The sequence below is a fragment of the Culex pipiens genome, chromosome 2, assembly GCF_016801865.2.
Source record: "Culex pipiens pallens isolate TS chromosome 2, TS_CPP_V2, whole genome shotgun sequence".
Classification (NCBI taxonomy): domain Eukaryota; kingdom Metazoa; phylum Arthropoda; class Insecta; order Diptera; family Culicidae; genus Culex; species Culex pipiens.
In genome coordinates, this window is record NC_068938.1 from 215,227,168 (window position 1) to 215,349,063 (window position 121,896).

The 121,896-nt window shown below is 33.6% G+C and overlaps 5 protein-coding genes across 6 annotated transcripts; 2 read left to right on the forward strand and 3 right to left on the reverse strand.

The window, feature by feature from the left end:
* Positions 1–2,533: 2,533 nt before the first annotated feature.
* LOC120418574 (uncharacterized) lies at positions 2,534–6,040 on the forward strand. Its single transcript, XM_039581019.2, has one exon. It carries the CDS (start codon positions 2,587–2,589, stop codon positions 5,920–5,922), a length of 3,336 nt encoding a protein of 1,111 aa, XP_039436953.1. The 5' UTR covers positions 2,534–2,586; the 3' UTR covers positions 5,923–6,040.
* A 52,322-nt stretch (positions 6,041–58,362) lies between these two features.
* On the reverse strand, positions 58,363–92,012 carry LOC120418586 (uncharacterized). The gene is made up of 6 exons (XM_039581033.1): positions 91,850–92,012; positions 74,622–74,836; positions 73,246–73,839; positions 63,524–63,799; positions 58,914–59,078; positions 58,363–58,742 (listed from the first exon to the last, which is right to left on the reverse strand). Exons 1-6 carry the CDS (start codon positions 91,902–91,904, stop codon positions 58,461–58,463), a joined length of 1,587 nt encoding a protein of 528 aa, XP_039436967.1. The 5' UTR covers positions 91,905–92,012; the 3' UTR covers positions 58,363–58,460.
* Positions 92,013–95,659: 3,647 nt separating this feature from the next.
* On the reverse strand, positions 95,660–97,029 carry LOC120418573 (venom serine protease-like). The gene is made up of 4 exons (XM_039581018.2): positions 97,011–97,029; positions 96,740–96,954; positions 96,363–96,684; positions 95,660–96,302 (listed from the first exon to the last, which is right to left on the reverse strand). The coding sequence occupies exons 1-4, from the start codon at positions 97,027–97,029 to the stop codon at positions 95,674–95,676; spliced, it is 1,185 nt and encodes a 394-aa protein (XP_039436952.1). The 3' UTR covers positions 95,660–95,673.
* Positions 97,030–97,702: 673 nt separating this feature from the next.
* Positions 97,703–99,141, forward strand: LOC120418588 (venom serine protease-like). Its single transcript, XM_039581034.2, has 3 exons — positions 97,703–98,221; positions 98,307–98,409; positions 98,462–99,141. The coding sequence occupies exons 1-3, from the start codon at positions 97,769–97,771 to the stop codon at positions 99,097–99,099; spliced, it is 1,194 nt and encodes a 397-aa protein (XP_039436968.1). The 5' UTR covers positions 97,703–97,768; the 3' UTR covers positions 99,100–99,141.
* A 4,187-nt stretch (positions 99,142–103,328) lies between these two features.
* Positions 103,329–108,597, reverse strand: LOC120418572 (venom serine protease-like). Of its 2 annotated transcripts, XM_052708199.1 has the most exons (5): positions 108,358–108,597; positions 108,099–108,152; positions 104,241–104,459; positions 104,079–104,181; positions 103,329–104,025 (listed from the first exon to the last, which is right to left on the reverse strand). In XM_052708199.1, exons 1-5 carry the CDS (start codon positions 108,589–108,591, stop codon positions 103,394–103,396), a joined length of 1,242 nt encoding a protein of 413 aa, XP_052564159.1. In that variant the 5' UTR covers positions 108,592–108,597; the 3' UTR covers positions 103,329–103,393. The 2 variants fall into 2 exon arrangements, with proteins under 2 accessions (XP_052564159.1, XP_052564160.1); XM_052708200.1 differs by lacking the exon at positions 108,099–108,152.
* Positions 108,598–121,896: the final 13,299 nt, after the last annotated feature.

Sequence of the window (121,896 nt, forward strand, 5' to 3'; positions counted from 1 at the left end):
TCGGCAAAGTTGTAGGTATGGATACGGACTACACTGGAAAAAAATGATACACGGTAAAAAAAATTCAGTGATTTTTTATATAACTTTTTATCACTAAAACTTGATTTGCAAAAAAATACTATTTTTATTTTTTTTTATTTTTTGATATGTTTTAGAGGACATAAAATGCCAACTTTTCAGAAATTTCCAGGTTGTGCAAAAAATCATTGACCGAGATACGAATTTTTTAATCAATACTGTTTTTTTCAAAAAATCGAAATATTGGTCAAAAAATTTTTCAACTTCATTTTTCGATGTAAAATCAAATTTGCAATCAAAAAGTACTTTAGTGAAATTTTGATAAAGTTCACCGTTTTCAAGTTAAATCCATATTTAGGTGACTTTTTTGAAAATAGTCGCAGTTTTTTATTTTTTTCAATTAGTGCACATGTTTGCACACCTTTGGAAAAAATATTTTTTAAAAGCTGAGAAAATTCTCAATTTTTTGCTTCTTCGGACTTTGTTGATACGACCTTTAGTTGCTGAGATATTGCAATGTAAAGGTTTAAAAACAGGAAAATTGATGTTTTCTAAGTCTCACCCAAAAAGTCGGAAAATTTCACAAATGTTTAATATTTTAACATTGAAAATCGGACCATTAGTTGCTGAGATATCGACATTACAAAATGATGGACTTTTTGGGTGAGACTTAGAAAACATCAATTTTCCTGTTTTTAAACCTTTACATTGCAATATCTCAGCAACTAAAGGTCGTATCAACAAAGTCCGAAGAAGCAAAATATAGAGAATTTTCTCAGCTTTTCAAAAATATTTTTTCCAAAAGTGTGCAAACATGTGCACTAATTTAAAAAAATGAAAAACTGCGACTATTTTCAAAAAAGTCACCTAAAAATGGTTATAACTTGAAAACGGTGCACTTTATCAAAAATTCACTAAAGTACTTTTTGATTGCAAATTCGATTTTACATCTAAAAATTAGGTTGAAAAATTTTTGCGACCAATATTTCGATTTTTTGAAAAAAATCAGTTGTGATTCAAAAAATCATAACTCGGTCAAAGATTTTTTGCCCATTCTGGAAATTTCTGAAAAGTTGGCATTTTATGTCCTCTAAAACATATCAAAAAATAAAAAAAATTAAAAATAGTGTTTTTTTGCAAATCAAGTTTTAGTGATAAAAAGTTAAATAAAAAAATCACTAAATTTTTTTTACCGTGTATCATTTTTTTCCAGTGTAGTCCATATCCATACCTACAACTTTGCCGAAGACACCAAATCGATCAAAAAATTCCTTCAAAAGATACAGATTTTTGAATTTTCATACATCATTTTTGTATGGACAGCTGTCAAGTTTGTATGGAAAATTATATGGACAAACTAATGATGCAAAATGGCTTCTTTGGTCATACCGAAGGCACCAAAAAAGTTTCAGTCGGATTAAAAAATACAAAAAAAAAATCGAATGACCGAAATCCTAGAGAACTGCTCACCTACCTCAAGGTATTGAGGTTAGGCTCGATAGTTCTTTTCTTTTTTGCAGTTATATTTTTTTCTGCAGTACATTTTTTTTTGGTAGGACAAAAGCACTAGGGCATAAAACCTACTATCTTTTCAAAAAACATTTAACATTTACATTATTTGCACATCTCAGTGAGCAAAGTTTGCTCTTTTAAGAGAGTGCTAATCTTGGCGTTCGTTAATTAATAGTGTGTGGAATTTCTCTTCTTCGGCAAAGTTGTAGGTATTGTTGAGGACTATTGAAAAAAAAAGGTACACGGAAAAAATGCCGATTTTTTAATTAACTTTTTTCACAAAAACTCAGTTTCCCAAAATACGTATTTTTTTATTTTCGAGATTTTTTTATATGTGTTTGGGGACATAACCCCCCTTTTAGAAAACAATATTTTGATTTTTTTTTAATCAAGTCTAACATTTCAAAAGGGCGTAATACTGAATGTTTACTATTTACTACTACAGTATTTATTCAAATTTATTTTTTTAATTAGCAACTTCCAGGGTTGCAAGTTCAAAATTGAAGAAATTTGCCCAAGTTTCGTTAACAAAAATCAAGCAGACTAAAATCTAGCAATTATAAATGGGGAAGGAATGGAAGTAAGGACATTAATTTAAAAGGTTGATGAATTCAGATGTTTTAATTTATTTCTAAAATTTATTCTGACTAGGTTTGCAAAATAACAGATAACCTACTCGGCATCTTGAACCATATAACATAAAGAAAGTTCCAGAGTATTTTAATTTCTATCACAGATCTTAAGTCCCACCACGAATTATGACTCTGTTTTGCAAATTTGCAATCTTATCATTCAACTTCCGCAACTTTTCCGTGCGCCATCCGGAACACAAACGATTCAAATTGCTTGCAAATGATCACCGTTATCAAAAATGCAATTGGCTAAATACGATTTCACAACCCACCGATAGCCCGCTCTAATCTAATCCCAAAAAAAATACGATTGATATGATGACCACCAACGCATAAGTACCCCCGAATCACCACTCAATCCAGTCAGTGCTCGCTCGCGCATGTTCCAGATTAGCCAAATCAGCCAACAAGTCCCCGACGAAAAATGTCCAACCCGGCCCTGCTCGCAGCAGCAGCAGTCGCGGTCACCTTGGCGCTGATAAGCCCTTCGGTGGCGACGCGTGCAAACTTCGACCCGAACGAGTTCTGCCGGGGCATCAACGCCGGCATCTTCCCCCACCCGGACGGGAGTCTGTGCTTCCAGTACGTGTCCTGCCTGTTTGGCGAGGGCTTCGTGTACGAGTGCAACGAGGGATTCGTGTTTGACGCGGACAAGTTTGTGTGCGTCCCCGGGGATTGGGCGGAGTGTGAGGAAGGGGGGACGGTGGATCCGGACCTGGAGCGGATCTGCGCGGATGTTTCGCTGGGGGTGTTTGAGTACGAGCGCGATTGTGGGAAGTTTTTGTTCTGCAATCGGGGGGAGGCGCAGGTGATGGAGTGTGACGCGAACGAGATTTGGGTGCAGGAGCGGGGAGTTTGTGCGGTGGGGAGCAGGGATACCTGCGAGGAGGGAGATTTGTTCTGTATGGGACGACCGGATGGGGCGATTGAACATCCGGACGGTTGCCATCTGTTCATCGAGTGCAGGAATCAGATTCATACGGTGGTGACTTGCAGTCGTGGTTACGTGTTTGATGGACAAGGAGGCTGCGTTGTTGGACATAGTGAAACGTGCGAGACTTCGCAGGATCTGTGTGATGGGGATCAGGGAGTGATGCACCCGCATCCGGAGTTTTGCGATCTGTTCGTGGAGTGTGACGGGAGCTATATGAGGGCGGTAAGCTGTGGAATCAATGAAATCTTCCGATATGATATTCAGTTCTGCGTTCCTGGAAATCCGGACACTTGCATCCCAAGTAGACCAGAGGTCGCATGTGAAGGTAGACCCGATGGTATCATCCCACATCCGGACGAGTGTAACATGTTCATCGTTTGCACGAATGGAGTGTCGAGTTCGCATAATTGTCCCCACGGAGAGATTCTACGACCTGAGCTTCCGTTCTGCGTAGCTGGAGACTCGGAAACCTGTGAGTTCCTGGATGGCGTGTGCGTTGGTCGACCGGATGGATTCGTGATCGAACATCCCAACTACTGTGGAAGCTTCATCTGGTGTCAGGGTGGACAGGTGCAGATTCATCCGTGTCCTGCTGGAGAGATTCTCCGGGAAGATATGCAGTTCTGCGTTCCTGGAGATTTAAATACCTGCGAGTTTAGTCCGGTTGAGAACATGTGCGATGGAAGGATGGAGGACCTTCGATTCCCTCATCCGGATCGTTGTGATCAGGTTGTGATTTGCTCCGGCGGTAGTCATTCTGTTCAGAGCTGTCCGCCGTATACGATCGTTCAGCCGGGAAGCATTCAGTGTGTTCCAGGTAATCCGGAAAGCTGCGATCTCTACACGGATATGTGCATTGGTCGACCCGACGGAGTCATTCCGCATCCATCGCGTTGTCACCTGTTCATCAACTGTCAATCCGGACAGGTGCAGCTGCAATCATGCCCTGATGGTCATATCTTCGATTCGTCCGATTCACAATGTGTACCCGGAAACGTCGAAACCTGTGACCACCTGGATGAGTACTGCGTCGGCAAGGAGGATGGAGTGATTTCGCATCCCAACCGATGCGATCTGTTCATGATTTGTGCGGGAGGTGTCACGACGGTGCATCCTTGCCCGACGGGAGAGATCCTTCGTCCGGATATGCAGTTTTGCGTCCCTGGAAACAGCGCCACCTGCCAGTTTGATCCCGTAGAGCAGATGTGCAATGGTCGTGAAGGCCCGTTGGTGTTCCCTCATCCGTATGACTGCTCACTGCTGGTGAGATGTCAGGGCGGTCAGTACACGATCGAGTCCTGCCAGGATGGTGCAGTTGTTCAACCTGGTCAGATCACCTGCGTTGCAGGCAACAGAGACACCTGTGAGCTGTACAATGATCGTTGCGTTGGAATCCCTGATGATCGTATCCCACATCCGTCGGAATGTCACGTATTTCTGCAGTGCAACGGTGGCGCAACCAACGTACAATCTTGTCCGCGTGGAACAATCTTCCAAGGTCCTTCATGCGTAGTCGGCGATCGCGAATCATGTGAACTTCTCGATCAAACCTGTGAACCAATCCGAGATCCAACCATCCTCGAACATCCCAACTTCTGCGATCTTTACATCGAATGCCGCGACGGAACGACGACGCTGCGAACCTGCTCTCCAGGGTTGATCCTGCATCCCAACATGCAAGTATGCTCGCCGGGAGATTCCCACAGCTGCAACTTCCGAGAGATTGAAGATATGTGCGTGGGTCAACCGCTGATCCGATTCCCACCGCCAAGTCAAACGCAGTGCGCTGAATACGTTACCTGCTCCGGTGGAACTCCCACGGTCAACAGCTGCCGCGATGGAACCGTGCTGCGACCTCGATTCCTGGACTGCGTCGCCGGAAACGAGCAGACCTGTGCCAACTTTGCCCACATCTGTCTGTTCCGGCCGAACGAGTACATCGCTCATCCGGCCCGGTGTGATATGTTCATATCGTGCGTTTCGGAGATTCCGAACGTGGTGGACTGCCCAGCAGGGCACATTTTCAACTCCTTCACGAGAACGTGCGTGCCCGGTGATGCGCAAACCTGTGAAACGTTTGACAACTTGTGCCGAGGATCACCGAATGGAGTGCTGCCTCATCCTGGGAGTTGCAACATGTTTATTCGATGCATCGAAAGTAACGCAATGGTAGATTCTTGCCCGGTTGGGAACATCTTCCATCAAGCATCCGGAGATTGTGTACCGGGTAACGCCCAGACCTGCAATCTGTACAACGACCGTTGCTCCAACCAGCCGAACGGGGTCATCGAGTTCCCCGGAAGGTGCGATCTGTTTATCGCGTGTCACGAAGGCACCTCAACGGCTCACCAGTGTCCCTCAGGGGAGATTCTCAACGTGGACATTCAGTTCTGCATGCCAGGTAATCCACAGACGTGTGAATTTGATCAAGATCCGGAAGATCCCGTGCTTAGCATCTGTCAAGGGCGTGAAGACGGACAATTCGTGCATCCCTTCTTCTGCTACCAGTTCATCCAGTGTTTGGGAGGTCAGACCATAATTGGGACCTGTCCTGCAGGGCAGATCTTCGTACCATCGTTGGGACGGTGTGCCGCTGGGGATGCGTCGACTTGTGAAGCGGAAGACAGTGGACCTCCTGGCGGTGAGGTGACGGACGACCTGTGCACCCGGACTGGAATCTACAACGTTGCACATCCCAATCTGGATCTTTGCTGGATGTACGTCCGGTGTGTATTCCGGGTGGCGTTCGAGATGGAGTGTCCGATATTCCATGTGTTTAGTCCGGTGTTTGCGATTTGCGTTCCAGGGGACCGGAATAACTGCTAGTCATCGTTTAGATAAGTGTGATAATTTCATTCCTTGATAAGGTATTATTGATTGAGTCCATCGAGCGCGGTGGTCAAGTTGTTATCTGTTGAATAAATGATAAACCAATGAAATAGTAGACACTAGTAATTGTTTTCATCCGAAAATAGACCTCAAATGCGATCACACTTCGAAACACTTTAATGAAAAGAGTCACCTCAGTAGGGATGAAGCAGTTTACCTTCTCCATTTTCACTCTTTTAACGGCAAGCTTCAAAAGACTTTCGCCGAGCATTTCTCCGCCTCTTCGCCACAGGAAAGTTTATTTTTACTACACAACCCTGGTGGTACTTTGAGGTGAGTGGGTGTGTGTGTTCGCACAGTTTGATTTTATTTTCCGTAAAAGTGCACACGCATACGAGCAGAGTTACTTGAAAGCGGGAAGTTGTTTCCAAAGGCTGCCAGCCGCCATCGGTTGTGCCACTTTGGGATGATTTTCCGGTGCCTGGCCGGGGTAAAAGTTTTTTTTTCTCCATCGCCCACAATTTGCCGGGTACACTTCCGTCGCACATGCACATGGTGGAAACAATAAGGTTAGGGCGGATTACTTTCTTCGAGATTTTTTTTAAGAATTTAAAATTCAGTAAAATTGATCAAAAGTTAGAAAGGATTTTGGTTTCAATACTTCAACAGGACCCGAAGCCTAATTTTTTTCTGTTACCGGGTCCAGACAGTTAAGAAACATTTCTCCTGGATAACATAAAATAATTATATTTGGAGAGAGTTTATTAGAGAATTGTTTTTGTTTCGTAAACGAGATGTAAAATGTGCTTGAATGATTCAACCAATTCTGTAAGTTGTAAAAATATTAAAATAAGATCAAACGATAAATTTGCCATTACAACAACAACAACAACAACCCTTTCGCAACAAAACAACTCCAACCGGTAAAGCCCCCTCAGGTTGTGTGTGTTGATGTTGCTGGTTGAAAGTTTGTTTGGGTCCTCGAAAAAGACTTCCTTTGAGACCTCGCTGCCGTCGTAGCTACAGCATAGATTCTGTCCTCCTGGTACACAAAGTCAATAAACTTCTTTTTCTTCCTGCTCTAAACTCTTGCAATCTAGGTACATCGCAACTTCAACCCCGAAAGAAAGTGTACATAACAATAAAGAAACTTTTAAGCGAATTGAACGACGAGCTCCTACAGCTAGGGTGGGAAATTTGTGGCGAAATTTGTAACAGTCTTGCCAAGTTTACCCCCACTTTCAGCTCGTGTAGTTTGCGCTGCCCTCTGGAAATCATGTCGTTCCATCGGTCGGAACTGCGATACAAAATCGAAGCTTCGATGCTTTACAATTTCGAAGGGAAACTATTCGAATAAAATTTTAATGCCAAACAACACAGCTTGCAGGGTTCTCCGGAACGCGGAATAATTACAATTTTAAATTTGACCCTTACAAACTAAAAAAATCGTAAAACTTTATCGACCCAGGGATGACCCTTTGTGCGGGAAGGAGCGTAAAAAAAGTGTCCCATTGGGAGAAAATTCCTGGTTTGCTTTCTGAAAAACCTCAATTCACTTTCCCGAAAAGCAGCGCAAAAAAAACGAAAAGGAAAATAACTACCAACAACATAATAAATATTTATGACGAAGGAAAACCATTTCCGTGTGGCTTCTTTTTTTTCAGCTTGTCGTGGCAGATTTTGGGTTTGTTCGAATCGACCTCTCAATAAATCTTGGGCTTCTTCCCGTCTTACAGCAGAGTAAAACCAGCAAACCAACTAGTCAGTGGGTCAAGATGACAAGAGTTCTGCCCCCCCTCGGATGGCCAGATGGCCCGGTCCGGATTTGAGTACGGTACTCGGGGTTCAGTTTTTTATTTATTTCGATTTTTTTCGGGGGATGTTTGAATTTGATAAGCCGGGTGTCTCGGGTCGAACGATATTGTTATTCTTTGTGTGGTTTTAAATCAGTGTGGAATCGATCTGAGTAGTGGTTCTTCGATTTTGTCAGTTTTAAGTGAGTTTGGCATCTTTTGCTCAGCACTTTTTGAAACATTACCTACAAAAAATTTCGATAACGATTTGAATGATTTATCTTTCCATAACTTAACACAGCCTCTAGCATAACTTCTCTCTAAAACTGCGTGAAAAAAACATTTTTCAATAAATTTTGATCTTCAAAAATCCTTGAAAATATCAGAATTCTTTTGGTTTTGCTAGTTTTTTGTGTCTTTGTCATTATTTGTTGAAAATGTATTTTTTTTTCTGGATTCATATTTGAGTTTTTGTTAAAATTGGTATGCAGCATTTTTTATGATTCTTAACTTAAAAACTTTCAATAGAATGTTTAAGCATAAAACACGAAAAACAATATATATAAAACATAATGGTCAAAAAAATATTTTTGGAAAATCTGCAAGATTGGCAATTGTATTTATAGACCCAATACTATCAAAATAACTCAAAAACAAGGCGAAATCAATGTAACAAATATTTACAAAAAGAAACTAAAAATAAGTGAAATTATTTCATTCACATTTCAAAGTAACATTTACAAATAATGCACAAATAATAATGCACTTGACTTCAATTTATGGTGTCAACAAATGCAACGCACTAACTCTCGGACCCGTCTCGGGCAACAAAACTTTTTATCACACGTAAAGCTCCGAAAAGCTCTTTCTTTACTACTCCACCGGAAGCAGAACATTTTCCGCTGCTCACGCTGGAAAAAAAACTGGCGTTGGAAATCGAAAGAATGGCACGGTTGGGAAATTCCCACACTTTGACTAAGGAAAAGGCACCGATCACGGTGAATTTGGTGAATGCGCAAGTTTTGCTCACATTTTAAAATGCCACACTCATCGCGATGTGCAGCTTTTGTTTAAATGTCTTCTTTTAACCACAAAATACCTTTAGAAGGTAAAGAAGAAAAAGAAGGTCCTTCAAGCACACACACACAGTCAGTGTATTGTGTGGTTTTATAAACTTGAGAAATTCTCGCACCTTTTTTTCGCAACCACTTGGAACAAAGAAGTCGCGCGCGCGGTGTGAGGAGTTCACAAAAGCACAACCACCACACCGCGAGGATGAGTAGGAGCGGGAGAGGGTGTGAAAATGAAGTTGGCACCTCAACAGGGAGAAGTGCCAGCGCAGCCAAGAACAAAGGAAATGCGTTCGCGCTGGCTGGTTTTTCTTCGCAGTGGAAAATGCGAAGGAAATTTATTGGCTTTCTTCTTGTTCTTCTGCTCAACACTTGAGGTAAGACCACTTTACACATATGCTCTTTCGGCGGTTATGATAATACCCAAGGAGAGTCGTTCTTCTTTTGTTCTTTGGTGGATTTTTTTTTTGGAGGGCGAAATTGCGAAACAATGACGTCTGCTAACCATGTCGAGATACTTTATGGGTAGGAATAGAGCTATAAAGAAGGAAATTTCTGCTGATTACAGATTTATGGTGGTGCTATGCAAACTGCGATGATGAATACAAATGCTAGATTTTGCTGAGCATGTGAGGATTTCCATTGTTGAGTGGAATTTCATTGGATGAGGAGATGCTATCTCTTTGAAACGAAAAATCTTGAAATACTGATCTCTTAATATGCTTTCAATTGGTTACAAAAATTATCTTAAGTAATAAAAACTTAACGTTACATTTTAATCTCATCTCAGAAGAAACCAAACAATTGGTAACCAACAATTCGAATTCTATAACATCAACTGTTAACACCAACAATCATAGCAAAGGCTGAAATTTCATAGTTTTAATCGAAATTCACGATGAGGGTGTTGTTTTAGATCATGTAATTATCCAGCAATAATTTTGGATTTCTTGTTTTTTTTTTTTCTAGAAACTTGTTAGGCATCTAATCCAAGCAATTTTGTTGAAGACACCAACTTTTTATCTCGGAAACTACGCCTTCTAATTTATCAATAGCATCAGAACAAACCCTCAAAAATAAAATTATGAACGAAGCAATTCAGAACACTTTAAGAACTTTAAAAACAAACATTTTTGTTTTTGAAAAAAATATTTTGGACGTAAGGGCAGACAAATTATGAATCTCAAGAAAAATGCGCTGGTCAAATTGAATGCTACCAGATTGCATTCAAATGGGATATCTAGCACAACAAACGCTGAAAAAATCTCAGAGGTAATTTTCTTGAGATAACTTCATTTGAAAACGTCTTATTTTTAAGGGAAAAGTGTATGGGACCACCCTTAAGAAATTTGAAAATTGACCAACATAAGAATCTGTTGAGCCAAAGTATATATTCGATTTAAATTCATATATTGGGGCTGGTATAAACGGAAATTCTGTTATGGGAAATGCTTCATGAAAATCGTAAATGGATATATTTTTTTTATTTGGGTGATTCCTTATGATAACTGTGGTCCAATTTTGACAGCTGTACATAAAAATGTATGTTGATTTGGTGGCTTCTACAAAGTTGTCGGTTATGATGAGACTATTCAAAAATAAATAGTTGGAATCTAAAAAAATAAATAATATTTTCAATTGAGTTTTACACAAAAATTATTATCCTCAAAAACCTCAATGATTTCATACGCTTAAAATTCTCAAAAAAAAATTCTGCGTTTGTAATCAATTTTTGCAAATTCAAAAAAGTTTTTTTCCGCAAAAAAACCGGCTGGAACATAGAATTTTTAATTTAATTTTTTATTTTTGTCCTGAGATATGCACTACATTTTAACAGCTGATTTGTTCGAGGGGAGAACGAATTGAACAGAGAAAGAAAAATATTTTTCAAAAAAAAAAATAAAAACTTTTTTTTAATGATCGTCAAAAAGCTTTATAATTTTTTCGATAAAATATACCGTTTTGAAGTTATAGCCATTTGAAGGTTTGTTAGAGGAAAAAATACATAAATATACATTTTTTGGAAACATTACCCATGTATATCCATTTCAGCAATTTTATGTTTTGGACTTAAAAAAGCAGACAAAAATAACTTGCAATTCAATTTAAAAAAATATAGATGTATTACAATCTGCCTTCGTTTTTAACTGTAGAGAGCGTGGCAACTATCGGTCTGACTTTCAAAGTAAAATAATAAAATCTTTGTAAAATTTTGCAATGATTCGGATATAAATGTTTAATGTGCTTGAAATCAAGCTTGAAACAAAAAATGTTAAAAAATCTTATACTAACTTTAAACCCATAATAATGTTTTACCAGATTAGCAAGAAAAATAATATTGCACATTTCTAGTAACAAAAATGCCGTCTGCCGTTAAACCTGATCATGAATGATTTTAAAATTACGATCATGAATGATTTCCAAACTTTAAAAATAAAGTTTAAAATTTAAAAAATTAAGAAAAAAAAACCTTTCTTAAATCACCTCAGTGATTGATGCCTTCCTCTTTTGAAAAAGCTTTAAAAATATAATGCTTTGAAAGCGTTATGTACTTACGTTGCTGCCATAAAAGTTCAGGCTAACAAGCGTAAAGCCACAAAGCTTTGTGCTGACACATTTGTGATTTATTTTGGCTTTCAAAACTTTTCGTAAAATCGCGATAACTCGTAATGATTACAAGCAAACACCTTATGGTTCTATATCATTTTTGTAAATGTCTGATCTACAACTTTGTAGAACATTGTTACACTCTAAAAAATAACCCTGCAAAGTTAGAAAAAACACGAAATGTTCAAATGATAAAAAATGTTCTAAATGAAAAAAATAACCTTATGCAGATTCGAAAAGTACATTTAATTTCCCTTAAAATGACATGTTTCAAAAATGTTTACAGTTAAGCAATGGAAAATGGCAAGGTTTTTAAAACTTTTTTTTTGTTTTTTTTTCGATGAAAAATACGATTTATCGGAATTCTGAGTACGCAATCAAATCGGGCGTCCAATTATACATAAAAGTCCCTTTGACACCAAATTTCGTTCTCATCACCATTTCAGGCTGCATATTATTGAAAAACACCTCTTTATTGCATGTTCAAAAATGGAAGGGGTCGTATCGCATTAGCTCAGTATGAATTTGCTTGGTTCTAAGAAAAGTTTTCTAAAAAAGGCAATTTAAATAGTGAAAATCGATTAATTGGATATAATAAGGACCGGATCCTCAACCCGCAAAACATATGGGAATTTCCCCAAGTGTACCTTTTTCAATAGTTATTGTGCATATTTACTACTTTAATTTGCTTCTACATGAGATTATTCTCGTTCAACATACATGTGCTATTTCAATTTCATTTTTGAAATTCCTAATTTTCTGAAAACTATGCCACGGGCGGTATCTCCCAAATTCCGTCTAAACAATGCACTTTCACCACCTCATTGTAGCACCCAACACTGTAACATTCCCTTCAACCCGGTCAGAAAACGGGTGTGAGAAGCAAACCCGCTACCCGTTGAGGAAGAAAAAAAAAACACCGGACGGTGAAACTTTATCATTTCCGGTTCCGAGCGTGCGGTGTCCGTGTGATGAGGTTTTCCCTTCCCCACACCACGCGAGCACGGGGAAAAAAACTCGCTCGAAACTGCAATGGAATAACAATGAGTGCACACGACACAAGTTGCCTTCACGGCCGTGAAAGGCCAATGGTTTTTCCTCGAGGGGTTCGCGGAAAAAACTAAGGAATTGGTGGAAAATCGAGGTGGGGAAAACAACTTTTATTTCGCACTCGCTTTGTTTGTGTATGTGGGTCTTTTTTGAGCTTAGAGGTGGTCACAGTGAAAAAATTTAGTCATTTTTAGTTTGATTTAGTTTTTGATAATTTTACCAGAAAACAATTATTTTTACTGTGTTCGGGAAATGTTTCGCAACTTTCCTCTTCCTATACCGGAGAAAGCACTGCCATGTGGGAGTTTGTGTCCGCCACCAAGCTGGAACTAGATGAGGACCGTACACAGAAAAAAAAATGATGGTAATATTCATCAGGAAATGGTGACAGATTTTGTGCCTAAAAAAATGATGAATTTTACCCCAGAAAATGGTGAATTTTCATCAGTTTTTGATGAATATTCATCAGGTTCACATTTTTACACATTTTTTATGTAATATTACTCAAAAAAAGAGGTAATATTCAACCTACCAGATTTTCAACATTCCTAAATTCAACTTTTTTTTTCTGTGTATCTACAGCACACTGGCCATCTTCCACGAAGGCTCGGCCGGCCAGGGGTGGCAGCCATCACTTTGCGGTTGTTTGATGGACGCTAAACTAGCAGCTTAATTGAAGCCATCAAGTGCAAATGTGACACTAGTACCTACTACTACAGCCAGGCTGCAGCAGTATGGTTGTTGGATATTGTTGATGCCGGGGAAAATGGAATAGGCTAAACTTTGAGTTTGCATCCAATTTGCGGAACGATGATGGTAATTTTCTCTCGTAAGTGCCTTCGTGGTGGACGGAATTAATTTTATTTCGAAATTAAAACTGTCTAGCAGTGGGAGCTGTTTTGCGTAGATGAAAGCTTGTCATCTGAGAATAAATTTGATTATTTTATCTTAGATGACTTATCGACTTTAACAAATTTATTTAAAAAAAATATCCCCTTCACATTTACAAGCACTCATTTTAGATACCATCCAATGTATATTATTTTCAATGATTAAGATTGCCAATAAGAATCTCTACAAAACAAATAAAATCCATCACCATCAACTAACCTAAAAAGAGTGGATGAAACAGTCCCCGTCCAACGGCGAAATCTGCACACCCAAAACTGGCAGCGCTAGTCCGAGAGAATGATGGTCTCGAGTCGAGAGAATAGTGGTACCATTCACGGACGCAGAGAACACAGCTCAAGATGGGCGATAGAACTATTCTCTCGAGGTTCATTTGCAAAAAAAGTTCATCCGTCAAACAAAAAACCAAAAGTGTCGACAACGGGAATCGAACCAGAGACCTTTGACAAACCAATCCAATGACTTAGCTGCCTCGGCCACCACAGCTTGGTGACTAAGGAGAAGTCAGAAGTCGATGTATGACACTTGTTGGAGATTTATTGATTCAACTAACGAATGAACTCATTTGTTATGATGGTGTGAGTTGGTACCATTATTCTATCGATTTTGGCACTGAGCCCTCAATAAATTTTGAGAGAACGATTATCTCGACTCTGAATTTTGGGTGCACGACTGACTGACTGACCTGGTGGCGTGATTTGCGGTGTCGTCACACGAGTTGAACACTCCTGATGGCTGCTGCCAGTGCCAAATTCCAGCTTGTGGTAAAAAGGATCGAGGGGACAACCCCCTCAAATGTCAGTGGATGGATCAGCGTGAGAGTTGAAAAGTGGTTGAGGGTTTGCTGCGGGTTTTGAAAGTGTTGCCAGTTTGTTCAGCCTTTTGAAAAAAAATATGATTACACAAAATGAAAAAAAAATCAGAACTGTTTAATTGGTTTCAAAATGGCAACGCAGCAAAATTTCAAATAGAAGCACTAAAAAAACTCAAAACTAATGAAATATTCAAAACTTTTTTTGCACCAACGATGTATCTCGTGGGACCCATCCAGACACAGGGAGATTAATTTGTCATAATACGATATGAATACTAATTCCACGATGGTGGTTGGAGCTGTGGTTCAGCCACTGCCCAAGGGAATGATAAAAACAGCGCACCAGATTGGAACCATTGCCATCCATATGTGGTGTTGCTGGGCTGTGCTGACGACCGTTCAATCCATCCGTCAGACGGATTAAAGTTCCAACTTTTCCCTTCTCCCTGCACCCGATTCATGTCCGAGTTTCGACCAAATGCATTTCAATGTTGCCAAATGAGCTATTCTAGTCAGATGTGCATTATATTTTTTAGTCAGCTTGCGGTGGAAATACAGCATTTACAGAGATATTTTTTTTTTTTTCAACATCGCAATAAAATTGAAAAAGGTTTATGAAGAGAGGAAAAATGTGTTTTAGCTAGAATGAGAAAAACAAAAATAATTATAAAAAATACTTCAAATTGTTAAAATGTTATTTGTCAAAACAAATTCAGGAAATAGTAAAAAAAATAAAAATTTCCCAAAATAATACCCAAATTTATGACATTTTCATTAACATTTTAGTTAATTTTTAAATTTCAGTAAATTTAGAGCAGATAAGGTTTTTTTCATACTTAGGTCGAAACATTTGATTACTGTAAAAGTTTCAACATGAATTTATATGTAAAACATAGCTTAAAGGATTATCAAAACTCTATCAGAAACGTAAAATCAACAAATTGTTAATTGAATTTTCAGTCATAGCACAAGATTTAATTGAAAATTCCTTTTATCAAATATATTTTCAACATGTTTTTTCTTATTTGGAGCTAAAGTTTGCTTTCTATAAAAATTTGCTTTTGCATTATTTGCCAATTTTGTATTTCGTCAGTTGTGTGCTATCTTGTGACAACGACCATTTAGTACATTTCGAGAAAATCGATTTTTAAAGTTTGTTGGTAAATAATTTCGAAATTATGAATGATAGAGCCAAACTTTTTGAAGCAATCGGTTCGTACACTATCGCTTAACAAACGCTCCAAGTTTCAACTAATTTGGTTACACCAGTTAAAAGATACAGTAAATAATGTAAACAAAAATCTGAAAAGCACGTGTCACAAACGTGTTTCGAAAGTAAAATTGTACTACGTGTCACAAGTGTGCACAGACTTCCCATACAAACTAAAATAGACTTAAATCAATAGTTTAACTGACTTAATCTGTATATTTTCAAAAACAAAAGATTGCATTGTTGTTAGAAAATGTGTATCAACATAAATTTGTGAAAAACAAGAAAAAAATTCCACATTTTCCAACAACATGTATGACGTGTTACAAGTGTGCACGATCATTTTGATCGTGCACAAAATGATCGTGCACACTTGTGACACGTCATACATGTTGTTGGAAAATGTGGAATTTTTTTCTTGTTTTTCACAAATTTATGTTGATACACATTTTCTAACAACAAGTGTGCACGATCATTTTGATGCCAACCTCCTGTGGCCGAATGGTTACGGGTTTCGCCTCATAAGCGGAAAGTCATGGGTCCTTCTCAGGGTGGCAGCCTTAGGTTTAAGTTCAGAGGTAGCAGCAACCGTATGAGTATAAAACGGTTGCTTCACGTGCTCTTCAAGCATGTGATCGATCTTGGGATATTCCTTTGCGCCTCATTCCCAAAATACTTTCCTCGTGTCTTCGCATGTAAATAATGCCCAGCCGATCGGTATTGCACTGCAGTCCAGTCGCATTGTCCAGATCAGAGCAAAGGGAACACCGCAAAAGTAGCACCGCAAAAAGACAATTGTCTTTACAAGACCCCGCGCGGCAAATAATAGCTGCTGGGAAGAGCTTGAAAAATGACGATAAAAAATTGTCACCGCGGTTCTAGCGATACATAGCGCACAAGGCACAAGGAAAGGAGTTTACAGCATCTGGATGGAACAGCACTTTCCCTCTCAATAGGGACTGTGTTATAGATCTGGAAATGCTTAATAACAGTAAAAATGGGTAACACGATACAATAGTCCTTGTAATCAGGATTCCGTGTCTTAATACTCAAACAGAAAAAAAAAAAAGAAATCATTTTGATGATAAATTGGTCTATGTCACAAGTGTGTATTGCGATATCCGGGAAACGGAAGCGAGTTTCCAAAATCGGGTTAAAGCATCTTGTAGTGTTTGTTAAGTATAGCAAAACGTCATCATTAACTCATTTTCGACCAAAATGGTCTATGTCACAAGATAGCACACAGCTGACGATTTATGTATTTTGGAAATGCATCGAAAAAGCCGCATTTTCAAATAAATCTTTTTCAAATAAAAAAAAGATAAGCTGTTACCAGGGCTGTGGAGTCGGAGTCGGAGTCGGATACGGAGTCGATGGAGTCGGGTCTTTTTGGGGACCTGGAGTCAGAGTCGGAGTCGGAGTCGTCAAAACTCGAACATCTGGAGTCGGAGTCAGAGCCGGAGTCGGCTAAATTTTATGAGCTGGAGTCGCAGTCGGAGTCGGAGTCGGAGTTATCTTAAATTCGACAAACAAAAAAATATCGTTCAATGTTTGATATAATGCAAGTTAATTTACAAAAAATCTTATATTTTTAATTGTTAAGTCGCATGCACTGCGTTGCTATTTTTTCTTTTTTAATGAGATTTATCAGATGCCATTATGTTTTGAAGCATTTTTATTGTGATTGGAAAGCTCTAATTGTGATATTGATAACCTGGGTTTGTAGCCAGAAATATTCAATTGACTCTTGACTGCTTCCTTTTGCCTATATTTATGTACCCTTTCAATTCAAATTTGACCAAATTCAATCCAATTCATTCCGAAAAAAGTATACAATCATCATTTACCCTTAAAGATAATGTCTTGTTAGTTTTAAGTAAATCATTTTTCAGGAAAAAAGTTAGGAGGTACATAAAAAGATGAAAAATAATAATCACTGTTTTCGGAAATCCAAAAAAAGCACTGACAGTATAACTCTTCCATCAAATAATCAACGATTATAGCAATGTATTTCTTGGAATTCAACAGGCGTATTTTTTTATGACTAATTAAAAAAATCAAAGTGTCACGTTTAAAATATTTGAAACTGACTAAAAATATAAAAAAAATTGTGATTTATTTTGAAATAATCATTGAATATTTTTAATACATCGATTATACTAATGTTTACTATTTCTCTACTAAAATCTAAAAGTGTTGATCCTTAAGAAAACTAAATTGGTATTGTTGTAAATTATCGTTAAACAAATCTAACTTAAGGTTTCGGTACCAAAAAGGGCCTAATTAAATGTTTAAAAAAATTATAGGATTTTAATTTATTTTTGATATATTATTCAACCAGTAATTTTTTTTCATAATGTTCATGTCTACGCCAATTAGACGGAAAGTGTTTATCATAAAGAAAAAAATAAAATTAAATTTATCAAACATTTCTAGGTAAAATAGTTTTTTGGTCACAGATATTTGAAAAAGACCCATTAAGCGTCCTTTCCAAGAAGAAATATGTGAGGTTCATTGATTTGCAATAATAATTACCTTCAGCCATGGCATGATCCATGTAAATTTAAAAAAATAATCAATGAAGTTTTAAAAAATAGTTTCGCTTAAAATTATTATTTAAAAAATCAAGGTGACTTTGATAGTCCCTATGTCAACCTAGAAGTGAGCATGTTAAGGCTAGGTTTCTTTTAATAATTCATAAAAAAATTGAGGTTAAGTAAATAAATCCAAACTTACTTACAAAATTGTTCTCCCTAAAATGCCATCAAAACTGGATATATGTTCTAATTTCTGTTTCAATAACGTATAAAACTTGTAACCTAGAAACTTTTTTTTCGTTTTGTGAATCGAACTTATTTTCCTTCAGAAAAACATGACACATAGAGAGTATTTAAATAATAAATGATAAATGGCTATCAATATTTTCAAAATCATAGTTAACTCACTTTTGAAACACTATAGAATATGTGGAGTCGAGTCGGAGTCGGAGTCAGCTAGAGTTGGTAGGCCGGAGTTGAAGTCGGAGTCGGAGTCGGTTGGAATTGAAAGCCGGAGTCGGAGTTGGAGTCAGAGTCGGAGTCGGTTAATCTCAGATAGCCGGAGTCGGAGTCTGAGTTGGAGTCGGAGTCGTTTGAAATATGACCCGACTCCGCAGCTCTGGCTGTTACACTCTTTGCTAGAGTTCAATATGTTTGATAAAAAATTAAAATTACCTAACATTTTTAAAAACCGGGAATTGAAGCAATTTTAAGGGAGGCTTTTAAAAACAGTTATTTTCATAAAGCAGTGATTCTCAATCCTTTTTTGCTACTATTATAGATTTGGACAATTTTTTATCAAATTATATGAGACCCGGTTTCAAAATAGTGTGTGAATAACAATTAAGTGCTTAAAATTTTAATAGAGTCATCAGATCTTCAATCTTTTTAACGATATCATGACAGATTTTCGTACAAAAACCAACCTTTTTACAATCTTCCGAACTTAAGTCTACACTGAAATTAGTAATCGGGTTTTTTGGATTACTTAATAAGGAAAGGACGCAAAATTCCTAGAATTTAGGAATTTGGTACTTTTTTTATTTCAGTGTAAATCTTTTGAAGTACTTAGCTAAATATCATGATTCAAACATCATGATTTATAGATTATGGGACCCCAAGATGGACCGAATGAGACCAAAACGGTAAAAATCGATTCAGAAAACTAACGAACTTGTCATGATCGAACAAAATTTAAAAAATGACATTATTATTTAACAAAGCTGCTAAATATTTCCAAAAAAACGTTATGAAAACAGCAATGTTCAAACTTACAGAAATGAAACTGTGCCCTCTTAAAATAATAGAAAATATTAATTTTTGAAAAATGCCGTAAATTTATAATAGGAACATGACAAAATAATTATAATGATTAAAAAATATCATGTTTTCACTTTGAAATCTCACAGCATTTTTTTTTTCGAAAACTCAACTTAAAAAAACGTATTCTAAAATATAAAAAATAAAACTCAACTTAAGATATTAAAGACCAACAATGTTTTTAAAAAAATGCCTCACAACACAATAAAAATAATAAAAATTGATAAATTAAACAATCTGCTTGAAATTTGGCAAATTTTATTGTTAGAAAAATTAATAAATGTTTTTTATATTATTATAAATTATTTAAATAATCAAATTTATTGCAGTTATTAAAGTTATTAAATAAAATTGTGCACGAAATTTTCAGAAAAGCAAATAAAAACAGTTGTTTAAGCAATGTGCTACAAAATGAAGATTTTTGCAAAGAGTTGCATACAGAATTGTTTGCAGTTCTCGAAACCGCCTTTTTATATGATTTTTCGATTGTACGATCGTTTTTCCATGACGTACAGAGTAACTTGACCCAATTGAGTTTTAAGAAGATGAACTTTTCAGAACTCAAATAAATATTGTAATGAAGTTTTCAAATGATTATTTCAGGTGATAAAAAGTAGGCCAGTTCGTCCCTTCAGAAGTTAACAAAAAGTAAGTAAGAGTTTATGATGCAATTGAAACAAAAATGATTTTTAATCATTTTATGTTTTCAGAGTTTTCAGAAATGTTTAAGAATAAATAATGATTCACTGCTACAGAATCTGCATTTTGTCAAGGAAAATCTGTTAAATTGCCAAAAAATATCAGTTTTAGTTGTTAAATGCAAATTCAATCGGATATGATTCATTTAAGTCAACTTTAAATACATTTTTCATCAATATTTACTCTGTTTCCATTAAAGCTGATAGTAACTTTTGTGAAAATCTAGTTTGAAAATTACGCAGTGAATTTTATTTCCTCAGATATCAACCGAAGACAGAGCAAATGAAAAAATATAAAAGCGTTTTAAAAATAAATAAAAATAAAGGTTAAAAGTGAAAAAAACAGATATAGAATTTCGTTTGTAAAAAGTTGGAAAACAAAAATTACAGCAGAACGATTCCCTAAAGAATTCCCCAAAATGCTTCAAGCGATCCAGCAATTCCCCACAACATTGTGTCGAAAAGTTTCAATTTCGTACATCCAGATTCATTGCCATTTCGGGAACGACGCGATTGACGGACCGTGACTGTGACGACACGTGGCGGGTTAACTGGTCCCGCTCATTTCGGCCGGATTTAAGCTTCCAGCAAATCCCCAGCACATCACCATCAAGTTCAGCGAGCATGAAATCGTACCGAGAATTCCAATTCCGAACGGTTCACTTGTTGTTTGTAACATCGCCGCGCAAACGTAATTTGAAACAAAATGTAGTTTTTAGTACAATTTAATCCAACGTTCATCACGTGGTTCTCATATCAATGGGAGAGCGCGAAGCTTTCGCCCTTCGGCATGGCCACGTTCCGTCCAAATTCCCCGGGGGGGAAATGTTTCCCCTTCTCCCAACCCTCGTTCTCATTTGCTACATGGTGTCCATATGATCTACGGTAATTACTTTTCCCATTTTCCAACACCAGCAAAAAAAACAACAACCAACCAGCACACACAAAGTGTCGAAAACAACTCTCCCGAGCGTCAAGTTTTTCCCACGCGTCTCGTTTGGCCGCTGGCCGTGTGGCCTTGGGGGATGAATGGATGCGTTCCGTTTTCCGCTGGACGACGATGATGATGATGATGGTCCGGGGCCAGGGCTTTTGCTACTATTTCACAGTCTTTAGCCGTTTCCTTGAAGAACACGATGCTGCCTGTACAGACGTGGGTGTTGTTCATTGTAATTATCGTCCGAGGTGCTTCTCAAAGGTTGGAGTTTCATTTTTTAAAGATTTTTTTCAGTTGAAATGTATTTTTGTATTAAGTTGTTTTTAAATTTGGACAGATTTTTGATATTTTTCTTATTTATCAATGTACACAATATTTTGCAGATAACTAAAAATTAAGTATCTTTAAAAAAACAAAACGTTTTATTTTGCGGCCAAAATTGTAGAGCATTGAATTTTATAATAGAAGCTCACTTTTGACTGTTGAAAAAATTCAAAAAAAAAAATCTTTTTACGCAACCTTTCGGAAAAATATCAAAAAATTTGCCATTTTCCATCCATTTAAAAAAAAATTCCTTCTCTTTTTTAAATTTCCCAAATTGAAATGGTGATGAGATGAAAATGTGGTGTCAAAGGCAATTCTATGTGAAATTGGACGCCCGATTTGGACTCAAAATTTCGAAAAAACGTATTTTTCATCAAAAAAAAGTTTTAAAAATTCTGTCATTTTTGGTTACTAAACTGTAAAATGTTTTTGAACATGTAATTTCAAGGAAAATTTAATGTACTTTATGAATCTTCGTTAACCCAGAAGGGAATTTTTTGCATTTAGAACAAAACATATCATTTTAAAATTTCGTTTTTTTTTTTGTAAATTTGCAGGACAAAGAGTTAAACAATATTCTACAAAGTTGTAGAGCAGATAATTACAAAAAATATACACACGGTAATGCTTCGGTTTAGCATCGGGATTTTTTTATACATTTCGACAGTAACAATATTTTTTGTGAAGTACTCATAATTTTTTTAAAACAAAGGCTTTTTGAAAAGGCTAAAATTTAGCTTTTTCAAATGGATATAAAAGACTGGAATTTTTTCATACATTCAGATAGATTTTTTTTGAAAATATTGAAAATTTTCAAGAACTACGTACATTTGAAAAAATACTTCAAATTTCAGTTTTTATTATATGGGTATCATAAAATCAGATTTTTTTTGTAAAGAACTCAATTTTGTTGATACTTTTTTGAAGATGAGTAATTTCGTAAAAATTTCATGTGCTTTCAAAAATTTGTGTTATTACTTTTGAAATTACTTAAATATCCCGATACCCATTGTAATAACAATTTGGAATTTTAGAATTTTATTTTAAATGTGATTTTTTTTTACTATTTTCAAAAATTGGTGTGATAACTTTCGAAATCGACGAAAAAATCCCGATCATTTGATAACCATATTAAAAAATACTTAATTTTTTGTATTTTTTTTTCGAAAGTACGTAGTGATCCTATTTTCAATGTCAAACTATGGAACATTCGTTTAAATTTTCTGATATTTTCGATAAAAATATAATCAGAATTTAAAATTACAAGCTTTTCAGTATTACGACACGCTTTTCTACTCTACTCGCCATTCTAAAAAAAAAATGCATAATAAAAATGAATTCTTGAAAATATTTTTTGCAATTGAAAAAGTTCCGATCATTTGATACGCATATTGTAAAAACTTGAATTTTGAGTATTTTTCCGAAAATAAGTAGCTCTGTAAAAAATTTAAGTGCTTTCAAAAATTTGTATTATTACTTATGAAATTTCTGAAAAATCCAGATCATTTGATACCCATTGAATAAAACACTTAAATTTTTAGCATTTTGTTCAAAAATACGATATTTCTTTATTTTTTTACTATTTTTAAAATATTTTTTCGAAAGTACGTAGTTTTGTAGAAATTTTGAGTATTGCACAAAAAATATTATTACTTTCGAAATGTATGAAAAAAATTCCGATCATTTGATAACCATATTATAAAATCTTAAATTTTGAGTATTTTTCCAAAAATACGTAGTATTGTGAAAATTTTAAGGATTTAAAAAAAATGTGTGTTATAACATTCAAAATGTATGAACAATACCCGTATAGTCAAAACAATTAATTTAGTATTTGTTCTAGAAACATTGCATTTTCAAAATATAGGACTAATACGTATTTTTGTGAAAATGTTCATGTAATTATAATTGCAATGGACAGTTGACGTCATCCCGATTCCAAAACACTATATTTTTTAAGTTTGGATGAATTGTAATAGGATTATAGCCAAAAACCGGGGCATGACTGTACAATAGGGTGCCCAGAATATGGGACTTTTCTTAAAAACCACGCTCCACAAGCTGAATATTGTTCCTTGGGCTATTTTAGGACTCTGGGCCAAATATGAGCAAAATCGGTCAACATTTACCCATTGATACTTGAAGGTGAAGTTTGTATGAGAAAAATCGAAAAAATGTATGGAAAACCCAATTTTCTTACAGTTTGGTCTGCACGGTGCGCTACTTCCATCCAAATATTCCCAAACGTGAGATTCTTATTGAAAATTTAATGCTTTACAACTTTGTAGAACACACCAAAGCTGTAAAACTCGATCCTGAAAAGTTATTAGTGATTTAAAAAAGTCATTTTTGCATGAAAAACATTTTTTTCACCAACTTTAGGCTCGGGTATCAATGGGTTAATCTCAACCAATTTCGCTCAAAATTTGCACAGATGCTTAAAATAACCCAAAAAACCAATTTTTGCTTGTGGAGCAGGGGGTCATTTTTTCTGGGCACCCTACTGTACAAGCATGACTTAGCAAGGGCAAAACAATTTGGCAGTGTTGCCAAATTTTTCAAATAACACATTTTTTAGAAAACTATGACTTTTAACTAATGTCTATTAACTATTGATCCGATTGTCAATGTCAAACAATGAAACATTCCTTTAAATTTTCTGATGTTTTCAATTAAAATATAATTTTAAATTTTAAGTCTAACTTTTTAAAATTGTGCAAAAGTTTTACAACACGCTTTTTACATGATTACAGCTATGCTACTCTTAAAAAATTGCATAATATAAGTCTAGAGTTTTTGATTTTGAAAATGAGCTATTGTAAAGCTATTGTGTTTCATATGTTTATAGGACCTATTCAAAAAATACTCTTGAAATGAGTTTATGAAAATATTTTTTTACTTTTATGTCTTAAGTTTTTTTTATTATCTTTGGTTCAAAACTTTACCTTTTAGTTTTACAATCAATTGTAAAAGATTATGTTGCCCCCTGATTTTTTGAGGACAGTTTGAATGGGGTATAAAATTTGGCCTAATAACACTAAAATTTAATTCACTTACCTTAAAAAATGAGTCCAAAAGTTTGCTCAAGTAAATATTGCTCTGCTTATCAAATTAAGCCGCTGAACCGTCGCCGTGCCTTCCGAGCAGTAGTGCTAAGGTAACTTTTTTTCGATCGTGTTTCTCTTATCTATAACAGACATACATGCTACCACAACAAAACGGGATATCTCACCAGATTGCTCCAAGCAGCCAAGCAGCCAAAAATACTTAAATACTTTAGTAATATCAACAAACTTGATAAATTCGTCGGCGTGCCTTCAGGTTAGTGATGTTTTAAAAAGAGCTTGACTGAATTTTGTGTTTTTTTGGTTCACTCTGGAACATGTTCATCAGGCATAACGCAAAAGAAACTCTTCGACCACTATATTACCAAGCAAAAAAAATCATCAGCCCCACTCAAACTAAAACACCACACATTGTTTTCCCCCAGCAAACACCTCCCAACCGGGAAAACCGTTAGAAAACGGGGTGAAATCCTGACCTGGCGCTAGCGGCGAGAACAAGAGCATCATTTCGCTTCAATCCCGGTAATCAGCTGTGATAACAAAGTTTCCAAAGTTCATTAAAACTAGTGCCTCGCTGCGAGGATGGTGCTGATGATGATGATGATGATGATGCCGGTGATGACGATGGTTATGGCATTTGGATCAGACATTAGCCCTGATGTTTGTTAACTTGTGCTGGGGCTGTTACTGACGCAAGAGATATGGGTTTGAAAAGTTTGTTCAGTAAGTTTTGCGGTTTTGACATTTTGATAAGAATGTTTTGAAGGTCAACTCAATATGATGGTTTGATCTTTAAAAAAATATTATAATTTTGTTTCCATCGAATTAAAATTCAAAAAATTGTTTTAAAGTAAACTTGAATGCTTATTTAAAAAAAATCCTTTTCAAAAACTAACAAATAGCACTAAAAGCAAAAACAAACATTCGTTGATGTGTCAAACAAGCAAACTACTGTGGCATTGTTTATTTTGTTCCGGTGTTCGACAAAAGCTCCAGTGTGGCCAACCAGGCTGGTGCCACTTTACTGCGGTTTCGGCCGTGGGCTTTTGGCGATGATGTTTGAAATATTAATTAGGCTCCGATGTTTGATGTGGCATTGCAAAACATGTTTGTCCCTCTCACGCTAATTGTCAGCTGAAGCTGGTGACCACGAAAGTTTATTCAACTGTCAGGTTTGTTGCCACGGTACACTTTGCTGTTATTGAAATTACAGAACATTATTTAGTTTTGTGTTTGAACAGAGCAATGAAATTAGTTCTGAACCAATTTGAGTGTTTGTTCGGACAATTAATAATTCAATCAAACCATGTATTTACTGCATTTTTTCAATCTGTTTTTCGTAGAACTTTAACACCATGCACTAAAAACACAATTTCCACCCGCAGGTGTAACGCTACCTGGAACAGCAGTGATTTTAATTGCATTTATTGTGTCCAACGGCCGGACAAATAAAAACAAATGTATCAATCGATGGCACCCCAGCACCCAGTGACGAAAATTTATTGCAATTGTGTGGTAATAATTGAAATTTCTACCTCACCGAGCGTGCGTGAAAAAACACGTGATTGTTTTTGTTTTAAAAACTTACTTATCCCGAAACATTGGCATAAATTAAAGACAATCGGTGGCATTTCGTATGCAACAAAAATAATCGACTCGGTAAAGCCATTTTTATTCAATTAATCGAAATATTTAAATTGAGCGAAAAAAAAAGTCGGCTTCAGCCACCCCCAAACAGCCACGCTTGGTGGCGGTTTGCCGATAATAATAATAATCAATTAATTGTGAAAATCAATTTGTGCAGCGCAATTGTACACGTGTGTGGGTGCGTTTTTCTTCCGCTAATTGGGTGCGAGCGTGGGTGAATGCACTTAAGTCACTGTTACCAAAATTGGGCTGGTTTTTGGACTGATTGCTCATTCATCAACTGTCAGCATTTATATGAGTGGAGTTACAAACACAGTTTGTGGAATTGTTTTTCAATTAAAGTCATAACTCAAGCAATCGAATGAATTTTCATGCCATGGTCTAAATAGTTATCGAAATTAGTCTAATTAACTTCAAAAATCACGAATAGAATTTTAAGAGAAATAATCTGTCAGTCCTCAAAGCATACTAAACTTTTTTTAGTTTAAACAAATACACGCAAAGCAAGGGAGATTAGGAATTTCCAAGAGGCGTCCACGTTATTTGAACAATTTAAAAAAAATATAAATTGACAAAAGCTAAAACGTCCGTCATACCCTATAGCTTAAAAATTGCTACTATTTATCTACTAAAACAAGAAAAAAAATCGGAGTGGGATAAGTTTGTGAAAATCGAGTTTTTATGGTTTTTCATAGGTAAATTATTTTTAAAAACTTTTTTCTAACCTAACCTAACCTAACCTAACCTAACCTAACCTAACCTAACCTAACCTAACCTAACCTAACCTAACCTAACCTAACCTAACCTAACCTAACCTAACCTAACCTAACCTAACGTCATTTCGTCATTTTCGTCATTTTCGTCGTTTTTGTCGTTTTTGTCATTTTCGTCATTTTCATCATTTTCGTCATTTTCGTCATTTTCGTCATTTTCGTCATTTTCGTAATTTTCGTAATTTTCGTAATTTTCGTAATTTTCGTAATTTTCGTAATTTTCGTAATTTTCGTAATTTTCGTAATTTTCGTAATTTTCGTAATTTTCGTAATTTTCGTCATTTTTGTCATTTTCGTCATTTTCGTCATTTTCGTCATTTTCGTCATTTTCGTCATTTTCGTCATTTTCGTCATTTTCGTCATTTTCGTCATTTTCGTCATTTTCGTCATTTTCGTCATTTTCGTCATTTTCGTCATTTTCGTAATTTTCGTAATTTTCGTAATTTTCGTAATTTTCGTAATTTTCGTAATTTTCGTAATTTTCGTAATTTTCGTAATTTTCGTAATTTTCGTAATTTTCGTAATTTTCGTAATTTTCGTAATTTTCGTAATTTTCGTAATTTTCGTCATTTTCGTCATTTTCGTCATTTTCGTCATTTTTGTCATTTTCGTCATTTTTGTCATTTTCGTCATTTTCGTCATTTTCGTCATTTTCGTCATTTTCGTCATTTTCGTCATTTTCGTCATTTTCGTCATTTTCGTCATTTTCGTCATTTTGGTCATTTTGGTCATTTTGGTCATTTTGGTCATTTTGGTCATTTTGGTCATTTTGGTCATTTTGGTCATTTTGGTCATTTTGATCATTTTGGTCATTTTGGTCATTTTGGTCATTTTGGTCATTTTGGTCATTTTGGTCATTTTGGTCATTTTGGTCATTTTGGTCATTTTGGTCATTTTGGTCATTTTGGTCATTTTGGTCATTTTGGTCATTTTGGTCATTTTGGTCATTTTGGTCATTTTGGTCATTTTCGTAATTTTCGTAATTTTGGTCATTTTGGTCATTTTGGTCATTTTGGTCATTTTGGTCATTTTGGTCATTTTGATCATTTTGGTCATTTTGGTCATTTTGGTCATTTTGGTCATTTTGGTCATTTTGGTCATTTTGGTCATTTTGGTCATTTTGGTCATTTTGGTCATTTTGGTCATTTTGGTCATTTTGGTCATTTTGGCCATTTTGGTCATTTTGGTCATTTTGGTCATTTTGGTCATTTTGGTCATTTTGGTCATTTTGGTCATTTTGGTCATTTTGGTCATTTTGGTCATTTTGGTCATTTTGGTCATTTTGGTCATTTTGGTCATTTTGGTCATTTTGGTCATTTTGGTCATTTTGGTCATTTTGGACAATTCGAAAAGTAATACTTTTTATACAGTTTTGGCTGTTCAAAAACTGACCAAAAAACGGATGTCAAACAAACTTTTCACTAAAACATATTTTTCAAATGTTTTTTTTTAAATTATAAGAGCTGTTTCGGCTCTTGTTTTTCAAATGAGTTTTCGGAATTGCAAAAAAATACAACGAGTTAAGACTCCGGTTACTCATTAATTCTGGAACACTCACAAATTCAACAAATTTAGGCCTTAAATTGCCAATTCATTACCATAGATCCCAATTCCAACTGTGCCATAAATTAGCAACTAATTTAAAACGAACGCCATCGCCACCGTTTGTATTTCCGAAGAAGAGGATCCTCCTTATTGCCTTAAATTACTTTCCAAAGTAGTCGCCGCTCTGTTCTAATCTAGCGCTGGTTCAGCCCATTGAACCTTACTTTTTCCCCAACTCCCCTCAGCAGCTTGGAGGGATGATCAACATTAGCACCACTTTGGCGGTGATTGGTCGTCGCCCAGTTCAGGCCAAATAAATCGTTGTAAAATTGATTTCATTTCCCCCCTCCCCCCTCTCCATCACACTGTTAACGGAAATGTCCGTAGTTTTGGTGCAGAGAGTTTTTTTTGTGCCGTTGTTGGATCAAGAGGGTTGGAGGATTTCATTAAGCCGGTGTAAATTGGATTAAATTTTAACCTTGTTATTAGTGACAAAGGGGGTGGAGGACGAGGGGTGGTTAAGGGGAAAGCCTTTCGGAAATTGCCCTCTCTGGAAGCAGGTGGCGATGGGCTGGTCCCGGTTTTGGTTTGTTCGTTTCATAGTCCACTTGATTTAGTGGCTGCCGGAAATCCGCGGAGTTGCTCTTTCCGCAGGAAGTGCCAGATATTGGACGCATCGGTTGGTTTATGGCGGTGGAAATTGGGTGGGGAAAGCTTGTGAGAGGGAGGGGAACAGGTGAGGTTGGGCCAGATTTTGTGCCTCGGAAATGGATTAAATTAAAATAAATAAAAAAGCTCTGGTGAATAATCGCGGATGAGGCAGAAATTAAATTGGTGCCCCACCTCCTGGGATTGGGAGCCAGGCCTCACCTGGAGGCACTACAGAAAAAATATTTTCATGAAACTGGAAAAAGTTACAAAAAAACATAAGACTTATCATTCAAAATCATTGTATTTTGTAAAAAAAATCATTTCATCCTAAATTTACTTTCAAAATCTTTCAGTTTTTGCTCAATCAGAACAAAAATCGTTGAACAATTTCAGGTAAAAACTGAAACCAAACTCAACGACACGACTCCGCCCGAGCTCAGCCGGTTTGATTTATGGGTAATAATTAAATTTGAATTTAACAGAAATTTAATTGTACACATCCCTTCGCTCGGCAACGGGATTGGTGAATTTATGTGGTACCGCACTATGAACAATTGTGTCCACCACAACCCAAAGCCGGTCGGTGGAAACTCACCTGAGTTGGTTGATTTTTTGCCTACCCTTAATTTGGGTGCGTTGAGGAAAAAAAATAAAAGCTCGCATGATGCTGATTGATTGCACAAAGCTTTTGGGAGAATGTTTGCGTAACGATCGCTTTGGGGAGCAAAATTTAAACGAAAAAACTAACTTAATCCACCTATGTGGTTGGTGCCTTCCTCACTCTTTTCCAACAATGGGTGATATGTGATATGATGGGTTTGGACACAAATTTCGTCTGATTTCGTTAAGTTCCGGAATACAAAAAACACACATATCACTCAAGGGCTCATAAGTGGCATCATAAGTGGTCATAGCTTGAGACAGGGTTGCCAGATCTTCAATGTTTTAGACTCGTTGGAAAGGTCTTTCGATTACCTTACCAACGATGGGTCGGATGATGGATCCGGACATTGTTTACATACATTTAAGTGAGATCCGGCTACAAAAAAGTACATAAATATCACTTAAGTGGTTATAACTCGAGACAGGGTTGCCAGATTATCAATGTTTTGGACTCGTTGGAAAGGTCTTTCAATTACCTAACTAACGATGTATAACATGATGATGTTTGGTTCAGTTTACTGCCATTTATTCAACTTCCGAAAATATGCGAAAACACATTTTTATACATAACTTTTGAACTACTTATCGAAACTTCAAACAATTCAATAGCACCGTATGGGACCCTAAACCAAGTCGAATGCGACTGGTTTGGTCAAAATCGGTTCAGCCAGTGCTGAGAAAACTGAGTGACATTATTGGTCACATACACACACACATACACACACACATACACACACACATACACACAGACATTTGTTCAGTTTTCGATTCTGAGTCGATATGTATACATCAAGGTGGGTTTTCGAGCTTCAAATAAAAAGTTCAATTTTAGAGCAGAATTATAGCCTTACCTCAGTGAGGAAGGCAAAAAAAGAAAATATCATCGGCTTAATCAGCATTCAATGGGTGATGTATGTTCGAATGCGTGCATAAGTGGTAGGTACTCGTGCTTAATTAATGCATCGTTTCCGTAATGAGGAACGGGAGTGCTTTTTGTTTGTATCAGTATCACTATCGCCAAAAACATCATTCAAGCCCACCCTGCCCGGGCAAGTACCATCAATCGACATTGTGAAAGTTGAGCCGACAGGGGTGCGTAAAATTGACCTAGCTTTTAATGTGAGACATAAAGAGCAATATATTAAATTGAAAACAATTCCAGGAAACCTTGTCGACGGCACTTGACCTTTCACTTGTGGCCATCATCGGAATACAGTAATTAAGTCAAATTTAGCTCACTTGAGCTTTGCAGTAGGTCAAACAAATGATTTTCAAGGTTGAATATTTATGAATCCAAAAATACTTGAAATAATATAAATTAAAAAAAATCTGTAAAATATTATTGTTCTACGCCCACAGGAAAAAAAAACAGGAAAATGTTAGAGATTTCATAGCAAGCTCGTTAAGCAATTTGGCCCGTGTCTGCAGTCCTCACCGATGCCGATACACCGATAGATTGTATTAAAAAGGATTTAAAAAATCGCAGGCATAGTTTTCCAACAGTGAATATTTTTAAGTTGTAATGAAATGAAATTTTTCTTTTAAAAATTACTGTCAACTGGGGCGAATCGGGACTACAGTCTAAATAGGGACACGACGTTTCAGAGCACTTAAAAGGTTTAAATTTGGGAATTAATGAACACATGTTGTTGCTCTGAATCTGCTCTAACCGAAACCACTCAAAAAACGTTACTTAATCCACCTTTAGGTGGTTGGTGCCTTCCTCTCATTTATAGTGATTCCAACCCCCCTAAAGTGTCCACATGTTTATGGATCTCCCCTAATAAAAATAAGTGATGAGTAAAAAAAACAGACTACCTACAGACTTTTTGTAAAGATTATACAGACACGGCCTTTGAAGAAAATGGCATCCCTCTAAACGGCTTTTTCGTGGCGTTCAGACGGGACCATTTGAGGTTATGTAAATCCAGACCATTTTTTAAACTGTTCGTAATTTTAGATAGGTAAGTCAGATCTTGAAAATTCTTAATTCACTAGAAAGGTCTTCTCATATGCTTTCTAAAAATATATAACATGTGAGGGTTTCATGAAAAAAACCACCCTTTTAACCATAATTTTAATTTAATATGAAACCGTTTTTTTTTTACATAACTTTTTAAATACATGATAAAACTACATGAATTTAAATAGCAACTTAGGGGACGTTAAGACGGATCGATTAAAACCATTTCGGTTGAGCCTATGACGAGATATTTTAGTGACATTGATTTGGTACACATGTCTACATACAGCCAAACACACAGACATTTGCTCAGCTGGTGATTCTGAGTCGATATGTACAAATGAAGGTAGGTCTAGGAGATCTAATTAAAAATTTCATTTTCCGAGTGATTTTATAGCCTTTCCTCAGTAAGGTGATAGGAAGGCAAAAAGCAGAATATTAGGCTGAAACATTGCTAAAACTGCTGTCCCAATTCAACCCATGTGTCCCGATTCGCCCAAGATGGAAGTACCAAAAACTGCCTATAACTTTAAAACGGCACATCTACAAAAAAAAGTTTTTCATTTTAAATTGCATTTTTGATGTTGACATTTAATTTTGTAAGTGAATATTTTCGATTGTTTTTTTTTTTTTCAAATATGTTTTCAAACAAAAAATCCATATCTTTGTACCATATCCATCCCAAACTCAACTGCAAAAAAAAACTCATTTAAGTCCCCTAAAACATATCAAACATTTTAAAACTTGAAAACCAGTACTTCAAGAAATCATTGAATAATAAAAAATCAGGTTTTTCCGCGAGATAGGTCATTTTTGCTGAATAGTCCTAATCATAACCCACAACTTTGCCAGGACGCCAAACCGATCAGAAAATCTCTTCTAAAAAAACAGACTTTCGAACAGTCCCATGAGCAATTCATCACCAAAACCGGAAAAAGATTTTAATGTATTTTTTATTTGGCTCCAAAGAAAAAAATTAAGTCATTTGTTCACAGAATAAGGCACCAAACAGTTTTGGCAGCTGTCAATACATAAATGATACGAAAATTTCCGTTAATCTGAATCTTTTGGAGGAATTTTTCGATTTATTTCATGTCTTCGAAAAAGTTGTTGGTATTGCAGAATACTTCTCAAAAAAATTAAACGTGGAAATCCGGATTTTTGAATATAGTTTTTTAGTGGAAAATCAATTTCTAAAAATGGTTTATTTTTTTTATTTTTTGACAATGATTTAAAAAAAAGGCCACTTTAAATTAATTGAAAAATACAGACAATTTATCTCGAAATCCGTTTTTTTTCTAATTATGTCTTAGTGTCCAATTATGAAAAATATGTTTCTCAAAGAAAAATAGAAAATTTCTTTTAAAATTGTCTAAGTAATATTGAAGATTATAGTATTTGCTGAGGTATAGCAGATAAAAGAAACAGCAACAGGAAAATTGCTGGAAAATTTAAGTTTTCTAAGTCTTACTTAAACAGTCCATCGTTTTAAAGTGATAATATCTCAGCAAATAATGGTCTAATTTCGATGTTAAAAATTGAACATTTCTATTTTTTTCGATTTTCTTGAAAAAAAATCATTTAAAATATCTAATTTAAGACAAAAGTTTCATAAAAATTCAAAAATACAGAACATACATTTCAAGGGTCTAGCTCATTTCCCCGAATGACATTTCCCCGAATGCCATTTCCCCGAAAATCATTTCGCCTAATTGGCCACATCCCCGAATACCATTTCCCCTAATCAGCCACATCCCCGAATGCCATATCCCCGAATATCATTTCCCTAATCGGCCATTTCCCCTAATCGGCCATTTCCCCGAATGCCATTTCCCCGAAGTGACACTTACGCCAATTGCCGTTTATTTAAATTTAAATTTTCCCGAATTTTCATATCCCCTAATCATCATTTTCGCTAAAGCCTTTTTCCATGAATAACAGTTATTTTCTTTCTCAATTTTACCGAACAAACAGCTTTTTCGCGTATGCTGTTGATTAAATGTTATAAATTGGGTAGTAAACCCCTTTGTCAATTTTTATGAACAACGGTAAGAAACCATTTCTGATAACGTATTTTTTTTTTCATTTTTATGCAAAAAAAAGTTATTGACAAGACAACATTTTTTCGATGGATCAACTATGGTCCCCTTGGAACGAGCTGTCAAGTAGGAGCTTTTCTGCCAAGAAGGGCCGTGAAGTGAATTTTTAAAAATTGAATTATAAATCCATTTTAAATCCTTTGCGGTCGTTCAAAGGGTCATTGTACTTAGAAAAATAAGCTTTATCGTTGTGAACAATAATATCACAAATTGAGGCTTAATTTTAGGACCCAATTACAGTCCAGACTCGATTATTCGAAGCCTCGATTATCCGAAGGTTTGTATGGGACTTCGGATAATCGAATCACGAACAATTTTTTTTTCTTTTTTTTCTTTTCCTTCTTTTAAACATCAATTTTGAGTTCTGCAACCCCATTTTAGTCAAATTTGAATAGTCGATTGCCTATTAAATAATAAAATATATTTTTTCAACATCTCAACACCGCCATATTGGCCGCCATCTTGGATTTAAAAGTTTTAAATCACTATAACGTAGTTTAGGGGTCAAGCTCGACAATAAAAAAATAGGCATCGAAATTTTTTTTTTTTCGTGATTCGATTATCCGAAGTTTCAATTATCCGAAGTGAAATTTTTCCGAGGCCTTCGGATAATCGAGTCTGGACTGTACTAGATTTTTTTTAGTTCAATTAACATTTGTATTCAACCGCATAATTAGATGCTGTTTTTGAGAAATTTGCAAAGAAATTTGTCTTTTTTCGAATTTTGTTCAAAAACCCAAAAATCGAACATATAGGTAAGGCTGGTACAAATTTTATTCAAAGTTTTTTTTTATTATACTTTTCGCCAAATCCCAAACCAGCAATGTGAATAAAATGATCAGTGTGAACGGGGTTCTGTACTACGAAAATCGCACGGTATATTTTTTAAATCATAAAAAATAACAAAACTTCTATTGCATTATTATTATCATGTCTATAAGAAAAAAGTATTTGTGTTGAGAATATATAAAAAAAAGTCTGTGACAATATTCATTGTATTCGAATGAATAGTACCAAACCTTTCAACACCCCTTCCCCCCAAAAATGCTACGTCTGTTCTGAATGAAGCCAAAAAGAAAGTTGATCATTCAGAGCCAATACGAACCTTTCAAGAAATATTATATGTAATTTGATGTGATAAAAATTGCCATCAAATTTTTTCTTATAAAATGCTATTTCCGCTTGACCACGTTCGGGAAAATGGCATTCAGGGAAATGACTATTCAGGGATATGACTAATCGGGTAAGTGGCATTCGGGATTGTGGCCCATTCGGGAAAGTGGCATTCGGGGATGTGGACGATTAGGGGAAATGGGAAATTCGGGTAAATGGAATTCGGGGAAATGACTATTAGGGGAAGTGTATTTTCGGGGAAGTGGCATTCGGGGAAATGTCCCTTCGGTAATATGGGTTTCGGGGAAATGTCATAGATTCAAACTTTTGTTATTTGAACTCATTGAGGCCAAGCTCAAACGAGCAAGCAAACGTTTCAATTAAAATTCTTTTTCAAATGAGTTTTCCACAATTGCTAAGAAAAATAAGTGCTACTCGTTTCAAAACTCAACTTTTTCAGTACTCGTGGAATTAATTCAACCCTCTAAAACCTCTTCTAATAAATGTATGTCTCAGACTTAAAAATTCATCATTTGGCAACTTGTTGCATAAACTACATACTATTGTTTGCTGATATGTTGAAGGCAAATGCATGCTTCGATAAGCTTACGTAGTTTATGCAGCGGGTAGAAAATTAAAGTCGAAGATTGCAAAGATTGCAAAAATATTACGCCGTGCCAAACTGCTTTTTTGCTATTTAAAAATAATCAATTTATTACAGTTCAGTGATGTTTCTTTTAATCAATGTTTTTATAAGTTTATCTTGTCACTATCCGCTATTTTTGATAAGTTCCAAAGCAAATATAATACAAATTCTACGGAAATCCCAAAAAACAAAACAATTGACTCCCCCGCCTCGTTTACCTTAACACCCATTGTGTTACAGCACCTCGCTCTACAATTCCCATAAATCCGCTCACAATGACACCGCCTAACGTAAATATTTCCGTTTCGCGGGCTTCGCACAAATCGCTTCATCACTTCCTGGTCCTTGTCGTGTTCGTCGCCATTCAGAGCTGGGGATCATTCATCGGCTTAACGATAATAAACGATTATTAACGCCCGGACAAAGTGCTGTCGCAAGTATGTATGTATCTTGATGAGAGGAGAAATAAGCACGGAAGGAAATCAAACTATTGATTTGTTAGGTGCAGTTATTGAATGTGACGGGTGGATTTCCCTCCGTGTAACGCTGTCACGCGTGTGAACGATAATTCCCATACAAAGTTCGCATTTTCCATAGCGTTGAGCCGTCCAATCAATCCGTCCTTCAACGGGAAAATCCGTCACTAGTCTATCAGACGAGCCAGAGATCCTGTGTGTGGAATCATAAATTCTAAGTTAATTTGCGCTCCGATTTAATCTCATCGTTGGCTGAAGCCTTTTCCGGACAGGTCCAGCTGATGTCCGATGGCCGTCCGTCAATGGCTGCTCCTCCCCCCACCCACAACAACGGTTCACCGGAAATGACGTTCCGCTGGTCGCGCCGAGCTGCATCACTGTGAGGGGGCCTTCGGAAAATGGTCACGCCATTTTCCGAACGAGTTGACGTTAATTTTCTGCGTTTGATATAATTTTCAGCCCTCCCTCCTCCCTCCCCACAGTGACCTTCTTCCTGTCAAAAGGGAGGTGGTAAGGGGACAAAGCCCAACTGATGGCACAATTTATCAGCAGTTGTTGTCGGTGGCCAGGAATTCATCCATTTTACGCGCGCACACACAAACTGAGTCACACAGAGGGATACACGCGACAACAATGTAGTCTTTTATCCCCTGCAAGTTTATTGAATGACACGGAATATGCGCGCACTGAACTGAACAAATGATCACACAGGAGGCATCCCTGGTGGTCCCTCCTTTCTCTCTCCCGGAGGTCTGGATTCTGGGAGGTCAGGATCGAGTAAGGGTGACTTATATGGGATATAACGTGCCGAGCTTGAGCGTTGGGGTTCGTCAGAATGAATAAACTTCACATGGACGCGTTTTACAACCATGAATATGAACTTTGAACACTTATGAAAATAAACTTTTTTTGTTCAGTGTCTAAAAATTTTCAAGCTGTTTACAAAAGCATTTTTGAGAATGACCTAAATTCAGTGTAATTGCCACAACCCAAAATGACTTAACTAATCTACAGTGTTTTGATACAATCCATAGTTTCATGGTCGAGTAAAAGCATGATTTATAGGACAAGGCAGCGAGCAGCAACGACAATGGGATAGATCGTCCGAAGGCTCGTTACTATAAATAAATAGCAATTTATGGAGTTTGATTGTTGGTTGAACCGTCCCGTTGCTCAAGCTTCAGCTAGAACAGTAGAGGGTTGCTCTCATCATCTGGGAGCGTTTCATGGGATCCAAATTGCAGGTTAACTGATTAGATGAAATTGTTAGTTATTGTGGATCTAATTGTTGAGCTCACATTACAAATTCAACAAATTTAGTTTAAAGTGCTAAAATAGATGTATAGTTTTCATCAAAATTTAATACAATTTTTTAGGCTAAAATTTTAGATTTTATGTTTTTTGAACCTTTGGAAAAATTTAAATTTGCTTCGAGATGTTTGATTTTTAAGCGACTTGGCCCCTAAATAACTCTCCAAAAATTAAGGAGCGGACAAAAAAAAATAAAAATTATTTTTTAAAGGAATTTGATTTTCAACCAAAAAAAAGGACTTTTTTTTAATAAAATGTCCGTTTTAAAGTTAGGCCGTTGCAAATATTTTTTGAAGTTTATGTCCCTCGACTCTGACCAAAGTCGAGGGGTGGGGGGCAAAAAAATTAAAAAATTAAAAAAAAAATAACGAGCCATAGTTTTGACATTTTAATGAAAAAAGTGTTTTAAAATGCATTATACATGTGTCCAGTTGTTTTGTCATCATTGGTTTCCAAAATATCTAAGTACTTGTACTTTGGGTGTTGTACTTTGGAATTTCATAAAAATTCAAAACATTTTTAAACAAGCCCAAATATGCTGAATATGATTATTAATGCAGAAAAATGCATTTTAGATTGTTTTCAGTTGATAAGACTTCTATTCTCATGAAAAATTTTAAGTTTTTTGGAAAAATATTTTTTTTGCCCCCTGATTTTTCAGACCAATTTTGAAGGGGGGGGGGGGGCGACATTAACTTTGAAAAGTATTTGCAACGGCCTTATAGCTAATTTTTACAATTTTTTGATTTTTTTTTCTTTTTTTTGCCTTTTGAAAATATTTCTTGGAAGAAAAGCTCCCCTGAACTTTAAAAATTGGGCAGTAAGTTTCTGAGATAAAGCCTCCACGGCGTCTTTTTCGGGGGGGTAGTATTTTTTGAGAAATAGCAAGAAAACTGTCATATACATATGAAAGTATGGAACATGGCGAACGAAAATCTTTGGTCGGGAAAAATTAAAGTTATCCTCATTTGAAGTTTTTGAACTTTTTTCCTATGGGGCGAAATTTCGTCTATTTCAATTTAGTATTGTTATAAGTCTACATGGACATGATTTATGATTCAGATCATATCATTTCTTATGGGAAATGATGCAAGGAACATTTTTCCTGAAGCACGCAAAGTGATTGAAAATAAGGGAAAAAAGTTATAAAGGTTTTATTGGAAATTTGGGAGATTTTCTGATAAAATTGCATACCCCTTTCCCAAAAACCGCAATGTGTTTGATATTCAGATCATTATTTTGATGAATTTTTCTGGGCCCATTGAGTATATAAATCACTACAGAAAAGTGTAATTGGTTGGGTTTATGCTTAACTGTAAGTCACGCTTATGAATTTTGGATTTCTACCGAATCAACATATTTTTGTGTGTTTTGGTTATGAAATGTACCGTTTACATTAAACTATCACTTTTTTTTGTGAGTACATTGTCCACATGATATTTAATTTATCTTGTTGAGATCTGCAGTGTAAATACAATCACAGGGTTTCTATGCCTTTTGTTAATTTGTATATTCATTTGGGCTATATTATTTGTATTGAAACTACAGAGTTGAACTTGCAATTATTAGTAATAACATAAATATTGCGTAAAAATCAGTAAAAAGTTTAAATATATGTAAAACTATTAATTTAATCTCAAATAATTGAGCTTAACATACTGAACAAGTCTGGTATCCAAATTTGAAACAATAAAAAATACAACAAATATATTGTTTTGCTAAAAAAACACAAATAATTGATCTTTTTTATTACAATATTTTCACCTGACCTCAAAATAAGTACGAGATCTCCTGTGAGTACATTTTATAACCAAAACACACAAAAATATGTTGATTCGGTTGAAATCCAAAATTCATAAAAGTGACTTACAGTTGAGCATAAACCCAACCAATTACACTTTTCTGTAGTGATTTATATACTCAATGGGCCCAGAAACATTTCTCAAAAAAGAATTCATCAAAATAATGATGCATGTATGTATGTATGTATGATCCCCATACCCGCAGGCAACTTGGTCTCAAAACACATGTGAGCGCTAGGTGAACAATTCGATCATCTTTTACTCCGTAATCTGTACACCCACGTGCATAAGGGTATGGAGCGACGCGAAATTAATAAGCATGCCCCCCCCCCCCCCCCGTCGAACCTTCAATAGAGAAGCAGGCAATCCACAACTCACAGCGAACGACCAGGGGAACACCCTACCACGTATATAATAAGGTTGGCGTAGGTTGACTTAAGTGAAATGTCAGAATGTTAGAGTAGATGAAAGAATATGTTGTTATTCAAATAGGAAAGGTCTCACCAAATAAGTAATCCATGGTTTAGGACATTTTGCGTTCGTCTCAAACTTGATGGAACTTGCGATCAGATAGCTGAATTCTTGCACTACACGAACGACAGCAACCAGCTTGACCTTGGAAGTTTCCGGAAGATGGCCATCACTCAGCATACTCAATCAGGAAGACATCCAGCAGTACTTGAATAACGTTGGTTCAGAAACAACAGGAACGTTTCCTCGATGGCCACTTCGTAATTGCCACTGTTCCCACAGTTAACACTTCGCCGAAAAGGACAGCAAAGTCTCCAAATGATACAAATTCTACTCTTTTTAAACGAAAACTATGGCCCAAAAAATGACAGAGGAAAAAAACGCGCCTGGTCGCGCGCACAGTTAACTTCGATCCCCTTCAATGGAAATTTTCAAGAATTCATCAAAATAATGATCTGAATATCAAACACATTGCGGTTTTTGGGAAAGGGGTATGCAATTTTATCAGAAAATCTCCCAAATTTCCAATAAAACCTTTATAACTTTTTTCCCTTATTTTCAATCACTTTGCGTGCTTCAGGAAAAATGTTCCTTGCATCATTTCCCATAAGAAATGATATGATCTGAACTATAAATCATGTCCATGTAGACTTATAACAATACTAAATTGAAATAGACGAAATTTCGCCCCATAGGAAAAAAGTTCAAAAACTTCAAATGAGGATAACTTTGATTTTTCCCGACCAAAGATTTTCGATCGCCCCGCAAATGAACGGGGATGTTTCACACTTTCATATGTATATGACAGTTTTCTTGCTATTTCTCAAAAAATACTACCTCCCTGAAAAAGACGCCGTGCCTCACAATAAATTCAAATGAAAATGAATATTTCTTAGTGTCACAAGCAAAAAATAGATAACACAACACACAACATAAGTCCACAAATACACAATTTTCTTGATTTCATAGTTTAGACCAAATAAAAAAAGGTTAGTTTTCAGCTTTGAAAATCGGACCAATATTTTCTGAGATATCTTCAGTGGAAAGTTACAGGCAAATTAGGTGACACTAAGAAAAAATCATTTTCATCGATTCGAATTGTCTGTGAGGCTCTATCACAGGTAGTAATTTCCCAATTTTAAAAGTTCCAGGGCGAAATTTTACGGAAATTTTCTAATCAATCCAAAAATATTTTTTCAAGGGTGCTCTTCATTCAAAAAGTTTTTTTTAAATGCAGATAAAAAAAATCAAAAGAAATCGAAAATATATACCTAAAAAGAGCTATTTCTTGAAAACGATTCATTTTATCAATAAAATTGATACTTTTCGATTGCAAATTCAATTTTGCTTAACACTGCACATCAACCAGGGCTTTTGCACCAAGATTTTTGTTACAGACATTTTAGTATCTTCAAAACTACGGGAACTTACGATATGTTTGTTTATTCATTCCTTAAAGTAGGAGAACAGCATCTAATTCCAGCGTGCCTCTAATGTTGCCATATCAGCACTTTGAAATTCAATTACAGCTCATTAAAAGCGTTTTCGACTGAAATCGAGTTAAGAAGAAGTGAGCAAGCAAGTTTCTATCAAATTTTTTGCAAAATTAGATATTTAAATAGTGAAAATCTGCAAATTGGATGGAGTTAGGACCGAGTGATTACCTGTTAAACAAACGAGAATTTCACCTACTGTTTACTAAATAATTTACAACAAAATTTGATTGCTGCAGGATTGGGTCCGTAAGTTTGTCCATTTTGGAATAAGAAGACAACAACTTCCTTGGTTGCTGTGCACCATTAGATTTTTTATCTTAGTTTTATTTCCAGATTTTCGATATTAAAAAAAAAATTCAGTCCTCTAATATATATAAAAAAAAATCGAAATAAATTAAAACGATTTTGGGAATTTAAGTTTTAGTGATAAAAAAAAATTATGACAAAATCTGAATATTTTTTTCCGTGTACCGAAATTAAGAATAAGTTTTATTGATAAAAAGTTTAATATCGAAAACCGGGGTGACTTTGATAGGATTTCAATTTGTCTTTGGAATATTTTCCAACAGGTAAGGTTTTTCTCAAGATTATTATTTTTAAAACATGTACTGGGGTAGGCCACACAAAGTCCATGCACTATTTTGGAAAAAAGATTTTTCAATAGTGTTTAGAAAAAAAAGTTACGTTAAAAATTCTTAGTTTAAATTCCGGGGTGACTTTGATAGTCATAGTTTTTCTTGTTAAAATCAGATTTAAGGTGTTCACATTTTATTTTTACGTCAAATGTACCATCGCTAAGGTTGCTGATATAGTTTTTAAGAAAAAAATCAATAATTGTATTTAGTTGACATAGTTTATAAGCTTTCTAACAAAATACATATAAATTTTAGGTAAAATTGTTAAAAAGTAGGAATTTTGCCTGAAATTTGTTAAAACTAGTTTTGTTTATAAAATTATCGATTTATATTGCATTTTATACTGAATTCGAAGCACGAGTCACAATTTTTCACACTTTACATGAAATTTGTTCAACTGAAATTGCCTATAAATTTGGAAATTTTCCTTAATTGTGTTTCAAAAACACATATTATTAATTATTGTCAAACTTATTTAACCTTATCCTAGTGGAAAATTGTCAAAAGAATCCGAAAATGAATTCCCTTTTCCGATTTAAAACCATGTTCATTGAGAAAATCATGACACTTTGAGAAGTTTAAAATAATGACTTTCATCAACATTTTCTTAACTATAGTTAACTAACTTTTTAAACTTTTCAAAATTTTATGAAAAGTTCTTTTTGATGTACTTTGAACACTTCTCTACCACGGTCAGTATGATTCTAAACCATTCCGTACGTATTTTAATTGTACTTTTCATTTTGCGGAAAAATCGAAAACCTATCAAAGTCACCCCGGCTATCAAAGTCACCCCGTTTTACGGTACAAAAATCTAATTGATTTTTTTTTCAGTGTGCCTTTTTCCAAAAAGTCCTAACCATAAACGAAAAATTTGCCGAAGACACCAAATCGATAAAAAAAACCCCTTCTCAAGTTTCCTTTTGCCAATGCCCATCGAAGTATGCGGGAAACACTCTATGTTAACATTTGTTTATGGAACCCAAAAAAAAGCTATATTTGATCATTTTAAATTTCCGATAAAATGACAAGCCAATTTGATAAAACTTTCTTTGGGAAACTATAAGCAAATTTTCTCAATTTGCCACGCCACTGCATAAGTTGTTTGATTCGCAGAAAAATCAAAATTACAAAAATCAAGTAGCAAAAAGTTGATTTTTCATACAAATATTCACACAAAATTGAAATGCTTTGAGGGAAGCCGGGTCAGTTCAGATCATTCCCAATTTTTTGGAGTTCTGGATATCGAGCCACTCTAATACTTATAAAGCAAAAACTGATTTTTGTTCGAATTTTGAACCTCAAAATGAACTTAAAAAATTAAATGGAAATAAATGTTTGATTGCAAACTTGTTAGAAATTTTCTATCATCATATGTTCGATATTATAAAAAAAAAATACATAAAACCATAATGTCAAGATTTTGCACCACCTCAATACAAGCACTCTGGAGCTCACTATCCAGGTTTTTAAGCGAATATGGCGTTCGAATGTTGAACGTCCGAAATGTCAAAATCGCGCAAGAGCACCAACATTAGAAAAAAAATGCGGCTGTCATGCCATGGCACACTTTTTTCGTAATGTTGGTACCACTGCGTGATTTTGACATTTCGGGCGTTCACCATTCGAACGCCATTTTCGCTTAAAAAGCTGGATAGGGCTTTAAAGTCAGGTTTTTTTTTTCGAAAAATGAGCCAAAGCTAAAAAAAAAGCGACGTCAATACCGAAAAAGCAATACATGGTCAAATCTAATTCGGTTAGAGTAATACACCACCTGTCAGTAGGTGGACAAATAATTATTCATGCAAATTATTCGAAAACAGTTTGAAATGTGGTTACTTCTCCATCAAACTCGATCCGTTTGAGGTTTGTATCAAATTGTTTCGTATGCCAGCAAGTTTGGGTTTTGTGGTGTTTATATGAAAATTTAATTTATTGGACTGGTTTGCTAACTTCATAACATTACACTTTTTCCATCACTGAAGCAATTATATTCTTTGGGTATTGTTGAAAGTATTACTTTTGCAAAAAGAGCAAATCGATTTATTTGTGTAATACTTTGATTTTTACCTTTTACCAACAAATTCGTGTTACACTTTTTGAGAACTTCTTCAGCTTTATAAGCCTACTAAAAACCAAATTAGTGCCGACATGATTGCTCCTGCTGATTTCGAGCTGCGGTTGCAATCAAGCCCCCAAACACCTTCCCATAAAGGGCGTGGCACTTTCATCCCAAGCAAACCCGAGAAAACTCAACTCGGTGCGAACAAACGGCAGGGCCATTTCCATAAAATCTAACTATCCGACATTTTCCCTGAGCGGTCATTTCCCTCTTGGCAAAGTTTTGGGACGTCACTGAAGCTGACGAGAATTGATTCTCGTTTTCATTTCGGTTGATCTCGGCTCGTCTCCGTCCTTGTTCTTGGCAGAAAATGTTGATAACTACGGTGTGATTGCTATTGGCTAGAAATTTGATCGGAGATCGAAGAGGTCCTCGTTTGCCGAACTAATATCAATTAATGTTCAATTTCCTAAATGGAAAAGGCTGCATTTTGGGAGGTAAATTGGTGCTCTCGACAAATGATTTTTTGAGTAAAATTCTTTATTTCGCCTTTGATCTGACAATTCACACTGAAATTACTCTCGTTACTGACAAATTGCCTAATTGCTAAGCTTGGAAGCAAGTTCAAACATCAAACAAAGGCTCAAATTTATCACAAAGCAGCTCTTCCAAACCCCGTTATCAGCTCGAACTGGGCTCGTACATCATTTTCCATTGTTGCCAACGGAATTTCCATTTTCCGAATCGCTGACCGGTGGCCAAATATGATTGTTCGTCATGTCGGAAATAGAACCGATTTGTTAAGTGGATGATAAAGCGATATCTTGGTGTCATCTCTCCTGCGCATATCCGTCCTCCTGGGTGCTTCGCGGGGCTTAGGATGAGTCAAGAGTGGGGTTAGACGGGACCAGTGGGAATTTTAAGTGGAAATCCTATTTTGGATCGAGTGATGGCCCTTGAAACAGCCTATCACTGGAGAGAGCGAGAGTAACGGCAAGCATACCAAATGATGACTAAATGATTGCATTATGGCTTTATTGTGTTGTGTATTGCCTTGATTGACTGCCATTGTTGCGGGCTGTTGAATGATGGGATTGGTTGTAATTCATGCGTTCTTTGTTTGTGGTTTGTCACAATTATGCTGTAAATAAAGCCAAGTCGCTTTTGTAGAGCTTGTTGAATTCCTGTTTAAATTGATCGTGATTGAGGTCATTATTTATAGACTTAAAATAATTAATTTAATTTGAACTAATTGGATGAATAATAAAGTTAAATGCGTAATTTGAGTAAACTCATATTTAAATAAACAAAAAAAAAAGAAATACTCCGTCAAAATTATAACGATCAAGGTTGTTAATTAATATAAATATCGTCGATAATATTATCGTAAAACGATAACGATAATGGTAATTGTTATCGTCGGGACGATAACGATAATCTATCGAGCAAAACAATATTTTTTCAAAAAACTTAAAATTTTTAAAAGGAACAGATTTCAAATCGACTAAAAACAATTTTAAATGCATTTTCCCGCGTTTTAAATCATATTTAGCATGTCTGAGATCTATCAAAAATATTTTCAATTTTTGTGGAATTCTCTTCAATACTTGGATATTTTTTAAATTCATTGCAAAACACTTTTTTTCATTCAAGTGTTAATACCATGGCTTGTAATTATTTTTTTTATATTTCTCTATTTTTATTTTTATTTTGCACGGCTTTGACGAGAGTCGATGAACATACACTACAAAAAATATTTGCCACGGCCTATGTTTCAAAGTATAAATACTAAAAAAAATCAGAAAATACCGATTTTTTAACACTCAAATTTACATATTATTCAATATGAGTATCAAACGAAGCGAAATTTTGTATGCTTTTTCACTATTTTGGTATTTTTGGAATTTTTCACAAAATACTGTATTTTTCGAAAATACTAAAATTTTCACAAATTACCTTTATTTTTGACGAAAACACTCAAATTTTCATGATTTGCAACATGGAAATCAAACATAGCGAAATATTGTATGCAGTTTTAGATTTTTATGAAATACAAAAATTATTACAAAATATCGTATTTTTAAGGAAATACTAAAATTTTCACAAAATACCGTATTTTTTGAAAGTAATAATATTTCAAACAATTTAAAAAAATTCATGCATTTTTTGGAATTTTTAGCTCCAGTTTTCACAAAATACCGTATTTTTCGAAAATACTAAAATTTTCACAAAATACCGTATTTTTCGATAAAAGTCAAATTTTCATAATTTCCCAAGTAACATTTTTTTTCCAGGAGTTCTACAAGAGCTCTTCAAGATAGCTACAGCATAGCAGTTTGGACCGCGGTAGGATAAAACTCTCTTCAAGTACTCTTCCAAACTCCTGAAGAAGTTTTGAAGAGAATTTTATCCTACTGCGGTCCAAACTGCTATGCTGTAGCTATCTTGAAGAGCTCTTGTAGAAATCCTGGACAAAATGTTACTTGGGTTGCCACATGGGTATCAAATAAAGCGAAAATTTGTATGCAGTTTTGGAGTTTTTTAGCAAAATACTAAAATTTTCCCAAAAAACCATTTTTTTTTTAAGTATTTGAATTTTCATATCTTGCAACAAGGGTACCGAACGATGCTAAATTTGGGTCCTTTTTCACTTTTATTAGAGATTTTTTTGTTAAGTACTCAAATTTTTACAAAATACCGTATTTTTTCGAAAATACTCAAATTTTCATAATTTGCATCATGGGTATCAAATAAAGCGAAGTTTGGCATGCATTTTCACTGTTTTAGAGTTAAAAAAAAAGTATTTAATTCAAAATACTCCCAAACAGTGCAAAATTTCAAATCGTTTGATACCCATAATACAAATTATAAAAAAGTTTAGAACTTAAAAAAAACTACGGTATTTTCTGAAAAATTGATAATTTCATTTAAAAACTCTAAAACAGTGAAAATGCATATCAAGTTTTGGAATTTTTAGCAATGCAAATTATGAAAATTTGAGTATTTTCGAAAAAAGGTGCAGGTGGTTATGTTCTACATGACTAATATGACAAAGAACTTTGTACTAAACTCCTAAAAAATATTCTATTTTATTTTATATTTTTAAAACATTGCCTATGTATTCAATCCTAAATAATTTATTCCTATAAAATGTTTTCAATCTTTGGCACCTCTGTGGAAATAAATTGCCAAAACAAGTATGGTTCGGAAAATGTCCAATCAAAATGGTAATTTTCATGTCCAGTATCAAAAACCATGAATTTTGATACCCATATTGCCCCAAGTCGAATAGTTCGATTAATGTCCCCCGGGAAGACCTTCCTCCAAGGGAATGGCCACTCCGGGTGTGGCCAATCCGGTCAAAATGGCCATTTTCATTACCAGTTTCAAAAACCATGAATTTTGATACCCATATTGCCCCAAGTCGTATGGTTCGATTAATGTCCCCCCGGTAGAACCTTCCCTAGGGCACTGGCCACTCCGGGTGTGGCCAATCCAGTCAAAATGGCCATTTTCATTACCAGTTTAAAAAACCATGAATTTTGATACCCATATTGCCCCAAGTCGTATGGTTCGATTAATGTCCCCCCGGTAGAACCTTCCCCAGGGCACTGGCCACTCCGGGTGTGGCCAATACCGTATAATGGTGGTCCCAAGCCCATTGCCCCAAATCATTCTGGTCTGGTGACCGTCCTTACAATCTTCATAAGAACAGAATACCTCCCAAATTAGTGCACAAACTGTGTCTTTCAATGTGTGCGTGTGTGTGTGTGAGCAATAAAATTACCACCGTGGATCCGCCTTTGTCGAAACCTCGTCAGGCACTGAATTTTTCTGAGGCTATCTGTTAGCTTAAATAGTTCGCATGAAATGTGGCAACAGCGGTGCCACATTCTCGCGAGAGAGTTTCGCGAAAGCAGGAGAGGAGGCAAAATTTGCACCATGTTGCCACATTTCATGCGAACTATTTAAGCTAACAGATAGCCTCAGAAAAATTCAGTGCCTGACGAGGTTTCGACAAAGGCGGATGCACGGTGGTAATTTTATTGCCCACACACACACACACACACACGCAAACATTGAAAGACACAGTTTGTACACCAAATTGGGAGGAATTCTGTTCTTATGAAGATTGTAAGGATTGCGATTGGGACCACATTGGTAAGAAATTGGCCACACCCGGAGTGGCCATTGCCTTGGAGGAAGGTCTTCCCGGAGGGACATTAATCGAACTATTCGACTTGAGGCAATATGGGTATTAAAATTCATGGTTTTGGAAACTGGTAATGAAAATGGCCATTTTGACCGGATTGGCCACACCCGGAGTGGTCAGTGCCCTGGGAAAGGCTCTACCGGGGAGACATTAATCGAACCATACGACTTGGGGCAATATGGGAATCAAAATTCATGGTTTTTGAAACTGGTAATGAAAATGACCATTTTGACCGGATTGACCACACCCGGATTGGATTGGCAACACCTGTAGTGGCCAGTGCCCTCGGGAAGGTTCTACCGGGGGGACATTAATCGAACCATACGACTTGGGGCAATATGGGTATCAAAATTCATGGTTTTTGAAACTTGTAATGAAAATGGCAATTTTGACCGGATTGGCCACACCCGGAGTGGTCAGGGCCCTGGGAAAGGTTCTACCAGGGGGACATTAATCGAACCATACGACTTGGGGCAATATGGGTATCAAAATTCATGGTTTTTGAAACTTGTAATGAAAATGGCCATTTTGACCGGATTGGCCACACCCGGAGTGGTCAGGGCCCTGGGAAAGGTTCTACCAGGGGGACATTAATCGAACCATACGACTTGGGGCAATATGGGTATCAAAATTCATGGTAGAACCTTCCCGAGGGCACTGGCCACTCCGGGTGTGGCCAATCCGGTCAAAATGGCCATTTTCATTACCAGTTTCAAAAACCATGCATTTTGATACCCATATTGCCCCAAGTCGTATGGTTCGATTAATGTCCCCCCGGTAGAACCTTCCCGAGGGCACTGGCCACTCCGGGTGTGGCCAATCCGGTCAAAATGGCCATTTTCATTACCAGTTTAAAAAACCATGCATTTTGATACCCATATTGCCCTAAGTCGTATGGTTCGATTAATGTCCCCCCGGTAGAACCTTCCCGAGGGCACTGGCCACTCCGGGTGTGGCCAATCCAGTCAAAATGGCCATTTTCATTACCAGTTTCAAATACCATGAATTTTGATACCCATATTGCCCCAAGTCGTATGGTTCGATTAATGTCCCCCCGGTAGAACCTTCCCGAGGGCACTGGCCACTCCGGGTGTGGCCAATCCAGTCAAAATGGCCATTTTCATTACCAGTTTCAAAAACCATGAATTTTGATACCTATATTGCCCCAAGTCGTATGGTTCGATTAATGTCCCCCCGGTAGAACCTTCCCCAGGGCACTGGCCACTCCGGGTGTGGCCAATATCCTATAAATGTGGTCCCAAGCCCATTGCCCCAAATCATTCTGGTCTGGTGACCGTCCTTACAATCTTCATAAGAACAGAATTCCTCCCAATTTAGTGCACAAACTGTGTCTTTCAATGTGTGCGTGTGTGTGTGTGAGCAATAAAATTACCACCGTGGATCCGCCTTTGTCGAAACCTCGTCAGGCACTGAATTTTTCTGAGGCTATCTGTTAGCTTAAATAGTTCGCATGAAATGTGGCAACAGCGGTGCCACATTCTCGCGAGAGAGTTTCGCGAAAGCAGGAGAGGAGGCAACATTTGCTACGTGCTTTCAGCCAATCAGCAGCCGGGATTTTTCCTGCATTCATTTTTTATTTTCATCTTAACTTTTAAGTACTTTAACAAAGTTTTATCAACTTTGTGAGGTAGTCAACTTGTACTTTAAGTCTTCCCCTTTCGTTTGATGGGTAAAACATAAAGATTGTTTGAATAGGGGGGAAGATATAAGCATTTGAAAAACGACACAAATCGTTACACTTTCGCTTCGCGAAATTTTGGATTGACACCCGTAGACAGTGCCCTTAGGACAAAGTTCTTTGTCAAAATACGGTGATAAATTGAGAATTTAACAAAAACAACTCAAATAAAAAAGAAAAAGCATACCAAATTTTTCTCCGTTTGATACCCATGTTGCATGTTTAAAAAAATCATTTTCAAAAACTCAGTATATTGTAAAAAATTTAGTATTTTTGAAACAATACGGGTTTTTTTTGTTGAAACAAGGGCATTTAATTCAATAAACACTAAAACAGTGAAATTTTTTTTTCGTTTGAACCCATATTGCAAATTGTAAAAATTAGAGTAATTTCTTAAAAATACGGTATTTTTTGATATTTTTTTGGAATTTATACTTTGAAACATACCATATTATCAAAAAAAAATTACTCTAAAAAAGCGAAAATGCATGCAAAATTTTGAATTGCTTGATAACCTTCTACCCATTATGCATTTCTTCAAACTTCAGTAAGATTTATAGTGGGTTTACCTCGTTTGGCATTATTGGCATTTGGCATAACGGGTGTTCCATTACAAGTAATTTAGAAGTGTATTTCATTCTTTCATTCAAATTCATAATTTGATTGACATCTTTCTTGATTTTCAATATAATCCAGGTGAATGGTAAAATTGTTCAACGGAAATATTGAAGATATGTAGTAAAAACACAAAAGCTCACAGTAAAACACTCTGAATGCCCTGAAAACGATAAATCATTTCGTCGTGCCGACATTCTACGAACCAAATGGTCTATTCTCGTCCGTTTAACTGTCATCTCTCAGAACTTTCGTTGCGTTATCAATAGAGGGGAAACTTTGCTTGTGTGCTTGTTACTGAGACCAGAAAGGCAGTTAGAATAATCTAGAGCATGGTTCCACTGCGGCTATTGTCTCTTTCATTTTATTTGTGGAAATTGGTCTTCGATACTGTCATAGAATGTATGACATCGTCACTGTTGTGCCATCTTGACACTCGTTCTTGAAGCTTAAAAATTCTGCAAGGCAAACACCTCTCTCAACCGGAGAAGGTCAATCCATTCAAGGGCAACTCGATTTACGAGCATTCCAAGCTAAACTTCCAGCTCAAGTAGAGGATCCCCTTTCTCTTGTTCACAGACGATTCCGAGCGCACCAGCCGGTGATGTGAATTTATGATGATAGGCCGGCTAGGCCTCTCCCAAGTTGCACCGAAGCGAAGCAATGCACATCTCCAGGACCTTTTTGTGTGTACACCGAACACTTCCGTTGAAGCCTTTTACACTTACTGGGCCCAGCGCAGGAAACTGCTGACGTTCGCAGGCCCAGATGCAGAACGAAGATGGGGCTTCGTAGATAAATTTGTTAAAGGAATTACACTTTAATTATTTGAAATGCCTGAGTAAATATGGTACACTTTGGAGCAAGAGTTGAGCAAGACTGTTGAGGAATTTCGTACGAACTAAATTGATTGAGAGTGGGTGCTGGCAATGAGCTGCTGGAGAAGCTGATTCTAAGAAGTTTCAGAATAATTGATGAAATTTTAAAGTTGAAATTTAAATCAATACTTAAGAGGCAGTTTTTGTAGAATTTTCTCGGTTAGTTCTAGAGGTTTTGCTCCGATTTGGATGAAACTTTCAGCGTTTATTTGTCTATACATGAGATGAACTCATGCCAAATATGAGCACTGTACGAAAAAGAGAACGAGCAAAACGAAAAAATCTTAAAATTGCTCGCATCCATGTATAACTTGATGAATTCCAATTCTATAAGTAGCATTCAAAAGGTATTTTGATGCACTTCAAAACGTGCCATAAACATCCGAAATTGATTTGACTTTTTTCTCATAGCTTTTGCAAATTATTTCAATTTTTTTTCAAGACTCCAATATCTTTTTGCAACAACATTCAACACTCCTACTCCCTTAGGTCAAAAGATAGGGAATTTCATGGAATATTGAGCAATTCTTTATGAAACCTGGATATGGATTTTATTTGTATTTGGTTATTTGGCAGAAATTAAAAAAAACCTGGGTAAATTATTTTAAATAAAACGCACCATTTTCTAGTTATAGCCTATTGAAGTTATCCTATGAGTAATTTCCCGACAAAACCGGTATTGCGTTTTATTTATATTTTTGAATTGGTATTGATGAAGAATTTTCAGACAAAAATGATACACGGAAAAAACTTTTTTTTTTTAATTAAGCTTTTTTAAACAAAAAATCGATTTATCACAATCCAATTCTTTTTTATTTTTAAAATTTTCAGATTGGTTTAAAGATACAAAAAACCACAATTTTTGAGTCATAGGCAAACATAAATGTGTTAGGAAAATAGAAGTTTTAACCGAAACAAATTTTTGACTTCAGTATTTAATGTCTAACATTTTAAAGAGATCAACTATTTATTATAACGCCGTGTTGAAAAAATAAAGTTGATTCCAAAATTAAAAATTAATTCGAAGGTATCAGAAAATTTCACGAATGTTTCATATTTTAAAATTGAATATAAGACCATTATTTTCTGAGATATTGGTACAAGGTAATAAATTACTATCTGGATGCTACTTAAAATACTTCAAATTTCTTGTTTTTTTTATTCGCTGTATTTCAGCAACCAGAGTTCTAATCTTTGATGTCTCTTAGGCAATTTTATTGGAATTTTCTTTAACTTTTCTAAAAAAAATATTTTAAGAAATGGACAATTACTCGGCGGCAAGATTAATAATTAATAATTTTCTATGGCTCAACTGTTGCAGTTTTTGTCCCTTAAAATATTTCAAAAAAGTTATAAATTTATGAAATATGGATTTTGGAAAATTATTTTTTGTGAAAAAAAATACATTGCCGAAAACACTAAATTTATCAGAAAATTCTTTCATAAGTTACAGATTTTCGTACCATTTTTGTATCGTCTTTTTCCAAAATGGTATGGAAGCTTGAATATGTGAACCAATGTCAATCAAAACAATAGTTACGGAGATTTCGACAATTTACAAATAACGTTGATTTGCAAACAATAACGAAATTTCAATTTATCATTATGAATTCTTTGCAGTGCTCTGTTTGGTACTCAATCGTTTAATTTTCAAAGTCTTTTTCAGAAAATATTTTGATATTTTTTTCCAAGTTCGTATTTTTTAATAAAAACTATATTTTAATATATTAAATTTGTGTCTCTAGAACTTTATTTGCATTTTTTTCTGTGACTTTTAGTGGCCTTTACCTGTTTGATATGTTTTTTTTAGAGTGTAACTTTTTTTTCTAAATGTTATTCATCATAACCTTGAACTTTGCTGAAGACACCAAATGCCCTGTTTTTTCTTGTTGACAGTTATTTTTTTAGTCTGTTGTTTAATTTTTTGTTCAACCTTTAACTCTTGTTATAAAACAAATATTTTTTTTGAGGTTCATCATAAGAAAAAAATCAAATTGATGAGGTGTTCTTTGGCCATGCAAAACAATTTTGATGGGTCAATGCCGAAGTGTATACAAATATTCTCTCCTACTCGTTCCTAATGTAAACATCAACTGACATGAGGGAGTTGGACTGATAGTTTCGGAATTTGTTAATTAACATTGTTTTACTTTAATGAGAGAATTATTAGAATTTAAATTTGACAGTAAAAATATGCTTTTATCAATATCACGAGAATAAAATTAAATGTTTCAAGAAAAAGACAGTAATTCTGTTACTATCAACTGATACACGACTCCTTTTCGTTGTTGTTGTGAATTTCTCATGATATCAAAAACTATATTCATCTTTTATATGAAAATCAAAATAGTACATTTTTTATGATTTCGTTTGAGAAGGAAAAATATTACAGAAATCTGCATGTATTAAATTTTCATTTTCTCAACTTTAAACAACATTGCCCTCTAAAACCACACAAATCTTAATCACACCTTCGGTGCCCATTTTATTAAATTATCTAATTTCTTCTGTTCTGCTCTCTTCCCTTCTTATCAGCACCAAACCAATTTCCCTCTGTCATCCCTTATCGCCCCATTACCATCTCGGTTCCCCCATTCCCCCCAACTTAAGGGCCCACTTCCTGCCCGGGGAAAAACATTCAAAGTTGTTAAATAGCTTGATGATTTGATTACCATTTTGTTCCACCTCCAACCAGGCAGAAGGCAGCGAGCACATTATCGGAAAATGTTTTTATTACCAGCCCCATTTCTCCCACCGGGAAAAGTCTAAAGTGCTGTTGCTACCTGTGCCAAGGGTTCCGAGGGTTGAGTTAAGGGTGTACACACGAACCCAAAAGTGATAATAATAATGGGCGTGCAACCGACAACACAACACCCCAAGCAAAAATGGTGGCAGCTCGTTGGTTAGCACCACAATGATGATGACGGTGTGAGTCTAAAATGAGCATAAACACAGTTTGTAAACTGTGTTACAGTTGCTCTGCGACTAGGCTTCGACTAACTGTGCTACTAATAGTACCCTTGTACACCTAGCGCGGTGGCACTAGTTGCGGTTTTTCCGTTGTTCAGCCCACTTTTGGAAGTTGCTTGTTAGAAGTGGGAGCAGTAAATGGGAAAACATAAATTCGGTCCAAGCTAATTGGCCTTGTTCGGAGTACACCTGCCCGGAATCAATATTGAGCCGGAAGTGTTGGTGAGAGGAGCAAGTGGTTGGAATTTATTGTTTCAGGAATCGGAAATTGCTGTTAGCTGGGAGGATATCGCAATGTTGTAATCTTGTTAGAATTTTGTTCAAAAGAACCATAATAAGTGGTTGAACAAATTAGCACAAGATGTTTTTTAAAGGATATTTTTGGAAAACATCCAAAAGCATTTTACAAAAAATATACCCTCTTATTTGCTTTGTAATCACAAAAGCATCAGTCTAACACTGTAGTAATAAGATTTTCAATTGCATCATCTTCCCGGCATTTCAAACAAAAACACCAAAAATATGAAATTGTCTGAGCAAGGCAAGATAATTTTTCAATTATCACTTTCTTGCAATCGACCACACTTTATTAAAAACCTCACCCAGTCAACCCAACGGTATAAGCCCAAAAGAGCAGAGAATCCTCCCTAAACATCAAACCTAATGAGGCAAGTAACGTCGAATCGAGCCCACGCCGCACCGAAGCCCTCGATACAAAAAGAAAAAACCGCAAGAAAAGCGGCCTCCTCCCTTCTCCAGTGCTGGTGGTACCATTATGGTTGCTCTCTGATACGAACGATTTTTGAGCTTTTTACTTGCTTGAGACTGAATTGTGTCTCAACTTTGGCTAATGGAAGTACCACTTTTTGAGGGAAAACCGACTGGAAAAGCGGACCCTCCCAAGGAGTGCCTCGAAAACGTAGAATAATTACTCGATTATCTTGCCTTAATTAAGAGGAGCTACTTTCTTTCTTTGCTTAGTATCGTTGGAGACGGCTGTTAAGGGGGGAGTTACAAGTACCAACATAGTGGTTCACTAGAAATTTGCAATTTTGTTTGAGGTTTTTAACTTTGCCTTTATTTTTATCATTACTTTTTTAATTGCAAGTCTCCATACAGTTTTAGTGATTGGTCGTATAAAATAGTCCTGTAAATACTGGAAAATTCGTGTCATGTTAAGACATTTTCTGATCGACTTGATGTCTTCAGCAATGTTGTAGTTAAACGTTGTTTTTTTAACTAGACCTGAAGTGAAACTCCTAAATTCCCATAATATAAAATTCCACCGACTATTACTTTAAGTGTAATTTATGCTCCCCTAAGATCCAATTCTCTGTAGATAATTTTATCAAATTCGTGTTCTTATGCAAATTTCACAATAGAAACAAACATAAAAACGTATATTTTCATTAAATTAAAAATTTAAAAATGAAAGAAGCAGTTTTTGCTCGGGTAATATTTAGTGTCTTTGGAAACCTGATTTTCTTGAATGAATGAACCAGAGACCACAGAAACTTTTGTCCCTGATCAGGTTTTTTCAGTTATTTGTAGCCTGAAAAGGTGATGAGATGGAAATTTGGTGTCAAAGGATTTTTTTGTAAAATTGGACGCCTGATTTTATGGCGTACTCAAATTTCCGAAAAAAAAACGTTTTTTTTCATCGAAAAAAAAACAAAATAAGTATAAAAAAAAAAACAATTTACATGTCATTTTATGGGATATTTAATGTACTTTTCAAATCTACATTAACGCAAAAGGTCATTTTTTTATTAAGAACAAATTTTTTCATTTTAAAATTTCATGTTTTTTCTATCTTTGCAGGGTTATTTTTTAGAGTGTAACAATGTTCTACAAAGTTGTAGAGCAGACAATTACGAAAATTTTAGTATGTGAACATAAAGGGTTTGCTTGTAATCATCACTAGTTATCGTGATTTTACCAAAAAAAAAAAACGTTTTGAAAAAGTTACTTTTTGCGTTTCTCTTTGTTCGGTCGTTCGTGTCTGTCGTGGGTGACGATAGACGGCCATGAATGACATATTTTTTAAAGTTATCATATAAACCCAAAATATAACCAAAAATCGATATTTCGACAATTTTCGAGCAAAATTTACATGGAAAAATATATAACTGAACAATTTTCGAATTTTGTTAGGGCTGTCCCATACACTTTTCCCTTGAAAATTAGACATTTTCAAATTAAGATATTTCGAGAATAAAAATTAATACCCCTGAGATTTTTCCAGCGTTTGTGGTGCCAGATCTCCCCTTTCGAATGCTATGTAACTTTTGATCCAAATTGACATGTCATAAAATAAAAATTTTTGTTCTTTAGTGCTCTGAAAGTGCCCCGAACACCACTTTTCTCTAAAACTTGACCCTGAATTGCTACGTAAAAAAACGGGTTTTTGATGGTTCCTTCAGATGCATTCTCTAAATTTGGTCGTAGAAAGCGTAGATTGCGAGATAAAATTTTGGTGTTTTTGACAAAGTTGCTTGGATTGCCATAATCTCAACAACTTTCTAGAAGACAAAAAATCCCAAAAATATTCCTTAAAATTTAGATTCCGAAAATCCCCCTAATCGTGAACCACTCTAATTTTCAACCACACCAAAAGTTGCTCCTTTCCATTTACCACAGCTCTTCTGAAACTTCTCCATTTTTCGGAAATTCCATTTTCCACTTAATTTTGCGATCTGGACCAAAAATCCGGGATTTACTTTGGCCGTGTTTTTAATCCCATATATTTATATATAAAAATACGATTTAGTTTTGTTACGTCGAACAATTTCATTACATGCTTTTTTTAACTTAAAACGTAGATGGTTCATTCACTCTTAGAGCAATGACTGTCAATGATTGTTGTAAATTCTGAGTCCAGAAAGAGTAAATTGAAGTGAAAAATTAATAATGTGAGTTTATTTAAAAACAAGTAAACACATTTAAAAAGTTGCTGATTTTTTATTAAATGACAAAATAAGCAAAAGATTGGCTCAACACTACACAAAAAAAAACTAAACACAAACGAGACAATTTAAGTTTTTGGTTGAACAAAAGCTGTTGAGGAAAATTAAAAATATTTTTGGCTGTAGAGGGTTGAGTGAGCACAAGTTGTCATTACATTAAATAAAAATCATAGTAAAGCTGTTGGGTCAGACAAACTAGACATTATCATTGTTCGTAATTAAATCAGAAAATCTGAACTTAACGGTGCACATCAACCAGAGCTTTTGCACCCAGATTTTTGTTACAGACATTTTAGTATCTTCAAAACTACGGGAACTATCGATATATTTTTTTATTCATCCCCTAAGCTACTATTTCCATAAAGATTTACAACAAAATTTGTCAATTTTTATAATCAAATTATTTCAGGATTGGGTCCGTAAGTTCAACAATTTTGGAATAAGAAGACAACAACTTCCTTGGTTGCTGTGTACCCTTAAAATGAGACAAATATTAGAAAAGACATCAAAAATAAAAACAGTATTTAGTCAAGGAAAAGCCATGCCAATTTGTGGTCTTGGCAAATAAAAGTGTAGGCAAATTGACATTAAGGCATCGTTAGGTATTTATAAGTCTTAGTCAAACCAAATTTCAGTCTAGATCAGTCTTGAAAAAGTAAGTTTTAATTTTCAAAAAATCATGTCTCGGAATCGTTCGGTTCAACATCGCCAATTTTTTGTCAGGTTATGTGAAATTTTCCGAGGAATCCGATAAAAATATTTTCAGGCATAGGCTCTTTGGTCCAGACACGGTCAAAACGCCATTTTAAGTTTTCATACGATTTTTTCAAATGTTAAGGTAGATATTTGAAACTTCTTACTATTTTTCCCAAATAGCCAAATTTAATCACCTTTCTTTTGCGTCTAAAACAGCTAAAATCGGATGAAATGACGCGTAGATATGATTTTTTGAAAAAAGTGGTTTTTGTGAAAAATGACGAAAATTACCTTTTTTCGAACCACCCTAGCACGATGTAGGTCAACCTAATCCAGACAAAAAAATACGTGTCTAATTATTTTGGCCAAGGAACCCCCGAAAAATTTTAGCCCGATCGGAGAACTTTTTTTTCGGTTTAGGCTCTTTTCAAATGGAATTGCTGTATATTGTAATTTTGACAAGTTGTCGTATTATAGACAAGGTAAAAAAATTAAAAGCTAAATTGTAGAAAAAAATAATTTTAGAAGCGATAGTCAAGACGGTCTGTAAAAGTGACAAAAGTCTAGAAGTTGAAGTCAAGTCATGGAAAGTTTAAGTCTTGAAATTTTGGATGTACTTTAAACAATTTATTGTTGAGACATTATCAGTCAATCCAGTTGAGGCATAGTTTTGTCAGGAATTTTGGAGGTCAAAAAATTAAAAAGCGACTTCCCCCTTAAACAGCATTTCATTGTCACCGTCCTCGTTTATTACTCTCGTCCACCATCAACAAAAGGCATTCATTAACATAACAAAAGAAAAATAGCTTAATCAATGATCCACATGTTTCGTTAGCGACGTCATCTTGTAGTGCTCATCACTTAGGGCCCGCCAGTTCTCCACCTCCAAGATTTGCGAAATTTCCTGTTCGGTGGCCTCGACGGACGCCGACGACACCCGCAGCCACTGGTAATACTCGTCCGTCCAGTCCGGATTCTTGGGCCAGTCGCACTCCTCCACCAGCTGACTCCGTCGCACGTACAGATGGTGCAGATTTTGGGCGGTCCTGGCGATGATCAACAGGGTGGCGGTCGAGATGCGTTCGCGGATCATCTGTTGGGAACAGTCGAGATTAAATTACTTTAACATAATGTTGACCTTAGTATCAACACAAAATAACCAAAACGTGTATATTTTGCATTTCCCGGAAATGGCAATATTAATTATCCCGCGCAAAGTACACAAAAATAACACTCTCGCACACACCAAATTTACACAACTCACCAGGACGGCCAGCTCCGGACAGGACCGCGCCATCAGCACCAGCAAACTGTCCACCCGGTCCTGGAACTCGACCGGGCTGGTGAAATCCGGCAGCATCTCGTGCCCGTACACGGCCAGGGTGTATTTGTAAACATCGACGGCCGCCAGCAGCTTATCCGAGGTAATCTGCGAAAATTAAAACAGGGCCGAGAGTTTGGTATTCCGAATGGATGTGTGTATGTGTATGTGCGGAGTAAATATGCAAATGTATAGAAACAGGTTTGATGATGATCAGTTTTCACAGTAAGTAGGAGAAACAAACCTTAAAAATATTATCAAATTAAATTCCATTTTGGAAAAAAATATTTAAAGCACTACCAAAGTGTCAAGAAATTTTAAGTTTATTTGTCAAATAAAAGATATTCAACTTTAGCACAGAGTCCTGTTTCAGCTTAATAACTTTTTAGATCTACATTTTGACATGGCGGGCGCCGTTGGTGGTCAGAATTGCGGTATTGCCAGCAACGGAGAATAGAAATAGGGATAAGTCAAATAATAAAATTGAATTGTGAATTATTCTATACAATCATCTCTTAAAATTATGACAATAAATTAAGTATGACTTTCTTCCCCTACAAACTTAAAAAAAACTGTCCAACTCTTCCAAAGCCATTTCAAATTGCCACACAAATCCCCTCTATCTCTCTCTCTCTTTCGACTCTTCTCATTTTAGTGCAAAGTCCCTCTCATAGTCAATTCATTTGCAGAGCCAACTCCCGACGAAAGCCCGGTTCCATTATGCATATGAATAAGAATAATAAACAAACAATCTCCAAACTTAATTAACACCCACCCTCGTACACGACGGTCCCCGGTCGTCTCTGGTCCAAGTCAATGTAGCTGTCCCCAAGTTGGTGGTGGTGGTGGTGGCAGCGTTTCAGCAACAGTATAAACCGGGTTGTCGGAAATCCGAACGACGGGTGACACTGCTGGCGACGCACGACGCCATCGCCAGGCTGACCAAAATGGGGGACACAACCCCTGTGGGAAACATGGGACGAAGTGGGTCTGCGGTGGGACAGTCTTTTCAAAGTGACCCGAGAGGTGTGCGTTTCGAACGATCTCCAATGCTACGAAAACGGACCTTTGAATGGAAAGTTTACTGCTTTGATTACTGATAATGGTAGATTATGACTCAATTAACTAAGGTAAATTGAGTGAACCGGAGTTGATAGAAAATGGGAAATTCAATGTGGCTCTAAGGACATGCAGAAAAAGAGAATACTTGTATGAAAAAAAAAATCGAAATAATATTTTCTTGACAAGAGCAAAATAACAACATGGTTGATTTGAGCTACAAAAAAAAACACTGTTAGAACAAGTTTGATTTGATCATTTAAAAAAATAACGATCCAGTCTGATAGTTAGTGCCACTAAATAAATTAGTTGATTTTTAATTAATAGTTAAAAATTTAGTAGATTTCAATTCATAAATATATTTTTGTTCCGAAGTTTGAAGTCTTTTTCCAAACCGGAATTATGAAATTCAATTGTGATCAAAGGTTAAATGTTGTCTATTTGATGAAAAGTAATGTAATACCAATGTATTTTAAATGGTGTAACACTCGACTACCCGTTCAGTCATTTTGTCTCAAGAATATTCTAATTTTTGTGAGAATTTACCAAATTGGACGGTTCCGATTGCAAAAGAAATAGATTTGTCTATATTTTAAACTGTCTCAAATTAATCCATTAACAATAGGAAATAGTTTGCATTTTAAATCAAAAATATAATCTATACAAATCAAATTTAAAAAAAACATTAAAGGAAAACTGAAAAAGGCAAAGTAACAAAAGTCATAAAACTTTATTAAAACACTCTTATAAAAATAGGAAATGCGTAATAATATTTTTTTTCCAATGCTTAAAATATTTCATTTCGAAAAGTTGTAAACAATTCTAAAAAAAAACACAGTTTTTGGACAATGGAATTGAGTAAAAATGTGAGTCTATTTTTTTAAACATTTGAAATTTAAAAACCGTGTCCAATTTTGTTCGTTTAATTTTTTTTTAAATCACTTGCTCTTGGCTTTAAAATTTCAAAAAAAATACTTGATTTTACATTGAAAATAATACGTTTGAGATTCAAGCAAAAAAAAAAAAAACAAATGAAATGAGAATTTAAAAAATGTCTTCTAACACTTTTAAAAATTTATAGCCCTGTCAAATTTCGTTCGATGTTTTTGCTTTAAGTATTTTTTTTCAGTCTATTACTTTTCTGTTTCTTTTTTTTTACTTTTCATTCTCATATGCAATAAAGCCGTTTCAAATATTTTCAAATGTATTGTTTTGTTAAAATCAGCCCGAAAAATCGAGGAAAAAATGTTTTTCAAAGAGCTTCAACATTTTAAATGAAAATAGAAGTTGGAAAAAATTCTTAAGAAACACTTTTTGGACTATGGAAATGAGAAACTATGTGAGTCTAGCAAAAGAAAAAACGAAAGAATATTAGTAATTTTCATTTTTAATTTTTTACCACTTGAAATTTTATAACCGTGACAAATTTTGTTTCTTTATTAATTTTTTTAAATCACTTTTTAATAAAAAAATATTTTTCTGTGTTTTTTTATAATTATTTAATTTTAAATAAGTATGAAAAAAACAAAACCAGCAAAAAAGTAGTATTTTTTCTTTTAAAATTTCAAAGTATTATTTGTTTTGACTTCGGAAATAAGGCAGTTTGAGATTCTAGCTAAAAGGACAAAAAACCAAAAAAAAATGAGAATTTCAAATATGTCTTCTAAAATTTTTAAAATTGTATAACCCAGTCAAATTTCGTTCGATGTTTAAGCTTTATGTATATTTTTTCAAACTATTAATTTTCCTTTTTTTATTTTATTTTGATTCTCATATGGAATAAGGCTGTCAATTATTTTGAAAAGTATATTTTGTTTAAAACCACCCCGAAAAATCAGGGAAAAAAAAGTTTTTGAAAGAGCTTCAAAATTTTAATGAAAATGAAAGTCTTATCAACAAACTCGTTTAATAATATTTTTGATTTTTGTGGAAATCTGATGCATTAAGAACCGCAAAAAGTATTTAGTTTTGAGATAATTTTTATTCAATGTTTGGATGATTTTGAAACTAATGTTTGCTATACATTTGCACTGGTGAATTTTTAAACATTTTATTCATGTTTTATTATTAAATTATTAAAATTAAAAATATCTCGGAATAATTTTCAAAAAGCCGTAAGAGCCAATGGTAAATAAAGCCTTTTTTGCCTCGGTATTCCAGCTACTTACGAAAAACACATTTTAAAAATGCTCTAATGATTGTTCATCTACACGTCTTTTAAATGCCCCAAACAAAAAAATAGATGAAAATTTGTTATAATTCGGAGAAATACGAATATGAGTGTCCTAGGTCACGGTGGCTCTTACGGCTTTTTGAAAACTCACCAGAGATATAAATATTGAAATAACAAGCCATAGTTTCAACAATTCCGTGGAAAAAGAGTTTTAAAATGCATTTTAAAATAGTTCAACTGTAAAGAGTTGAACCAGCCTCCGGCTGATAAAATTTTATAATAAAGAATAAAAAAAAGAAAGTTCAATTGTTTTGCAAACATTAGTTTTTAAAAAAATGAAAAAAAAAATTAAAGATTTGACGATAACGAAAATCTTAGCGAAAAAAAAGTTTTTGCGATAATGCATCGAAAATTTTCAAAAATTCCAAAGATTTTTAAAACAAACGCAAACATGCTAAAGATAATTCTAAACGCAGAAGAAAGTATTTTAAATTGATTTCAGCTGATTGCACTTAAATTTACATTGAAATTTTGATGTTTTTTGAAAAAAATATTTTTGCCCCCTGATTTTTGGGGCCAACTTTGAAGGCGGAGGAGACAAAAACTTTAAATAAACTTTGTACCAGCCTATGCATTGAAAAAAAAAAATTATGCGACAAAAAATATTTTCAAATTTTCTAAAAATTCAAAATATTTTTAAACGAGCCCAAACATGCAAAATATTATCAATATTATCAATGCAAATAATGCATTTATGTTCGCTTTCAGCTGATTAGATTTCTTTTTTCATTGAAATTTTAATCTTTTTGACCATTTTTTGGCAAGAGGAGAAGCAACATAAATTTTGAAAAAAAAACGCTGCGGATTTCAGAATTTTAAAATGTTCATAAAAATAATGTTAATAAAAAATTGGAAACGCGTTTGAGTTTGAATTTTGCCAATACCTACAACTTTGTGGAAGTCACCATTAGAAAATTCCACCCCAAGATATAGATTTTTGAAAAAGTACAGTACAGGCAAAACTGTATGGAAACTTGTTGGAAGAATAAATAATGTAATGTTAACGTGAATAAAATAAATACTTAAATTCAAATCTCAGCAAATCGGCAAATTTTGTGAAAAAAAAACAATAATAAATGACAACGATAAATTATCAAAGCATATTAACTATTCAATATACAACCTTGACTATTCAACCACTCCACCTTACTTCCGCCGACTCGGGACCTCCCGAGCAGACGCACAGTTCCCACCCCCCACACGCGCAATTCTGGTGTGGAAATCATCCCGCCCACACCCCAAACCACCCTCGATGACTCACCATGGTCCGGGGCGACTGATAAATCATGCTGTGCACGGGGGCCGGTTCCGGCTGGAGCAGAATCTCGGCCGCGCCACTTGTTGACTCGGCCCGCAGGTGGACCCGTAAATTCGGATTATCACGGCGCAGCAGCCGCCACCCCCGCACCGAGCAGGGGCTGATCGCGATGGCCGCCGGCGTGTAACGGTTCTGGAACAGGTACAGGTGCCGCACCCGGGAGTCGGCCAGCAGCGTCAAGACGTCGTCGTCGATGTTTTGCGGCGACACGACCAGGACCTGGTGATGGGGAGGAGGTAGAAAGAGAGAGAGAGGTGGAATCTGTAATGCAATTTGACTCCCGGGGATACACGCTTGTATAAATGGATTGGGTGTGTACACCCAACTGGCAGTCGCATGATTGTGATGCATGGCGGCATGAAAGTATATCAGAATCTGCATGAAATCTATCCTCATGCATTTTTTGCGATATAGGAGTATGACATTTTTGCCCGTTACCGACAATTATCGACATTACCGACGGCTTTTTGGTTGTATTTAACAAAAAAACACTTAGCAGAACGAGGATTGAACCACCAACTTCTTGGTTATTGATCCGACACGCTACCACCGCGCCATGGACGCTTGATGAAAAGTGAGTGAAAGAGCACCAACATATGCTTCTCTTTGGAGTGTTGCTCGGGGACGGGCCAGCATTATATGTGTTGGTGAGAACTGCAGATCGCTGAAATTTTTACACGCGGGCAAAAATGATCTACGGGCTTGCTGCAAAAAATGTTATAAAATATGACATTTTCTGCAGCAAATCCAATGTTGCAGATTTTGAGATATATTTTTCCTTTGGGTGTACGGTGATAAATTATATTTAATGCAATGTCTGCTGGGCACGGGGAATTGTGTTCGACATCGAAAAAGGGGACGCATTAAATCTGAGCTTTGCCTCGATGCAAGAATTAATGTCTGTATCATTCAGATTTTGAATGCTAAAACAAACTTAATTAGGGAAATCAGAACAGTGGCACAGTAGCTGTTTGTCCAAATCCAGAAAAGTAGAATTATTCAAATTGTTTTTTAAAAATTGGCTGAAACTATTTTATTTCGAAAATTATATGATACCTTGAAACGGTGCATATTATCAAAGTTCATATTTGTTAGGAGCGGTCGTGGCTGACTGGTTACGGTGTTCGCTTTGTAAGCGAATGGTCCTGGGTTCGATTCCCATCTGCTCCCAACGAGAAAGTATTGGAATTATAAATCTTGAAACTCTGAACATGAACGAAAAATCAAACTCGCTCGAGTCGGGGTTCGATCCCCCGTCCTTTGGATTGGTAAGCAAAAATGCTAACCACTAGGCCATCACGGCTTGGTGAGCTATGACTGGAATTAGGAATACTGTTACTATCAACTATATACGCGCTGGGTCCTTGTCCATTTGACAAGGGTTCGGAAGTTCTAAATAACGTTTGAATCCGATTGGTGCAAACGTTCTTCAGGGCGGGGCTTGTCGATAAAGCTGAAGTACCTCGCGCTCGGCTAGCCAGCGTAGAAATAGGGACGTGGCGTTACATCGTGCTGCCACCTGGTTTTTTTAAGCGCAAGAGTGTAAAAGTGCTGAGTCATCGTCTAAAAATAGACGGCGTCCTATCTCGCCCAGCAAAATGAAGTCGATAAAGTAGTCGGTTTCGATGAGAAAAAGTGGAAAATGTGGTCTAAAAATAGCGACGCCATCCCCCTATGGGTCACCGAAGCTCGGCAGAGCTAACACCTTCCAAATGCCTATGCGAGTTATTTGCATGTATAGAATGTAGATCTAAAAATACATGGAAACAACTCAATTTGTAAGAAGCGACCGCGTGGTCCCGTTTGGTTGGTTGCACACACACACACATATTATCAAAGTTCATATTTGTTCATTACAGTTGTCCTTTTGACGTAAAAACAAACAAAAGAGCAAAAAGCTGATTTTTTAATCAAAACTTGGAATCAATGCATCATTTTCTGAATACTTTCAAATTATTTTAGCCGAGGTTCCGTGGCCGTGAGGTTACGGGTTTCACCTAGTAAGCGAAAGGTGATGGGTTCGATTCCTGTCTGGCTCGGCAAAGTCAGATCCCTTAAAAGAGTAAATATGCTCACTGGGAATACTGACCGGTAGGGGATGGGTTTCGACTAGCGGCGTGCTGGGTTATCCAGAGGTCGTGAGTTCGATTCTCGTACCGGGATGATGAAGTTTTTTTAAAAAAAAATAAAAAAACTGTAAGTGTGTGAACTAAACAATCTACCAGTGGTTTCAGAAAAATATGGTTCTTATTATTTTGATGATGGAATTCCCATGCCAAATTTGAGCCATATCAGAGCACTTTTGATCTGGATCTTGCTGATTTTACATAGAATCGCTTGCTACCAAGAGGAAATAACACACATTTTCTTATCAGAAAATGTATTTGTCATGATGAGCATTTTTTCCGAAATCGGTCAATTTCATTACATTTTTATACTTTTGGTTTAGTCTGCAATCATTAATTAAACATATTCAAAATGTACCGTAAACCGGGGTGACTTTGATAGGTTTGAGATTCTTCCGCAGAATGAAGAGTACAAATAGAATACGCACAAAACTGTATGGAATCGTACTGGAAAGTACTTTAATAAGAAATGTTCATAAAATTTTGAAAAGAACAAAGAGTCAGTTAACTTTTTTTTCTATATCTAGAAAATGTTGATGAATTTGAGAATTATGAGAATATTATAATAATGTATCATGATTTTTTTTAAAGAAATTGATTTTGAATCGGAAGACAAAATGCATTTTTCTATTATTTTTACAAATTTTACGAGGAGAATAAACATTTCCAAGTATTAAATTTTATGTGTTTATGAAACACAATCCAAAAAAAGAACTCGGCATTTATAGGCATTTTTAGTACACCCAGAACTGGGCATCGGCAAACGAGAGGATAAAGAGCACGATTCGGTAGTAAAATGGTAATGTGTGCGGACGGAGAGGATAAATCCCGAAATTACCGAGAGTACTTTACTCATGGGTTCATCTTTCAAAAAAGTTCATCTATCAAAAAAAAAAGTACCGGTACCGAGACTCGAACGCAAGACTTTCGGCATATTGAACCGTGGCTTTGCCGTATGGGCCAACATGGTTCGGTGACTAAGTGGCGGTCATTTGTCCATATAAGCCACTCAATAGGATGAACTGTTCCAATGAACGAATGAACACGCGAGAGGACTATACTCTCGCAAAATAGCACTTTCCTCACGTTTCTTTTCGTGAGGACTATCCCCTCGTTCTTTAACTTTGGGTGTAGAACAAATTTCATATAAAATGGAAAACTTTTGATTCTTGCTTCGAATTCAGTTTAAAATGCAATATACATCGATAATTTTATATACAAAACAAGTTATTAAAAATTTTAGGCCAAATTCTGACTTTTTCACAATTTTACCTAAAATTTATAAAAATAAAACACATACACTTTTTTTTGCTATTGAAAATATTTTACATTTTTATCAATAAAATGTTTCGGCTCCAAGTTAAAGCCGTTCAATGGTTAAAACAAGTAGGAGAAAATGGGGAAAGTGGAAAAAAATTCTCGATAAAACACGTCAAAAATCAGTCATATAATTTTTTTCAGGTTTGACTATGACTTTGTTAAAACGAGTTTTAAAAAAATCTGGTTTTGTCATACAAAATGGTAACGTAAATATACGGAAATCTGTATCTTGAGATTAATCTTCTCTTTGATTTGGTTGTTGTTGTTGTTAATTCATTTACTTTTGGTAAAGCTAATCTTTTTGGTCATTCGCTGCGCTCTTTGATTTGGTGTCTTCGACAAAGTTGTAGGTTGTTATTCAGACTACTGAAAAAAAATGTTACACTCTAAAAAAAACTATTTCTTTATTTCACTTTCTTTCACTATAAGTTGGATTCCCTAAATATTGAGAATTCCTTAGATCTGTTTTATGGGACTCAAAATTTGGTTGCAGAGATATACGTTTTAAATAAATAGATTTTTAGAAATATCCAAAAAGGCGCGCAAAAAAATTATATTATTTTTTTTCTAAAGCAAAATCAAATTTGCAATCGTAAGTACTTACCAAATTTTAGATTAAGTGCACCGATTTAGAGTTAGAGTCACTTTTAGGTTTTAACAAGGGTTTTAATCATTGTTAATTTTGACATTTTTTTTAATACTTTATGAAGGAAAATCCACTCTGAAAAAATATGTTTGAAAGGCTGAGAAAATTTCCAACATTTTTAACTGACGGAAATTATTGCTTGGATTTCCAATGTTAAAATTGAAACTTTTGTAAAATTTGCTGATCTTTTCAATATGTTTTTTTTTATGAGCTTTCCTGTATGAAGTGTTAAAAAAAATGTTGAAATTACTACCTAGAATTGAATATAATTCCAACACGGCAAAATTTATCAAAATATCGGTAAATTACTTTTAGATTGCAAATTTGGTTTAGCTTCTTATTTTTTTATTTTTTTACCCTGGTTTTCTTTTTTTTAAAAAATCCTACCTCTGGAGCCTGATTTTGCAACCTCATAACCATGTCCTTATTTCATATACAATAATCGAAAATTAAAAAAACTACGTAATTTGGGAATGAAACTGGGAATATAAACGTTGTCGCAGACACCAAATTGTACACAAATCTCAAGAAACATATTTTTATATATTTACAAAACCATTTTGAATAATTAGCCCTCAAAATTGCATGGAGATTTGTATGGAAAAACTATTGATGCAAAATTGCTTCTTCTGACATTAGGAATGTATGGCCAATGTTTCATCCAAATAAAAATATCAAATTTTAAAATCGCGCAAAAATTTGCTAAAATCTAGAAAACTATTTTGATGCAATATGGGTTTTTTGACATAGGACCAAATTTAATCCAAGCGAAAATAAAATCGAATTCTAGAGAATAAATGTAAAACATAAATTTCAAGTATAAATGCCATGGATTTTTTTTTTTTTTTTCAAGAAACCAAGCGCCTGCATGGATTCAGTCTAAGAATGGTAGATTCAATGGCAGCGAATGGTTTTTTTAAAATGCTTCCATAGCATTTGAACCCAAAATTTAATCGATCAGCTTTTGGACTCCTATTTTTTAAAGCTCATGATAAAAAATCAGCAGTTATTATCAAGAATATACAAAATGTTGAAATGTGAAGCAAACACTCATTCGTGCTGGTTTCAAGTTCCCCAAACCATTACATATTTCATATGCTCTCCATGCCTCATAACCACAAGTCCTTGAACTTCCTTGAGCAGGTAACCAAAGCACCTGTTGTGGCGGCGGCAAGAGGGAGCTCTAATTGTGCACCACTTCATTACTATTCGCTTCCATATTTGATCACGCAACTGAACAGCCGTTTCGAGTAAATTAATTTCCTTCGATCTCAACAGCAGCTCGAACCAACGAGCCATAGTTGCACTTATCAGGGTGGAACCACAGACAAGCAGGTATAAGCTAATCTAAATTTTATTTGTTTGTCAATAGAATGCAACGAGAGTCTGTTTGTCTGTGGTATAACCCTGCCGGGAAGAGGAAATTATGAAGCATGTTGTCGTGGTTCGTGGAATCTTCGCACACATGGGATAAATATTAATTCCTCGGGACGAACGCATCTCGAGCTGGGTTAGTACACTTGGAATAGTTGTAGAACAGCACTATTATACAGTCGGGAAATATGTGTACATTGATAAGAGGTCTAACGTATGGAAAATCAATAGTCAGGTAAAGACCTCGATGGATGGGATGCGTTTGACTTAAGCAGATTCTGAACGGAAGCTGATCTTGAATGTGGTACACGGAAAAAAACATTGATTTTTTTTTCAAACCTTGATGTTGTTGTTACAATTTTTCTGTTCTAACTAATTTGGGCAATCAAACAATTTTCGAAAGTTTTTCAGTTCACCATCAATTAGAACATATAGAATTTCTGCACGTAATCATCGTCCGAACTATCCGACGAAGACAACACTTCGACGTCTTACGGCTCAGATGATCCTTCATAATTGCGCCTCCTAACATCTTACATAAGCTGTCCAAGTCGGGGCAAAATGGGCTCTTCGGAATCGCAAATCCCATTAACATATAGTATCACGCCATTCCGTGCCAATATCAATCGAGTGAGTTTCCCAATTCAAGGCTCCAACAGAGGGAAATGTTTGTGATATTTCTCTCCTCCCAAGTCCTCGCGCCAGTCATAACCCCTGCCAAAGTGTTGACATTGAATAACATTAGCATTCATAAGTGGGTTCAGAGCCTTTCTGCGGGCTCTCAGTTTGGCGGCGGCGGATCGAAAGCCATGGAAATCGACAAATCGGATAATGTTCGAAAAGGCGAACTAAAAGGCTGAGTAGGGGACGTTGCTGACGAGAGGAGGTGTCGTTGATGTCACCCGTAATGAGTGTGTAACGTATTCGTATGGTTGACGGCTGGAATTTCAATCAGCTTTACAATGAATACCGTAATCAGTGGCAGTGAAATTGTTGCTGAGCCCGTTGGAAAGCGGTGTCGTAATTATATACTTGGAAATTATTATAATTTTATTAACGGACTGATTATCATTTGGCAATTCTAATCACTGCTTTTTTCTGTAGGTTTAATGATAGTGATCGAAATAGGCATTTGAAATTTAAAAAAAGGATGATAAAGTTGAAAATCTGATTGGTGCCATAAAATGGGAGCTCACGAATGCAGGCATTAAATTTGAACTTCAGCAATTAAATTTGAACTCAACTTTTTGCATAACTCACTGTCTTGTATAATTTATTTTTTTTCACAAATATTAAGCCTGAATTCGAACTTTAAACTCAATGATAAAACTTAACAAAAATATGAAGAGATTTAAACATAATTTCAATCTTACCAGCGATATGATTTAAGTAACAATTTAAAAAACCAACAAAAATTACAAAAGGTTAATGAACCTTTTATAATTTATAGGTTGAACTGCCCGACATATCAAAATGATCAACATAAGTGTTTAGTGCTATAAAAATGGTAAAGATTGATTTTGAAGAAATGAAGTCAAAAAAATATTTGAGGGATTGAAAATTATTAATTCAACTTTTTTACATTGAAAAACGTACCAAAAGCTGCCGAAAAATCGTCAGCCTAAAAATTGAGGCTAATTGAACAACACTTTAAAAAAACATTTTCCATAACTTCGTTTAAACAATATTGTCCAAACAAGAATGGTGATAAATTTTCAAATATCAATTCGAAAATATAACTTTTGAAGGAAAATTCTGATCAATTTGGTGTCTTCGGTAAAGTTTTAGATATTGATTAGGATCTTCCCGATCTTCCAGTAAAAACGATTCATTTTTTTTTTTTGCAAATTCCAAATAGATAAAAACTTAACAGATTTTTTTATAAATTGTTTCATTTTCGAGATATCGTCGCTTGTGTGCGACGCTATAGCCACTTTAAGTTTGATTTTCACATTTTTTTGATTTAAAAAAATAGGGTCAATGAGTGTCCAATCCAATGTTTTATAAATTTACCAAAAAAAAGAGATACGGATGGAAGATTTAAAAAAAACTGTAAAATTGTTGGAAAATTGTAGTTTTTTTGCACATACTGTCCCCTAATGCTAATATCCGAATGGTCAAATTTTCAATGTAAAAAGTTAAATTATTCATGAAGTTTTCTGATTTGTTCGAAAAACATATTGAGATTATTTTAAAATAAATACCTACTTAGGGGAACGTGGGGCAAGACGACCATATGGGGCAAGAGGAACAATCGCTCGTAAGGCCGTAATTTTTACAATTTTGATTATTTCCAGTATGAGGAATTGTTGCTAGCAATGCAATTAGCTGATTCTATTACCACATAACCGCCAAAACGACGTAAACGCCACGGGGCCTAAGATTGAATGAAGTTTTTTTTTCAAAATCTTTGTTCCCTTATAATATTTGGAAAGTACAAAATAAGGCTTAGGGTTCGTTTTAAGTCACATTTTATCGAAATGCTATTTTTCCTAGATCAGTAGTGTCCCTACCAATGACTTGCACGTATTATAAAGTATGATATATGTTTTGGTTATTTTTGTAGAGAGCTTTTTAAAAATCTTGTTAAGGTGGGGCAAGTGTATGGATTTTTAGTATGGAAAAAATGCGAATTGCTGCAGCAACATATTTTATTGTGAAAAAAATACATAAACGTTCTTAAAAACTGATAAACAATTGTTTAAAAAATTGTCCATACACGATATAATAATATCATGAAAATTTACCATTTATCATCTCAGTAATATTTTTTTCGTAAAAATGGTCAAATATTTAGTAAAATATTACTTTTTAATCTAAAAATGAAAGAAACGTTTCAAATACATCCTAATCAGACGTATCCAAGTGATAATAGTTCAATTGTTAGTAAATTAGCATGTTTTTTCATGCATTGTTCCTCTTGCCCCAACGGGTTGTTCGTCTTGCCCCACTAGTTGAGTAGAACGTACGAAAAATCAAAAAAATTAAAATCATTTTTTTACATTAAAAAACAGAATTTTTTAAAAACTTGTTCTATCAAAGTCTCAGTCAAGACCTGGAATAAGATGATTATAAAAAAATCCGACAGATTTTTTAACGTTTTTAATGGGTTATAACGAGCATTTCCTTAGCTTGTTACACTTGCCCCACTTTCCCCTATTTTCCAAACTTCGGAATATGGATTTTTGACAAATTTAAAATGTTAGTCTGCATTTAGAAATATTCAAAATACTTTTTTCACGGTGATCTCTAAACGATGGATTCATTTTCCAACATTGACAATTGGACTATGCTGATGACATCAAATTCTGATTTCTTTGAAAACCATATTTTAATCATTTCAGAATCAACACTAACTCCCCAAAAGGTTGCTATATAGTTCTTTAGCCAATTTAAAATTTTAGTCTTGATTTTAAAATATTCAGAATCTTTTTTCCAAATTTCACGAATGATCATCTTTTTTAACATTGACCATTAACAACATTGCCGAAGACACTCAAACAATTAGAAAATTCCTTAAAAAGATACTTTTTTTGGTAATAGGGAAATCAAAGTTTGAACCAAATTTAAACATACAAAAAAACCGTTTTCGTAATTTGGGTAAAATAGCTCATATTTCGATTGTGAACTAGAATTTATTTTGATAAATGATTTGATCATTTTTTTTTAATTAAAAAAAATCAAAAATTATGTCTCCGAAAAAATTGTTTATACTTCGTTGTTTCTATTCCTTAAAAAGGGGGGGGTTACAAAAACTTTCATGAAATTTGTACCAGCCTTAAAAACGCATAAATAGCAAGTTTTTTTTCCAATGAAAATTATTATAAAAGCTAAAAATATTTTTTTTGTCCCCTAAAATTTTGGGGAAATGTTGATTGGAGGAGCAGGGGGCAAAAACCTGAAATAAAATTTGTAATGTCTTATATATCAATATATTTGACAATAATATTCCAAACGAAGAATTAAATAGAATTTTCAGTAGCAATTTTATGAGGTGTCAAGTATTTTAAAAAGGCATAAATTATTCAAGAGTGTGTTAGCAGTCTTGGATTTTTAAATGACATTCAAATATTTATTTTTTCTTTAATTGTCTTTGCCTTATTTCAACAACTTCAATATAACCAATAGTAGTTTTGTTTGCTAAATTTAACATTAAATTAGTTAAATTAGAAAAAAAACATAATTTATTTTACACCAACCTGCAGGTTCAAAAACAGTCCAATGTGCATAATCGGACAGTGCACCATCGTCACGTTGATCAGGTACAGCCTCTTCAGCACCAAACAGCCCGACTCCAGCACCTCGTCCAGCAGGTGGTTCGCCTCGTACCGTTCCAGCATCAGATCCACCAATTTGAGTGTCTGCAAATTCGTCAGGTTCGTCATCAACCTCTTGAGGGACGCCAACAGTTGACCGCCGGTCCCGAACAGCTTGATCGATTCCGGATCCTCGCTCGAAGCCATATTGCACGGGAAGATGTAGTTGAGCGATTTGATCCGTAACCCACAACCGGCCCACTCGCGCGGGACTTTTTGCTTGTGGTTCTGCTCGATGGCCCACGACATCAACGTCATAAATTGGTACATGTTGTTGAACGAAACCAGCGGACGAAAGTCCAACCCCCGGAAGAGTTTCCCCACCGAGAGGAGGCAGTTTTGGGTTCGGGAGTGGTCCAACACCGGTTGCCAGCCGGAATAGTAGTTGAACTTGAGCCGCGCCAACGTTTCGTCCTCCACGAGAAAGTTGGACCACACGTTTGGCAGTGCAAACGACTGATACCAGCTGAAGCAGGTCTGCACTTTGGAGAAGAAACGGGGAAAGAGTAACGTCATGATTCGAAATCCGGACACTTAGTAGCATATTATTTTTGTTATAGCTGGCAAAAAATCATGTAATAAGTTGGAAACGTAGAAATATCATCAGGATGTAGTATAAACAGTCAATTTCAAGAAAATGCATGCAAAATATGCCTTTTCTAGCAATTTTTCATCAGAATTTTAAATTTAAAATGACTTGTTGTGCTTCGAATCCCGGACACTGATAAAAGCTGATTCGAAATCCGGACACTTTTGCTTCGAATTCCGGACACTCGATTTTACTTATGAATCGCACAAATTTGGACTAAAATGTTAGTGAATGGCAATCTTTATGTCTCAAATAAGCTGTTAACATCAAAACAATCGATAGTTTATATAAAAATTTGCCAGAATTTAAAGCAATCAAAACCATAAATTTCTGCTTTGCCTTCCCGGTGCTTCGAACGCCTATGAAATATTTCAAGTGAAATGTTTCGCATTTTTGGTAAACTTATAATTTCATTGTATTTAATTGTTTTGGCATTAACTACAGCGTTCAAATAAACTTTAAATAAAAGTTGATGTTGGAATTCATCAAATAACACAGATTTGACATTCATAATGCGAACTTATATCCAAATTATTGATAAAACAAAATGAAGTGTCCGGGTTTCGAAGCGTCCGGGAATTCGAATCATGACGTTACAAAAATTGAATTTCATCAACGAAATAAATTGCACTGAGAGCAGTGGGGGCACACCCAGCGGACACTTTCTTACCAAACTCGCATAGTACCGCTCCCGGATGCTCAGGTGTGCAAAGATTCGCTCCATGATGTGATCCGGCAAATCACACCACGGTGACTGGCCGCTGCCGTTAGCAAGCTCATCATCGGTGGAGGTGGTGCGCCGGAAACGGTTCTCCGGGTTAAGATCATCTGTTTCAGCTTCTTCTGCGTCGTTCTGCTCCTCGGCTTCCACGTCGATGTAGCAAGCTGGTGAGGGAGAAGGAAAAGGAAATTCAGTGGCGTTACAAGAATGTTTCTCTTCATGATACAGAGTTTTGTTTCTTGTTTCTTGTTTCTTGTTTCTTGTTTCTTGTTTCTTGTTTCTTGTTTCTTGTTTCTTGTTTCTTGTTTCTTGTTTCTTGTTTCTTGTTTCTTGTTTCTTGTTTCTTGTTTCTTGTTTCTTGTTTCTTGTTTCTTGTTTCTTGTTTCTTGTTTCTTGTTTCTTGTTTCTTGTTTCTTGTTTCTTGTTTCTTGTTTCTTGTTTCTTGTTTCTTGTTTCTTGTTTCTTGTTTCTTGTTTCTTGTTTCTTGTTTCTTGTTTCTTGTTTCTTGTTTCTTGTTTCTTGTTTCTTGTTTCTTGTTTCTTGTTTCTTGTTTCTTGTTTCTTGTTTCTTGTTTCTTGTTTCTTGTTTCTTGTTTCTTGTTTCTTGTTTCTTGTTTCTTGTTTCTTGTTTCTTGTTTCTTGTTTCTTGTTTCTTGTTTCTTGTTTCTTGTTTCTTGTTTCTTGTTTCTTGTTTCTTGTTTCTTGTTTCTTGTTTCTTGTTTCTTGTTTCTTGTTTCTTGTTTCTTGTTTCTTGTTTCTTGTTTCTTGTTTCTTGTTTCTTGTTTCTTGTTTCTTGTTTCTTGTTTCTTGTTTCTTGTTTCTTGTTTCTTGTTTCTTGTTTCTTGTTTCTTGTTTCTTGTTTCTTGTTTCTTGTTTCTTGTTTCTTGTTTCTTGTTTCTTGTTTCTTGTTTCTTGTTTCTTGTTTCTTGTTTCTTGTTTCTTGTTTCTTGTTTCTTGTTTCTTGTTTCTTGTTTCTTGTTTCTTGTTTCTTGTTTCTTGTTTCTTGTTTCTTGTTTCTTGTTTCTTGTTTCTTGTTTCTTGTTTCTTGTTTCTTGTTTCTTGTTTCTTGTTTCTTGTTTCTTGTTTCTTGTTTCTTGTTTCTTGTTTCTTGTTTCTTGTTTCTTGTTTCTTGTTTCTTGTTTCTTGTTTCATGTTTCTTGTTTCTTGTTTCTTGTTTCTTGTTTCTTGTTTCTTGTTTCTTGTTTCTTGTTTCTTGTTTCTTGTTTCTTGTTTCTTGTTTCTTGTTTCTTGTTTCTTGTTTCTTGTTTCCTGTTTCTTGTTTCTTGTTTCTTGTTTCTTGTTTCTTGTTTCTTGTTTCTTGTTTCTTGTTTCTTGTTTCTTGTTTCTTGTTTCTTGTTTCTTGTTTCTTGTTTCTTGTTTCTTGTTTCTTGTTTCTTGTTTATTTCCGTACAAATTTGTTCCGCCACTGCCCCCTTTTAACCGTGAGAACCACTCTGGCCAACAAGACAACTATATGTGCCATGTAAATTATAGATGAACGAAACGGATGCCTTTTTTTTTTGAGCTCTTTTTCTCCGACCAGGTTTGCTTGATTACCGCCGGTGGACTTCCGTGAAGCGACCCTTCTCCGCTTCGGTTGGTCAATTTTCCTGCATATCTTAACAGACCTGGGCCTCATACGTGGCCCCAAACTGATTGCTGCTGCTGCTCGGAGGGCTCAAAGGTGGTGCACACGTGTTTCAGAAGTGGTCTTTGAGAGCAGAGAAGCAAAAGAACGGTAAGATATGGGACCCAACAGTAGGGCAATTTATCTTCAAGATTCTTCTCGAGATCTCGAGACGCTGTGGCAGTTTGTCGAGAGCCCACAGCCATGATGGACTGGTGCCCACCCAATTATCATTTCATCAAGCGGAGAATTGAGAGAGAGAGACACGTTGCAGCTTCTTTCGAGATGTGCCTAGGAATGGTAGTCAATCAAGTTGTCAATTACTCACATTAGAACGTCCAATGAAAAGGGCATGTCGATGATGATCAAGTTGCAGTTGCAGAGAGAAGCAGAAAGCTTCTGTCTGGGGAAGGAGATTTTTGTTCTAATTGAAATGGATTTTCTTGCAAATTAAAAGGCTCTTGAAGTTATTATGAAATTTGTCATAATTAAATCTAGAGAACTGACAAGCTTTAATTTAGAACCACATCCAGAACTGCTTTTACTGACCGCTTCTTCCGATGCCGATTTGTATATATTTTTTTATTTTCAATTTGACTTGACTAAAAATAAGGGTGCTTCACGATTTAGGGTAATTCAGCAAATCTAGCTTTCCAGGAATATTTTTTGGAGTTTGATCTCGTAACCTACACCTTTACCGACTAATTATATCAAAATCATTAGAACAAACCCTCAAAAATTTGTTTAAAGAAATTATTTTGGACTGGACAATGAATCTGAAATTTCAAAAAAATAAAATAGATAAACACACCACAAAAACTGTATAGATAATTTTAATAACCGAAATTTAGGCATTTTTTGGTAATAGTTAAGTAAAATTGACCAATTTCAAAATTAAATTTGAAATTTGCCTTTTAATTTAATTTAATTTTTTGTCCCTCCACCCCTCCTCAAAATTTCCAACCTTATCAGAGGGCATAAAAAATTCACTGAAATTCAAATTTGCATTGAAAAAACTTTTTTTATAAACTATTCCGAATACATTTTATGACTATTATTTAAAAACAATTAAGCAAATAAACGTAAAACACAAGTAAAAGTTCAGGAATGTTTTTTATAGCTTCATTGATATTCTGCAAATTTTTGAGAGAAGCATAACAGTTATGATGTGAATAGCAATTTTTGATACTTTTTGTTTCGAAATATCTCAAAACATGTTTAACATTTTTAAATTTGTTTTGATTTTAGTTTTCGACACTACTTCGTCCTCGATTAGACTGTAAATAAAACATGAACTAGCTTAAATTCTCCATTAGAATTGTTTTTAATCCAGAGTTTCACTTAACCAAAATTCGTAATATTCAAATTCGTAATATTCAATTGGCCCTGGTGTAATGTGAGTCTTGATTCCAAAATGTTTAAAAATTTAATAAGGTTTTCAAAGAGATCATAAAATTTTACAAATGTTTCATTTTGCAACATTGAAAATTAGACCAATAGTTGCCGAAATATTGGCATTGTAGGAAGAGACTTAAAAATCCTCAATTTTCTTGTTTCTTTTTCTTTTATTCGCTGTATTTCAACAACCAGAGGTCCCATCTTCAATGTCTCTTAAGCAGAGCCGTACCTTAGGTCCACGGCGCCCTTGGCGAAGCATCAATTTGGCGCCCCTCCCAAATTTACAAGCATTTTGATAAATTGATACACTCAACCCCCAGTGGTTGGTCACTTTTTCGTTTGACACTTTTTTAGTTTGTACCCCGTTGGTTGGTCAAAGTCAAACTAAAAAGTGACGAACTGTCACTTTTTACACGGCGCTCACGTACACTATCAAAACAAACGTTCGGTAGTGTGTGTGAACTCCGTGTAAAAGGGGTGTCAAACTAAAAAGTGACCCCGTTCGTTTGACAACAGTTGGTGTCAAACCATCGGGGTTTGAGTGTATCAATTTTCAGAGATTGCTTTAAAATGAGTTTTGATTTTATAATTGCAATTGGAGACCTTAATATGCCCTTCCCTACTAACCCCGAGTAGGCCGCGGGTAATCGGCTCCCCTCCCACTAACATTTACACACAAGATCCTCTGTAATTATTAAGTCAAATGTAATTACAAAAGCCGACTCGGTCCTAACCAGGTCCCAGCACCGAAAAAGACCTAATAAAAATAATTTTATGAAAAAAAAGACCTTTATATGGTTAAATTCAGAAACACAGTTATTTTATGTTTTATTTTTCAAATAAAATGAGATAGGAGAATTTCACCCATTTGAATCACTCTAAGCCGTTTGACCAATTCTCATCACTTATGCCGTTTTCCGCTATTAAATCAACATTTTCAGATGTATCAACAATGGAAAATTGCTTGCTCACTTTTATTTGAGCTATTTATTACTTTGGAACAGTCAAAAACACTTTATGAAAGCTGTAATTCATGATCAAAGTGCTGATAGGCCGATAATATAAATCGGCTGAAGGGTATAGTTTCCCTAGGTTGAATTGAAAATTTATAATAGGAGTTAAGTTTGCTGAATCTCAGATTTCATGAAATCGATAATGATAGCAGGTTTTTGTTTTTTTTTTATTTATTTTTCAGATAAATGCACAGAATTAAATGCTCAAATTGTTATTTCAACAATTTTTTTTTGTTATTTTAACATTTTTTTTCAAACTATTTATTTTAATTCGAAAAATTAAATTTTATATTCTAGAAATATATTTTTTGTGCAAAACTATAAAAATGTTTTCGAACCTTAATAGATTTTTTTTGTTTTTATCTGAAAAATAAATAAATTGTTTTTCATCACCAAAGCTTTTAAGCCGATTTAAAAAGTAAACAACACCGGTTAAGCTAAAAATGAAAAAGTGATGATGCTCTGAAAAACATGTTGGTCTTATTGGTGAACATTTACAGCAGTTTTCCAATATCAAAACTCTATTATTTTGAAATAGAATATGCAAATTTCAATGCACGAAGTTGATTATAAAAGGGGAAATCGAGCTGAAAATATTTTAAAGGCATTTTTTTTACTCGAAAATGTAAAAATATCAAAAGAAAGGTATGTGTTTTAATGTAAAAATAATTCCTATTTCAAAGAAACTCAAAATATTACCATAATTGTTACACAATTTGGCTGATTGTGATTCACAGCCAAATTAACGTACAAAATAAAATATAGTTGGACATTTTTTTAGTCTGGAAAGAATGATTTAAACTCCAAACTTTAACGTGTATTTATTTTGAGAAGCTCTTCTAGTTCTCGTTTAACTTCTGTAACTTGAGCGCCCCTTCTGTGATGAAAAAATAAATTTAGCATTAAGTATGAATTTTCAAAAAAATTGCTGTAGAAATATTCATACAATTGACTTTGGCGCCCCTAAATACTTTTTTTATGTTTTAAATCAAATTATCTAGTTATTTGTAATTTTAATTTTATAATTCGGCGCCCTTTCTATTTCAAATATCTAATGAGGATGTTATAGCTGTCATGAAAATTTTGTACATTCATCGATTTTGGCGCCCCCCTAGGTACGGCGCTGCTCTTAAGCATTTTTATTGTAAACAAGCCTTACCCGACAAACTTCGTTCTGCCTTTTTTTCGTTTGTTGATTTTTTGCTTTTTCAGCCTCCTGTGATCAAAATATGATTTTACGTATTTTTCTCCATACAATTTAACGATGCTCCGGAATCGGTTCCAGAGTGGCCACAGTGTCAATTAGTTAGCGTAAGAACCTTCCTTGGGCTAATACGAACCCAATGCAGAAAAGAGCGCTCCGATCCGACCTCCCGTGTTCAACTGATTCGCGTTCGAACAAAACCGTCGAAATTTTTCATATATATAGATAGATAGATATTATCAGGCATGGATAATCATGGACACAATTTAAAAAAAACGAAAAATGAGTTTTTTCAGTTAAGATTAAACTTTAAGTTTCTATATCATGAAAATATCTTGGAAGAGTCTATATTTTTGATTATTGAATTATTGATTGCAAATTCAATTTAATATTAAAAACAGAAATCTTAGCATTAAGTATGAATTTTCAAAAAAATTGCTGTAGAAATATTCATACAATTGACTTTGGCGCCCCTAAATACTTTTTTTATGTTTTAAATCAAATTATCTAGTTATTTGTAATTTTAATTTTATAATTCGGCGCCCTTTCTATTTCAAATATCTAATGAGGATGTTATAGCTGTCATGAAAATTTTGTACATTCATCGATTTTGGCGCCCCCCTAGGTACGGCGCTGCTCTTAAGCATTTTTATTGTAAACAAGCCTTACCCGACAAACTTCGTTCTGCCTTTTTTTCGTTTGTTGATTTTTTTTTTTTTTTTCAGCCTCCTGTGATCAAAATATGATTTTACGTAACTTTCTCCATGCAATTTGCCGATGCTCCGGAATCGGTTCCAGAGTGGCCACAGTGTCAATTAGTTAGCGTAAGAACCTTCCTTGGGCTAATACGAACCCAATGCAGAAAAGAGCGCTCCGATCCGACCTCCCGTGTTCAACTGATTCGCGTTCGAACAAAACCGTCGAAATTTTTCATATATATAGATAGATAGATATTATCAGGCATGGATAATCATGGACACTATTTAAAAAAACGAAAAATGAGTTTTTTCAGTTAAGATTAAACTTTAAGTTTCTATATCATGAAAATATCTTGGAAGAGTCTATATTTTTGATTATTGAATTATTGATTGCAAATTCAATTTAATATTAAAAACAGAAATAGAATAAAAATTGAATAAATTTTTTTTCCATAAAACATCATCTAAAAAAAATAAATAAATATTATTTTTTGGAAAATGTATGTAAAAAAAATAATTAAAAATTGGCAAAACAAATCCGTTTCTTTTTTTTAATAGTCCTCATCAAAACCTACTACATTGCCGAAGACACCAAATCGATTAGAAATTCCTTCAAATGTTACAGATTTTCGCTGTCAAAAAAAGCTGTCAAAATTATATAGAGCCTTGTGTTCAACAATGGCAAAAAAATTGCTTCTTTGATTATTAAACTATGAACAAAATTAAAAAATATAAATAAAATCCATTTCAATTTGTTTACATAAATTGTCTTTTAAATCTGCTAATGTTTTCAAGACAAAAAATCATCAAACTTGTTTTAAAGTTTCAAATGAAACATTTGTGAACAAACTACTTTAATAATTTGCATTTATGTATTAGTTATAAAAACAGATTTTCTTTTTTCATTTTGTAAGTTATAAATTGAAGAATTCTTAAAACTTTCAAAAAAAGACCAGGTATTTTGACCAGCTTGATGTAACTTTTCCAAAATAGGCCCTTTTTCCAACTTCCTAAAATTTATATTTTTGAGTAAAAAAATCGCAAATATTTTGTTATCTACAGCCAGAGACAGGACGCAAAAAAACAAGAAAAGCAATGTTATTTATAGAACAAAAGTTGTAATCTACTTCCATTTATTTTCCAAAAAAAAATTTGAGCAAAGAGAGTGAAAAACAACAAAAAATATTAAATTTCAACAGGTAGCTCAAAAAGGCCAACATGAAATCAATTTTAACATATCCCTCCACGGTAATTGAAATTGACAGCTTCTCTTTCAACACTAGCCATGGTCTTTTCCCATTACAACGAACGGAATTTCCTGCCGACGGGGACGAAGGCATGTTACCTTTACATAAATTTATGATGTGCGGTAACTCGAGCTGACACCTCTTTTCCCACGCTCACATTCCGTCAAACTAATTGTACCCTTTTGTAAGGGTTTTTCCAGTTAGGGCAAAAGTATCCATTATTGACATGATTTTGCAAATTTAGATTTTTTTTTTTAAATTTTCAAATAAATCCTTTGAATTCAATTTTTGTATTGTTGAGTTTTCTCCAAAATTCGCAAAAATCGCTTCCCAATACACCCTTCTTTCCCGGAAAATTTTCCCGCAAACGTCCAAGTGCCCGGAACGTCAACGGTGCGTCGGAATTCATTTCCTCCTCCGTGGCATTTTGTTTTCCCCTTAACCACAGCTTTCACTTCACACGTGCGCCGCGGTGGTTGCCGTTCCTTGCATTATTGCCCCGCCTGGCTGAATATAGCCGGAAATTGTGCCGGAAGTGGCCTTTTCTTTTCTTCCGGGGTGGATTTTCCACGCTTTCCACCCGATTGAGAGGGGGGAAAGAGAGAAAAAGAGCAGACTGAAACGAATGATGGCTCTATTGGAAATGCGGTGGAATGAAAACATAAATTACAGTGAAACTGAAACTATTAGCTACTTTGGAATAATGTTAATATGATAAAAAAAGAAGAACAACAAAAAACAAATTGAAAAATATAACAAAATAAAAAAGGCACAGCTAAAAAATAAATAAAGTAGCAAAATTTATTAGGATTACTGTAGATGTGCTGATTCCATGAATTCGATCCTTAATGAAGTGAAAAGATTCTCTCATGATTTTTATTTTTTTCAGGTCATCTGCACTTGTTGGCAGCTTGCATTAAAAAAAAGTGATCAAATTATTTTTCATTCAGACATTTATATCACCCTGAGCACATAAAATTATTAAAAACTTCAACCAAAGCAACAAACCGGCCCCAACACCGGCAGCACTAACTTAACGCTAATCCCCACGTAATCCGGAAATTTAAGCTACACAAAATTGCCCTAACCTGCCGGACCCCAACAAGCCAACAAGTCGTCCAACGGTGGTTCTCGACGAGCTCTGATCCGATTTTACGACGGGCCATCCATCGTCCCAGCAGCGGAGCCAGCTACCAACCAGTCCCAGCCTGTAAGGATCGCGGGAAAACTCCCGGCGAAACTTACATAATTCTGTCTGCATAATTTATACTTTTTCTTGCCTCGGAAAAGTCTCGCCAAGGTCGGTCGCGGATGGCCATTAAGGTTTCGCGCGGAAACTCCGCCTTTCGAGGCACCTGAGGGAGGGGATGAGTTGGTCGAATCGCTGTAAGATTTTTAAAAGTAATTTTCGTTCATTGTAAAGATTTTATTACTAACCCGATTAACTTAAATTAAGTTAAAAAATGGAATTTAAAATTTTTGAGCTGTCAAAAATGTATCGGTTGAACTAGATAATCTTTTAAAAATAATCTTATTAAAATAGGTTTATTTTCTAACTACAAACTCAATAACATAAAAATATTATAAACATGTTTTTGCTCAATACTCGGAATCTTTAGATGGTTTATGTATGAATTGAAAATGCGTTGACTAAAAATTATAAATACAGCGATTCCACGTCAAACAGGAAGTATCTACAGTATGTAAAAAAAGTATTTACAGTCCTTGGGCACTATGCACATTTTGTGATGAAACATGTAAAAAATTTAAAGTTTGACAGGAACCTAGTACTACGTTTTGTTCAGAAACTCATGCCAAACATTTTGCTACAAAAAGCTCATGAAAAGATGATTTCTATAAAAAGTTATATAACAAATACTATTACGAAAATAAAAAAGGTGCAAAAAAAGTTTGTACACCTTTCGAAAAATTCACATAATTAAAGTTATTTGTTGACAAATCACCATAAATCCAGTCTCCCAACTCCAAATAGGCATCCTTGACTGATTAAAAAAACAATTTGGATTGAATATAAAGTTTACTAACTACTTAGTATAAAAGTTTATATAACTATGGAAATTCTATATAAAACTTATCTAAACTTAATTTTGCAAACTTTTAATTCAACTAAATGTCAATATATTACCATAGAATTGCTAAATAAACATTTTGGAGTGGGTATAACACCGTTTTGGGGGTATTAGTATCGATAGAATAGATTTTTCGTTGGAATTTCGTACCAACCCGGAATTACGTCGTCGGAAAATCACCCGGCATCTGAACCGGTCTACAATTCACAAGTCAACCTATGTGGCATCAGAAAGGGCGTAAAATTTCCGATCTTTTGATACCCAGACATCCAGGTTTTCTATAAAACCCACGTTTTTAAATACCTAGGTAAAAACGTTGTTATGGTTTCATTTGAGCAACCTGCCAAAAATGTATGGACTTTCGTAATTTTTGTTCTCGTGGATCAAACTTACTTTTTGCCCAGGTATTTGAAAACGTAGGTTTTAAAGAAAATCTAGATGTTTGGGTATCAAAAGATCGGAAATTTTATGCCCTTTCCGATTCCACATAGGTTGACTTGTGAATCGTGGACCGGTTTGGATGCCGGCGGATTTTCCTACGACGTAATTCCGGGTTGGTACGAAATTCCAACGTAAAATCTATTCTATCGATACTAATACCCCCAAAACGGTGTTATACCCACTCCAAAATGTTTATATAGCAATTCTATGTTAATATATTGACATTTAGTTGAATTAAAAGTTTGCAAAATTAAGTTTAGATAAGTTTTATATAGAATTTCCAGAGTTATATAAACTTTTATACTAAGTAGTTAGTAAACTTTATATTCAATCCAAATTATTTTTTTAATCAGTCAAGGATGCCTATTTAGAGTTGGAAGACTGGATTTATGGTGATTTGTCAACAAATAACATTATTTAAGTTAATTTTTCGAAAGGTGTACAAACTTTTTTTGCACCTTTTTTATTTTCGTAATAGTATTTGTTATATAACTTTTTATAGAAATCATCTTTTCATAAGCTTTTTGTAGCAAAATGTTTGGCATGAGTTTCTGAACAAAACGTAGTACTAGGTTCCTGTCAAACATTAAATTATTTACATATTTCATCACAAAATGTGCATAGTGCCCAAGGGGTGTAAATACTTTTTTTACACACTGTAAATCAAAAGTGCTCTGATTTGGCTAAAATATGGCATGTGAGTTCCTTCATCAACAAAATAAGAACCGTATTTTTTTCGGTGATTAGGGTGTTCCTATCCGAAATAGGGTGGTCCAACAAATGACGTTTTTCGTCGATTTTCGCAAAAACCACATTTTTCAAAAAAAAATCATATCTCCTGAATGCCTGAACAAATTTAAAAAACACCACGTTTCAAAAAAAAGGTTATTAGCGATGAGCGAAATTGCGAATATCCATTAAGAGGATTCGTAGATATATTTTTTGAACATAAAAACTTGGTTTTTCGACGCGCAAAAACGGAAAAATGACGAAAACGAGAAAACATCTACTTTTTTCACTAAAACTGAGATAACTTGATAATTTCAGTGATTAGTTATTTATTTTAGTAGCAAAAGTTGCGTATTTCAATTACGAAAATGAAAACAAGTTTTGCAACTAATTGCATTGTTTTTTTTTTTGCAATTCCTAAAAACACCATTTGAATGGAATTTTATGTCAATCATTCGTGTGTTTTAAAAATCACCGTTCAAATCAAAATTATATAGAAAAGTATTACTTTTTAATACAAGTGCTAAAGAGTTTGAGTTCTGAATAATACATCTTTTCAGCCCTTGTATCGAAAAGTATAACTTTTTTTTATTTTGAATGCTGAAATAGTAGTTTATGCAACAAGTTGCAAAAAGAGGATTTTTTCAGCACGAGTCGTACATTTATCCAACGAGGTTCACCGAGTTGGATAAATACGACGAGTGCTGAAAAAATCAAGTTTTGCAACGAGTTCCATACAACATTTTTTGCAATTTCGAAAAACACCCATTGAGTGAAATTTTAAGTCGAATTTTCATGTATTTTGTCAATAAATCGTTTAAATCAAAAAAATGTTGAAAAGTGTTACTTTTCGAAACAAGTGCTGAAAAGTTCAACTTTTCAGCACCCATTTCAGTGCTGAAAAGTAGAACTTTTCAGCATTTATTTTGAAAAGTGTTGCTATTCGATTCTGTTATTTTTGGTACAGAAAAGAAGGCTATTTCGTCGTTCAAGAATGACAGGAAAAGTAAGTAGTTTCACGACGGAATTGCAAAAAGTAACTTTTTCCAATTCCACTGTGAAACTGTCAACTTTTCCTGTCCGTATGGAGAAACGAAACGGCCTACTTTTCTCTACCAAAAATAACAGAATGGAAAATTAATACCTTTCAATACCAGTGCTGAAAAGTTGAACTTTTCAACACTAGTATCGAAAAGTAATATTTTTCAATATTTTTTTGTTTTGAACGGTGAATTTACTAAATACATGAATGTTTGACATAAAATTCCATTCTAGAAGCGTTTTTCGAAATGGCAAAAAATGTTGTAAGGAACTCGTTGCAAAAAGAAGATTTTTTCAGCACTCATCGTATTTATCCAACTCGGTAAACCTCGTTGTATAAATGTACGGCTTTAAGTGAAAAAATCTTCAATTTGCAACTTGTTGCATAAACTTCTATTTTTTAATTCCGTCATGATACTACTTTCTTTTCCTGTCATTTCCGAACGACGAAACGGCCTACTTTTCTCTAACAAAAATAGTCGAAATGTATTACTTTTTAATAAGGACTGAAAAATTATAATCTTCAGCACTGACATGAGTGCTGAAAACTTGTACTTTTCAACACTTTTGTCGAAAAGTTTTATTTTTCAATATAGTCTGATTTAAAAGATAAATTGACAAAACAAATAGACATTTGATTTAAAATAACATTCAAAATTGTAATCAAAACTTGATTTTTCCAGCACTTTTCGTATTTATCTAACTCGGTAAACCTCGTTGGATGAATGTACGACTCGTGCAGAAAAAATCTTCTTCTTATAACTTGTTTCTTTAACTACTTCTTTGAAAACACCAACTTTTCCGTGTCTATTTTAAGATAAAAAATGGTCTATTTTTCGTCACCAAAAATAAGAGTGCTTAAAAGTTTATCAAGGCTATTTGAGAGCTGTACACTTCAACTTTTCAGCGCTTGTGTCGAAAAGTAATACTTTTAGGATTTTTGACGCCAAACTAAATTGGGAAAACTAATGCTTTACTGAGATTCATATTCAAAGATGATGTATGGAATGTCCAAAAAAAAATTGACAGAAAAATCGTCTTATTATGAGGGAAAAAAATCCGTTGGCTAAAGAATTAATACTACAGACATGCAGTGCAAACAATTTTTTGACTTCTGATCGAAGAAAGTATGCAAAAAGATGCTCAGATTTCAAAAATATCATTTTTTACAGTAATTTGCAGAAGCTATGGGATATTAGGGTGTAATATCACAATCGATTTTCAAGCATTGTGCGCAAAGCGTTTTACATTTCTATGAGAATTTGTATGGGAAAACACTTTTTTTTTGGATTTTGATATTTATAAAATTCACGCTTCACGCTATATAAAACCGGACTCGTATTCGGTCGCTGTAGAAGGTGCTAAAAGTTGGATTTAATTTCCTTAAAGTTTTACAAAAATGGAAGCAATTGTACGATTTTTTATGTTTTCGGATCATAAATTTCAATGTCACATTGAACCTTTCTCCAAATTGAAGAAAATTATGTTATATTTTTACAGTAAAGCAAAGATGCTTGTCAAGATTTGTTTGAAAAATCATCTTCAGTCCATGTTTAAAAACTTCACAAACGTAAAACCTTCAAAAACCTTTTCGAACACCAATTCAACTCCTCTCCAACAGCTTTCTTCAAGTCCCACAAACTTCCAAGAAGACCACACTCCTGAGACACTCACACACACACACACTCTTTCCCACGCGTTCGCGGACAAGATATTACAAGCCGGGGGAATCCCCCTCTATCTTGTGTCTTGGGCACCAAACCCACCCACACGGACCTTCACCGTCGTCGTCGGTCGTCACAAGACAATGAAGATATCCACGTGCGCAGACGACGACGACGACGACGACCACGTGGAATCCCCGCCGTGTTCGCGGTGAAATTTAATGGCGGGGAAGAAATTTACAACCCATTCAACGCGAGACCGAGCGGAGGCCAGTGCACACGTGCAAAGTCCTTCGCCGAGGTGGTCGTACATCAAGTGCTCGGGAGTGAGCCACAGTCAAAACCGGGCCCGGATTAAATCAAATTATGCATGTGCGCGCCGGGCCAGCCAGCGATGGGGATCGAGTGGAATAATGGCGGCCGACCGAACGTCCGGGAGTCCTGGGTGGCTTGGTGGCTTGGTTACCCGGGGAAGATATTTTTCCTTTTCCAGACTTTTCCGACCGTGCGTAGTCGTTCTGGTTCTGGAGAGGTTAAGGGAAAATCACTGAACTTTAAACGAGGGTTGATTTGGTTAGGGTGCATTAAAAATTAAGTGGAGTCTAGTGAAATGGATTTTTATAATGTAAAGACTTTGAGTATGACCATGGCTATCTTGCCACTTGGCAATAGTGAGTCTATCCCGGAAATTCCCGGGATATTTCCAAAACCGGGAATTTCCGAATCCCGGAAATTGTTATATGGGTAATTCTCTACCAACTCACACGAAATCGGGAAAAGTTGCCCCGACCCCTCTTCGATTTGCGTGAAACTTTGTCCTAAGGGGTAACTTTTGTCCTTGATCACGAATCCGAGGTCCGTTTTTTGATATCTCGTGACGGAGGGGCGGTACGACCCCTTCCATTTTTAAACATGCGAAAAATGAGGTGTTTTTCAATAATTTGCAGCCTGAAATGGTGATGAGATAGAAATTTGGTGACAAAGGGACTTTGATGTAAAATTAGACGCCCGATTTCATGACGTACTCACAATTACGAAAAAACGTATTTTTCATCGAAAAAAACACTAATTTTTTTTTTTAATTCTCCCATTTTCCGTTACTCGACTGAAAAAATTTTTGGAACATGTCATTTTATGGGAAATTTAATGTACTTTTCGAATCTACATTGACCCAGAAGGGTCATTCTTTCAGTTAGAACAAAATTTTTCATTTTAAAATTCCGTGTTTTTTCTAACTTTGCAGGGTTATTTTTTAGAGTGTAACAATGTTTTACAAAGTTGTAGAGCAGACAATTACAAAAAATTTGATATATAGACATAAGGGGTTTGCTTATAAACATCACGAGTTATCGCGATTTTACGAAAAAAAGTTTTGATAAAGTTGGTCGTCATCGATCATGGCCGTTCATGGTCACCCGCGACAGACACGGACGACGAAACAAAGAGAAACGCTAAAAGTAACTTTTTCATATATAGGTATTCGGTGCCCTCTCCCCGTGCCATACCTTCACACTTAGGAGACCCGTTAGGCGGAGTCTTGTCGCAAAAAGAACGATACACGCCTTTGGATCCGTTGACGAAACCGCAAGGTTTAAGAGGGCCACATTATAAGGTGTTACGTCGATTCCGTTTTTTTGGTAGAGAATTACCCGTAGATATATCAGTATTTTAAAAGCGTTTTTGTATGGACAGTAGTGTGCCCAGAATATGGGACTTTTTTTCAAAACCTCGCTCCACAATATGAATATTGTTCCTTGACCTATTTTAGGACTCTGGGCCAAATATGAGCAAAATCGGTCATCATTTACCCATTGATACTCGGAGGTGAAGTTTGTATGGGAAAAATCGAAAAAATGTATGGAAAACCCAAGTTTCTTACGGTTTGGTCTGCAAGGTGCGTTACTTCCATCCAAATATTCCCAAAAGTGAGATTCTCATTGGAAATTTAATGCTCTACAACTTTGTAGAACATACCAAAACTGTTAAACTCGACCCTGAAAAGTTATTAGCGATTTAAGAAAGTCATTTTTGTATGAAAAACATTTTTTTCACCAACTTTAGGCTCGGGTAGCAATGGGTTAATCTTATCCAATTTCGTTCAAAATGCACAGATGCTTAAAATAACCCAAAAAACCGTTTTCCGCTTGTGGAGCAGGGGGTCATTTTTTCTGGGCACCCTAATGGACAGCTACCAAAATTGTATGAAAAATTGTATGGACGAAGCACTGATGAAAAATTACGTCTTTTGTCATAGGAAGAGTACAAATTCGAAAAAATACGGTAATTTGTAAAAAATTTAGTGTTTTCAAAAAAACTCTGATAAATTGTAAATTTTAATTTGTTGATACTTATATTGCAAATTTTGAAAATTTGTGTATTTTCAAAAATATACGGTATTTTGTGAAACTTTTAGTATTTTCAAAAAAAAATCTATTAAAGTGAAAAAAGCATAAAAAAATTCACTTCGCTTGATACCCATATTTCATATTTTGAAAGTTTGAGTATTTTCGAAAAAATATGGTAATATGTGAAAATTTCAGTATTATAAAAAAGCTATAATAAATGGAAAAAACATACAAATTTTCAAATCGTTTGAAAACCGTATTGCAAATTATAAAAATCTGAATATATTCGAAAAAAATACGTGTTTTTGTGAAAATTATAGTATTTCACAAACATACTTTAATAAAGTGAAAAAAAAAACATACATAATTTCGCTTCGTTTGATACCAATATTGCAAATTATGAAAATTGAGTGTTTTCGATAGAATGCGGTATTTTGTGAACAATTTTGAGTACATATTTATTCTTTATTTAACTATCTACATTTTCAAAAAATATATTCTTGGTGAAAGCATTGAAAATTTAACATGATATGGTTGAATTAATCGATTTTAGAAAGATTTTAAAACTGGGTTTTCGTCCACTATAGGCGATAAGATTATCCCCGATAGAATTATCAAAAAAACTATAACGATAAAGATATATTATCGTCCCGACGATAATTTTATCGATTAACAACCTTGAACTTGACCAATAATTAATTTATAACCTATTAAATTAATTAAACAAAAATCGGTATAAGTTATATTATGAATCTTTAAATTTTATCTGCTTGCGAAAAAACGAAGTTGACTTTATAGCTGTCGGCCACCATTGCTAGTACCAACCACTAGTGTCTTCCTTTTTATCTACAAGGACTTCGCCGCCCTGGGCTCCTAAGTGTATGAAAGTATGGCACGGAGCGACGGCGCCGAATACCCATATTTACACAAAGAATTTTAGAGCGCCCGCCGCGGGATTCAAACCGGCGACCTCTGGATTGTGAGTCCAGTGCGCGATCCAATTGATCCACATGGGCGGGACAATAGTATCAGCTTGCTCTACATTATATTTTCGTTTCTTTTTCAAAACAGTAGGAGATTCCAATATGCTAAAGGACATCAACTCCACCAATTGAACTTATTGTTGGTAAACAAACGCCTACACTAATGATCCAAAACACAAAATACTGACCATCTGGTAGCAGGTTTGCTATTCCTCACCCAAAACTGTTACAAACACTTTGAAATGGAAAACTTGCTTCGGAAGCAACATCGTCATTTTTTCGTCACAAACCAAAACCACCACCACTACCAGTAGCGTCATCAGCTGTTCTTTCTTTTTGCGGTTAAGTGACGTATGCGCCATTTATTTGGTTTTGATTTGATTTTTAACATCAAACGTATATTAATTTTTTTTAAAAACCTGCATGGCGTATACGTCACATCACCATGAAAAACGAACGCCACTGCTGGTGTGATGTAAACCTCGTGAACTCTCGATCACGACCACGCCGCCAAAACGGATAGGAATCGTCGCAGATTTTATAAAAATAGCACCACGCAAAACAGAGGAAAAGCCGATTACATCCGAAAATGCGTTTCCAAAATTGGACTTTTTTCCTACGATCGCTTCGAGTATGTACCGGCACCGTATTGATGTTATGTGATTTTTTAAAAGGTGGAAATGGTTGCAGATTGTCACCTTTATCATCCACGTTCATTTTCCAACCAGCGGAACTTTTTCTTCGCTCTGTCATCTTGATTGAATTTACTGTAAAATTATCACTATTTTGAGCAAAACAAACTCTGAAAAAATATTCAAAAAAACACACACAAAACCCTCCCTCGATCCACGATCGACAAATCTTTTCCTCAAACTGATCGCATTTCACGAGGAGGGGAAATTTCCACCGTGAAAAATCGGAAAAAGGCGAATTCATTTTCTCTTGGCAGTGGTCAGTGTGAGTGATAAAAAGAGAGAGAATAAGTGTGTATTGACGGCTTATTTTCACTTTCAAGCCGGCATCGGAAAATCGTTTTCGTGATCGTGATCTTCACAAGCGACTTGTTGAGTTTGCGCGCACAAATTTTCTCGTGAGAGAGGATTGTTTGGAGAGCGAGTCGGCGTTGCCCCATCGAATTTTCCTTGGTTTTCCTTCGCGCTCATACGGCGTCAGCTGTTGCACAGAGGGAAATCTGAGGAAAAATGATGAAAAACCCAAATAAACAAAAGAGGTTTGGAGAAAAAACGGATGATGCAAAGTCGTTTGGGCGCGTCACGACCTGGTTATCGTTTTAAACAGAGTCGACTCGTGAGCAGAGGAGAATGTTTGTGTTTTGACGAAAACACGTGTTAGCTTCAAGGTCGAATGGCATGTGTTTTCCTCAAGTGAAAATTCGTTCATGTAGCATAGTGGTTGCGATACGTTCGATCTGAAATAAGGTATTTGAGCAATTCTCTGAAACATTCAATATTACGCCCTATTGAATTTAAAAAATATATAAAATTTTTTTCGAAAAGATCGGAAAATTTCACGAATGTTTCTTATTTTAACATTGAAATTCGGACCATTAGTTGCTGAGATATCGACATTAGAAAATGGTGGGTTATTTGGGTGAGACTTAGAAAAAATCAATTTTCCTGTTTTTAAATCTTTGCATGGCAATATCTAAGCAACTAAGAGTCGTATCAACAAAGTTCAAAAAAGCAAAATATAGAATATTTTCTCAGCTTTTCAAAAATATTGTTTTCAAAAGTGAGCAAAGATTATCACTATTTTTTTTAATGAATCACTGCTACAATTTTGAAAAAAGTTACCTGAAAATGGCTATAACTTGAAAACGGTAAAGTTGAAAAATTTTCGCGACCGACATTTCGATTTTTTTTTTCAAAAATCGGTATTCTTTCAAAAATTTATAACTCGGTCAAAGATTTTTTGCCCATTCTTGAAGTTTCTGAAAAGTTGGCATTTGATGTCCACTAAAACATATCAGAAAAAAAAAAATAAAAATGGTTTTTTTTTTGTAAATCAAGTTTCAGTGACAAAATCTGAAATTAAAAATCTCCAAATTTTTTTACCGTGTATCATAATTTTTCAGTTTAGTCCTAATCATATCTACAACTTTGCCGAAGACACCAAATCGATCAAAAAATTCCATCATACATCATTTTTGTATGGACAGCTGCCAAATTTGTATGGAAAATTATATGGACAAACTAATGATGCAAAATTGCATCTTTGGGCTTACCGAAGGAACCAAAAAAGTTACAGCCGGATTAAAAAATACAAAAAATTAAATTAAAGAAAAAAGAACGATTTCGTAGAGAATTGCTCATTTAACAAAAATAGAAAAATACAAAAATACAAAAATACAAAAATACAAAAATACAAAAATACAAAAATACAAAAATACAAAAATACAAAAATACAAAAATACAAAAATACAAAAATACAAAAATACAAAAATACAAAAATACAAAAATACAAAAATACAAAAATACAAAAATACAAAAATACAAAAACACAAAAATACAAAAATACAAAAATACAAAAATACAAAAATACAAAAATACAAAAATACAAAAATACAAAAATACAAAAATACAAAAATACAAAAATACAAAAATACAAAAATACAAAAATACAAAAATACAAAAATACAAAAATACAAAAATACAAAAATACAAAAATACAAAAATACAAAAATACAAAAATACAAAAATACAAAAATACAAAAATACAAAAATACAAAAATACAAAAATACAAAAATACAAAAATACAAAAATACAAAAATACAAAAATACAAAAATACAAAAATACAAAAATACAAAAATACAAAAATACAAAAATACAAAAATACAAAAATACAAAAATACAAAAAAAACAAAAATACAAAAATACAAAAATTCAAAAATACAAAAATACAAAAATACAAAAATACAAAAATACAAAAATACAAAAATACAAAAATACAAAAATACAAAAATACAAAAATACAAAAATACAAAAATACAAAAATACAAAAATACAAAAATACAAAAATACAAAAATACAAAAATACAAAAATACAAAAATACAAAAATACAAAAATACAAAAATACAAAAATACAAAAATACAAAAATACAAAAATACAAAAATACAAAAATACAAAAATACAAAAATACAAAAATACAAAAATACAAAAATACAAAAATACAAAAATACAAAAATACAAAAATACAAAAATACAAAAATACAAAAATACAAAAATACAAAAATACAAAAATACAAAAATACAAAAATACAAAAATACAAAAATACAAAAATACAAAAATACAAAAATACAAAAATACAAAAATACAAAAATACAAAAATACAAAAATACAAAAATACAAAAATACAAAAATACAAAAATACAAAAATACAAAAATACAAAAATACAAAAATACAAAAATACAAAAATACAAAAATACAAAAATACAAAAATACAAAAATACAAAAATACAAAAATACAAAAATACAAAAATACAAAAATACAAAAATACAAAAATACAAAAATACAAAAATACAAAAATACAAAAATACAAAAATACAAAAATACAAAAAAAACAAAAATACAAAAATACAAAAATACAAAAATACAAAAATACAAAAATACAAAAATACAAAAATACAAAAATACAAAAATACAAAAATACAAAAATTCAAAAATACAAAAATACAAAAATACAAAAATACAAAAATACAAAAATACAAAAATACAAAAATACAAAAATACAAAAATACAAAAATACAAAAATACAAAAATACAAAAATACAAAAATACAAAAATACAAAAATACAAAAATACAAAAATACAAAAATACAAAAATCCAAAAATACAAAAATACAAAAATACAAAAATACAAAAATACAAAAATACAAAAATACAAAAATACAAAAATACAAAAATACAAAAATACAAAAATACAAAAATACAAAAATACAAAAATACAAAAATACAAAAATACAAAAATACAAAAATACAAAAATACAAAAATACAAAAATACAAAAATACAAAAATACAAAAATACAAAAATACAAAAATACAAAAATACAAAAATACAAAAATACAAAAATACAAAAAAATACAAAAATACAAAAATACAAAAATACAAAAATACAAAAATACAAAAATACAAAAATACAAAAATACAAAAATACAAAAATACAAAAATACAAAAATACAAAAATACAAAAATTCTAAAATACAAAAATACAAAAATACAAAAATACAAAAATACAAAAATACAAAAATACAAAAATACAAAAATACAAAAATACAAAAATACAAAAATACAAAAATACAAAAATACAAAAATACAAAAATACAAAAATACAAAAATACAAAAATACAAAAATACAAAAATACAAAAATACAAAAATACAAAAATACAAAAATACAAAAATACAAAAATACAAAAATACAAAAAAACCAAAAAAAACAAAAAAACAAAAATAAAGAAATTAATATTATGGTTTCAAAATTAATTTGTTTATTTATTTACTTCTCACAGTATTGAATTCCAGGCGTATTCGCCTTAATCCACGTCAAATACGACGTTATTCTAGTATTAACACTCGGACTACTGCTGGCACAGGCAACACCATAGCTGATCACACCAACATGAAACACAACTCCATTGTTGGGATTCGTGTACAAAATCGGCCCTCCCGAGTCGTACTGACAAGTGTCCTTCCCGGCCGTAAACGTACAAAGCTGACTCGCCGTCACCCCGGCCATTTTCGTCCGACACGACTCATTGCTAATCACGTTCAGGCTGACCTTCTGCAAAACCGACGACGTCGGCGCGCCAAAGTCAACCGTTCCCCAGCCGGTCGCCTCCACAATCTGCCCGTTGAACGTGGCCGTTGGCCACTGCCAGGGAAGGCAAGCCGGTCCAACTCCTCGGGTGAAGACGATTTCGTCCCGAGTCCTCACCAGAGCGATGTCGTTGACGGAGGTCTGCGCTCGATAGCCGGTGTGGCTGGTGAAGGTCGTCAGTGGCATCAGGACGGCGTACGGGGAGTCCGTCCCGGTGGACAGGTCGTGGTCTCCGACGAGGAGGACCGTGTCGGCGATCTTCCGGGATAGTAGACAATGGGCGGCGGTGATTGCGTGGCGGTTTGAGACTAGGTAAAATGAAGAAATGAATATGATCTTTCAGGTTAACCACCACCAATCTACGTTACTTATGGTCGCCCCACAGAATGGCTTCCTCGAGGCGATGCTGACCAGAGCGGCCATCATGGGGAACTCGTTGGCCACGGTGGGAGCCCCGTTGACGATCTTCACGACACGGCGTCGACCACAATCGCACGGAGGACGCCGAGCTGCGATCTGACACCTGAATCGACCTCCGGTTGAGGAGGTAAGTGTCCTCAGTGCAACGGTCAGCTTGTTTGCCGTGGATTGAAGCACGAACGTGGCCTGGCCACAATATCTGGACGCATCGGCCAGCAGGGCGTTTCCGGTGAGGGACACTTCCAAGCGATCTGCAGCGCAGTTGGTGCTCTTGAAAATTTTGAAATGTAATTTAGAACCTCGAAATCTAATCAATTACTCCTACCTTAGCAAGGATCACATCGTAACAGTTCAAATAGAGAAGGTAGTTCGTTGGTGCCGTCAATCGCCATCGGCAGTTGGTATTGGCCCTGAAGTAGCCACTGTAGTTTGGAGATTCAATGTAAAGAGTCTCGTCAGCTTGTACGTTACGAATGGTGTCACATCCTGCAAATTGTCCAGAACACCTAACGACTAATTCCAGCAGCAGAAGCCCTAAAACTACACAAAATATTGTTGAAAAATTAGACACGAAACTTCTTTCATGAATAACCAACCGTAGCAATAATAGCCCATTGCACAACCTCTGTAACTCTTGGTCGTGAAATTTCGGTGGCACTGAGGCCGACCACTTCAGAGAAGGTTAATTTTTATCTTGCCCAAAATTTACGACAACGCATCGCAGATAATATCCTCCGTTGATATAATGGACGCATCTTGGATGGTAGGGTAGAGGCACCAATCTTTGATTATCTCTCAATTTCAAACGGTTCTCCAAATTCGAAATTTTTGCGATGAGTATAAAGAAAATGCTTAAACCCAATTTTTGGTATAATATAATAACAGGTTATTTACCAATTAAAACCAACCAAAACAATTTTCCAGCAAACAACTCTTTTGGTGTCCACCCAAAACAAAGCGTTCTCCAGATAACGCACCAAGCCAAGACTGATAACGTAGATATCGCATCAACACCCCAAAACAACAATAAACAACCCCATTTGCACCTGTTTAGAGCACCAATTGTGAGCACACAGAGGAAGTAATTCATCGTGTGCAAGTCCTCGTGTAGGCTACAGCAGACGTCGAGCTTATCAGATGTCCAGAGTTCCGAGTACAGTTTATCAACACAGTCGTTTTATCAGATCAAAGGCGAGCTTTGTAGTTTTGCAGCATCCAGCGTGACGAACGAGTTGTTTGAACAGTTGTTCAGCTTAGACTTCACGAAAGGACTATTCGTTGAATTAACGTCTCAAAAATATGACAATTCAAATTCGACTATCGTGTGCGCCGGACGCTGATCCAGGACTTCAAGATGAAGTCGTTAGCGTTAGCTTTGTTGGTTATTACTTCACTGTTAAAATTAAGTTCCGGCCAAATATCGTACGCCGGATGTGACTACGTGTACAACTTTGAATCTCGGGCGACCGGTAACATCCAATCGCCCAACTACCCCAATTACTACGCTCCTCGGACCAACTGCCGCTTCACGATCCAAGCTCCGGCCAACAACTATCTGTACGCGCAGTGCTACGACATGTACCTACCGTCCAGCTATGGCTGCTACTACGACAAGCTGGTGGTCTCCCCGACGGGAGATTCGACGCTCCGCAATGGGCAGGCGCGTTGTGGTTCGACAACGTTCGACGTGGCCTCGTCCGGGAACAAGATGGTTATCGCGCTGCAAACCTCTAGCATCTACGGTGGACGGTTCCGGTGTCAGATCACGGCGATGCCGCCCAAGTGTAACTGTGGAACGAGGAAGACGGTTGGTTTTCGCTAGTGGCCACTAGATGGCGGGATCTAGTTGAACGCTTATTGAATGCAAGTTAACTTGTCTTTGTTTGTTTTAGCCTTTAATCTTTGGTGGCGTATCAACCCAAGCGAATGAATTTCCAATGGCTGCTGCCCTCATCGATGTCACGTCCAAGGGTCTGGTTTGCGGTGCCACTATAAGTAAAGGATAAAAAAATAGTCCCATAACGATACTAACGCCATCTCCCCGCAGTTACCGACCGTCACGCCCTCACAGCCTCCCACTGTCTAAAAGGCCGTCAAATCTCCAAAACCGCGTTGCTTGTCGGAGACCACAACATGACCTCCGGCACGGACACCACCTACGCCAAGGCGATGCTGATCTCCACCTTCACCATGCACCCAAGTTACAACGAGGCCGCCAAGACCGATGACATCGCACTCGTCCGAACCGTGGACCAGATCGTGTTCAACGCCGGAGTGAACCGGGCCTGTCTTCCCTTCCTGTACTCCAGCGCGAGCTTCGACAACGTCAACCTGGAAGCCCTCGGCTGGGGAACGCTCGACTTTGGAGGCCCCATGGCGCAAGATCTGCAGAAGGTCACCCTGCAGGTGATGCCCCTCGGGACCTGCCGTGCCAAACTCGCCAGCTACGGAGCCGTTCAGGACAACCAACTGTGTACGTTCACCGCCGGCAAGGACAGCTGCCAGTACGACTCCGGAGGTCCCCTGCTCTACACCAACCCCACCGGCAACACGGTCTACGCCGTCGGAGTCATCGACTACGGAATCGCGTGTGGCCTCAACTACCCCAGCGTGAGTGCCCGCGTGACGTCCTACTTGGGCTGGATCGAGGCCAACACGGTCGGGTTCACTTACTGCGAGAAATAAAACGCAGTTGGTGTGGTGCAAAATGTTTGAGAAAATAATTAATTGTGGCCTTTCATTTGGGATTCCGGGCGCACACTTTGAACTAGCAACTGGGAACAACAGTACAATTGTGGTGCGATAAGGAATGGTGGAACATGACCCGTGGTAAGAATGGTTTGTTGCCTGGTTCAGTTTTGTTGGGCTGTTCCCCGAAGCAAGAGCTAGTAACGAAAGGGTTTTGGTTTTATTGCATGCCTTTTTATTGCCTTATCAATCTGTTACATGAAATAGCGTTTCTGTTTTCATGAGTTGAATTTACAATATGAAATTTTATTTTTATAAATCAGAGAGCATTCTGATTACAAGTTTTGTTCTTAATATTGTAAAAGTTTTTGTATTAAAAAGATTAGATAAAAATTTAATTATTTTTCTCACAAATTTCCTTTTGATTGCACTTTTGTTCCATGCAATAATTTAAAGTAATGGATGTAAAGTAATTTTATTCATTTAAAAAAATATTAATGGTATGAGCAAATCTCTACGAAAACGACCAATTTTATTTTTTGTATTTTTTTATAAGGATCAAATTTTGTGGGGCCATTTTTGAATAAGTGCATCTTTTTCAAGATATAGCCAACGTCATCAGGGGTGACATTGGGTCTAGGGCAGGCCTGCCCAACCTTTTTGGCTTAATTTTCTTATTTTTGATCGTCAAAATTACAATTGTTCATTTTTTCATGGTTTATTTGATGAAATCGGTTCTCAGATGACCAGTGAACATAACTTTGACAAAAGCCCGCGGGCCGGACCAATTTTTCACTTAAAACTTACATAAAAACGACTTGCAAAAATATTTTTTCAAACTTTTGTCAAAGTTATGTTCACTGGTCATCTGAGAACCGATTCCATCAAATAAACCATGAAAAAATGAACAATTGTAATTTTGACGATCAAAAATGTGAAAATTGAGCCAAAAAGGTTGGGCAGGCCTGGTCTAGGGGGTGAGATTGAGTCATACAAATTTCAGCATTTTTGTATGACCCAATCTCACCCAAATTCAAACTCAAATCGGTTTTATTGGTGCATAGTTCTTTTTAAGATCATAACAGAGTTTTGGAGTTCCTTTCAGCTGTGTGTTGCATCTTAGTCCATTTTGGAACTTTTTTTTAACTAGGGCACTAACAAGAGTAAGAAAAAATTAAAAAAAACTTATAAAAAACCCAATCTCACCCCTGATGACGGTACTTCAAATTTAATTTTAACTGAAAAATTTCCATTTTTCGATTTTTGAAAACAATGTTCAAGATTGTCTATTCCTGTAATATGGTTTTCGAAAAGTTCGGAAAATTTCCAATAAAATTTCCTAAGAGGCATTGAAGATTGAACCTCAGCTTGCTGAAATACAGCGAATAAAAGAAAAAGAACAAAGAAAATTGAACTTTTTTTAAGTCTCATGCAAACATTCACACATTTTCTAATGCCAGCATCTCAACTACTACACTCAACCCCCGGTGGTTGGTCACTTGTTCGTTTGACACTTTTTTAGTTTGTACCCCGTTGGTTGGTCAAAGTCAAACTAAAAAGTGACGAACTGTCACTTTTTACACGGCGCTCACGCACACTATCAAAACAAACGTTTGGAAGTATATGTGAACTCCGTGTAAAAGGGGTGTCAAACTAAAAAGTGACCCCGTTCGTTTGACAACAGTTGGTGTCAAACCATCGGGGTTTGAGTGTAATGGTCCAATATTCAATGATGAAAAATGAAACATTTGTGAAATTTTATGATCTTTTCGATAAAAATATTTTGAAATTTTTGGGATCAAGACTAACATTTCAATAGGGCCAAACATTAAATATTAGGGTCACTTGAAATGTTAGTCTTGATTTCAAAATTTTCAAAATATTTTTTTCGAAAAGATTATACAATATTATGCTTGGTACTGTAATAAGTACAATTTTTTTTGTAAGCTTCATGACAGTTTGTTAAATGTTCACTTTTTTTTAATTCGTCGTGTTTTTAAAGGAATAATTTTGACCAAATTTTCCAAGGTCATTATTTTGGCTTTAAAATGTTTTTTTTTGTAATTTTTTTTAGTAAAATGAACAACCATGATCGACGACGATCAACTTTTTCAAAACTTTTTTACGTAAAATCTCGACAACTCGTGATGTTTATAAGCAAACTCCTTATGTTTATATATCACAATTTTTGGAATTGTCTGCTCTACAAATTTGTAGAACATTGTTATACTCTAAAAAATAACCCTGCAAATGACATGTTCCAAAAAATTTTACAGTCGAGTAACGGAAAATGGAAGAGTTTTTAAAACTTTTTTAGTGTTTTTTTTAATGAAAAATACGTTTTTTCGGGATTCTGAGTACGCCATCGAATCGGGCGCCTAATTTTATATAAAAGTACACCAAATCTCTATTTCAACACCGTTTCAGGCTGCAAATTATTGAAAAACACCTCTTTTTTCGCATGTTCAAAAATTGAAGGGGTCGTACCGCCCCTCCGTCACGAGATATCAAAAAATGGACCTCGGATTCGTGATCAAGGACAAAAGTTTCACGCAAATCGAAAAGGGGTCGGGGCAACTTTTCCTGATTTCGTGTGAGTTGGTAGAAAATTACCCTTTAATGACAACCAAAATTTATATTTTCACGAAAAAATCAATTTGTATTCAATTTAGAGCAAACTATGATCTTTTAATTTGCTCTACCCCAAATTCATAAACTTTTTATTATAAATTGTTATTATAATTTATCGAAAGAAACATTGATGGTAACTTTACTAATGGTCAATTTGATGTAACCAATTCAATTGGCACATTTTTAGGCAGAAATTTGTAAGCAAAGTTTTCAATGAAACTCCTTTTTACCCCAGTTCATGTTTTAAAAATATAAATTATTATTCAAAACAAGTCTTGCTGGTTAAATTATATTTGAAAAATAAATTGAAATCCTATCAATATCACACCCGTTTACGGTTATTCAATGAACGAATATTGAAATAACTCGAATTCATTTGTTTAAACATCTTGTATGTATTTGTGGAATGTTGGGTTGAATCCAATATCTTTAAATAAATAACAGCAGTACTACTAAGATTTTCTCCCATTCAATTTTCCCACTGTCTCGCGCCAGCAAATTCCAAATAGCAGATTATGACAGCTCATTAAACGGTTAAACACCTTCTAATTCAAATGCTTCGCGCACCAATTAAGCCGCACATTTGAAATGCCAATTTAACTTTCGAACTTTCATCGCTGAAATTGTCACAATAATGCTTTTATCATTTTATTGCGAGGGGGGAGGGGTTCCCCCACCCTTGAATTTCCACCCACCACAAACAAGCCTGTTCTGTAGAACATTGTGCTGCAGCACGAGGCATCATAAATTGTCTTGTTTTCCCACGACCAAAGGGAAAATTTCCAAGCGCGCTGCTTCTTCAGCCAAGCTTTCCCTGTCAGTGGCAGCTGAGCTTAATATTTATTCGCGACCACCACCACCAGCGCCACCACCCGAATGGTTGACGACGTCGACAACAATTCTGTACGTGAAGCGCATAGAAAGCTGAAGATTCTATTGTGAATTTATTTTACATACTATTAAAAAGAAAGAGGCCTCTTTTTTGGGAGCAATAACGCCTAACCGGGGGTTTCTTAAAGCTCCGCGATGGGAAAAGCTCAGCGTGAAAGGCTAAGTCTGGTCGAGTCAATGGGGAGATTCATTGCCTTTGGTTAGGTAGGGGTGTCAAAGTTTGGAAAAGCTTTTTGAAAATTAATACTGCAGAGTTCGAAAAAAAAAAGTTGAAGCAATTTTCGAAAACAAGAAATTATTTTCGATCACCCCTACCCCGAATCCAATAAAGAACGCATCCCCAGCCGAACGCGGTGGGTGCAAAATGGGAGATAACCTTTCCAGTGCCATTGCCGCACAGTTTATGAAAGTGGGCGTTAGGAGGCCATAAATTTTCCACATACACAAATTTTACGCCCCCAGTCGTACCCACCGAATCAGCAGCGAGGAGGTTTCTAGGTTGTTGGAGCAACGAGGGACCCTTTTCAACTAAACCAAAACTCATCATAACAGTGGCACACACACGTTGCTCAATGAAAAGTAGTAACGAATGCCAAGGATATTCATAACTCATTTTGGAAAGAGTTGAAATTTAATTTTAAGTTAAAGTTAAGTTCTCAAGAACAAGTTTTCTTGAGACTATCCCATAAATTAAAACACTTCAATCATGGTGAAAACCTCAATAAAACCCTCTTTTATTACTTCAAAATAATCAAACCAATTAGTAGCTTTACATAAAACAGTAAAACGAGTCGGGACTGCTGGCCATAATCCAGTCCAAATACTCTGTGACCCTCGTATTAACGCTCGGCTTCGTCGTGGCACACGCGTACCCATAACTCACAATCCCAACCTCGTACAACCGACCACTTCCCGCCTCCGTAAAATACAGCGGCCCTCCGGAATCCGCCTGACACGTGTCCTTCGTCGGCGTGTAAGTGCACATCTTCTGCGGACTCATCACGGAGTTCAACCTGCTCGAACAGTCCTGGTTATCGATAACGTTCAGATCGACCTTCATGAGCACGTTCGAGGAGGGTCCTCCAAAGTCCAGATTGCCCCAGCCGCAAGCCTCGACGGAATCGCCACTGAACGAAGCTCCCCGGAACTTCCACGGAAGGCAAACCGGACCGACTCCGGCGTTGAACTGGATTGGTTGGAGGGTTCGCAGCAGCGCAATGTCGTTCGCTACTGGGTTCATCGTGAAGCCGGGATGACCTATGAACTGCGCTAGGACGTAGGCTTGGGCGTACGAGGTATCCGCTCCGGTTGTCAGGTTGTGGTCGCCGACAAGCAATACGGTGTCGTCAACGTTACGATTGAGCAAGCAGTGAGCTGCCGTCAGTGCGAATCTCTCTGAAACTGAACAGCAAATTTAATTGAAGTTTTTGTACGTACATTTGACCAAACAATACTTATCGTAGCACCACATACAACACTCTTGGTCTTCACATCGATCATAGCTGCCATCATAGGGAATTCATTTACAGCGGTTTGAACTCCGTTGACAATCCTCGTCTAAAAATCAAATTTTACTAACATGTCCTCGAAATAAACAAAAAAAAACCCAAAATCACCTGCTTCTTCCGTCCGCAGCTGCAACTCGGTTGAATCAGCGACATTCGGCACAGGAACTTTCCACCGCGGCTGGTGGGGGAAGACCGTAGCCGCAGGAACAAACTGTTGGCGAAAGATTTCTCTTGAACTGTACCCGCGCCACAGTACGTGTAAGCGTCGGCCAGGTCCTCACGGCCGGATGGTGAAATGTAGACTGCGTCGATCTTGCAACCGGTGCTCTGGGGAATAGATTGGACATCACGAACAAAAAGAGTTTCTTAAATTTACACAATAATGAATCTCATAAAAAAAATTGGCTTTTTTTTTGTCCTAATGAAATTTGCATTAAAACCCTTTGAGATACAAATTTACGACGTTTCGATTATTTTCTCTCCTTCCCATGATTTGTTCGAGCTTATATTGATTTTTGTTTAGTTTTTAAATGTAAGTAGAAAAAGGCAACAAGGAAATTTTCACGAATTCCAAATTTCAATTGATTTTTATCATAGTAGGTCTATTTATTTGAATAGGAGATGAAGGCACGAAAAACAAAATAATTGTCGCGTTGAAATCTTTGTTTAAAATTTATTAATAATTTTCAAAATATTCCAGACTCGATAATCCGAAAATTCGATTATCCGAAGGATTGTATGAGACTTCAAATAATCAAGTCATAAACAAAAAAAAACTTTTTTTAATTTTTATTTTTATTTAAAAATAAAATTCTTCTTCTGCGACACCAGTCCAGTCAAATTTGAATAGTTTATTAAATTACGAAATGCATTTTTCCAATATTTCATCACGGTCATTTCGATCGCCATCTTGGATTTAAAATTCTAAATAACTTTAGAGTAGTTTAAGTCATGCTTAACCTCAACAGTCAAAATATGAAAACAAACATAAAATTGTGATTCGATTATTCAAAGTAAATATTTTCCAAGGTCTTAGGATATTTAATAGTTAATATACTGTAAAAGATGAATATTAGTTTTTCATTCAATAATTACTACAAATATTGTATTTAAGAAAATACTACAAACATATTCTGGCATTTATTTCGACTTATTATTGAATTATTAAGCAATTAATTGTATGATACACAGAAAAAAAAAATGATGGTAATATTCATCAGGAAATGGTGACAGATTTTGTGGCAAAAAAAATGATTAATTTTACCCCAGAAAATGATGAATTTTCATCAGTTTTTGATGAATATTCATCAGGTTCACATTTTTACACATTTTTTATGTAATATTACTCAAAAATAGAGTTAATATTCAACCTACCAAATTTTCAACATTCCAAAATTCAACTTTTTTTTCTGTGTAAATATTTAAATCTGTTTATTACAAAGAAAAAATATTTCTTGAGTCCTATTTTTTATCAGAAAGAGGAAGACTTTAAAACTTGAAATGAAATTTGTATTGGATTTAAAGATGGAAAAAAATACCAAAATTTTTAAAAGTATTCTGATTTCCTTTTCATTGTTTGTTAAATTTGCCTTACTCAATTCATGAAATCAGTAAAGAGCTCAATATAGTAAAAAATTAATTTCCTCAAAAATATCGCAATTTTTCGAGATTTTTGAATATGTTTTTTTTATTTAGATTATTTTTTTTCCATGCATTCTCTACAGCAAAAGAAGCAATTTTTCATCATTATTTTTTCCATACAAAGTCCCATACAATTTTGCGGACTAGTTACACGAAATGGATAATATCCATATATATTATGTAGGAAAGAATTTTCGGATCGAATTGGTGTCTTCAGCAAAGTTGTAGGTTATGATTGGGACATAAAAAATATTAATGTACGAAACAAAAACAAACGATATTTTTTTTCGTTGAAAATTTCATTTCCAAAATAAGTATTTTTATCACCAGCGATTGTTTTTGTATGTTAAAAGACATCATTCACGCTAGAGTTAGGGATGGTAAAAAATATAGTACCAAAAATTGAATTTTTGAAAAAAAATAGTTTTTGTGAAAAATCTTTAAAAAAAATAATTTTTAAATGCTAAGTAGAATTTGCAATCAAAAATTACTTTACATTATTTTGTTAAAGTTCACCGTTTTCAAGTTATTAGATTTTTTTTCAAGTAAAAAATATTTTATAAAGGAAGAGCATCCCAGCAAAAATTATTTCCAAAAAGCCGACAATCCAAACAATCCAGAAATTTTCTCTCTCTGATTTTGTTGATTGGGATGCTGGTTGCTGAAGTTCAGCTTCCTAAAATTTACATTTGGAAAAAAATAATCTCAAAGTTTCTGAAATCTGAAATTTTAGCATAAATTTCAAAATCCAGCCCATAATTTGAAAATGTGGAAAAATAAGTGATTCTGTCTCTTTCAAAAGGTTAATAAAAATTCTAAAATTTCAAAAATATTTATATACAAAAAAGCAGAAAATTTCACAAAATAGCAGAAGATTTCCGGAATAATTTTGATAGAAAAGAGCAAAAAAATTTACAGAAGATTTATTTTTAGATACAAAATCGGACCAATGATGAAAATGAGATATACTAAATTTTCACCAAATTTAAAATTAAAGAGGCAAAGTAAAAAAAGTGTAGGAAATATCTCAGCCTTTCGGATAGATTTTTTTTGCAGGGATGATTTTCCTTCATAAGTTTTTTTTTGCGTAAGGTTTCTATTGCAAATTTGATCTTGCATTTTGAAATGATGTTTGAAAAATTGTTTGACAGTAATATAGATATTTTTTCCGAAAATCAATTGTTTGTGATAGCTGACAGAACACTCCAATCATCTTCACCACGACAACCTGATTTTTACATTCTACTTTCGTTCGTTTCACACACAAAGGAATGAGTGCTACGCAAAGTCACTCACACAATCATTGACTTCCTTCCAGGAGAAAAATCGCTTAGAGAGCGGTCGTTTGACATTCTACCGAGATTCCGATCATCTCACCACGCAGCATACACTAGGAAGAGAGAGACAAAAACAAGAGAAAGAGAAAGAGCACGTTGTCTCGTTCGGGCGGCTGCTTGAGTGGTGCTCATTTTTCGTTCGTTTCGTCTTCGTGTTTACGTTCACTGACCGTCGCCAAGCAATGACGGTCATGATAGGCGTTGTGTGTCAGCGATCAAATCTCGATTAAATTTTCAAAAGGCCCTATCTGCATAGGAAACCCATGAGGGATAGGTTGTTTTGAAAATTTAATCTAGAAATATCGTTTTGGGAAATGATCGCTGACAGAAAGTTCTATCGAATATCGATAGATCCCTTTTCAAGCATTGCCTCCGATAACAGATTGTGCAGTCAAATAATTTTATTCTGCTTTTTCGAAAGTTTTTTTTTAATTGTTAGCTATATAATATAATATTTGTTGGCAATAATCAGAGATCACTTTCATTTGTTTCATTACTTTTTGAGCATCAACAATTGTTTAAAAAATGATTTTTGAGAAATTTTTAGGACGAAAGCCTTCTAATAGTTGGGTAGAGTTTAAAAAAAAGTTTGATTCACATCAAAATTAAAAACAATACTGCCAAAGATGTGATTATAAGATTATCTGAATCATATAACTCATAATAATTGGATAAAATCAGTGGACGAACAGAAAATTTTCACGATTTAGGTTTTCCGTGAAATCTTGTGAAGCTCATAATTTTTTTCCAAGATATATTTTTTTCAAAATTTCCGATGTCTTTCATGTTTTGGTACGATTTTCAGAAACTGCCTAGATGACAACTTATTTTATAGTAAAGCAATGTTTAAAAATATCAAAAATAACCTCCACTTGTAACTATTTACTTTGTTGAGAATTTGTTCGATTTCTAATTGATCTACGATATTGCTGATGTTTTAAAGAAACAAACCTTAACCAACAATTTTAACTTAATTCAAAGTACTCACATTATCCGGCCGCTTGTGAGGCTTGTGTGGCATCGGCGGTGGAATCCGAAATTTCTATCACGTCAGAACACAGTTGAAGTTTAGCTAAATTTTGATTCGAATTTAAGCAACCCAGTCCATAATCCACTACCAACCACATCACCATCAATTTTTTGGCCCCTAAATCTATCTTATCAATATTGAATTATTTTTCAACTATTTTTTATCTGTTAGTCATTCCGTAAATCTAAATAAGTATTCACAACTAAATTCAACTTACGCTCGGAATCTGAAACACATCGCAGGTAAAGTTAATCCTGTACCCAAACGGCGCATTAATCCTGTACGAACACTGCGTGTTTGGCGGGTAAAACAGCGGAAACTGTGGCGAAGGTAGATAATAATCCGACCCAAATTTCATATCCAGCGAGTAATAGCACTGTTGCTGACCCTGCACCACCTCGACCACCACCACTAAAACTAGAACTAAACCGGCGAAACTTCTAAACCACATGGCTTGACTCTGGCACCGACCCCAAACTAAGCCTTCCCGCTGGGCACCTGGTCGCTTAAATAGCCAGAACGCCTCAGGTGGTGACATCCACAATCTCTATACGCAGAACAACAACGACAAAAAAAAACGAACCTTATATTAAGTGTTTTGATAAAGGGTTCCCCCGCTTTCGGCGCTTTTTGGTTAGGTTCAGGAAGCATAAATTTTCGGGTCGTTCTTTTTCAATTTTCCACCTCGAAAAGCTCCCTCCGAAAAAACCTGGCTCCAAATTCTCGCACACGTTTGCGCTCACTATCAGTGTTGGACAAATTGGCAACCGGTTGCTATTCCCCCACCATCCCTCCCGAAAAAAATAGACCCTCATGACCTGATGGTGATGACGACCATTACACGCCAATTTGGACGCGAATACAACTTTCAATTTGCCTCAAATAAATCCCTCAGAGCGTGCGTGGGCTTCGCCATGGGGTGGCAGTGGGTGTTGGGGTGAAAGCTACACGTGCTGCTGGCCAGGTTTTGATTAGAGTTTGATTGAAAGGCTAAATCCGCTGCACTTTTTAGGGTTGGTGATCCTAAATTTAAATTTATGAAATTTTCTCAAATATTTCGAACAAATCTTTTGATGAAAATCAATCTTAGAAAAACTAATAATTTTATATTGTCGTTCAACAACAAAACCTTTTACCCTAGTTTCCAAAACCAGTTTTCCGAAAAGACAGTTTGATGTGCTACATACTAAACTCGCTGTTTTCCGCTGTTTTGTTCTGTTTTGCCGGCAAGTTGGCACACACACACACGCATGGCGATGATGGTGATGATGCGCGGGCGTTGATGGCCAATTTTGATGGGATTCTAGGTGGCCTCCAGGTCGAACTTTTCGAATCATTTTCACGCACTCGGGTGAGTTCTGGAGAGTCCTGGTTTGTGGTGGTGGAGCGATGTTAAAATGAAAACTACACGCAGAATTGTGGAAATTTCTATGTTTGGAATATCGTTTGAAACTGAAAATTTCACTATATTTTGTAATTCAATGTTTTTGTGTGATCGTCAAGTTCCTTAAACTTAAATATGTTTCTATTTTGAATCCTTTCAATATTTTATGTTATTTTCTATCAGGGGCGCCGACTCTGGGGGGGCACGGTACTTTTTGCCCCCCTTAAAATTGGGCAGGGGGGGCAGCCCATACATTGTGCCCCCCAGAAATTTTGGAAGAAAAATATTCTTATTTTAAATATTACAAAAAAAAATCACAGACATAATTGAAAATAATATTTAAAACTGAATTGGAATTCGATAGAATTCTTGTAAGCGAATCTGTAAAATAGTTCAAAAACATTTGTTGTTTTTTAAATCGACAACGTTTCATCTATACTACTGCGCTCTCTTATGCTAACTAGGTAGGAAAACCAGCAAGCTTAGTATACAAGAGCAAACTTACGCAAACTCTTGTCAAAACAATCATCAAGTTTTCAGACGCAACATTCTGCGATTTGCCATTGTAGATCAGGATTTAGCGAAAATGAACTGAAACACTTTTCAAAATGGTCATTTGATGACAGCTTTACATTTAAAAAAATGCTGATAAATTCGATTTTTTTTTGAGTAATTTTAGGTAATTTTTTTCTTGATTTCTTTTTAAAAAATTGCAAATTTTTGGTCGTATCAAATTGTTATAATGCCTTTTTTGATTTTATTAAAAACCGTTTGTGTATCTTTTTGGTTATTCTTAAATTCTGAAATTCTGAAATTCTGAAATTCTGAAATTCTGAAATTCTGAAATTCTGAAATTCTGAAATTCTGAAATTCTGAAATTCTGAAATTCTGAAATTCTGAAATTCTGAAATTCTGAAATTCTGAAATTCTGAAATTCTGAAATTCTGAAATTCTGAAATTCTGAAATTCTGAAATTCTGAAATTCTGAAATTCTGAAATTCTGAAATTCTGAAATTCTGAAATTCTGAAATTCTGAAATTCTTAAATTCTTAAATTCTTAAATTCTTAAATTCTTAAATTCTTAAATTCTTAAATTCTTAAATTCTTAAATTCTTAAATTCTTAAATTCTTAAATTCTTAAATTCTTAAATTCTTAAATTCTTAAATTCTTAAATTCTTAAATTCTTAAATTCTTAAATTCTTAAATTCTTAAATTCTTAAATTCTTAAATTCTTAAATTCTTAAATTCTTAAATTCTTAAATTCTTAAATTCTTAAATTCTTAAATTCTTAAATTCTTAAATTCTTAAATTCTTAAATTCTTAAATTCTTAAATTCTTAAATTCTTAAATTCTTAAATTCTTAAATTCTTAAATTCTTAAATTCTTAAATTCTTAAATTCTTAAATTCTTAAATTCTTAAATTCTTAAATTCTTAAATTCTTAAATTCTTAAATTCTTAAATTCTTAAATTCTTAAATTCTTAAATTCTTAAATTCTTAAATTCTTAAATTCTTAAATTCTTAAATTCTTAAATTCTTAAATTCTTAAATTCTTAAATTCTTAAATTCTTAAATTCTTAAATTCTTAAATTCTTAAATTCTTAAATTCTTAAATTCTTAAATTCTTAAATTCTTAAATTCTTAAATTCTTAAATTCTTAAATTCTTAAATTCTTAAATTCTTAAATTCTTAAATTCTTAAATTCTTAAATTCTTAAATTCTTAAATTCTTAAATTCTTAAATTCTTAAATTCTTAAATTCTTAAATTCTTAAATTCTTAAATTCTTAAATTCTTAAATTCTTAAATTCTTAAATTCTTAAATTCTTAAATTCTTAAATTCTTAAATTCTTAAATTCTTAAATTCTTAAATTCTTAAATTCTTAAATTCTTAAATTCTTAAATTCTTAAATTCTTAAATTCTTAAATTCTTAAATTCTTAAATTCTTAAATTCTTAAATTCTTAAATTCTTAAATTCTTAAATTCTTAAATTCTTAAATTCTTAAATTCTTAAATTCTTAAATTCTTAAATTCTTAAATTCTTAAATTCTTAAATTCTTAAATTCTTAAATTCTTAAATTCTTAAATTCTTAAATTCTTAAATTCTTAAATTCTTAAATTCTTAAATTCTTAAATTCTTAAATTCTTAAATTCTTAAATTCTTAAATTCTTAAATTCTTAAATTCTTAAATTCTTAAATTCTTAAATTCTTAAATTCTTAAATTCTTAAATTCTTAAATTCTTAAATTCTTAAATTCTTAAATTCTTAAATTCTTAAATTCTTAAATTCTTAAATTCTTAAATTCTTAAATTCTTAAATTCTTAAATTCTTAAATTCTTAAATTCTTAAATTCTTAAATTCTTAAATTCTTAAATTCTTAAATTCTTAAATTCTTAAATTCTTAAATTCTTAAATTCTTAAATTCTTAAATTCTTAAATTCTTAAATTCTTAAATTCTTAAATTCTTAAATTCTTAAATTCTTAAATTCTTAAATTCTTAAATTCTTAAATTCTTAAATTCTTAAATTCTTAAATTCTTAAATTCTTAAATTCTTAAATTCTTAAATTCTTAAATTCTTAAATTCTTAAATTCTTAAATTCTTAAATTCTTAAATTCTTAAATTCTTAAATTCTTAAATTCTTAAATTCTTAAATTCTTAAATTCTTAAATTCTTAAATTCTTAAATTCTTAAATTCTTAAATTCTTAAATTCTTAAATTCTTAAATTCTTAAATTCTTAAATTCTTAAATTCTTAAATTCTTAAATTCTTAAATTCTTAAATTCTTAAATTCTTAAATTCTTAAATTCTTAAATTCTTAAATTCTTAAATTCTTAAATTCTTAAATTCTTAAATTCTTAAATTCTTAAATTCTTAAATTCTTAAATTCTTAAATTCTTAAATTCTTAAATTCTTAAATTCTTAAATTCTTAAATTCTTAAATTCTTAAATTCTTAAATTCTTAAATTCTTAAATTCTTAAATTCTTAAATTCTTAAATTCTTAAATTCTTAAATTCTTAAATTCTTAAATTCTTAAATTCTTAAATTCTTAAATTCTTAAATTCTTAAATTCTTAAATTCTTAAATTCTTAAATTCTTAAATTCTTAAATTCTTAAATTCTTAAATTCTTAAATTCTTAAATTCTTAAATTCTTAAATTCTTAAATTCTTAAATTCTTAAATTCTTAAATTCTTAAATTCTTAAATTCTTAAATTCTTAAATTCTTAAATTCTTAAATTCTTAAATTCTTAAATTCTTAAATTCTTAAATTCTTAAATTCTTAAATTCTTAAATTCTTAAATTCTTAAATTCTTAAATTCTTAAATTCTTAAATTCTTAAATTCTTAAATTCTTAAATTCTTAAATTCTTAAATTCTTAAATTCTTAAATTCTTAAATTCTTAAATTCTTAAATTCTTAAATTCTTAAATTCTTAAATTCTTAAATTCTTAAATTCTTAAATTCTTAAATTCTTAAATTCTTAAATTCTTAAATTCTTAAATTCTTAAATTCTTAAATTCTTAAATTCTTAAATTCTTAAATTCTTAAATTCTTAAATTCTTAAATTCTTAAATTCTTAAATTCTTAAATTCTTAAATTCTTAAATTCTTAAATTCTTAAATTCTTAAATTCTTAAATTCTTAAATTCTTAAATTCTTAAATTCTTAAATTCTTAAATTCTTAAATTCTTAAATTCTTAAATTCTTAAATTCTTAAATTCTTAAATTCTTAAATTCTTAAATTCTTAAATTCTTAAATTCTTAAATTCTTAAATTCTTAAATTCTTAAATTCTTAAATTCTTAAATTCTTAAATTCTTAAATTCTTAAATTCTTAAATTCTTAAATTCTTAAATTCTTAAATTCTTAAATTCTTAAATTCTTAAATTCTTAAATTCTTAAATTCTTAAATTCTTAAATTCTTAAATTCTTAAATTCTTAAATTCTTAAATTCTTAAATTCTTAAATTCTTAAATTCTTAAATTCTTAAATTCTTAAATTCTTAAATTCTTAAATTCTTAAATTCTTAAATTCTTAAATTCTTAAATTCTTAAATTCTTAAATTCTTAAATTCTTAAATTCTTAAATTCTTAAATTCTTAAATTCTTAAATTCTTAAATTCTTAAATTCTTAATTCTTAAATTCTTAAATTCTTAAATTCTTAAATTCTTAAATTCTTAAATTCTTAAATTCTTAAATTCTTAAATTCTTAAATTCTTAAATTCTTAAATTCTTAAATTCTTAAATTCTTAAATTCTTAAATTCTTAAATTCTTAAATTCTTAAATTCTTAAATTCTTAAATTCTTAAATTCTTAAATTCTTAAATTCTTAAATTCTTAAATTCTTAAATTCTTAAATTCTTAAATTCTTAAATTCTTAAATTCTTAAATTCTTAAATTCTTAAATTCTTAAATTCTTAAATTCTTAAATTCTTAAATTCTTAAATTCTTAAATTCTTAAATTCTTAAATTCTTAAATTCTTAAATTCTTAAATTCTTAAATTCTTAAATTCTTAAATTCTTAAATTCTTAAATTCTTAAATTCTTAAATTCTTAAATTCTTAAATTCTTAAATTCTTAAATTCTTAAATTCTTAAATTCTTAAATTCTTAAATTCTTAAATTCTTAAATTCTTAAATTCTTAAATTCTTAAATTCTTAAATTCTTAAATTCTTAAATTCTTAAATTCTTAAATTCTTAAATTCTTAAATTCTTAAATTCTTAAATTCTTAAATTCTTAAATTCTTAAATTCTTAAATTCTTAAATTCTTAAATTCTTAAATTCTTAAATTCTTAAATTCTTAAATTCTTAAATTCTTAAATTCTTAAATTCTTAAATTCTTAAATTCTTAAATTCTTAAATTCTTAAATTCTTAAATTCTTAAATTCTTAAATTCTTAAATTCTTAAATTCTTAAATTCTTAAATTCTTAAATTCTTAAATTCTTAAATTCTTAAATTCTTAAATTCTTAAATTCTTAAATTCTTAAATTCTTAAATTCTTAAATTCTTAAATTCTTAAATTCTTAAATTCTTAAATTCTTAAATTCTTAAATTCTTAAATTCTTAAATTCTTAAATTCTTAAATTCTTAAATTCTTAAATTCTTAAATTCTTAAATTCTTAAATTCTTAAATTCTTAAATTCTTAAATTCTTAAATTCTTAAATTCTTAAATTCTTAAATTCTTAAATTCTTAAATTCTTAAATTCTTAAATTCTTAAATTCTTAAATTCTTAAATTCTTAAATTCTTAAATTCTTAAATTCTTAAATTCTTAAATTCTTAAATTCTTAAATTCTTAAATTCTTAAATTCTTAAATTCTTAAATTCTTAAATTCTTAAATTCTTAAATTCTTAAATTCTTAAATTCTTAAATTCTTAAATTCTTAAATTCTTAAATTCTTAAATTCTTAAATTCTTAAATTCTTAAATTCTTAAATTCTTAAATTCTTAAATTCTTAAATTCTTAAATTCTTAAATTCTTAAATTCTTAAATTCTTAAATTCTTAAATTCTTAAATTCTTAAATTCTTAAATTCTTAAATTCTTAAATTCTTAAATTCTTAAATTCTTAAATTCTTAAATTCTTAAATTCTTAAATTCTTAAATTCTTAAATTCTTAAATTCTTAAATTCTTAAATTCTTAAATTCTTAAATTCTTAAATTCTTAAATTCTTAAATTCTTAAATTCTTAAATTCTTAAATTCTTAAATTCTTAAATTCTTAAATTCTTAAATTCTTAAATTCTTAAATTCTTAAATTCTTAAATTCTTAAATTCTTAAATTCTTAAATTCTTAAATTCTTAAATTCTTAAATTCTTAAATTCTTAAATTCTTAAATTCTTAAATTCTTAAATTCTTAAATTCTTAAATTCTTAAATTCTTAAATTCTTAAATTCTTAAATTCTTAAATTCTTAAATTCTTAAATTCTTAAATTCTTAAATTCTTAAATTCTTAAATTCTTAAATTCTTAAATTCTTAAATTCTTAAATTCTTAAATTCTTAAATTCTTAAATTCTTAAATTCTTAAATTCTTAAATTCTTAAATTCTTAAATTCTTAAATTCTTAAATTCTTAAATTCTTAAATTCTTAAATTCTTAAATTCTTAAATTCTTAAATTCTTAAATTCTTAAATTCTTAAATTCTTAAATTCTTAAATTCTTAAATTCTTAAATTCTTAAATTCTTAAATTCTTAAATTCTTAAATTCTTAAATTCTTAAATTCTTAAATTCTTAAATTCTTAAATTCTTAAATTCTTAAATTCTTAAATTCTTAAATTCTTAAATTCTTAAATTCTTAAATTCTTAAATTCTTAAATTCTTAAATTCTTAAATTCTTAAATTCTTAAATTCTTAAATTCTTAAATTCTTAAATTCTTAAATTCTTAAATTCTTAAATTCTTAAATTCTTAAATTCTTAAATTCTTAAATTCTTAAATTCTTAAATTCTTAAATTCTTAAATTCTTAAATTCTTAAATTCTTAAATTCTTAAATTCTTAAATTCTTAAATTCTTAAATTCTTAAATTCTTAAATTCTTAAATTCTTAAATTCTTAAATTCTTAAATTCTTAAATTCTTAAATTCTTAAATTCTTAAATTCTTAAATTCTTAAATTCTTAAATTCTTAAATTCTTAAATTCTTAAATTCTTAAATTCTTAAATTCTTAAATTCTTAAATTCTTAAATTCTTAAATTCTTAAATTCTTAAATTCTTAAATTCTTAAATTCTTAAATTCTTAAATTCTTAAATTCTTAAATTCTTAAATTCTTAAATTCTTAAATTCTTAAATTCTTAAATTCTTAAATTCTTAAATTCTTAAATTCTTAAATTCTTAAATTCTTAAATTCTTAAATTCTTAAATTCTTAAATCTTAAATTCTTAAATTCTTAAATTCTTAAATTCTTAAATTCTTAAATTCTTAAATTCTTAAATTCTTAAATTCATAAATTCTTAAATTCTTAAATTCTTAAATTCTTAAATTCTTAAATTCTTAAATTCTTAAATTCTTAAATTCTTAAATTCTTAAATTCTTAAATTCTTAAATTCTTAAATTCTTAAATTCTTAAATTCTTAAATTCTTAAATTCTTAAATTCTTAAATTCTTAAATTCTTAAATTCTTAAATTCTTAAATTCTTAAATTCTTAAATTCTTAAATTCTTAAATTCTTAAATTCTTAAATTCTTAAATTCTTAAATTCTTAAATTCTTAAATTCTTAAATTCTTAAATTCTTAAATTCTTAAATTCTTAAATTCTTAAATTCTTAAATTCTTAAATTCTTAAATTCTTAAATTCTTAAATTCTTAAATTCTTAAATTCTTAAATTCTTAAATTCTTAAATTCTTAAATTCTTAAATTCTTAAATTCTTAAATTCTTAAATTCTTAAATTCTTAAATTCTTAAATTCTTAAATTCTTAAATTCTTAAATTCTTAAATTCTTAAATTCTTAAATTCTTAAATTCTTAAATTCTTAAATTCTTAAATTCTTAAATTCTTAAATTCTTAAATTCTTAAATTCTTAAATTCTTAAATTCTTAAATTCTTAAATTCTTAAATTCTTAAATTCTTAAATTCTTAAATTCTTAAATTCTTAAATTCTTAAATTCTTAAATTCTTAAATTCTTAAATTCTTAAATTCTTAAATTCTTAAATTCTTAAATTCTTAAATTCTTAAATTCTTAAATTCTTAAATTCTTAAATTCTTAAATTCTTAAATTCTTAAATTCTTAAATTCTTAAATTCTTAAATTCTTAAATTCTTAAATTCTTAAATTCTTAAATTCTTAAATTCTTAAATTCTTAAATTCTTAAATTCTTAAATTCTTAAATTCTTAAATTCTTAAATTCTTAAATTCTTAAATTCTTAAATTCTTAAATTCTTAAATTCTTAAATTCTTAAATTCTTAAATTCTTAAATTCTTAAATTCTTAAATTCTTAAATTCTTAAATTCTTAAATTCTTAAATTCTTAAATTCTTAAATTCTTAAATTCTTAAATTCTTAAATTCTTAAATTCTTAAATTCTTAAATTCTTAAATTCTTAAATTCTTAAATTCTTAAATTCTTAAATTCTTAAATTCTTAAATTCTTAAATTCTTAAATTCTTAAATTCTTAAATTCTTAAATTCTTAAATTCTTAAATTCTTAAATTCTTAAATTCTTAAATTCTTAAATTCTTAAATTCTTAAATTCTTAAATTCTTAAATTCTTAAATTCTTAAATTCTTAAATTCTTAAATTCTTAAATTCTTAAATTCTTAAATTCTTAAATTCTTAAATTCTTAAATTCTTAAATTCTTAAATTCTTAAATTCTTAAATTCTTAAATCCTTAAATTCTTAAATTCTTAAATTCTTAAATTCTTAAATTCTTAAATTCTTAAATTCTTAAATTCTTAAATTCTTAAATTCTTAAATTCTTTAATTCTTAAATTCTTAAATTCTTAAATTCTTAAATTCTTAAATTCTTAAATTCTTAAATTCTTAAATTCTTAAATTCTTAAATTCTTAAATTCTTAAATTCTTAAATTCTTAAATTCTTAAATTCTTAAATTCTTAAATTCTTAAATTCTTAAATTCTTAAATTCTTAAATTCTTAAATTCTTAAATTCCTAAATTCTTAAATTCTTAAATTCTTAAATTCTTAAATTCTTAAATTCTTAAATTCTTAAATTCTTAAATTCTTAAATTCTTAAATTCTTAAATTCTTAAATTCTTAAATTCTTAAATTCTTAAATTCTTAAATTCTTAAATTCTTAAATTCTTAAATTCTTAAATTCTTAAATTCTTAAATTCTTAAATTCTTAAATTCTTAAATTCTTAAATTCTGAACAAATAAATTGATGTTTAATTTTCGATTATTTTTAAACATTGTTTTTTTTTTGTAATTTCCTGATTTTCTAAATTTCTGATTTTTTAATTTTCTGAATTTCAACTTTTGATTTTTTAACATTTTTAAGCCATGAGTTTTTTTTAACCCGAGAGTTTTTTAAACTTTTTTTTAAATTTTAGATTATTTATTTTTTTCTGTTATTTTTTTTCTAAATTGCAGACTTGAAAAAAATGTTTTTTTTAAATGTGTATTTTCCAATTTCTAAAGTTCTAAATTTTTGCTTTTTACTTATGTTTTCATCTTTAGAATATTTGTGTTGTTGAATTTTAAATACCTGATAATTTTTATTATTGACTGTTACTTCTGGAAAATAAGTGAGAACATGCCAATTAGAAGGAATTCGCCTTCCAAACATATAAAAAATTCCCCCAATAAACATTCTCAATCACGTTTTAATAAATTATCTTTTTCAAAAAAAAAAAAATGGATTCCGGATGAAAAAAACTCTTACCACATCGTAATATTCAAATTGGTAAAATTCGTGATATACAATAAACTTATACATCAAATCGCCACTCTCACCTAACGATTTCGGAAAACAACCGTGCCCCCCCAACATTTTGGACTAGTCGGCGCCTCTGTTTTCTATGTAAGTAAACTAACAAATATTGAAATGTTTCATAATTGGTAAAGCTTTACCAAATATTTTATATTAAGTTTATTTATCTATTTAAATATTTTCTCAAGCATAAAACATCCCAAAAATATATAGGGTTTGTTGTTAAAACATAAAACAAATCGATTTTTTTAGATTAATAAATTAATTGTTATTCCAGTAAACTGATACCCCGCTAAAAATGCTTCCGTTGCAAAATGAAACACACAGTGTTTTTTTTTTAAATCGTAGTAATATTGCATTTGGTTGTACCATTTTCATGTTAGAAAAAATGTTTGTGTAATTTCACCTCTGACAATGTGTAATTTTACCACTTTTTCGGTGGAAAGTCACTTTTTCAGTCTATATTGAGGTAAAATTACACCATAAACGAGGTATTATACAACCTTCCATATTTACACATTTTTTTCTCAGTAAACTCATGATACTGAACTTTAGTTGTTGTGCTGATTGTTATCCAGTATTATGTATATAAAGTTGCTGAATTACAAGAAATTTATTAAAATTGCCTAATTGTTTATACAATATTTGCAACCACCGTACTTCAATCATGAAAACGTATTTTTAATAAATCAATTATAAGTAATTAGAGCTGACTTCCTTCGAAAGGACAAAAACATCGAAAGGACAAACAGCCAAAAGTGTGAAAATTGGATAAATTATTTTTTCGAACAAATTTAAAAATCAAAACGGAATATTTAATTTGTAAGTTTTTTTCTATCATTTTTACGATTTCTTAATTGAGCAGTTCTTAAGCTTTCTAACATTAAAATCAGTATAACTTTTCTAAAGTTTTTCTTCAATTTTAAACATGAACAGAACTTTGAAATGAAAAAAATTCTGAACTCAAACATATTGTATAGTTTTTATTAAATCATTTCAAAATAATTTATTCAAGTTTCTGTAACATTATTGCAAATTTGTCCATTATTTTAAAAAAATATGAGCATTTCTTTAAAAAAAACTGAGTCTAAGGAAAAACATGTTTTAAAGAATATTATTTTAATTTAAAGTAATATGCTTTTGTTTCTTTAATATTTGTGTGAGTTCTGATACATGTACCTATTTTTTGTTCCTCGGCTCTGGAGGTCAAGAGGCGGGAGGTAAAAAAACTTAAATTTAAATTTCGAGCCTGAATGTTAAAAATGTTAGGCGGATAGTACCTTAAAATGCTTTAAATATCATTAAAGTTGTGCTATCAAAAATTTATAAAGTATCATTGAATTTATGACATTTTTTTCTGAAACTTTTTCAGGTGTTAAAATTTGTTAAAAGATTAAAACAATTTGATTTGATAAAAAACACATAAACAAGCATTATGCAATGTATTCTGAATAGTTTACATTTTATTCATCAAGTTTTTTCAACAAAATTTTGGAAATTTTCTTGCCAAATAATACTAGAAAAGAATATATTTAACATGAATTAAAAATACAATTAAAAACAATGTTTGAAACAGTTAAGATTAGAAAGAATAGAAAGAATTATAAAATGGGTAATTCTCTACCAACTCACACGAAATTGGGAAATGTTGCCCCGACCCCTCTTCGATTTGCGGGAAACTTTGTCCTAAGGGGTAACTTTTGTCCCTGATCACGAATCCGAGGTCCGTTTTTTGATATCTCGTGACGGAGGGGCGGTACGACCCCTTCCATTTTTGAACATGCGAAAAAAGAGGTGTTTTTCAATAATTTGCAGCCTGAAACGGTGATGAGATAGAAAATTGGTGTCAAAAGGACTTTTATGTAAAATTAGACGCCCGATTTGATGGTGTACTCAGAATTCTGAAAAGAAAGTCAAAGTAGTTATGTCACAGACATAACCGGAATGGCGTAGACTTACGTAAAATTTAGATATGTGGACATGTGGGTTTTCCATATATTAATTTGAAGAATTAGCTATATTCTTTAAATAGATTTACGGAATATGATCATGAATGGGAGATGGAATTCAGCTAAGGGCGTTATTTCGGGGTGGTTTTCTTTCAAATTGTATGTAGTGTTTGGTGGGAATGATGAACAAGAAGAACTCTTTCGTGAGAAAATTGGTGGCCCTAAAAAGGACCGATTAGAGTTGGATGGTGGCGTTGGTCGCAAGGCTCGGTCTTGGCATCAGGCTCGATCTTGGCATCAGGCTGCAGCCGGGAGATGTTCTGTCCAGATGGGTGATAGGCCGCGGTGGATGCTGCAGGTGCTGGCGTTGTTGATGGATGCGAAACCGACAAAGTTGTTTAGGAAAGCGTGTAGTATTTGCAAATGATTGTGGTGCGAAATTTAGATTAGGCTGGTGTATCAACCAAAGTCAAAATCGGTCGATGATAACTAAAATACGAAACATACCTTCGTGACTGTGTTAGAACATTTCTGCCAAAAACAAGGTCAAGGCATGTGCGCCCAAATGTCGTTGTCTGTAAAGGATTGGAAAGCAGATCAAGCTTGAGGTACTCTTTCATAAAATCAACAAATTTCAAATTTTCCGGTTTGAGGATATCAATGTTAAAATCCCCAGACACAACAATGCGGATGTCCTGCTTTGCATACCAGAACAAATTCCGGATCAAGAAAGAAATTTTCTGTTTATATGTTGCACTTGGCGAAATATACACAACAACAAACAATGTTTGAATCCCATCTCTGAAACTTTTGTGGCACAAATATCCCCAAACGAATCAGCCTCGAGTAAAATTGGATCATGTTCCTCACTTAACTGCTCAAGATCGTGAGGCATGGCCGTCGAAGAAGACGAACGAACGGCAAAGAGAGGAAAGAAAGAGACGAAGGAATTTTAGCGAGCCGAATGGGGGGAGGGGGAGAGGGGGCATAGGGGTTGGGGGCGAGAGCAGCCTCAGAAAGCTGTGCAATCCGTCGC

Coding starts and splice junctions, on each gene's coding strand:
- LOC120418574 (XM_039581019.2), top strand. CDS start 2,587: ATGTCCAACCCGGCCCTGCTCGCAGCAGCAGCAGTCGCGGTCACCTTG.
- LOC120418586 (XM_039581033.1), bottom strand. CDS start 91,904: ATGACAGAGCGAAGAAAAAGTTCCGCTGGTTGGAAAATGAACGTGGAT. Junction 74,837..91,849: donor AATGAACGTGGATGATAAAG/GTGACAATCTGC, acceptor CTCCCTCACCAG/CTTGCTACATCGACGTGGAA. Junction 59,079..63,523: donor ATCAGTCGCCCCGGACCATG/GTGAGTCATCGA, acceptor TAATTTTCGCAG/ATTACCTCGGATAAGCTGCT.
- LOC120418573 (XM_039581018.2), bottom strand. Junction 96,685..96,739: donor ACGATGTGATCCTTGCTAAG/GTAGGAGTAATT, acceptor AAAATTTTCAAG/AGCACCAACTGCGCTGCAGA. Junction 96,303..96,362: donor ATTCTGTGGGGCGACCATAA/GTAACGTAGATT, acceptor CATTTTACCTAG/TCTCAAACCGCCACGCAATC.
- LOC120418588 (XM_039581034.2), top strand. CDS start 97,769: ATGAAGTCGTTAGCGTTAGCTTTGTTGGTTATTACTTCACTGTTAAAA. Junction 98,222..98,306: donor ACTGTGGAACGAGGAAGACG/GTTGGTTTTCGC, acceptor TGTTTGTTTTAG/CCTTTAATCTTTGGTGGCGT. Junction 98,410..98,461: donor GGTTTGCGGTGCCACTATAA/GTAAAGGATAAA, acceptor ATCTCCCCGCAG/TTACCGACCGTCACGCCCTC.
- LOC120418572 (XM_052708199.1), bottom strand. CDS start 108,591: ATGTGGTTTAGAAGTTTCGCCGGTTTAGTTCTAGTTTTAGTGGTGGTG. Junction 104,460..108,098: donor CTCACAAGCGGCCGGATAAT/GTGAGTACTTTG, acceptor TCTATTCCCCAG/AGCACCGGTTGCAAGATCGA. Junction 104,026..104,078: donor TGTATGTGGTGCTACGATAA/GTATTGTTTGGT, acceptor TTTGCTGTTCAG/TTTCAGAGAGATTCGCACTG.